Source organism: Dendrobates tinctorius, unplaced genomic scaffold (assembly GCF_039654945.1).
Source record: "Dendrobates tinctorius isolate UK_male_01 unplaced genomic scaffold, ASM3965494v1 ptg000155l, whole genome shotgun sequence".
Taxonomy (NCBI): Eukaryota; Metazoa; Chordata; class Amphibia; order Anura; family Dendrobatidae; genus Dendrobates; species Dendrobates tinctorius.
This window is the reverse complement of record NW_027361822.1, coordinates 14,505,627-14,649,805: the sequence shown is the minus strand read 5'-3', so window position 1 is coordinate 14,649,805 and position 144,179 is coordinate 14,505,627. Positions and strand designations below refer to the sequence as shown.

The 144,179-nt window shown below is 46.4% G+C and overlaps 3 protein-coding genes across 4 annotated transcripts in view; all 3 read right to left on the bottom strand.

Annotated features, from left to right (window-relative positions):
* Nucleotides 1-34,006: 34,006 nt before the first annotated feature.
* LOC141051126 (uncharacterized) lies at nucleotides 34,007-121,590 on the bottom strand. Its single transcript, XM_073548013.1, is given in 19 exon segments — nucleotides 34,007-36,282; nucleotides 63,680-63,692; nucleotides 66,158-67,417; nucleotides 68,351-68,441; nucleotides 78,629-78,726; nucleotides 78,810-78,933; nucleotides 79,017-79,196; nucleotides 79,326-79,454; nucleotides 79,456-79,475; nucleotides 104,932-105,022; nucleotides 105,184-105,278; nucleotides 105,728-105,818; nucleotides 106,011-106,108; nucleotides 106,562-106,652; nucleotides 114,085-114,182; nucleotides 114,257-114,386; nucleotides 114,461-114,640; nucleotides 114,760-114,908; nucleotides 121,492-121,590. Coding segments are annotated over 18 exon segments (3,534 nt in total). The 5' UTR covers nucleotides 114,838-114,908; nucleotides 121,492-121,590; the 3' UTR covers nucleotides 34,007-35,615.
* LOC141051112 (gastrula zinc finger protein XlCGF66.1-like) lies at nucleotides 36,317-44,793 on the bottom strand. Of its 2 annotated transcripts, XM_073547994.1 has the most exons (9): nucleotides 44,685-44,793; nucleotides 44,083-44,243; nucleotides 41,138-41,287; nucleotides 40,830-41,009; nucleotides 40,623-40,746; nucleotides 40,441-40,538; nucleotides 40,152-40,242; nucleotides 36,735-36,796; nucleotides 36,317-36,643 (listed from the first exon to the last, which is right to left on the bottom strand). In XM_073547994.1, exons 3-9 carry the CDS (start codon nucleotides 41,213-41,215, stop codon nucleotides 36,536-36,538), a joined length of 741 nt encoding a protein of 246 aa, XP_073404095.1. In that variant the 5' UTR covers nucleotides 41,216-41,287; nucleotides 44,083-44,243; nucleotides 44,685-44,793; the 3' UTR covers nucleotides 36,317-36,535. The 2 variants fall into 2 exon arrangements, with proteins under 2 accessions (XP_073404095.1, XP_073404096.1); XM_073547995.1 differs by lacking the exons at nucleotides 36,317-36,643; nucleotides 36,735-36,796 and adding an exon at nucleotides 37,476-37,567.
* Nucleotides 121,591-140,755: 19,165 nt separating the features above from the next.
* LOC141051063 (uncharacterized) overlaps nucleotides 140,756-144,179 on the bottom strand; it is an 11,518-nt gene continuing 8,094 nt past the window's right edge. Inside the window, exons 2-6 of the mRNA XM_073547899.1 lie at nucleotides 143,723-143,902; nucleotides 143,516-143,639; nucleotides 143,341-143,432; nucleotides 142,923-143,013; nucleotides 140,756-142,166 (exon numbers count right to left, since the gene is read on the bottom strand). Of these exons, the coding sequence (XP_073404000.1) occupies nucleotides 141,004-142,166; nucleotides 142,923-143,013; nucleotides 143,341-143,432; nucleotides 143,516-143,639; nucleotides 143,723-143,902 (1,650 nt within the window). The 3' untranslated portion in view covers nucleotides 140,756-141,003. The remainder of the gene's footprint in view (nucleotides 142,167-142,922; nucleotides 143,014-143,340; nucleotides 143,433-143,515; nucleotides 143,640-143,722; nucleotides 143,903-144,179) is intronic.

Genomic DNA, 144,179 nt, shown 5'->3' with positions numbered 1-144,179 from the left:
TTAAGGGTATAGCACCCCCCAGCGTCGGAATTTCTACGTGGTCTCGGCTGCGGGGGGTAGCTGAAACCGCAGAGAACATGATTGTGTCACTTTTTACCGACTCCGGTGTTGCGATCACCATTATTAACAGTAGTTAGGCAAATACTGGCCGGCACACGGCAACAGTAGGAGATTTTTACCTATTGGTTCATTTTGATCACTGTGATAGACCCTATCACAGTGATCAAAATAAATAAAAATAGTAACTCAAACCCCCCTTTATTACTCCCCTCAGGGAAAAATAATAACATTAAAAAAATGTATTTATTTCCATTTTCCCATTAGGGTTAGAGTCGGGCTAAAGTGAGTTGAGCTAAAGTTAAATTTGGGGTTAAAATTAGGGTTAGGATTGGGGCTAAAGTTAGGGTTGGGGCTAAAGTTAGGGATAGGGTTAGGGTTGGGGCTAGAGTTGGGGTTAGGATTACGGATACGGTTGGGAATAGGATTAGGGTTGGGATTAGGGGTGTGACAGAGTTATGTTTGTGGTTAGGGTTGTAGTTATGGTTAGGGTTGGGATTAGGGTTAGGGGTGTGCTGGAGATAGGGTTGGAGTTAGAATTGGTACATCAGGGGCTCTCCAAACACCACATGGTGTCCAATCTCAATTCTGCATTGAAAAAGTAAAACGGTGCTCCTTCCCTTTTGAGCTCTGCCGTGCGCCCAAACAATGGTTTACCCCCACATATGGGTTATCACCATACTCAGGATAAATTGCACAATAACTTTTGGGGTCCAATTTCTCCCTACTGTTACCCTTGTGAAAATAAAAAATTGGGGGCTAAAAAATAATTTTTGTGGGAAAAAAATGATTTTTTATTTTCACAGCTCTGCGTTATAAACTTGGGGGCTCAAAGTTCTGACACCACATCTAGATTAGTTCCTTGGGGTGTCTAGTTTCCAAAATGGGGTCAATTTTGGGAGTTTCTACTGTTTAGGCACATCAGGGGCTCTGCAAATGCAACATAATGCCCGCAGACCATTCCATCAAAGTCTGCATTCCAAAACGGGGCTCCTTCCCTTCTGAGCTCTGCCATGCACCCAAACAGTGGTTCCCCCCATATATGGGGTATCAGCGTACTCAAGACAAATCGCACAACAACTTTTGGGATCCAATTTCTCCGTATACCCTTGGGAAAATAAAAAATTGCGGGTTAAAAAATTTTTGTGGAAAAAAAATGATTTTTTATTTTCACAGCTCTACATAGTGAAACAATTGGGGGTTCAAAGTGCTCACCACACATCTAGATAAGTTCCTTGGGTGGTCTAGCTTCAAAAATGGGGTCACTTATGGGGGGTGTCAACTGTTTAGGCCCATCAGGGGCTCTCCAAACGCGACATAGCGTCCGATCTCAATTTCAGCCAATTCTACATTGAAAAAGTCAAACGGCGTTCCTTCCCTTCCGAGCTCTGCAGTGCACCCAAATAGTGGTTTACCCCACATATGGGGTATCAGCGTATTCAGGACAAATTGCACAACAACTTTGGGGGTCTAATGTCTCCATTTACCCTTGGGAAAATAAAAGTTTGGGGGCGAAAGGATCATTTTTGTGGAGAAAATATGATTTTTTATTTTCACGGCTCTGTGTTATAAACTTCTTTGAAGCACTTTGGGGTGCAAAAAGCTCACCACACATCTAGATAAGTTCATTGGGGGGTCTAGTTTCCAAAATAGTTTCACTTGTGGGGGGTTTCTACTGTTTAGGCACATCAGGGGCTTTCCAAACGTGACATGGCGTTCAATCTCATTTCCAGCCAATTCTCCATTGAAAAAGTCAAATGATGCTCCTTCCCTTCCGAGCTCTGCCATGTGCCCAAACAGTGGTTTACCCCCACATATGGGGTATCGGCGTATTCAGGAGAAATTGCACAACAAATTTTGTGGCTCATTTTCCCTTTTTACATTTGTGAAAATAAAAAAAACTGGTTCTGAATTAAAATCTTTGTGAAAAAAAGTTAAATGTTCATTTTTTCCTTCCACATTGCTTCAGTTCCTGTGAAGCACGCAAAGGGTTAATTAACTTCTTGAATGTGGTTTTGAGCACCTTGAGGTGTGAAGTTTTTAGAATGGTGTCACTTCTGGGTATTTTCTGTCTTGTACACCCCTCAAAGTAACTTCAAATATGAGGTGGTCCCTAAAAAAATGGTTCTGAAAATTTTGTTGTAAAAATTAGAAATCACTGATCAACCTTTAACCCTTAACTTCCTAACGAAAAAAAATTGTTTCCAAAATTGTGCTGATGCAAAGTAGACATGTGGGAAATGTTATTTATTAACTATTTTGTGTCACATACAGTATATCTCAGATTTAAGGAGATAAAAATTAAATTTAGAAAATTGTGAAATTTTAAAAATTTTCACCATATTTCCGTTTTTTTCATAAATAAACTCTTAATATTGTTTCTGGAAGGAGAGTACAAATTTTCTACAAGCTCTAGAAAACTTATTGTAGAAACAGGGTATTGACCACCATGAAACAAATGTCAGGACAAAGAGGACAAATCAATCTTTGGAGCAAATTTTGAGGTGTTTTGTTGCGGCTCAGCAGGAGGACTGGTCCTCATTCCTACCTCTTGCAGAGTTAGCTTTTACCAGTTGGATCAATAAATCCACTGGAATTTGGCCATTTTTCTGTAATTATGGTTTTCATCATTATTTTGGTGAGTTTTCCAGGATAAGCTCTGGGTGTTGTGGGTTGGAGTTTGCCATACATAAGCTTGGGGATGCTTGAAAAGGAGGTTCAAAGAAATAATGGGGTTGCTCAAGTTTGCCAAAAATGGAAGGCTGATAGAAGAAGTTCAGGGATTCCTATTTTTAAAAAGGGAGATAGCCAAACCCTAACATCCAGAAACAATAAACTTAAAGGTACCGTTGGTAAATTTGGGTCCAAAATTCATGGACCCTTATGAGGTTCTGGAAGTGGTCAATCCGGAGCATTTCTCCACATATCTAATGTCTTCCATAGATCCCTATTGATAGAATTTGTCCCCTCGGTGGTGTCACCCTCAGCTCAATCTCCAATAATTGCTGTTGATGACTGTTAGGCGTCGGGTTCCTGTCGCTGCACAGCAGGAATCCCAAGCCTTGCCTTCGGCGGTCTCCCATTACTCTTCGGCTGTAGAGGAGGCTGCTCAGCAAAATCTTCGATCCCAGCGCTCTGCTCAGACTAGCAGTGTGGCTTTGGTTGCTGCTGCCACCTTTGGTCCAGCTATAGCAATGCATGCTGGTCAGCAGCGAGCTACTCCTTTGGTCTACTGAGAATACCCGTGGGACGATCTCTCACTGGAGATCAGAGGCCACATGCTCAGGTCCTTCTCCAGCTCGGATTGGACCATCAGGATGGTCCTGGAAGGACACTGATATAAAAGGCTCGCATGGCCACTCGGCCATGCGCTAGTATAGACAGTATTTTGTAGTTGTGTGTGTGAAGATGGATGTATGTGTTCTGGCGACTGACTCATTAAGACTCCCTTCCTCTGGTTGTGCATGTGTATAGGGTATTGGAGATAAGTCAGTGCCTAGATAGACAATGCCACCTGTAGGCGCTGACTTATGTGCCATCGTGCATCCAGTCCTCTGCACCACACTTAGCGTCTAACTGTGCCATCCAGCACAGGGCACTACTATACTGCATCAAGCAGCAACCGCCAGTGTGGCGCCGTGCGCAAACATTGCGCTTTCCTGCCTTAAGTTAGCCTGGTTAGTAGCATCCGCCAGTGCGGCGCTGTCTGCACCTAGTGTGCTTTATCTTTAATTTGTGTATGTTCAGGCACCGCAGTAGCGGTGACGAACGCTAGTGGGTCTAGAGGGACTCTAACCCCATGTCCCTGGGGCAGGGTTCTGTGACCACAACACTAGCGGTCACTCAGCGGTATCGCGGTCCTGTGAAGCAACAGGGTCAGCTTCCTATTAACCGGGTGAAGTTAACCCGTGTGTACTAGTTATACCACCAGTTATTGTCCACTATTACCGAGCAGCAGTTGTCATCTCTGCACGGTGGACCCCGGGTTGCAAACGCACCTCTTACCATCTCTTTATTATTTGGTGCGTTCTGCCAGCCCTAACATTATACTAGCGCCAGGGTGTAGCTAGTAATGGCAGACGAACAGCGACTGCAGCGGTACATCCAGCAGCTGGAGGGCAGGTTGGCGGCTCTCGAGCGCTTAGCCTCAGCTGTGGATGTTACCGTGGTCGCTGTTCAGGCAGCCACAGAGGCTGTCTCCCATGTGTCCCTGTCCCGACTTTGTCCCACCTCCCATTGCCCGAGAAATTCTCGGGCGATAGTGTTTCTTGTAGGGGTTTCGTGAGCCAGTGTATCATACAGCTGGAGCTGCTGGCTGCACGATTCCCCTCCGAGCGGGCTAAAGTGGGATTTGTTATTTCCCTATTGCGGGCAGGGCTCTGGAGTGGGCCACACCGCTGTGGGAGCGTGGTGATCATGTGGTGCAGAGTGCCTCGCAGTTCTTGGGCACGCTGAAGCAGGTCTTTTTGGGACCGCGTGTCACCTATGATACCACGCTCCAGCTGCTGGCATTATCACAGGGCCCACCTCTGGACAGCCATTATGCCATCCAGTTCCGGACGCTAGCTTCAGAACTGGAGAGGTCAGATAAGACCCTTGTTCCAGTGTTCTGGAGAGGTCTGGCTGACCATGTGAAGGATGCCCTGGCCATCAGGGAGATTCCCTCCACACTGGAGGAGCTTATCACCATCTCCACCCGCATAGACCTTCGTTTTTCGGAGCGAAGGTTGGAGAGGACCCAGTGTAGGCAGAGGTTTAGGTTGGCACCCACTTTTGCTAAACCTCTGGAACCTCCCAATCAGGCGTCCGAGCTCCAAGAGGCCATGGGGAATTCTCGTGCGGGATCCAGGTCCCAGTCCGCGCGAGCACCCGTGGTCTGTCACATTTGCTGGCAGTCTGGTCACCCTGCCAACAGGTGCCCACAGCGGCCAGGAAAACGCTCACCTCTAGTGGCTGTTGGTGGAGGCCTACTAGATAAAGCAATGTTTTCCTCTAAGCTGTCCTTTGAGGGGACGCTTGAGTTTGGCTCTTCCACTCTGGCGATGGAGGTTTGCGTGGACTCCGGGGCGGAGGGCAATTTCATGTCGTCTGCCTTCACCCAACGGCATGCAATTCTTCGGGTTTTACTACCTCAGCCAGTCACCATCAGAGTGGTGAATGGAGCGACACTACCCTCTCAGATCACCCACCAGACGGCCCCGCTGATACTCTCGCTGTCTCCTTTCCATCAGGAGATGCCATCTATCCTTGTCATGCCCTAGGGCATCGACCAGGTTCTCTTAGGGGTGCCCTGGTTGCATCATCACTCTCCCCATATAGAGTGGTCCTCGAGGAGAATTCTCAGGTGGAGTAAATCCTGTGAGGGTAGGTGTCAGAGGGAGTGCGTTCAGGTTGCCTCCACTGAAGTCCCCGCAGATCTCTCCTCTCTTCCCAAATACTATTGACACTATGCAGACGTGTTCTCTAAGAAGGCGGCGGAGACCCTTCCGCCTCACTGCCCCTACGACTGTCCTATTACCTTCTTGCTGGGTGCTGGGCCTCCCCGGGGTCGAGTCTATCCCCTGTCTCTCCTGGAGACAGAGGCCATGTCTCTGTATATCAGGGAGAATCTGGCAAGGAGAATCATTAGGAAGTCGGTGTCCCCAGCAGGGGCGAATGGAGAACTACGTCCCTGCATCGATTACAGGGGTCTTAACGCTATCACCGTTAAGAATAAGCATCCTCTACCCCTGATATCGGAACTGTTCGAGAGGCTACGGGGAGTGAGAGTGTTTACTAAACTTGATCTGCGGGGGGGTTACGACCTGATTTGCATCCGTGAGGGGGACGAATGGAAGACGGCTTTTAACACCAGGGACGGGCACTATGAATACCTGGTGATGCCCTTCGGTCTCTATTGCTCCGGCCGTCTTACAGGACATTGTGAACGACATCTTCCGGGATATGCTCACCACCTCGGTTGTAGCCTATCTGGATGATATCCTCATCTACTCTCCAGATATAGACTCCCACCGGAGAGATGTTTGCAAAGTTTTCGACCTCCTACGAGCAAACTCCCTCTACACCAAGTTGGAGAAGTGTGTGTTTGAGCAGGAGTCCTTGCCATTCCTGGGCAATATCATCTCCGCCCAGGGATTGGCCATGGATCCTGCCAAGCTACAGGCACTTATGGATTGGCAGGAACCTCATTCCCTCAAGGCAGTGCAGCGCTTTATGGGATTTATTAACTATTATGGCCAATTCATTCCCCACTTCTCACCAAGGGAGCAAATCCTAAATTGTGGTCAGAGGAGGTCTTCAAGGCCTTCCTCTCTATTAAGTCTCATTTCGCCAGCGCTCCCATTTTACATCACCCCGATGTAGATAAACCATTTATTTTAGAGGTGGATGCCTCATCCGTCGGTGCTGGAGTGGTCCTGTTCCAGAAAGATGCTCAAGGCCGGAAGCATCCTTGCTTCTTCTTTTCTAAGACCTTCTCACCGGTGTAGAGGAACTATTCCATCAGGGACAGGGAGTTGCTGGTCATGAAATTGGCCTTTTCTGAATGGAGACATCTCCTGTAGGGGGCTCGCTACCCCTTCCAAGTCTACACGGACCACAAAAATTTTGTGTATTTACAAACTGCCCAGCGGCTAAATTCTCGTCAAACTTAGATGGTCCCTGTTTTTCCCCAGGTTCCATTTCACCTTCCATTTCCTATCCGGTGAGAAGAACGTCCGGGCCGATGTTCTCTCCCGCTCCGTGGTGTCATCGTAGGAGGAGGAGCCTCGGCTGATTGTCCTGTCCGAGAGCCTGAGTGTTGTGAGCTCATTTGTTCATTCACCTTTTGTGTCCGAGGATCTCCCTCTTCTGGTGAAGGAAGGTAGTGAGGCTGATTTGGATGAAAGAAACCAAACACCTGATCTTGTTTTCTGAGTTCAGCCATCCCCGGCTGGGGGTGTGCTGGATTCTTTTTCCTTGATCAGTGTTCTCTTTTACTGTGCTTTCAGAATATTCTGAGTGCTGATATAGGGTTTGAAGTCTAGTGACTAGTGTTGAGCATTCCGATACCGCAAGTATCGGGTATCGGCCGATATTAGCGATATCGGAATTCCGATACTGACTTCCGATACTTTTGTCATATCGGATACCGGAATCGGAATCGGAAGTTCCCATCATGCTATGAGCCTGCTTGCTTTGATTAAGCCAATGGGAATCCTCCGAAGTGTGGGCACATCCTGTTAGGCATGTAGGCATGTTAACTATTGGCATGGCTGTGATTGGCTGCCAAAATGATGTCATGATGCACTATAAAAGCCACCGCAGCCGCCATTTCTGGTTCACTCTGCTGTGAATTCAGTTAGGGACAGGCTGCTGTAGAAGACTGTGAGGGACAGTTAGAAATAGCGATTCCACCAAACATCTAGTGCTTTACCCAGGCTACATAAACCACCACTGTAGCCTTCTTTGCCCTAGCAGCAGTGCTCACAGCTGTCTGCAAGGGCTGTGTGAGTGCAGCTCACGCTGTGGAGTGGGTCCTGCAGCCACGTCAGGTTGTAGGCTGCCCAGCGTGCCTCACTGCTGCCTCATACATCTTTTAATTTTTGAGCTGCATTTTTTACATAATTTCAATCTAGTGTGCTTCCATCCGTATCCATATACGTTGGTTGCAAACACTAGTAGTAGACAGCGGAGCCTTTCTGCAGCCTTTCAGTGCTAGTGTCCACTTTGCTGCACTGTTCACGGCTGTCTGAGAGGTCTCTGACTGTGTGTGAGTGCAGCTCACGCTGAGTAGTGTGTCCTGCAGCTACGTCTGGTTGTAGGACGCTCAGCGTGTCACTGCCTCACACATTTTTCTTTTATTGCAGCTCATTTTTTCTTCTATTAGTGTGCATCCATCCGTCTCCATCTACGGTGGTTGCAAACACTATATAGGAGTACACAGCGGAGCCTTTCTGCAGCCTGTCAGTGCCAGTGCCCACTTAGCTGCACTGTTCACGGCTGTCTGAGAGGTCTCTGACTGTGTGTGAGTGCAGCTCACGCAGAGTAGAGTGTCCTGCAGCTACGTCTGGTTGTAGGACGCTCAACGTGCGTCACTGCCTCACACATATTTGTCTTTGAGTGCAGCTCATTTTTTCTTCTCCTATTAGTGTGCATCCATCCGTATCCATCAACATTGGTTGGTTGCAAACACTATATAGGAGTAGATAGAGGAGCCTTTTTTTCTGGCTTGTGCCCTGCCGGCGCAGCCAGATTAGTATTACCCAATTTTTTTGGAGCCTCATCTTTTGCATTGTAGGTTACCTGCCTGCATTGTAATAGCTCCAAAAAGTTGGTGATACTATCAGTTTCAATTCTTTGTTCACATACTTTGAGTTTGTTTCCAACAAAGAAACCACAAAAAAAAGTTCACCAAACACTACATTTGGAACTTGTGTAGGCCACATCAGCTCCTATTAAAGTGTAGTCCACACACACACACTTCATAAAATTAGTGTTTCTTGTACCTGTAACCAGCTGTTCAGGAATAAGCACACTAAGGCCCCCCTTTGTACTTTTCTGCCTATCTTAAGCAGTCTGGCAAGATGAAGAAGGCAGGGAGTAAGGCGCGTGGGCGTGGGCGTGGAGTTTCAGCAGGGAGAGGACGTGGGGATTCTGCAGGGAGAGGACGTGGGGATTCTGCAGGTAGAGGACGTGGGGATTCTGGGCCTGCTGCGGGCACCAGTGGATCAGCATCCCCCAGTTTTAGCAGGCAACAGTCCTTTATGCGCAGCTTTGTAGGACCTCAACGTACCCCACTGCTGCGGGAGGAACAAATTGAAGCCGTTGTCGGATGGATGGCAGCTAACACATCGACTTCAATTACTTCCACAGCCTCTCAGGACCAGAGCACCGAAGAGCAACCATCTGTCTCTTCACCACCTGCCAAAGTGCCCAGGCAGTCAGAGAGACATGGACAGGAGCCATCACAGTCTCTACTTCTGTTCTCGGAATCTGTTGGCTTGGAAAGAGGGGGCCAGCCAAGCAGCATTCCTGAATGTGAAGAAGAGGGAGTATGCAGTGATGCGCAACTTCTTTGTCCCTCTGAATCTGAAGAGGCGAGTGGGCCAGTGCCTATGGTCAGCACACCTCAGTACGCATCAGATGATGACGAGACTCAGTTGCCACTTTCTGGTGCGTACGGTGCTGGCGAGACAACCCCGGAGAAGCAGCTGTTTGAAGAGGGGAGGGAAGATGATGAGGTCCTTGACCCATCATGGCGTGAGGAACAGGAAGGTGGTGGGAGCAGCTCGGAGGAAGAGATTCCCCTACCGGCCAAAACAGGAGGCAGAGGGAGGGGGAAGACTTGGTTGCCTGTACCCTCCACTTCGGCACCCGTTAGGAGCATTCCTCATTCCAAAGGCAAAACGGGCGCTCCCAAGAGTTGCAGTGCGTGGTCCTTTTTTGACACAGTTGCAGATGACATTTGCTTTGTTAAATGCAAGCTGTGTCATCAGATAGTCAAAAGAGGGAGAAATGTCTGCAACCTCAATACCACAAATATGTGGAAACATGTGCGCACCAAGCACGAGTTGGAGTTGCAGAGACACCCTGAAGACGTAGGCCAACGTACAGCACCACCTACCACCTCTTCAGTTCGTGTTGGGGCCTCTTCCTCCAGCTCACACACTGCTGGTTCGGCTACCTCACAGGATCGCCAAGGAAGAACCTCTGCCACTGTTTTCCGGAGACCCTGTCAGATTCCACCCATAGCAGCACGTTCCCATCCATCACAGCCATCGGTAGCACAGGCATGGGATAAAAGGCGCCCTTACTCGGCAAACCATCCCCGAGCACAGTCTCTGAATGCTGGCATTGCCAAACTTCTGGCAGTTGAAATGCTGTCATTCAGGCTGGTGGACACTGACACCTTCCGGGACTTAATGGCATTGGCAGTCCCCCAATACAACGTGCCCAGCCGCTTTTATTTCAGCAGGCGAGCCGTCCCTGCCCTGCAGAAACATGTTGAGGGCAAAATAAAACATGCGCTACTAAACGCCGTTAGTAGCAAGGTCCACCTGACCACCGATGCGTGGACCAGTAACCATGGACAGGGACGATACCTTTCCCTCACTGCCCACTGGGTCAATGTTGTGGAGCCGGGTACAGATCTGGAGAGTGGCGCTGTACGTGTTCTTCCAACGCCACGGATTGCAGGACTCCAGTCTGTACACATAGACTCCTCCTCCTACTCAAGTTCCTCAGAAACAGCAGAGTAGGAGCCTGTTACGACCGATATGAGCACAGCCGTGGCCAAACGTCAACAGGCTGTACTCAAATTAATTTCTTTGGGGAATCGAAGCCACACAGCGCAGGAGCTCTGGAATGCTATCAAGCAGGAGAGCGATGTGTGGTTTGGGCCAGCGAATCTCCAGCCGGGCTTGGTAGTGTGTGACAATGGCCGAAATCTGGTGGCAGCTCTTGGCCTAGGCAACCTCACACACATCCCATGTCTGGCACATGTGCTTAACTTGGTCGTGCAGAGCTTTCTGAGGGACTATCCGGATCTTGATACACTGTTGCACAAGGTCCGCATAGAGTGCGCTCACTTGCGGCGTTCCAGCACGGCAAGATCGCGCCTCGCTGCTCTGCAGCGACGATTTGGCCTTCCGGAACATCGCATCATATGTGACCTACCCACCCGGTGGAATTCAACGTTACATATGTTGGAGCGGTGTGAGCAGCAGGCAGCAGTCATGGAGTACCAGCTGCATCAGGCGCAAACAAGTCGCACTGTGCGTCGTTCACACTTCAGCACCATTGAGTGGGCCTCTATGAAGGACATCTGCCTCGTTTTGCGTGCCTTCGATGAATCCACGCGGATGGCGAGTGCAGATGATGCACTAGTCAGCATGACTGTCCCCCTTATCTGCCTGCTTCAACAAACACTGCAAGCACTAAGGGATGAGGTTTCAGAAGAGGTGGAGGATGAGGAGTCCCAAATGCCATCTGCTTCTGGACAGTCTGCGCTACGTGTTTCCTCACAAAGGCCTAGGCAGGGGACACTTTGTGAGGAGGATGAGGAGGAGTCGATGGAGGAGGAAGACATCTCTCCAGAGGAGGGAGGTACACAAACCTCTACTCAGTATGTACAGCGAGGGTGGGGTGATGCAGAGCAGGCCGAGGTCACACCTCAAACAGGGGACAGCGGTTCTTTGGCAGTTGGGAGTCTGCAGCACATGGTTGATTTCATGCTGCAGTGCCTGAGAAATGACCGCCGCATCGCCCACATTCTCGTCTCGGCTGATTATTGGGTGTACACCCTCCTAGATCCTCGCTATCGGGACAGCGTACAAAGGCTCATACCAACGTTGAACCGGGAGCGTAAACTGCGGGAGTACGAAGAGTCACTGGTGCAGTCCATAATGTTTTCCATTCCACCCGACAGCATTGTTGCTAGTGCTTTACAAAGCAGCTCTGTGCGTCGAGGCAGTGGAGGAAACTCTGCACAAAGAGGGAGCAGAGGCAGCGCCGCAGCACAAGGCAAGACCACTATGGCCCAAATGTGGCAAAGTTTTGTGTGTCCACCACAATTGTCTACACCATCAGCGACGCCTCGAGTCAGCAGGAGGCAACGCTTCCGTCAGATGGTGTCAGACTACATGTCTTGCCCTGTCACTGTACTCCCAGATGGCTCTTCCCCCTTCAAGTTTTGGGTCTCTAAGCTGGATACATGGCCAGAGCTTAGCCAGTATGCATTGGAGGTGCTGGCTTGCCCTGCTGCCAGTGTATTATCGGAACGTGTCTTTAGTGCCGCAGGTGGTGTACTAACAGACCGTCGCACGCGACTATCTTCCGATAATGTTGACCGGCTGACTTTTCTGAAAATGAACAAGTCCTGGATCTCCAAAGACTTTGCCATTCCTCTTACACACTAAATTAGTGGTTGGCAACTGTATCCAGGTCTGCTGGTGTGTTCATTTTTCTACCACATGAACTATAATCCCTGTGCTTCAACACAGCCAGTTGTCGCTCAGATGTGTCGTCTGCACAGAGAAACACACTAGCTCCTGTGTTAGTGGGGTTCAGTAACGCCAGCTGATCCCCTGCTGTGTGGACGGCAAAGTCACCAGCTCCATCAACATTCAAACCACTACTGATTTTTAACCGTGCCCAACTTAGGTCTCTGGCTCCACTGTCTCTACTATTTCCCCTGACCTCCAACCCCGCCATCTACATCTCTGAAGTGGCGTCAGCACAATCTACACTTGTTCCTGTGTTCCTGTGGCTCAGTCCCATCAGTTTATCCCCTGATGTGTGTCCGGCAAGGTCTCCTGCTCTGTCCACATTCCCATAACCAGTAGTGGGAATGAGGACAGAGCTGGCGAACTTGCCGGACAAACATCAGGGGATCAACTGACGGGACTGAGCACCAGTAACACAGGAACAAGTGTAGATTGTGCTGACGCAACACAGCCAGTTGTAGCTCGGAAGTGCCGTCCACACGGAAAGAGACACTTGCTCCCGTGTCTCAGTGGGGTTCAGTAACGTCAGCTGAACCCCTGCTGTGTGGATGGCAGTCTCTCCTGCTGTCTCCACATTCCAAATACAGTAGGCCTCTGCCTACACCCTCCTATTTCCTGGGCTTCAACACAGCCAGTTGTAGCTCGGAAGTGCCGTCCACACGGAAAGAGACACTTGCTCCCGTGTGTCTCCACAGAGCCAAACACATTCGTTCAAGTGTTAGTGGGGTTCAGCACTGCCAGCTGTTCCCCTGCTGTGGAGATGGCAAGTCTCCTGCTGCCTACACCTGCCAAAATCCAGTAGGCCCCAGCCTGCTCCACGCCTGATCCTGGGCTCCAACAGCGTCAGTTGGTGTTCAGAAGTGTCATCTCCACAGAGCCAAACACATTCGTTCAAGTGTTAGTGGGGTTCAGCACTGCCAGCTGTTCCCCTGCTGTGGAGATGACAAGTCTCCTGCTGCCTACACCTGCCAAAATCCAGTAGGCCCCAGCCTGCTCCACGCTTGATCCTGGGCTCCAACAGCGTCAGTTGGTGTTCAGAAGTGTCATCTCCACAGAGCCAAACACATTCGTTCAAGTGTTAGTGGGGTTCAGCACTGCCAGCTGTTCCCCTGCTGTGGAGATGGCAAGTCTCCTGCTGCCTACACCTGCCAAAATCCAGTAGGCCCCAGCCTGCTCCACGCCTGATCCTGGGCTCCAACAGCGTCAGTTGGTGTTCAGAAGTGTCGTCTCCACAGAGCCAAACACATTCGTTCAAGTGTTAGTGGGGTTCAGCACTGCCAGCTGTTCCCCTGCTGTGGAGATGGCAAGTCTCCTGCTGCCTTCACCTGCCAAAAGCAACAGGCCCCAGCCTGCTCCTCGCCTAATCCTGGGCTCCAACAGCGTCAGTTGGTGTTCAGAAGTGCCGTCTCCACAGAGCCAAACACATTCGTTCAAGTGTTAGTGGGGTTCAGCACTGCCAGCTGTTCTCCTGCTGTGGAGATGGCAAGTCTCCTGCTGCCTTCACCTGCCAAAAGCAACAGGCCCCAGCCTGCTCCTCGCCTAATCCTGGGCTCCAACAGCGTCAGTTGGTGTTCAGAAGTGTCGTCTCCACAGAGCCAAACACATTCGTTCAAGTGTTAGTGGGGTTCAGCACTGCCAGCTGTTCCCCTGCTGTGGAGATGGCAGTCTCTCCTGCTGTCTCCGCATTCCAAAGACAGTAGGCCTCTGCCTACACCCTCCTATTTCCTGGGCTTCAACACAGCCAGTTGTAGCTCGGAAGTGCCGTCCACACGGAAAGAGACACTTGCTCCCGTGTCTCAGTGGGGTTCAGTAACGTCAGCTGATCCCCTGCTGTGTGGATGGCAGTCTCTCCTGCTGTCTCCACATTCCAAATACAGTAGGCCTCTGCCTACGCCCTCCTATTTCCTGGGCTTCAACACAGCCAGTTGTAGCTCGGAAGTGCCGTCCACACGGAAAGAGACACTTGCTCCCGTATCTCAGTGGGGTTCAGTAACGTCAGCTGATCCCCTGCTGTGTGGATGGCAGTCTCTCCTGCTGTCACCACATTCCAAATACAGTAGGCCTCTGCCTACACCCTCCTATTTCCTGGGCTTCAACACAGCCAGTTGTAGCTCGGAAGTGCCGTCCACACGGAAAGAGACACTTGCTCCCGTGTCTCAGTGGGGTTCAGTAACGTCAGCTGAACCCCTGCTGTGTGGATGGCAGTCTCTCCTGCTGTCTCCACATTCCAAATACAGTAGGCCTCTGCCTACACCCTCCTATTTCCTGGGCTTCAACACAGCCAGTTGTAGCTCGGAAGTGCCGTCCACACGGAAAGAGACACTTGCTCCCGTGTGTCTCCACAGAGCCAAACACATTCGTTCAAGTGTTAGTGGGGTTCAGCACTGCCAGCTGTTCCCCTGCTGTGGAGATGGCAAGTCTCCTGCTGCCTACACCTGCCAAAATCCAGTAGGCCCCAGCCTGCTCCACGCCTGATCCTGGGCTCCAACAGCGTCAGTTGGTGTTCAGAAGTGTCATCTCCACAGAGCCAAACACATTCGTTCAAGTGTTAGTGGGGTTCAGCACTGCCAGCTGTTCCCCTGCTGTGGAGATGACAAGTCTCCTGCTGCCTACACCTGCCAAAATCCAGTAGGCCCCAGCCTGCTCCACGCTTGATCCTGGGCTCCAACAGCGTCAGTTGGTGTTCAGAAGTGTCATCTCCACAGAGCCAAACACATTCGTTCAAGTGTTAGTGGGGTTCAGCACTGCCAGCTGTTCCCCTGCTGTGGAGATGGCAAGTCTCCTGCTGCCTACACCTGCCAAAATCCAGTAGGCCCCAGCCTGCTCCACGCCTGATCCTGGGCTCCAACAGCGTCAGTTGGTGTTCAGAAGTGTCGTCTCCACAGAGCCAAACATATTCGTTCAAGTGTTAGTGGGGTTCAGCACTGCCAGCTGTTCCCCTGCTGTGGAGATGGCAAGTCTCCTGCTGCCTTCACCTGCCAAAAGCAACAGGCCCCAGCCTGCTCCTCGCCTAATCCTGGGCTCCAACAGCGTCAGTTGGTGTTCAGAAGTGCCGTCTCCACAGAGCCAAACACATTCGTTCAAGTGTTAGTGGGGTTCAGCACTGCCAGCTGTTCCCCTGCTGTGGAGATGGCAAGTCTCCTGCTGCCTTCACCTGCCAAAAGCAACAGGCCCCAGCCTGCTCCTCGCCTAATCCTGGGCTCCAACAGCGTCAGTTGGTGTTCAGAAGTGTCGTCTCCACAGAGCCAAACACATTCGTTCAAGTGTTAGTGGGGTTCAGCACTGCCAGCTGTTCCCCTGCTGTGGAGATGGCAGTCTCTCCTGCTGTCTCCGCATTCCAAAGACAGTAGGCCTCTGCCTACACCCTCCTATTTCCTGGGCTTCAACACAGCCAGTTGTAGCTCGGAAGTGCCGTCCACACGGAAAGAGACACTTGCTCCGTGTCTCAGTGGGGTTCAGTAACGTCAGCTGATCCCCTGCTGTGTGGATGGCAGTCTCTCCTGCTGTCTCCACATTCCAAATACAGTAGGCCTCTGCCTACGCCCTCCTATTTCCTGGGCTTCAACACAGCCAGTTGTAGCTCGGAAGTGCCGTCCACACGGAAAGAGACACTTGCTCCCGTATCTCAGTGGGGTTCAGTAACGTCAGCTGATCCCCTGCTGTGTGGATGGCAGTCTCTCCTGCTGTCACCACATTCCAAATACAGTAGGCCTCTGCCTACACCCTCCTATTTCCTGGGCTTCAACACAGCCAGTTGTAGCTCGGAAGTGCCGTCCACACGGAAAGAGACACTTGCTCCCGTGTCTCAGTGGGGTTCAGTAACGTCAGCTGAACCCCTGCTGTGTGGATGGCAGTCTCTCCTGCTGTCTCCACATTCCAAATACAGTAGGCCTCTGCCTACACCCTCCTATTTCCTGGGCTTCAACACAGCCAGTTGTAGCTCGGAAGTGCCGTCCACACGGAAAGAGACACTTGCTCCCGTGTCTCAGTGGGGTTCAGTAACGTCAGCTGATCCCCTGCAGTGTGGATGGCAGTCTCTCCTGCTGTCTCCACATTCCAAATACAGTAGGCCTCTGCCTACACCCTCCTATTTCCTGGGCTTCAACACAGCCAGTTGTAGCTCGGAAGTGCCGTCCACACGGAAAGAGACACTTGCTCCCGTGTCTCAGTGGGGTTCAGTAACGTCAGCTGATCCCCTGCTGTGTGGATGGCAGTCTCTCCTGCTGTCACCACATTCCAAATACAGTAGGCCTCTGCCTACACCCTCCTATTTCCTGGGCTTCAACACAGCCAGTTGTAGCTCGGAAGTGCCGTCCACACGGAAAGAGACACTTGCTCCCGTGTCTCAGTGGGGTTCAGTAACGTCAGCTGATCCCCTGCTGTGTGGATGGCCGTCTCTCCTGCTGTCTCCACATTCCAAATACAGTAGGCCTCTGCCTACACCCTCCTATTTCCTGGGCTTCAACACAGCCAGTTGTAGCTCGGAAGTGCCGTCCACACGGAATGACACTTGCTCCTGTGTCTCAGTGGGGTTCAGTAACGTCAGCTGATCCCCTGCTGTGTGGATGGCAGTCTCTCCTGCTGTCACCACATTCCAAATACAGTAGGCCTCTGCCTACACCCTCCTATTTCCTGGGCTTCAACACAGCCAGTTGTAGCTCGGAAGTGCCGTCCACACGGAAAGAGACACTTGCTCCCGTGTCTCAGTGGGGTTCAGTAACGTCAGCTGAACCCCTGCTGTGTGGATGGCAGTCTCTCCTGCTGTCTCCACATTCCAAATACAGTAGGCCTCTGCCTACACCCTCCTATTTCCTGGGCTTCAACACAGCCAGTTGTAGCTCGGAAGTGCCGTCCACACGGAAAGAGACACTTGCTCCCGTGTCTCAGTGGGGTTCAGTAACGTCAGCTGATCCCCTGCTGTATGGATGGCAGTCTCTCCTGCTGTCTCCACATTCCAAATACAGTAGGCCTCTGCCTACACCCTCCTATTTCCTGGGCTTCAACACAGCCAGTTGTAGCTCGGAAGTGCCGTCCACACGGAAAGAGACACTTGCTCCCGTGTCTCAGTGGGGTTCAGTAACGTCAGCTGATCCCCTGCTGTGTGGATGGCAGTCTCTCCTGCTGTCACCACATTCCAAATACAGTAGGCCTCTGCCTACACCCTCCTATTTCCTGGGCTTCAACACAGCCAGTTGTAGCTCGGAAGTGCCGTCCACACGGAAAGAGACACTTGCTCCCGTGTCTCAGTGGGGTTCAGTAACGTCAGCTGAACCCCTGCTGTGTGGATGGCAGTCTCTCCTGCTGTCTCCACATTCCAAATACAGTAGGCCTCTGCCTACACCCTCCTATTTCCTGGGCTTCAACACAGCCAGTTGTAGCTCGGAAGTGCCGTCCACACGGAAAGAGACACTTGCTCCCGTGTCTCAGTGGGGTTCAGTAACGTCAGCTGATCCCCTGCTGTGTGGATGGCAGTCTCTCCTGCTGTCTCCACATTCCAAATACAGTAGGCCTCTGCCTACACCCTCCTATTTCCTGGGCTTCAACACAGCCAGTTGTAGCTCAGAAGTGCCGTCCACACGGAAAGAGACACTTGCTCCCGTGTCTCAGTGGGGTTCAGTAACGTCAGCTGATCCCCTGCTGTGTGGATGGCAGTCTCTCCTGCTGTCACCACATTCCAAATACAGTAGGCCTCTGCCTACACCCTCCTATTTCCTGGGCTTCAACACAGCCAGTTGTAGCTCGGAAGTGCCGTCCGCACGGAAAGAGACACTTGCTCCCGTGTCTCAGTGGGGTTCAGTAACGTCAGCTGAACCCCTGCTGTGTGGATGGCAGTCTCTCCTGCTGTCTCCACATTCCAAATACAGTAGGCCTCTGCCTACACCCTCCTATTTCCTGGGCTTCAACACAGCCAGTTGTAGCTCGGAAGTGCCGTCCACACGGAAAGAGACACTTGCTCCCGTGTCTCAGTGGGGTTCAGTAACGTCAGCTGATCCCCTGCTGTGTGGATGGCAGTCTCTCCTGCTGTCTCCACATTCCAAATACAGTAGGCCTCTGCCTACACCCTCCTATTTCCTGGGCTTCAACACAGCCAGTTGTAGCTCAGAAGTGCCGTCCACACGGAAAGAGACACTTGCTCCCGTGTCTCAGTGGGGTTCAGTAACGTCAGCTGATCCCCTGCTGTGTGGATGGCAGTCTCTCCTGCTGTCACCACATTCCAAATACAGTAGGCCTCTGCCTACACCCTCCTATTTCCTGGGCTTCAACACAGCCAGTTGTAGCTCGGAAGTGCCGTCCACACGGAAAGAGACACTTGCTCCCGTGTCTCAGTGGGGTTCAGTAACGTCAGCTGATCCCTTGCTGTGTGGATGGCAAAGTCTCCTGCTGCCTACACAGTTGTACTACTACTGATTTTTAACCGTGCTCCAATTAGGCCTGTGGCTCCACTGTCTCTCGTATTTCCCCTGTCCTCCAACCCCGCCAGTTACAGCTCCGAAGTGGCGTCTGCACAATCCACACTTGTTCCTGTGTTACAGGTGTTCAGTCCGGTCAGTTAATCCCCTGATGTGTGTCCGGCAATGTCGCCTGCTCTGTCCACATTCCCATTATGGGAATGTGGACAGAGCAGGCGACATTGCCGGACACACATCAGGGGATTAACTGACCGGACTGAACACCTGTAACACAGGAACAAGTGTGGATTGTGCAGACGCCACTTCGGAGCTGTAACTGGCGGGGTTGGAGGACAGGGGAAATACGAATATCAGTGAAGCCACAGGCCTAAGTGGAGCTTGGTTAAAATTAGTAGAAGTCTACAACCGATCTTAAAATTTCTTCAATGCAGCCTCAGCCTGCTCCGTGCTTGTCCCTGGGCTTCAACACAGCCAGTTGTTGCTCGGAAGTGCCGTCTTCACAGAGTAAAACACTAGCTCCTGTGTTTGTGGGGTTCAGTAACGTCAGCTGTTCCCCTGCTGTTTTGATGGCAATCTGTCCTGCTGCCTCCCAATTGACAGCACATCAGGCCTCAGCCTGCTAAGTGCTTGTCCCTGGGCTCCAACATCGCCAGTTGCTGCTCATAACTGACTTTGGCACGGGTACTCCCTCCTGCCCAGCTTGGTTCCAGCCCTGCCTGCTGTTTCCGGGAAGTGTCAATGTCAGTTTGCCACCCCAAGTTGCCATGTCGTGTTGCGGTTGGGTTAGCCGAGGCTAGGGTGCCAGCAGTTTAGGTGCTTCCTATGTGGACTGCGGGTTCTGGTAAGAAAGGCTTGTTCCGTAGTGCCAGTAGGACAAGCACCCCCTGTAGGACTGTGTGATTCGGTAACTGCGGCCAGCTTGCGGCATGCCAACTTTGCTTTTCAGGGGTAACTTCAGCTGCCCCTCCGGGTTCCAGCACCGTCAGCTGGTTCTCGTCAGAGCCTTTGGCCTAGGTGCCTCCATCTCGATATCCGAGTTCCGGCAACGTCTGCTGGTCCTTGGTAGTGCTTTGTAGCACAGGTACCTCCTGCTTAGTAACCGGGTTCCAGCACCGTCAGCTGGTCCTCGGTTGTGCCATTGGCTCTTATTCCTTCTGCTGCCCCTCCGGGTGCCAGCACTGTCAGCTGGTCCTCGCTATTTCCATTTGCTCTTGCAGCTTATGCTACCCCTCCGGGTTCCAGCACCGTCAGCTGGTTCTCGTCAGAGCCTTTGGCCTAGGTGCCTCCATCTCGGTATCCGAGTTCCGGCAACGTCTGCTGGTCCTTGGTAGTGCTTTGTAGCACAGGTACCTCCTGCTTAGTAACCGGGTTCCAGCAACGTCAGCTGGTCCTCGGTTGTGCCATTGGCTCTTATTCCTTCTGCTGCCCCTCCGGGTGCCAGCACTGTCAGCTGGTCCTCGCTATTTCCATTTGCTCTTGCAGCTTATGCTACCCCTCCGGGTTCCAGCACCGTCAGCTGGTTCTCGTCAGAGCCTTTGGCCTAGGTGCCTCCATCTCGGTATCCGAGTTCCGGCAACGTCTGCTGGTCCTTGGTAGTGCTTTGTAGCACAGGTACCTCCTGCTTAGTAACCGGTTCCAGCACCGTCAGCTGGTCCTCGGTTGTGCCATTGGCTCTTATTCCTTCTGCTGCCCCTCCGGATGCCAGCACTATCAGCTGGTCCTCGCTATTTCCATTTGCTCTTGCAGCTTATGCTACCCCTCCGGGTTCCAGCACCGTCAGCTGGTTCTCGTCAGAGCCTTTGGCCTAGGTGCCTCCATCTCGGTATCCGAGTTCCGGCAACGTCTGCTGGTCCTTGGTAGTGCTTTGTAGCACAGGTACCTCCTGCTTAGTAACCGGGTTCCAGCACCGTCAGCTGGTCCTCGGTAGTGCCATTGGCTCTTGTTCCTTCTGCTGCCCCTCCGGGTGCCAGTACCGTCAGCTGGTTGAAGAGGACAAAGAACAGGAAGACAACCACCAAGATGCAGAACAACAAGAGAGAGAAGACAAAGAAGCATAAAAAAACAAAGCAGAAGAACATTAAGCATAAGACTAATACTCTGAGCAAATGATATTATCTTATTTATAAGCAGAAGAAGACTAAGCAGTGTATGGGGGTGAGTCCGTTCCTCCTCGTGGTGCCCCTGGAAAAGGCCTGCTGCTGCAGGCCAAACTGAACGCGGACAAATCCTGTTGTAAATCTTTTGTGACAGGCAGAACGGAAGGTGTAAACTTCTAACTTTTCTAGATAACAACTACAGGAATGCCTGACACAAACAAGAATATGATGAAGAAGAATAGGAAGAAGATGAAGAAGTTGAATATGTAGAATAATAATTGTTGAATAAGAAGAATATGAAGAATGTAAGAAAAGGAAGAAGAAGAAGAATGTAAAAAAAGGAAGTAGAAGAATTTAAAAAAAGGAAGAAGAATGTAAAAAAAGGAATAAGAAGAAGAATGTAAAAAAAGGAAGTAGAAGAATGTAAAAAAAGGAAGAAGAAGAAGAAGAATGTAAAAAAAGGAATAATAATAATAAGAAGAAGAAGGTAAAAAAAGGAAGAAGAATAAGAAAGAAGAAGAAAGAAGAAAGAAGAAGAAGACATACATGTCTGGCAAAATATAAATGAGGCTAACATAGTCAATATCTTTGTAACTCCTAACGTCTTTAAAAAAAAAGTTTAATTCCTGCTATTCCATTTGATTGGGCTAAACCTCTATGGCTTTAATGTCTCCTCCACCTCCCACAATACATTCTACATTATTCTTAGTTGTTTTTCTTCATGTAGAATTAACCTACAAGGAAAGAAAGGGGTTTTTTTAATTCCGATATTTTGGCCCCATTGACTTGCATTGGTTCCCGGTATCGGAATCGGCGATACCGATACTTTTTTTTAAGATCGGCCGATCCATTCCGATCCGATATTTTCAAGTATCGGCTGGTATCGCTCAACTCTACTAGTGAGTTCAGGGTCCTTTTTGCTTATCAGTTGTGTTGGTAATATTTTTAGTAGGGTTTTCTTGGATTGCAGACAGCAGCTTTTCTGTCCTGTCCTTTTTAGTTAGCTTGGGCCCCATTGTTTGCTCACCCTATCTTTCTATCTGTGTTAGTGTTTTCATCTTGCTTCACCGTCATTATATGTTGGGGGCTGCCTATTGCTTTGGGGTCTGCTCTGGGGCAGTCAGTTTTTCCCTTTTCACTCTTTAGGCTTATGTAGATCTCCGGCTGTGACGAGGTGTCTAGGATCACCGTTGGAACACTCCACAGCTACTGCTAGTTGTGTGATAGGATTAGGGGTCTGCAATCCGCTAGTTTCCAACCTCTCTGATTTTCTGGGCTGAGCTTGTGTTTTGTTTTTTCCTTCTCGGTGACTCAATCATAACAGAATCACCAGCCATACTGCAGATTCTGGGGTACTCAAAAGCAGGAAGGAATTGTTAAAAGGGAAAAAAAAAGAAAAAAAAGTGTCAGAATTTTTTTTTTGTGTGTGTATATTTTTTCCTCTTTTTCTCTGAGGCCGTAGGAGGAATATTTTTTCTGATGGAGTTTAAGCAATTGTCGGATCATGTGGAGCAGCTTGCTGCTGAAGTGCGAGGAATTTCCGCCTATCTTGCTCATTCACACGCTGCTGAACCAAAAATCCCCACTCCTGATGTGTTTTTTGGGGATCGGTCTACATTTTTGAATTTTAAGAATAATTGTAAATTATTTCTTGCCTTGAAGCCTAACTCATCGGGGAACTCTGTGCAGCAGATTAAAATTGTCATCTCTTTGCTGCGCGGCGATCCCCAGGATTGGGCGTTTTCTTTAGTACCAGATGATCCTATTCTAACAAATGTGAACGCATTTTTTCAGGCCTTGGGGTTGTTGTATGATGAACCTAATGCGATAGATCAAGCTGAAAAGACCCTGTTGGCATTGAGCCAGGGTCAAGATTCTGCAGAACTGTACTGTCAAAAATTCCAAAAGTGGGCGGTCCTCACCACTTGGAATGATGGTGCCTTGGCAGCTCTCTTTCGGAAGGGTTTGTCAGAAACTGTAAAAGATACTATGGTGGGATTTCCTGTTCCCTCTGGTCTTGACGATTCTGTCATTAGCTATTCAGGTTGATCGGCGTTTACGTGAACGTAAAATTACATGGGAAATGCTGCCACCTGTTGAACAAATGTCTGAACCTATGCAATGTGATAGAGTTTTGTCTAGGGCGCAACGTCAGGAGTTTAGAAGATGTAATAAGCTGTGTTTTTTCTGTGGAGATGCCTCTCATATTATTTCTGTCTGCCCTAAATGAGAGAAACGTTTTGCACACACATTTGCTGTAGGTGGTGTACAACCTAAGTTTCTTCTGGCAATTACTCTGATCTGCTCCCTGTCTACATTTTCCACTAAAGCCTTTGTGGACTCAGGAGCGGCCTTGAACCTAATGGATTTGGATTTTGCTAAATGTTGTGGTTTCCCTATGACACCCCTGCGGACGCCTATTCCTTTGAGGGGTATTGATGCTACTCCTTTGGCGAAGAATAAACCTCAGTTTTGGACCCAGGTGGTAATGCGGGTGGCCCCAGACCATCAAGAAAATTGCAGATTTTTGGTGTTGCATAATTGCATGATACCATCGTTCTGGGGTTCCCCTGGTTGCAAATCCATAATCCAGTTTTGGATTGGAAATCTGTGTCTGTGGTGAGTTGGGGTTGTCGGTGTGCTCTTAGTGACACTCCTGTTTTCTCCACCTCTCCCCAGTCGCATGAGGTTCCTGACTATTTGGCTGATTTTTATGATGTGTTTAGTGAGAGTAAGTCTGCGTCTTTGCCTCCTCATAGGAGTTATGACTGTGCAATTAAGCTGAGTCCGGGGTGTAAATTTCCCAAGGGTCGACTTTTTAATTTATCTGTGGGGGTGCACGCATCACAGAAGCAAAGCGTCACAAAGATAAGCGTCGGGATACAGCAGTTATTACATGGCAGTTAGTCAGGGCAGGAGTCAGGTAACCCACACTCTGCTGTCCCTTTTATCCATGTGCCTTATTCCTATCCTCCTATGTTCTCTTGCAATCCACTTTCACCGACCAATCCCCCCTCCATCACAACTCATATACATCAGCTCCTCTCTCTTTCCTTCTCCCATGTACAGCTCCCATGCACTTCTCACCTTCTTAAAAAACCTCAGCCCATCTTGCCCAAACACACTGCACAAAAAATCTTCATGCAATTCCAAAAACTACTTGCTCTTTATCTTCCTGCTCCTACTGATTTCAGGGGACATCTCCCCCAACCCCGGTCCACCATCCCCCAACCTCAACCCCTACCCTACCTCACATCGAAACCTTAATAATCTTACTAATATTATTTGCACTCCTTCATCTCCTTCTTTCAATTGTGCCCTTTGGAATCCACGGTCTGTATGCAACAAGCTTCCTTTCCTACACAATTACTTTCTGAAAAACTCTCTGAATCTGTTGGCCCTCACGGAAACCTGGATTGAGGATTCTGACACTGTCTATCCTGCTGCCATTTCCCATGGTGGCTTACAATTCTCCCATTCCCCGAGACCGACAAACAGACCTGGTGGTGGAGTCGGCATACTCCTGTCCCCACAATGCACTTTCCAGGTCATCCCCCCAGTTCCATCACTCTCATTCCCTTCTTTTGAAGTCCACACCATCAGGCTCTTTCGTCCCCTCTCCCTCAGAGTAGCGGTCATATACCGGCCCCCAGGCTCACCCACCCACTTCCTGGACCATTTCTCTGCCTGGCTGCGCACTTCATGTCCTCAGAACTACCAACCCTTATCCTGGGAGACTTCAACATCCCCATTAACAGCCCCACTTCCACATCTGCATCCCAGCTTCTATCACTAACCACTTCTCTAGGCCTCTCTCAGCTCTCAACCTCTGAAACACACAAAGACGGTAACACCCTGGACCTGGTTTTTGCCCGGCTCTGCTCAATCTCCTACCTAGATAACTCACCGCTTCCCCTCTCTGACCACAACATTCTCTCCTTTACACTCACAAATCCTCGCTCACCCCAGCACCCTCCTACCTACCATTCAGTCAGAAATCTACAAGCCATTAACCCTCATACACTTTCAGACTCCCTACACTCATCATTGTCCCCAATCTCTTCTTTGTCCTGTCCTGATCTGGCTGTACATCACTTCAATGACACTCTTAGAAGCACCCTTGACCAAGTAGCTCCCCTCACCCTCAGAACCTCCAAACACAGAGTGAAACAGCCCTGGCTCACATCGCAAACCCGATTTCTCCAGTGATGCTCTAGGTGTGCTGAACGCTTATGGAGGAAAACACGCACACCAGAAGACTTCATACACTTCAAATTTATGTTAAGGACATATAACTCTGCCCTTCACCTCGCCAAACAGACCTACTTCACCACCCTGATCTCCTCACTATCCAACAACCCCAAGAAACTTTTTGACACCTTTCACTCCCTCCTCAGGCCAAAAGCACAAGCCCCTATCACAGACATTTGCGCTGATGACCTTGCCTCCCACTTTATAGAGAAAATAGACAATATCCGTCAGGAAATCCGCTCCCAATCACCAAATTCAGTGACTCCCATCCCTCCCTGCATTTCCCCTGGCTCACTCTCCACATTCGATCCCATCACAGAAGAAGAAGTCTCCAGGCTCCTCTCCTCTTCTCGTCCGACTACATGCACAACCGACCCCATTCCCTCACATCTCCTCCAGTCTCTCTCTCCAGTCGTCACAACTCACCTAACTACAATCTTTAATCTCTCCCTCTCCTCTGGCATCTTCCCCTCCTCCTTCAAACACTCTATCATAACTCCATTACTAAAGAAACCCACCCTCGAACCATCCAGCACAAACAACTACAGACCAGTCTCCAATCTCCCCTTCATCTCTAAACTCTTGGAGCGCCTGATATACTCCCGCCTTACCCGTTACCTCTCCACTCACTCCCTCCTAGACCCTTCACAGTCCGGTTTCCGCCCCCTACATTCGACAGAAACTGCACTCATCAAAGTGACCAATGACCTTCTGACAGCAAAACGTAATGGTGACCACTCTCTGCTCATTCTTCTCGACCTTTCTGCAGCTTTCGACACTGTTGACCATCCTCTCCTACTCTCTAGGCTCCAGTCACTAGGCATTAAGGACACTGCTCTTTCCTGGTTCTCCTCCTATCTTTCCGACCGCTCCTTCAGTGTTCTGTTTTCTGGCTCCACTTCATCTCCTCTTCCTCTCGCTGTTGGGGTACCTCAGGGCTCAGTCCTTGGCCCCCTTCTCTTCTCTCTCTACACGGCCCCAATTGGACAGACCATCAGCAGATTTGGCTTTCAGTACCATCTTTATGCTGATGACACACAACTGTACACATCATCCCCTGACCTTACCTCTGCTGTACTACAGAACGCCACTGTCTGTCTGTCTGCAGTCTCCAACATCATGTCTGCTCTCTATCTGAAACTCAACCTCTCCAAAACTGAACTTCTTCTGCTCCCACCATCTACCAACCTCCCTAAATCTGACATTTCCCTCTCTGTGGGTGGCACCATAATAACACCCCGACAGCAGGCGCGCTGTCTGGGTGTTATGTTTGACTCTGATCTCTCCTTCACCTCCCATATACAATCTCTTGCCCGCTCGTGCCGCTTACACCTAAAGAACATCTCTAGAATCCGCCCTTTTCTCACCATGGAAACAACAAAAACTCTCACTGTCGCCCTGATCCACTCCCGCCTGGATTACTGTAATGCTCTATTAATTGGCCTCCCTCTCACTCGACTCTCCCCTCTCCAGTCTATCCTTAATGCAGCAGCCAGGGTTGTCCATCTGGCTAATCGTTACTCAGACGCGTCCGCTCTTCGCCAGTCGTTACACTGGCTGCCAATTCATTACAGGGTACAATTCAAAGTACTTGTTCTCACTCACAAAGATCTCCACAGTGCGGCACCCCCTTACATCTCCTCCCTCATTTCTGTCTATCGGCCTAACCGACCGCTGCGCTCTGCAAATGACTTTCGACTAACCTCTGCCCTAATCCGTACCTCCCACTCCCGACTCCAAGACTTCTCCCGTGCTGCGCCAATTCTCTGGAATGCTCTACCCCAAGATATTAGGACCAGCCACAATTTGCATAGTTTTAGGCGCTCGCTCAAAACACATTTGTTCAGAGTGGCCTATCACATTCAGTAATCAAAGTCATGTTATGTTTGTGTGTGTGTAGCCCATTCACTATCTCCATCTAACCCCCACCCCCTGAAGATGACTGGACCATCATTGTAAATACATCATTGTAAATACAAACCTGTGCTTTGTATCTCCCCCACCTCATTGTAGATTGTAAGCTCCCACGAGCAGGGTTGTCTTATTTCGCTTTAATTATTGTATTGTTAACGTTGTTACTTATGACTGTTGTGTTTGAAACTGTTTAACTGTAAAGCGCTGCGGAATATGTTGGCGCTATATAAATAAAGATTATTATTATTATTATTATCTGTACCCGAACATGAGGCTGTGCGTTCTTATATTAAGGAGTCGTTGGAGAAGGGTCATATTAGGCCATCCTCTTCACCCTTGGGTGCTGGGTTTTTTTTGTGGCCAAGAAGGATGGTTCATTAAGGCCCTGTATTGACTATCGCTCCCTTAACAAAATTACTGTTAAATATCAGTATCCGTTACCCCTGATTTCTGACCTATTTTCTAGAGTTGAAGGTGCTTGCTGGTTTACCAAGCTTGACCTCAGGGGGGCGTATAATCTTATTCGCATTAAGCATGGGGATGAATGGAAGACAGCGTTTAATACTCCGGAGGGACATTTTGAGTACCTGGTGATGCCTTTTGGGCTAACTAACGCCCCTTCTGTCTTCCAGTGCTTCATGAATATTTTCCAGGATTTTGTGGATAAGTTTCTGATCATCTATTTGGATGATATTTTGATCTTTTCCAGGGATTGGGACTCTCATGAGGAACATGTTCGGACTGTGTTCCGGATTTTGAGGGAAAACTCCCTGTATGTTAAGGGATCGAAATGTCTTTTTGGGGTACAGAGGATTTCATTTTTGGGATTTATTTTGTCTCCGTCAATTATGGAAATGGACCCAGCCAAGGTACAATCCATTTATGATTGGGTTCAGCCCACTTCTTTGAAGGCTCTCCAGAAGTTTATGGGGTTTGCTAATTTTTATCGTAAGTTTATAGCCAATTTTTCTGTTATTGCTAAACCATTGACTGATTTAACTAAGAAGGGCACTGATTTGCTGAATTGGTCTCCAGAGGCTGTTTCTTCTTTTCAGGAGCTGAAGCGGAGGTTCACTTCTTCTCCGGTTTTGCGACAACCCGATGTCTCACTTCCATTTCAGGTGGAGGTGGGTGCTTCAGAGACTGGTGCAGGAGCTGTTTTGTCCCAAAAGGATCCTGTAACATCTAAAATGAACCCCTGTGCCTTCTTTTCTCGAAAGTTCTCTCCTTCGGAACGCAACTATGATGTGGGGAATCGAGAACTGTTGGCCATGAAATGGGCATTTGAGGAGTGGAGACTTTGGTTGGAGGGAGCTAGATATCAAGTTGTGGTCCTCACTGACCACAAGAATTTGATCTACCTTGAGTCGGCTAAACGCTTGAATTCGAGACAGGCCAGGTGGGCCTTGTTTTTCACACGTTTTGATTTTGTGGTCTCCTTTCTTCCGGGCACTAAGAACATTAAGGCTGATGCCCTCTCTAGGAGTTTTTTGGCTGATTCTCCTATTGTGACCAAGCCTGCTACCATCTTAGGTGAGGGGGTGGTTCTTTCTGCCATCTCGCCCGATTTGAGATGTGCTCTGGAGAAGTTTCAGGAGGATAAGCCTGAGCGTTGTCCCAGTGGTAGGTTGTCTGTTCCTGACCAGTGGAGGAGGAAGGTGATGTCTGAGGTTCATTGCTCCGCGTTGGCTGGTCATCCAGGTATTTTTGGTACTAGAGATTTGGTGAGTCGGTCTTTTTGGTGGCCTGCCTTGTCTCGTGATGTCAGGAATTTTGTGCAGTCCTGTGGGACTTGCTCACGATCTAAGCCTTGTTCTCGTTCTAGTGGGTTGTTGATGCCCTTGCCGGTGCCCAGGAGGCCATGGACCCATATTTCAATGGATTTTATTTCTGATCTGCCTGTCTCTCAGAGGATGACTGTTATCTGGGTGATTTGTGATAGATTCTCTAAGACGGTCCATCTTGTACCACTCCCTAAGTTGCCATCTTCCTCAGAGTTGGTGCCCTTGCTTTTGCAACAGGTGGTTCGCTTTCACGGGATTTCTGAGAACATTGTGTCGAACAGAGGAGTTCAGTTTGTCTCTAGATTCTGGAGGACCTTTTGTTCCAAGTTGGGAATTCAGTTGTCCTTCTCCTCTGCATTTCACCCTCAGACCAATGGGCAGACAGAGAGAACAAACCAGACTTTGGAGGCTTATTTGAGATGTTTTATATCTGCTGATCAGGATGATTGGGTCTCATTTTTACCCTTGGCCGAATTTGCTTTAAATAATAGAGCTAGTTCTGCCACTTTGATGTCACCCTTTTTCTGTAACTTTGGGTTTCATCCTCGATTTTCTTCAGGGCAGGTGGAGTCTTCTGCCTGTCCAGGGGTTGACACTGTGGTGGAAAGAATGCAGCAGATTTGGGACCAAGTGGTGGATAAGTTGTCTCTTTCCCAGGAAAAGGCCCAGCGGCATTGGTCCCCGGTTTAAGGTGGGTGATATGGTCTGGTTGTCATCAAAGAATATCTCTATGAAAGTGTCTTCTCCAAAGTTTAAACCTAGATTTATTGGACCTTACAAGATTTTGGAGATTATTAATCCGGTCTCTTTTCGGTTGGCTCTTCCTGTCACATTTAAGATTCATAATGTGTTTCATAAGTCCTTGTTAAAGAGGTTTGTTGAACCAGTGGTTCCTATGGCGGCACCTCCTGACCCTGTGTTGGTTGAAGGTAACATGGAATATGAGGTAGAGAAGATACTGGATTCCCGTCTGGCTAGACGGAGACTCCAGTATTTGGTTAAGTGGAAGGGTTATGGTCAGGAGAATAATTCCTGGGTCTGTGCCTCTGATATTCATGCCGAAAGATTGGTGCGTGCTTTTCATCGGGCTCATCCTGATCGGCCTGGTGGCTTGGATGAGGGTTCGGTGACCCCTCCTCAAGGGGGAGCTACTGTTGTGAGCTCATCTGTTCATTCACCTTTTGTGTCCAAGGATCTCCCTCTTCTGGTGAAGGAAGGTAGTGAGGCTGATTTGGATGAAAGAAACCAAACACCTGATCAGGTGGATTGTGACAGGGTAATGGGAACTTCAGACTGGATATAAGGCAGCCGACGCCCTTCTGAGTGGCTGGTGATTTCTCTGCTGGATTCTGGGAGACCAGTCTGATTCCTGCTTCCCAAAGATACGTTTTTGCTCTGCTATTGAACTTAATAGTTTTTGTTTTGTTTTCCTTGTTTTCTGAGTTCAGCCATCCCCGGCTAGGGGTGTGCTGGATTCTTTTTCCTTGATCAGTGTTCTCTTTTGCTCTGCTTTCAGAATATTCTGAGTGCTGATATAGGGTTTGAAGTCTAGTGACTTCAGGGTCCTTTTTGCTTATCAGTTGTGTTGGTAATATTTTTAGCAGGGTTTTCTCGGATTGCAGACAGCAGCTTTTCTGTCCTGTCCTTTTTAGTTAGCTTGGGCCCCATCGTTTGCTCAACCTATCTTTCTATCTGTGTTAGTGTTTTCATCTTGCTTCACCGTCATTATATGTTGGGGGCTGCCTATTGCTTTGGGGTCTGCTCTGGAGCAGTCAGTTTTTCCCTTTAATCTCTTTAGGCTTATGTAGATCTCCGGCTGTGACGAGGTGTCTAGGATCACCGTAGGAACACTCCACGGCTACTGCTAGTTGTGTGATAGGATTAGGGGTCTGCAATCCACTAGTTTCCAACCTCTCTGATTTTCTGGGCTGAGCTTGTGTTTTGTTTTTTCCTCCTCGGTGACTCAATCATAACACCTGAGGACCGTGGCTCTGGTCGCACTTGAGTCAGTACCTCCTAGCAAGATATTTGTCCCTGCCCATCTGCAATCGGAGGTCCTCTCTTGGGCTCATTCATCTAGGGTGGGTGGACATTTCGGGACAAAATGGACCTCTGAGCTTCTGGCAAGGACGTACTGGTGGCTGCATATGGCCCGTGATGTCAGGGACTATATTCAGGCATGCGTCTCTTGCGCCCAGAATAGGTCCTCTTGGCAGTGGCCCGCTGCGCTACTTTACCCCCTGCCGGTAGTGGACAGACCCTGGGAGATGGTCGGTATGGACTTTGTGGTGGAGTTGCCCAAGTTCAGTGGCAGCACGGTCATTTGGGTTGTCACCGACCACTTCTCCAAGATGGTGCACCTGGTACTTCTCCCCCCGGTTACCTTCTGCACGGGGCCTGGCAGCGTTGTTTATTAAGCACGTTTTCCACCTGCAAGGCAAGCCGGACAAGATTGTCAGCGACCGGGGCCCCCAGTTTGCGTCTCGGTTCTGGAGAGCGCTGTAGCCTGCTCAGCATTGAGCTAAATCTCTCTGCGGCCTATCACCCGAGGCGAACGGGTTGGTAGAGAACCAACCAGACCCTGGTCACATATATATGACATTTTGTCTCAGCCAGGCAGGATGACTGGGCATCCTTGCTGCCGTGGGCGGAGTTAGCTTTGAACAATGCTGTGGCCAACTCCACCGGCCAGACCCCATTCCTCCTAAACTACGGCCAGCATCCGTGTGTCACTGTGCCCATGCCCGTGTCATCCACGGACTCTAGGGTGGCAGACTGGGCGGTGGAGGCACGTGACATTTGGGATCACACTCAGGATGCTATCCAGGCCTCCAAGGAGAGAATGAGGGTTTCCGCTGACGCACACCGGCGCCCTGCACCAACCTTTGCCCCTGGCGACTTAGTGTGGCTCTCCGCCCGTAACATCAGGCTGCTGGTTGAGTCCACTAAGTTCGCACCTCGCTACATAGGCTCCTTCAAGGTCCTTGAGCTGATCAACCCTGTGGTCTGCCGTCTGGCTCTTCCACCACACTTGGCTATCATTGACACCTTCCTCGTGTCCATCCTTAAGCCTGTCCACATGTCCCGGTTCTCCGAGTCATCTGCCAGGGCATCAGACCTGTCCTCGGACGAGTTTGAGGTTAATGCCATCGTGGGATGCAGGAAGGTACGTGGAAAAGTTTTATTTGGTGGACTGGAAGGGTCATGGTCCAGATCCGGGAGCCAGTGGAGAACATCCACGCTCTGCTTCTCATTGTGGCATTTGAGCATAGCGAGGCTCAGAGAGGAGGGGGGGTAATGTTAGGCATCTGGTTCCTGATGCTGCACAGCAGGAATCCCAAGCCTTGCCTTCGGTGGTCTCCCATTCAACTTTGGCCGCAGAGGAGGCTGCTCAGCAGACTCGTCGATCCCGGCGCTCTGCTCAGACTAGCACTGTGGCTTTGGTTGCTGCTGCCACCTCCGGTCCAGCTATAGCAACGCATGCTGGTCAGCAGCGAGCTACTCCAGAGACTAAGTTCTCCTATCGGTCTTCTGAGCATGCCCATGGGACGATCTCATTGGATTTCGGAGGTCACATGCTCAGGTCCTTCTCCAGCTCGGATTGGACCATCAGGAATGTCCCGGAAGGACACTGCTATAAAAGGCTCGCATGGCCGCTTGGCCATGCGCTAGTATACACAGTATTTTGTAGTTGTGTGTGTGAAGATGGATGTATGCGTTCTGGTGACTGACTCATTAAGACTCCCTCCCTCTGGTTATGCATGTGTATAGGGTATTGGAGATAAGTCAGCGCCTACAGGTGGCATTGCTTATGTGCCATCGTGCATCCAGTCCTCTGCACCACACTTAGTGCCTTGTGCTGGATGGCACAGTTAGACGCTACTATACTGCGTCAAGCAGCAACCGCCAGTGCGGTGCTGTGCGCAAACATTGTGCTTTCCAGCCATAAGGTTAGGCTGGTTAGTGGCATTCGCCAGTGCAGCGCTGTCTACACCTAGTGTGCTTTATCTTTAATTTATGTTCAGGCACCGCGGTAGCGGTGCCGAATGCTAGTGGGTCTAGAGGAACTCTAACCCCGTGTCCTTGGGGCAGGATCCTGTGACCACAACACTAGCGCTCATTCAGCAGTATCGCGGTCCTGTGAAGCAACAGGGTCCGCTTCCTATTAACCAGGTGAAGTTAATCCGTGTGTACTAGTTATACTGCCAGTTATTGTCCGCCATTACCAGGTAGCAGTTGTCATCTCTGCACAGTGGACCCCGGGCTGCGAACGCACCTCTTATATCTCTTTATTATTTGGTGCGTTCTGCCAGCCCTAACAGATGACAACCTAGAGTATGAGGTGCAGAGAGTTTTGGATTCCTGGATGGTCCATAATTCCCCCCAGTACCTCATACATTGGAAGGGATACCGAAAAAGAGGTCCTTGGTTCCAGCCATGAGGCACGATCGAATTGTCAAGGCCGTTCATGCTAGGTTTCCTGAGAAGCCTGGAGGTCCAGCTGGCCCCCATAGGAGAGGGGTATAGTTACGGTTTCAACACTGATTGTGGCCAAAGGACATTGTGAGTGACAGCTCAGCCTCCCTATGGGATCTGGAGCATGCTGGACTGTCAGTTTAGCGACTGACCATCCAGTCATCCAATCTGATCTGATATAGGGCGTGCTGGGTTATCAGCATTTTGATTGACAGCCATGCTGCTCAATCTGGTCTAGTCTGTGGGCGTTTCCTAAGGTGCCTGCCATCTTAAGTCATTTGCAAGGTATTTAGCTGACTAGCTGTGAACACAGTCCAGTGTCAGTTGTAGTTTTGTTTAAGTTGGGTGTGTTTGCTTAGCCCTGGAATCTAAGAGGTAAGATTTCTCCTTGTGTAGAGTTACATGCAAGGTCTGGTAAGCTAGTATGGGGAAACTTAAACGCCTTGCATGCTCTTCTGGGAAATTAAATATTCAAATTGTATCTTCAGAGAGGCAGAGGACTTGAATTCTAGTGCCACCACTAGTGTCAACATCGACCCTTTAACGAGCCTTGCAATATGATTTAGGATAAAAGTCAATTTGCATATTTGCTTAGCTCTGTGTCTCTTTCCTCCGATCTTGTTGCCAGACCTAGGATTTGTCGTCACTATACTTGTGGATTACCTGCTCTTGATGTTCTTTGACTTCAGGTATGTGATCCCAGCCTTGGCCTCTTGACGTACCCTTCTGGCTTTTGACACCGGACTGTACTTCACTACGCATTTGTCTTACTCCTCTATACTATGAGCCTCCTCGTATCTCGGACCTCCTGAACACTGTGTCTCACAGTGTGTCTCAACATCACAAAATCTGTATTAAACTCGAAAAATGTGAATTTGAACAAACCAGGAGACAGAAAGAAATTTTACAGATGTAATAAGGTTATGTCCTGGTGTTCATACCTATTGGATTGAAATACTAAACCTTCTGTCTGAGATGATTCTGGCAGCTACCCTGGGGTATGCTTATTAAGAATAAAGAAAGATAGCCCAAAGTTTTCAAAGCAAATATTTATGTATAAGTTAATATGCCATGCAAATTTTTGAAAACAAACATTTCTTAACAACTGCTAACCACAAGTGTTGAGATGAAGGTATATGTAAATGTAACAATGTAAAGTATTCTACACACAAGGCTGATATATCGGTGTTATCAGGTTCCTGTGAATTTTAGAATGCAGATCCATATTGGTGATTGCAAACTTTTCGTAACTGTAATGTTATGCTTTAAATTTCTCTTCCTTTCTTGTGAATGCCATTTCAAATTACTTTGACTAAGAACATTACGTTGTCAAACACATTTGAAGCAAAAAAGTAAATGTTGATATCCCTGGGTGATTTATTTGATCTTTATGACTCTAATTATGGAAGTATTGAATATTGTTTTGACTGTGATTTTTCTTGGTGGTCAACAAGACTGGATTTCGAAGTAGAACATTTCCCATACTGCTAACATAAAAATGGCTTCTCCCATATCTAAAGTGTACATTGTCACCGCTGTAGCCAAACAACACAATCCAGGGCAGCATTGGAGACACAGTGCTAGACCCGAGGAGGGCAAGTACAGCATTCTTCAGATTATAAGATGCACGTTTTTCCCAAAAATGTGGGGGGAAAAATGGGGGTGTGTCTTATCATCTGAATGTAGCTTACAAGGTGAGGGTGACTATGGTGGAGCGGGGTCTCAAGAGGCAGGTTGCTGCTGCAGTAAGCTGGCAGCAGCAGGAGTGGGGTGATGCTGGACTGGAAGGAGGGGGTGGTTGGCAGTGCAAGGCTACTATGGGCCCCTGGCTTTCACAAAATGTCTGGAGTTCCTGCACTTCCCATCCTTTTCATTGCGGTGGACTTTGGGAAAATGGCTGACGAAGGCGGTGCATGCACAGATTGAGATCTCATTCTGTGCATGCTAGTGGCCATTTTCCAGAAGTCCATTGAAAAGGATGGGAAATGCATGGACTCCAGATATTTTGTGAAAGCCTGGGGTCCGCAGTAGCCTCACACCCCCTCCTCCCAGCATGGGATCTGCAGCATCTCCCCACTCCTGCTGCAGCCAGCTTCCTTCAATATTGACCCTGCGTCCTGGGACCACGCTCCAGCTCCGCTGCAGATCTACCCCTGGTAAGCTACCATAAAAACAGACAAGATGTACCACCATTTAATTAAATTTTTTTTTTACTATTTTCCATACCAAAATTTGGGGTGGGTCTTAGGTTCAGTGTCTTACAATCCGTAAAATACGGTAAATCATTTTGTTATTTTAGAGTGAACTGAGTCTATGAAGAAAGGTTTTCTGAAATAGGACAATATCTTTGCCATTGGGTCCTATTTAACAGGTATGGGTCAATATTGTGTTTATTTTATCTCCATCTGCCATTTATACATCTAAATAATGTTTATTCAAATGTATAGGAAAGTGCTGTAGGGCATATACCATCTGGGATAAAAATTCTGATAATAGCGTCAAGTGCATTGTGCACTTACCCTAACAAGATTTGATTTTTTAGTTAAACCATATCTCAAATGTTCAACTTGAAAATGACTTCACTCCCATGTGAATTCTCTTTTACATAATAAGATGCAATTTCCTGTATTGCATTTCCAACATTCAGAATATAAATTTTACTATTTCTATGTGTGTATGTTCTGATGTGTTACAAGTTCTCTCATGTCTAACAAGAATGGATCTTTGGTTAAAACATCTACCACATTGTGAACATGAAAATGGTTTCTCCCCTGTGTGAACTCTCTCATGTTTAATAAAGTGTGATTTTTCTGTAAAACATTTCCCACATTGAGAACATGAATATGGTTTCTCCCCTGTGTGAACTCTTGTATGCCTAACAAGATGTGATTTCTGGCTAAAACAATTCCCACATTCAGGACAAAAAAATGGCTTCTCCCCTGTGTGAATTCTCTGATGTGTAACAAGCTCTGATTTATGTGTAAAACATTTCCCACATTCCAAACATGAAAATGGCTTCTCCCCTGTGTGACATCTCTCATGTCTAACAAGACTGGATTTTTGGTTAAAACATTTCCCACATTGTGAACATGAAAATGGCTTCTCCCCTGTGTGAATTATCTCATGTTTATTTAGATGTGATTTCTCTGTAAAACATTTGCCACATTCTGAACATGAATATGGCTTTTCCCCAGTGTGAATTCTCTGATGTATAGCAAGTTTTGAACTAACTGTAAAACATTTCCCACATTCCAAACAAGAATATGGCTTCTCCATTGTGTGAATTTTCTGATGTATAACAAGTTTCGAACTAGTGGTAAAACATTTCTCACATTCAGAACATGAATATGAAGTCTCCTGTGTGTGGGTTTGATGCTTAACGAAATTTGATTTGCGTGTAAAACATTTCCTGCATTCTGAGCATAAAAATCGCTTGTTTTCTGAATGCATATTCTGATGTCTAAAAAGATTTGATTTACGGTTAAAACATTTCCCACATTCTGTGCATGAAAATGGCTTCTCTCCTTTGGAACGTCTCATATACGTAACAAGACTTGATTTATCTATAAAACATTTGCCACATTTTCTACATGAAAGTGTCTTTTCCACTGTGTAAGATTTTTGATGTTGAGCATCCCTCCAGTGACTTTTGTTTTTCTTAACAGCTTGCACTGAATCAAAAGATAAGACTTGTTTAGTAGGTTCACATGATACATCTTCTGGATGGACGGCATGCTCTTCAGAAATATTATGTGTGTTTACATGGTCTTCTGCTGTAAAATCTGTTGACAGTGCACATCCCTCTGAGGTCCAGATAAAATCGCCTGACAAAATTAAAACTGATGTTTTATTTTTTTTTTATTTTTGAATAAAATAACCTTAATATCGTGTAGATATTTTATAACAATTCTACATAAAAATTCACATATAAAGCAAGTCATGTAGTAAAGTTCAATTATCAAACTAGTGAAGCTTTGAATTCGATGATACTGGCCCTGATACCCACACATACCTGGTTCAATCAAGTGAGCATGTGTTGTCAGTGGAGTAAAGCGAGTTAACCGTTCTCATACAACTCAATATGCAAATTGCCTCTTCACAAAGAAAGAGGACTTTTACTCTACAGTGCCACCTATGGGTAGTAGCGATCCTACAAGTCACAATCAACCCTTTAACGAGTCTTGTTACATGACTTAGGATAACAGCCAAATCAGAATCTCAATTTGCAGACACGGTGTTTTGAGCTGTTGGCTCTCGTCAATGCAAAGCATGAGATCTGATTTGGCTAGGTGAGAGGCTCTAGACTGAGGTCTAAGGGGTAAGGTTTCTCCTTGTGGAGAGTGACATACTGTACCAGCCCTGGCTTGTCAAGGTAAGGAAGCTTAAGTATGATCGCTACTACCAATAGGTGACGCTGTAGAGTAAAAGTCCTCTTTCTTTGTGAAGAAGCAATTTGCATCTAAAATTTCCTAGAGGAGCATTGCATGGCGAATAAGCCTCCTTACCTTGACAAGCCAGAGCTGGTATGTCACTCTCCACAAGGAGAAACCTTATCCCCTTAGACCTCCATACAACTCAAGTGGCACTTTAGCGCTCTTGAAAACATAAGGATTGGTCATGTTTAGATTTGTTACACCGATCCTTCTTTTTCCTGACAACTTCTGTTTTAATAAAGTTAGGACACCTCCATTTACATTATTTGGTCGTCAGGTCAAATTTAAATGAGTAGTTCTGCAAATTTTAATCTAATGTGTGCAAGCAAATCAAGATGGGCTATTTAAGTTTATAGGAGTGATAAAAAAAAAAAAGTGAAATGGACAGTAAAACCCTCTGCACCAGGGTGTATTTATAGTAGAAAGTGAAATTCCAGCAAAATGATCTTTTAAACCAGGCCCGCAAAACATATGCCCCCACCCCAAAGGGCTTGTTGCGTCTTGCAGGAACTGAAAGACGTCGCAGAGCCCCAGCTTGATGAGGTCAGCAGCTGGAGACGTCATCACACTGCTGCTGGTGACGCAGAGGCAAAGGACACGGCAGGCACCAGTAAGCACTACATGGAGGAGCTGCAAATGCTATCATTTTATATGAAAGGGCCGAGGAGGGGAGGGTTGATGTTACTGCGAGTGCACATTTGGGGGCAATTATGGAGGCTTGTGAAAGGGTGCACAGTATATAGCGAGGAGCAGTGGGATGGGGCAGACTTGATGCAAACAGGCAGTGTTGGAAAGAGGCAGTTTGGGGTGATATTTAGGAGATGGACAGTGTAGAGGGACATCATGGAGAAGAGCAATGTTGGAGGAATATTATAGTAAGAGGCTGTGTGGGAGATATTTTGGAGAGGGGCAATGTGGGAAGGAACAATATAGAGTGGGGCAGTGTAGGGGGTATATTATATTATAGAGCAGGGCAGTGTGGGGAGACATTATGGAGAGGGGCAGTGTGGGAGGGATATTTTGTGCAGGAAGCACAGTGAAAGATATTTATTCTGGGGCACAGCATGCAAGTTACTTTTATTTTTAAGGGCACCTTGTCTGGAAGTGCAGAAGACAGGCAAATTTTGGGCATGACCTCATCTTGGCGTCTACACTACATGGAGACAAAAGGGATGGGAACGACATCAATCAGAGAATAATAATAATCTTTATTTTTATATAGCGCTAACATATTCCGCAGCGCTTTACAGTTTGCACACATTATCATCACTGTCCCCAATGGGGCTCACAATATAAATTCCCTATCAGTATGTCTTTGGAATGTGGGAGGAAACCGGAGTACCTGGAGGAAACCCACACAAACAAGGGGAGAACATACAAACTCCTCAGATGTTGTCCTTGGTGGGAATTGAACCCAGGACTCCAGCGCTACAAGGCTGCAGTGCTAACCACTGAGCCACCGTGAAGATTTCATCTATAAGATACCTGTATGTAAAAAAAATTTTGATGTTGACTACGCCTCAACACTACTTGGGTTCCTGTAAGGTCTGCAGTCAGATAATGGCTTGGTAACAACAACTCACAGTATCTCCTTATCATTGCTAAGGACACACTTGGAGTTGTAAGTTTAAGAGATTTTTAATTGTGTTTGGGGATGACCTGACATTGCAATTGATTGCTGTACTAAGCTTGGTGATATATACATGTACTGACGGTGGTTCTGGAATTACACTCATGTATCAATGCGGATTCTGTTGTTGCATTCATATACAGATGGTGGTTCTGGCACTGCATTCATGTACTGACAGTGCTTCTGTTGCTGCATTCATGTACTGACAGTGCTTCTGTTGCTGCATTCATGTACTGACAGTGCTTCTGTTGCTGCATTCATGTACTGACAGTGCTTCTGTTGCTGCATTCATGTCTTGATAGTTGTTCTGGCACAGCATTCATGTAGTGAAGATGGATTTGGCGCTAAAATCCTGTACCAATGGTGGTTCTGATGCTGCATTCATGTACGGATGGTGGTTCTGGTGCTCCAAGAACTCAGTTTTCACTCGGATTTATTTGGGAGCACAAACTCTCCAAATCCTCAGAACTCGATTCTGGTGTTCAATTAATGTACAGATCATGGTTCTGGTGATGTATTCATGCAAGTACCCTATAAAAATTTTAGTGACCCTTGGGATTGATTGAGTATGGCAATGTGGCCCTTGGACTAAAAAATGTCGTTCACCCCTGCTTTAGACACATACACTTTTCAGACACATTCCTTCCTCACAAAGCAATGATTGAAAACTGTATGAAACGTGTATGCTTTTCTTCTATGGTGGTGGAAAGATTTGTTTCTACATGGATTTTAATTTATACCAATAAAAGTGTTTTTTAAAGAATCCTTTTGCTGGAATTTCACATTCTTCTGAATTTTGCAGTACTTCAAGTCTCCATGCAATTGGTATCCTTATCCTGTAGGTGAGATGACTTCCCTTTATGTTGTAACTATAGTAGATGCAGGGGTTGCAATTGCACCCGGACCCTGGAGTCTAGGGGGACCCTAAAGGTCCCTTTGGCCAATACAGAAAGACTATCACAATTAAAGTCCATGATAGTTGGGGACCCTGTTGAAGATTTTGCATTGGGGCTCATGAGCTGCAAGTTACACCACTGTATTCGTGTCCTATACATTTGTCACTAAATCAAAATCAGACATGTTTATGTAAATATAGCCTCAATGGTTACTACTCACCAATGTAGTTATCTGTAGGAATCTCCTCTTTACACCGCTCATCACCTCTCACATATGTCTCTGCAGTATTAATATGGGTCAGATATTCTCCCTGAAACAAATAATATAAAAGTCACAGACAGATGGAGAAGTCACATCTATGATCAGCTCTAATCCTGACATCTCCACCGTTCTCATTACACAAGTATAAAACATATAATACTGGTGGATAAAACAAGACTGAGCAAAAGACCTTCACAGCCGTCTACACATCATAGGGGAGATCTCATCACACCTTCTCTCCATCTACCTGATGATCCTGAGGAACATTGGGATTTTCTTCTGAACAGTCCTGTGGAAGAAGAGGACGGGGACATCTCTCTGGTGTTGTCCTCTTACTGGATAGAACTAGAGGAAACACATACAGGGACTGAATTCATTCTTTACATAGAGATAAATTATAGGCCGTGTGTATTTAGCCCTGTCTATTACCTGGTGATGTGAGGGGCTGAGGAACCTCCATCATGACGTCCTGGTACAGATCTTTGTGTCCTTCAAAATACTCCCATTCTTCCATGGAGAAATAGATGGTGATGTCCTGACACCTTATAGGAACCTGACAAATACAATGATACCATCATCACCACGATCCCTTCATGGCATTACTGTATAATTTCCCAGCATTCCCAGCAGTGTCACCTCTCCAGTCAGCAGCTCAATCATCTTGTTGGTGAGTTCTAGGATCTTCTGGTCATTGATGTCCTCATGTATCAGGGGGTGAGGTGGAGGCCCCGTGATTGGGCTCAGGGGTCTTCCCCATCCCTCAGACACAGGGGCCTGACAGCGCTCACTAGAGGTCTTCTTCACTACTGTGTAATCCTGGTTATGGAGAGACACATTAATAAATCTCCCTACAGACATTTCCAGAGTCCTCACCTCTCTAGTTCTGTCAATCTTCTATTCAAATAGATCAGAATGGCAAAATTTGACGTCATAGAATCACTCACCTCTCCAGTAAGCCGGAAGAGGATCTCTAGGGTGAGATGTAACATTTTTTCTACCATCTTGTCCCTGTCCCTATCCATATTTGATGGGACAATCAGGAAAATTCTCTTATATAGAAGATCTCCACTGAGATGATCCGATATTGTAGGTGCCTGAATGGGAAGAATATGATCTGATGTAACATCATAAAGATGCTATTTAACAATACAATAGGGAAAACATATGAGGCGAAAGAACATGTATATGTGGTAAATCATGAAAGTGACACTACAGATAAGGAAGTGAGTGGTTGCAGAATACCATTTTAACTCTTAGTATTTAGACCTTGTCTGTTGGATCATTAAATCTAACTGTTATTAGTTGTTCATAATTTGTTGGCTTTAAAATAAAACTTTGCTTTTACTCTTCTCAACACTGAAATTTTAACACCAAGATGGAATAGTCTTGAAATGATGGAAATCACTGGATGAATAGACATATTAATGATCTGCAAATAATGGAAAAACAGGAACAAAATTTTCACAACATCTGAATTTAATTAGTATCAAGTATGAGCACCACAAGTAGAAATCTCAGGACTGTTTTACTACACTGAATGTAAAATTTTCAAGATCCACTGCTGGCAGTTCCCTTCGCAATTAACGACCAATGATGTCCCAGGTGTGGTCGATGGAAGACAAGTCCAGAGACACTGTAAGCCATTCTAGCACATTTAAGCCATGCAGGCTGCTTATAATAGCATGAGCTACATGGTGAAGTGGAGTTGGAAAGTGCCTCCTGGGACACTTTGCAAAAATGGCCATACCACTAGTTCCACGAACAAATCAATTTAACGCCGAGCTGTTATTGTAATTTTAATCAAAAGCCATCATAATTGTTGTAACTTTATTATCATTGGTTTCAATTAAATAGTTAACTGGAACAAAAAAGTTCTGATGACTTTAATGCATCCCTGAGTTGGAGTCTAAGTAGTGTAAGTTGTTAATGTTAATGTTGACCTGCTTGTGACAATTTATGTAGGGTTTCATATCTCTCAGTTTCATAGTAGAAAGAGTTTACTTTTCGAGGAAGCCTCTTAAAATAAACTCTCTTTGAACAACTGCCTTTTCAGATTAAGCCTAAACTGCCTACATTACACCCAGGTTAAACATCTACAGTTTGGCAGAAGGCAATGCCACAGTACACTGCAGTCCCATCCATGCAGTCTCCCAGTCTGACTTCCACAGCCTGCAGGAGCTGATCAAAGCCCTTCCTACTAAAGCAGACATAGACTCCCTGATAGCTAGGAGAGAAGCTTCAAAGGAAAGGGCAGTTTCAGCCCTTAGAAATGATATGGACACACTATCCACTTGCACAGCCTCAGTTGAGGAGGCTACGGCGTCACTACCTGAGAGGCTGTCTTCTCTGGAGCAGAAGCTCTCACCATCACAGGCTCATATGCAGGACATGATGCTGTTGCTGGATGACCAGGAGAATCGTGGTCAACGCAATAACGTGCGCCTCAAAGGTATACCTGAGATAGTCACCATGGATACCTTATCTCAAAAAGTCACGGCCATCTTTAACCCAATTACCAAATTACGCAAAGAGCACCAGAGACTCCTTTTGTGTTTGACAGAATCCATAGAGTCACCGTTTGTTTCCGGATATTTCAGCTCACACCTTGTTTATGAGACGTCTGCTTCGGCCACTACTGCAAAAGGTCAAGGAGTCTAGAGCCACTTACCGGTGAGGCCACCCATTCCATCTAATCGTACGGAGAGAGCGCTCTGTCATCACCCTTAATACTCGGATGAGCTCAAGGATTGGTTCAAATATTTGGACATATCACCATTCCCTGTACCAAATTGGCTACAAGTTGAGCGTCCTCAGCCGCTACCTCAGAGGGAGAGGAGGAATAGGGGCAGACAATCTTCCCATGTGCAGGAAAAGGAGAAGGCTGATTTCGTGACGAGCTCCACTCCCTCTGAGGCTCCCATCTGACACTCTGCTGCTAATGTTGTATGGATATTATGAGGTTTCCTCCCTCCTGTCTGATGAGGTAGACTTGGAGGGAATTATTGGGATCCTGTCCCATGGGGCTGCGGCTTATATGCTTTTGTTCATCTAAAATGTCTGAGTTTAATATATCCATGTGTAAACTTATCTTGGTCCCCTCCTCCCCCTGTTCTGACTGATAGAATTGTATACTCTGTGATTTGGAAGAAACCTGAGGTTATATTACCTGAATTGGGGTGGGGTTCTTGTGGGTGAGTAGTATTATCTTATTTTGCTCAGTTAATGTATGTTCTTACGTCCTTTGTCCGTCGGGGCACTGCCTCACGGTTTTCTGTGTTCCTCAAAGTACTTGCAAGTCCAGTTTGGATTTGCTAGGTGGTTCTTTGACCTAGTCTTGCTCGGGGTGCGGAGAGCTCACTAGTACTACTGGTGGAGGAATTTTCCTCCTCCATTCTTCTTTTTAGCGTTTTGCAATAACTACTTTCCCTATTTTTGTATTTTTCTTTTCCCCTATCTATTCCCTTTTTACCTTCACCACTCCTCCCATCTGCCCATTTCCCCCATACACACACTGGGACCCACAGCTGCTTTCACTATGCCTCATGCCATCCCAATGGAGGTAAAGTGTGGCTCCCTTAATGTAAAGGGATTGCATAGTTTAGGCAAGAGAGCCATTCTGACAAATTTTTTGAGAAAATCCCATATCGAAATCGCTTTCTTGCAATAACACATGCCAGCCCAGCCAAGCCAGTCAAACTATCTTCTCATTGGTTCCCAAAGAGTATCAGAGCTGCTCTCCTGACTCAAAATCTAGAGGGACAGGTATCCCGATTTCCCGGGCTCTCCCATGGGAGTTTATGGATTCTCGCACAGATAACATGGGTAGAATGATATTGGTAAAGGGGGAAAATAGCTTCCCACATCTTTACTCTTGCCTCTGTGTATTTACCTAATGTCGGACAGGTCTCTGCACTGGCGGGTCTCCTGGATTCTATTGCTGAGTTCTCGGAGGGTACTCTGGTCCTGGGGGGCCACCTCAATATCGCACTTGACCCATCTGTAGACACATCTTCTGGAGCTTCATCTCATTCCATAGCAGCACTACGTAGACTTAGAAGGACATTACATGATCACCAACATTTGGAGACTACTACACCCATCGGAAAAATAAAGGTTTGTAAAGGGAGAAAGTCACAAGGATACGTGTAGTGCACCACGCTGGCTTACAGTCAATTAGCTACATCTATAATATTAGATCAGGCGGGCTACCCAGAACTATATAAGTGCACCCCACAGAGACAGACCCCCCAAAACCGCCTCCACAATTACAGGTCATAGACTTTATAACGTAAAAAGTGCAATTGTAAGCGACCTCATTACCAGTAGAGAAAGCGTCATCTGCCCCCAAACCAGAGCGCCCTCCCTGGTATACATGAGCACAGCCAGCACTCTATTACTGTCCATATATACATGGCAGAGGGCGCTATCTCCGGGAATGGAGGGGTTACTGCCCCCTGTGCAGCCCAGTAATGGGGAATCTCCAGCACCTACCTCCACCTGCAGAGCCGCACTCCACATCTATGGCTGCTCTGTGCGCACAGGACCTGGGATGAGGTCACAGGAGGGGAGGAGTCAGGGGTCACATGATCAGGGGCCTCAGTATATACAGGACTCTGCTGTGCTGGTTGTCATGGTGCTGGATGAGGGGAAGTTTCTGTGTGGGGTCAGGAGGGGTTTACAGGGTGGATGTAGCAGAGCAGCGTGTGTACGAGGTGTACGGAGCAGAGCCGGTGTACGGAGCGGAGCCGCGTGTGTACGAGGTGTACGGAGCGGAGCCGCGTGTGTACGAGGTGTACGGAGCGGAGCCGCGTGTGTACGAGGTGTACGGAGCGGAGCCGCGTGTGTACGAGGTGTACGGAGCGGAGCCGCGTGTGTACGAGGTGTACGGAGCGGAGCCGCGTGTGTACGACGTGTACGGAGCGGAGCCGCGTGTGTACGAGGTGTACGGAGCGGAGCCGCGTGTGTACGAGGTGTACGGAGCGGAGCCGCGTGTGTACGAGGTGTACGGAGCGGAGCCGCGTGTGTACGAGGTGTACGGAGCGGAGCCGCGTGTGTACGAGGTGTACGGAGCGGAGCCGCGTGTGTACGAGGTGTACGGAGCAGAGCCGCGTGTGTACGAGGTGTACAGAGCAGAGCCGCGTGTGTACGAGGTGTATGGAGCAGAGCCGTGTATGAGGTGTACGGAGCAGAGCCGCGTGTGTACGAGGTGTACGGAGTGGAGCCGTGTGTGTACGAGGTGTACGGAGCAGAGCCGTGTGTGTACGAGGTGTACGGAGCGAAGCCGTGTGTGTATGAGGTGTACGGAGTGGAGCAGTGTGTGTATATGAGGTGTACGGAGCGGAGCCGTGTGTGTACGAGGTGTACGGAGCGGAGCCGCGTGTGTACGAGGTGTACGGAGCGAAGCCGCGTGTGTACGAGGTGTACGGAGCGGAGCCGCGTGTGTACGAGGTGTACGGAGCGGAGCCGCGTGTGTACGAGGTGTACGGAGCAGAGCCGTGTACGAGGTGTACGGAGCAGAGCCGCGTGTGTACGAGGTGTACGGAGCAGAGCCGCGTGTGTACGAGGTGTACGGAGCAGAGCCGCGTGTGTACGAGGTGTACGGAGCAGAGCCGCGTGTGTACGAGGTGTACGGAGCAGAGACGCGTGTGTACGAGGTGTATGGAGCAGAGCCGTGTATGAGGTGTATGGAGCGGAGCAGTGTGTGTATATGAGGTGTACGGAGCAGAGCCGCGTGTGTACGAGGTGTACGGAGCAGAGACGCGTGTGTACGAGGTGTATGGAGCAGAGCCGTGTATGAGGTGTACGGAGCGGAGCAGTGTGTGTATATGAGGTGTACGGAGCAGAGCCGCGTGTGTACGAGGTGTACGGAGCGGAGCCGTGTGTGTACGAGGTGTACGGAGCAGAGCCGTGTGTGTACGAGGTGTACGGAGCGAAGCCGTGTGTGTATGAGGTGTACGGAGTGGAGCAGTGTGTGTATATGAGGTGTACGGAGCGGAGCCGTGTGTGTACGAGGTGTACGGAGCGGAGCCGCGTGTGTACGAGGTGTACGGAGCGGAGCCGCGTGTGCATGAGGTGTACGGAGCGGAGCCGCGTGTGCATGAGGTGTACGGAGCGGAGCCGTGTGTGTACGAGGTATACGGAGCAGAGCCGTGTGTGTACGAGGTGTACGGAGCGGAGCCGTGTGTATATTAGGTGTACGGAGCGGAGCCGTGTGTGTATGAGGTGTACGGAGCGGAGCCGCGTGTGTACGAGGTGTACGGAGCGGAGCCGCGTGTGTACGAGGTGTACGGAGCGGAGCCGCGTGTGTACGAGGTGTACGGAGCGGAGCCGCGTGTGTACGAGGTGTACGGAGCAGAGCCGCGTGTGTACGAGGTGTACGGAGCGGAGCCGCGTGTGTACGAGGTGTACGGAGCGGAGCCGTGTGTGTATGAGGTGTACGGAGCGGAGCCGTGTGTATATTAGGTGTACGGAGCAGAGCCGTGTGTACGAGGTGTACGGAGCGGAGCCGTGTGTGTACGAGGTGTACGGAGCGGAGCCATGTGTGTACGAGGTGTACGGAGCAGAGCCGTGTGTGTACGAGGTGTACGGAGCGGAGCCGTGTGTATATTAGGTGTATGGAGCAGAGCCGTGTGTGTATGAGGTGTACGGAGCGAAGCCGTGTGTATGTGTAATAGTATTGTATCTGTAATACGCATGTTATAGAACACTATGTAATCTGCTTATATGAAGGCTGGTGTATAATGTACCTATAGCAGAACATGTGTCTGCACCATCATATACCTACACATTAATTTCATTTTGTTGGGAAATACTTATCAATTTCATTTTCTGTAGCATACATATAGGGGCGGTGGTAGCCTCCACATTTGGCCTTGTACTCCTCTCTTCAATGTTTTTAATTAGACCTTGATCCTTCCTGCTCTTCACATGTGCAGCCCCAAACCCAGGAGAGGTAAATCTGATAGTGTAGATTGCCAATTACAGAGGTTGTCTTTCTGCTTGGCAAGATGGGCTCACACATTTTAACAAAATGCACGTGAACTACCTAAATTTTATTAATATAGCTTATTAGAATTTCCAGAACAGTAGGTGCTAGAGAGCTGAAAGTCAGTGTGAAACTTTCCGAAGTGCCCAACTTAGGCTGCTTTCACACATCCGGCGTCAGGGGTGCGGTGGCGTGCGGCGAAAAGCCGTACCGCCGAATCAGGCCTGCAGCGACAAAATCAGCGGGGAGAAATCCGCAGCACGTAAAAACTACTTGTGCACATACCCTTAGGCCACAAAGGCCTTGTTTATGTTGCTGGTTTATGCAGTACCTCAATAAAGCAGTGGAAGATTTAACCCCTTAGTGACTGAGCCAATTTTGACATTAATGACCAGGCCAAATTTTTTAAATTTGACGAGTGTGTCGCTTTATGAAGCAATAACTCTGGAACGCTTCAATGGTTCCCAGTTATTCAGAGAGTGTACTTTCGTGATATAGAGTACTTCATAATTGTGGTAAAATTTGTTCGATATGACTTGCGTTTATTTGTGAAAATATTGGAAATTGAGAAAATTTTGAAAATTATGCAATTTTCAAACTTTTAATTCTTATGCGCTTACAATAGGGAGGTATGTCACACAGAATAGTTAATAGTGTCCACATGTCTACATTAGGCTAGTTTCACACTTGCGCCTTTTTGCGCAGCGTATGGAGCGCACAAGAAGCGCATGTCAAACGCTGCATTTTTTTGTAGCATTATTGTACGCATAACGACAAAAAATCGCAACGTTTTTATGCATTTGTAAGCGTTTTTCATGCGTTTGCATTTTTTATGCGCAATGGTGTCACATTTCACAGGAGAAAAAATCCTTGAAAAATTCTTGCAACACACTCCACCAATGGGACAGCAGTGGGCGTGTCTTATGGAAATTCTTTATATAGACCCTGTTTACAGCTGAATTCTTCACATTTGCTTGCATTTGACTTGAGAAACATGGATCTGCGCTGGAAGAGTTTTTACTTTGACTTCGATCTGGACATGAGGATGGCTCAGGCTTAGGGTGGTTTCACATTTGCGTTTAGGGCCGCTAAGCCCCGCCCCCTGACGTGCCTCCGCCAGTAGCTCCGCCTACGGGCGCATGACGCTGCATGCATCCTGCGTCCCCTATCTTTAGCACTGGGGACGCAGGCCGTGCGCAGGTATGCACTTGGCGGCGCATGCGTCGACCAGCGCCAAACGCAACCTGTTGCAATTTGGTGCGGTGGGCGCAGCGTCAAAAGGACGCATGCGCAACCAAAAGCATACCTGCGCACGGCCTGCGTCCCCAATGCTAAAGATAGGGGACGCAGGATGCATGCAGCATCATGCGCCCATAGGCGGAGCTACTGGCGGAGGCACAGCAGGGGGCGGGGCTTAGCAGCGGCCGTGCGCAGGCCATCGCTGCGGCCTTAAACGCGAATGTGAAACTGCCCTTATGCAGTTGCTTGCCATGAACAGAGGGAGAGAGAGAGAGGCAGCAAAGACGGCAGCGGCGGCGTTTGTGGATACATCCCATTATTGAACTCCAGGAGAGCCGTGGAGCGTACCACACCCTCTACAGCGAACTCCAGGCAAACCTGGAGAAATTTACGGATTATACCCGGATGACCCAAGAAACTTTTAACTATTTGCTTGGTCAGGTACAAGAAGTCATCCGGAGACAGGACACGCAGCTCCGGCGTGCGATTACTCCTGAGGAACGGCTCCTGGTCACATTAAGGTACGTAGTTTTGCAAAATCAATGCCTGCAGAATTTTATTGGTTGTGACATGAACTCTTCCAAATCTGGCAGAATTATAGTTCTGCCATGTAGTTAACAAAAGGCCGCGGTAATTTTTTATGGCATGTATTGAACAAAAGGCTGCAGATATATAATTTTTTTTTACTTTTACGTGTGTACTAAAATCCCTAAACACAAATATTAATTTTTGTTTTATTCTTTGTGTCACAGATTCCTGGCTACTGGAGAGACCCTCTCTTCACTGCACTTCCAGTACCGGATTGGAATCTCCACGTTGTCTGGAATTGTAGCGGACACCTGCCGGGCTTTGTGGAATGTTCTCTGTCCAGAATTCATGCCCCTGCCCACCGCCGAAAAGTGGTTGGAAATCGCCGATTCTGGACAGTCTGCAATTTCCCCAACTGTTTGGGAGCGGTGGATGGGAAACACATCCGGATTATCAAGCCCAAAAGAACTGGATCAGAGTACTGCAACTATAAAAAGTACTTTTCTACTGTACTCATGGCCATTGCGGATGCAGACTGTATGTTTATTGCAGTGGACATTGGGGCATTTGGCCGTGGGAATGACTCCCAGGCTTTTAAGAACTCTGACATGGGCTGGAGGTTGTATGGCAACCAGTTCAATTTCCCCATGCCATGGCCTCTTCCCCACACCGAAGGTCCGCCACAGCCCTTTGTAATGGTTGGTGATGAAGCATTCCAGATGTGCCAAAACCTGCTCAAGCCCTACTCCAGCCGGGACTTGGACCACAACAAAAGAATTTTGAATTACAGGCTGACCAGGGCCAGGAGAACAGTAGAGTGTGCCTTTGGTATACTTGTCTCCAGATGGCGCATTCTTGGCACAGCTATTAATCTGAAACTGGAAACAGTGGATGAGGTGGTGAAGGCCTGTGTTGTTCTCCATAATTTTGTAATTGCTCTAGAGCACCCGAACTTAGATCTTGATGATGTTGCTCCTAACCCATTGCCTGAATTTACTCGGCATCCTCTCAGGTCATCCGTTGAAGTTGGCCAAATGAGGGACCAATTTGCGGCCTACTTCAACTCAGATATAGACGCGTGAAATGGCAAGAGCAAATGGTGTAAAAAAAATTTCTTGTTGGTATGTTAATATAAAAACTGTTTTGATACCTGCTGTTGGTATGTTAATAAAAAAAACTGTTTTGATACCTGTACTGAGTGCATTCTGTGTTTTAACACTCCCAATACCATTAGCAAGTAGCCAGGTGTATCAGTGAATTTATGATGCTGTGTTTTGTGCATCATGAATTCACTAATACTCCTGAGTAGGTAACTATACATACACACACAAGTTGTATTACCTTTAAAATCTCTACAGTCTGTGTTGAATATTAATCTGTTTCTTCAACACACATAATAAGAGTATGTGGTTAATTACAAGGTATATCTATAGTTCCTTGCGTTTTCGATAATAGTTAAATGAGGACGGTACAAAAAATGCAAGGTAACAATAGATATGCATTGCACTCAACACCATCCTATATGCCAGGGTTTCCAAAATCTATTCCTAAATGTCCACCAACAGATCATGTTTTAAGGATGTATTTTTTTTCCCTCTGGTGATACTATTATCACCAGAGTAATGGAATTACTTAAAACATGATTTGTTTGTTGGACTTGAAGAATGGAGTTGGGGAACCCTGCTCAATTCAGTGTGTGCAATACACCAGATATCTCCATTACTGATGTTTCTTGTGTGAGTATAGGACAAATTCTGACTTGTCTTTTCCACAGCTGTCTCTACATTCTTGTAATATTGCACAGACTCGATCCAGCAGGGTTCCCCAACTCCAGTCCTCAAGGTCCACCAACAGATCATGTTGTAATGAAATCCATAGCTCTGTTGATAACTGCTTCACAAGAGCCAAAATAAAAAAGGATTCCATACAACATGATCTGTTGGTGTTCCTTGAGGACTGGAGTTGGGGAACCCTGCTGTATCCACTCTGTGCAATATACAAGAATGTAGAGACTGCTGTGGAAAAGACAAGTAATGTAGATTGGTTTGGTTTTTTGGACAACACATATGTATATGACTTGTCTTTTCCACAGCAGTCTCTACATTCTTGTAATATTGCACAGACTGAATTCAGCAGGGTTCCTCAACTTCAGTCCTCAAGGTCCACCAACAGATCATGTTGTAATGAAATCCATAGCTCCGTTGATAACTGCTTCACAAGAGCCAAAATAAAAAAGGATTCCATACAACATGATCTGTTGGTGTCCCTTGAGGACTGGAGTTGGGGAACCCTGCTGGATCCACTCTGTGCAATATTACAAAATGTAGAGACTGCTGTGGAAAAGACAAGTCATGTAGATTGGTTTCGTTGACAACACATATCTCCAAGACTGACACAAGAAACATGTCTCAGTAATGGAGATATCTGGTGGCAAAAACGCTAAGTGTATGGCGCAGTGTGTGTACTCAGCGATTGACACAGTAACCAATCCAAATATTTTGAAAGCACAATTGCACATTTATTTTTTCACAAAAACTAAAATAAAAAAAAGTTTTCTTAGGAATGATGTTTGGGGGAAGATTGGGATACTTTGGGGGTGTGGAGAGACGAGGAACGACTGGAGGTTGAGGAAAGGGTTCTAGGAGAAGGGGCGACGAACGTACTGGGGGAAGGGAGCTCTGGAATGGACATGGAGGCAAGTTGAGACACATTAGGAGGAGAGGGTGGATGGACGAACAAAGTTTTTGTTTTGTTCTTTGGCGCAGGAGTATCCTGCCTGGACCGTCTTGCACCGCGTGACCGCCGTACTTTGCTCGACCGCTTGGTGATGGTGGACCATGGCGTTGCCCTGTAAAATATGGAATGCGGGTCACCAATTTGCTGCTCTGTAGTGGCAGTGCTCCTAGAAGGGGACAAAGTTAGGTCGGTGCTCAAAGAAGTGGCGGTGGCGGTGATCCTTGGAGATGTTGTCGTGTCCGTTCTCCTAGAAGGAGGCTGCCTATCTGGGATCTGAACAGAAGTTCTGGCGGGACTACGAGGAGGAGAATTGGTGGCGGTGCTCTTTTGCTGAGGAGTGCTGGCGGTGCTCTTTTGATGTTGACTGGTGGTGTCGGTGGCCCAAGCGAGTTCTGTGGTGGTTTGTCTCCAAGCTGGTGGTGCTGTGGCGGTGGTGGTGCTCCATACAGGAGCAGCGCTTGACATGGTGGTGGTGGCGGAGGAGTGTCCAGCAGCACTCAGACTTGGGGTGGTGTAGTAGTGTCCGGCTTCGCTGTGAATGCAGGTGGCCGTGCTGTGGTATGCGGCAGAAGTTGGTAGGGAGGTGTAGCGAGTCAGCGGTGGAACTGTTGGAAATGACACCACTGACTGCTACACATACTGATTCTGCTGCATAGCCTGCAAGTAAGCAGTGTTGTAGGCCTGTAACACACTCAACTGTTGCTCAGGACTAAGGTGTTCTGCCATGCCCTGTTCAATTTTACTGAAAAAATGGCGCACTGGTCTGTTGAGGTCGGCCTCCAGACGGCCAAGGCGCTGGTCAACAGAGTGGAAGCGGTGTTCCATGTGGTTAAAACCACGTTCCATCAGGGAAAAACCGCTTTCCATTCTGGCGGACAGCGCCTTGAGGCTGGCCTGAAAGGCCTTGCTCAAGTGCATGAACTCGGGCATGACAGGCCTGTCCGAGGCCCTCTGCCGCTGGCGGGTAGTGCCCGCATAACCAGTGACAGAGACCTGGGACAGGGGAACACCTGATGGACCAGCTTCCTGGTCACCAGCTGTTTGTGTTGCTGACCTGCAAGATGCTTCCTGGCTGTCGGATGGCTGGGACGGGTCCGAGGTCGATCGATGAAGAACCGCTCCCGGGACAGGTTGCAGGGTGCTGCTCCAAGTGCTGAGGAAAGAAAGGGAAAACATTAGTATCATGCATTTACAAGAAGCATCACTTGTGGAATAGAAAAGCACATAGTAATAAAAAACAAAAGAAAAAAAAAAACTTACGCTCTGCTGGCAAGGAGCGGTCTCAGGAAAGCCAACTCGCGATGATAGCGGTACTTTCTTCTGCGCCTTGCCGCTGAACCACTGCAAACCTGTCCCTCAGTGTTGAAGCGGTCCTTCATCGAGCGCAAACGTGTGCGTATTTTGTTCACTGTTGGGAAAAAAAATAAAAAACGTTAGACAATGCACTGAAGACAAGATAATTATCAGCACACACCTGATAGAACTTTGCAAACAGTCAATGCTGTAGCACAAAAAAATTCTATACACAATGCAGTCACTGTTGATCCTGAGGACACTGTTATGTTTCCTGCTAGAATATACTGTATGTGGCAGCCAAAACAACAGTATCATCCGGAGCAAGAGTGAAAACAGGATCAAGACAGCATTTGAAAAAGCAATCACTGTTTTCCAAAAGGCATTGGTGTGTTTGATGCAATAATATATCTTGCCACAAACACACCAGCACCATCAGGACCATAAATCAATGCAGCTTCAAGACAGCAGTTCTAAACAAAAAGCAATCACTGTTTTCCACAAGGCATTGGTGTGTTTGATGCAAGAATATATCTTGCCACAAACACACCAGCACCATCAGGACCATAAATCAATGCAGCTTCAAGACAGCAGTTCAATACAAAAAGCAATCATTGTTTTCCACAAGGCATTGGTGTGTTTGATGCAAGAATATATCTTGCCACAAACACACCAGCACCATCAGGACCATAAATCAATGCAGCTTCAAGACAGCAGTTCAATACAAAAGCAATCACTGTTTTCCACAAGGCATTGGTGTGTTTGATGCAAGAATATATCTTGCCATAAACACACCAGCACCATCAGGACCATAAATCAATGCAGCTTCAAGACAGCAGTTGTAAACAAAAAGCAATCACTGTTTTCCACAAGGCATTGGTGTGTTTGATGCAAGAATATATCTTGCCACAAACACACCAGCACCATCAGGACCATAAATCAATGCAGCTTCAAGACAGCAGTTCAATACAAAAAGCAATCACTGTTTTCCACAAGGCATTGGTGTGTTTGATGCAAGAATATATCTTGCCACAAACACACCAGCACCATCAGGACCATAAATTAATGCAGCTTCAAGTCAGCAGTTCTAAGCAAAAAGCAATCACTGTTTTCTACAAGGCATTGGTGTGTTTGATGCAAGAATATATCTTGCCACAAACACACCAGCACCACCAGGACCATAAATCAATGCAACTTCAAGACAGCAGTTCTAAACAAAAAGCAATTACTGTTTTCCACAAGGCATTGGTGTGTTTGATGCAAGAATATATCTTGCCACAAACACACCAGCACCATCTGGACAAAAAAATCAATGTAGTATCACAGAGCATCTTTATATTTACTGAACGCCCTTTTTGAAGTTGGAGAGGCGGTGTCCCAGCCATCCATCATTACTGCGGCCACCTCATTCCAGAGCTGCCGGGTCACCACTGTGTCTTTGTACTGCTGGTCACGGCTGTCCCACAACGGGATACGCTCCTCAACAAGGCAGATGAGGTGCTCGTTGTCTATGTACACTTCTTCGTCATCCCGTTGTGGAACCTAGAAAAAAAAAATATTAGGATGTTTGTAATTTTGGAGAATGAAAAAGATAGAAAAAGAAACAGAGAAGAAGCAAGATAAAAGATGAAAATAAAGACAGAAAAAAAAAGGACAGATTATATACTAACATTGCGTCTCCTCGCCACGACTTGACTTCGCTGCTCCCACTCAGACTGCTCCCGCTCAGACTGATCCCGCACTTCATCTTCACTGCCCGTGTCCGATGTCTGTAAAGAAAAAAAGAAATTACAACACATTTCTAGAGGCAGCTAAACTTACCCAAAGGCAGCAACATCCTCACCTCACGATCAGCTTGGGCCAGTTCTTGCCGAGATGGTGAATAGACCGATCCAGAAGAAGACATGCTGAAATTTAAACAAAAAATACATTAGTACATAATAAATTGTACAGGACACACAGACATTATGTTGAAGAATACTCACATTTTGGCTTCTGAAGCTTGAATCCACAGTAGGAAAGCTATTGTAGGTTCTTGACTGGTCTCTGCAAGGCTGTCTGTAAAGTATAGGTCTGACCCTGAAGACACCTTCTTTTATCTAGACTCCTCTCAAGCAGTGTTGCTTGTTTAGGGGGAGGTTTAGACAAGTGTCTAGAAATTGTTTACTCAAATCGCGTGCGCGCACAAAGCGCTGACTTGCGCGCATCCAAGCGCACGTCAGCGACCCCATAGACGGTAATGCTATTTTTGGGCGCACACCGTGCACGCACGATTTTGTTAGCGATGTAGGCGGAACAAAGGATGCAACATGTAGCGTACAGCGCATCTGGGCACACATGTAAAATGCGCAGAGCACACTAAACGCTGATGAGCGCGTACAATCACAAGACCCTGCGACCACCATGTTAAAGATAGGGGAACATTGCGTGTGCGCCCGATAGCGCACGATGCGCTGCGCGATAAAACGCTAGTGTGAAACCAACCTTACATCAGCACAATTTTTGAAACTTTTTTTGTTAGGAAGTTAGAAGGGTTAAAAGTTGACCAGCGATTTCTCATTTTTTACGGTTCACGTCACATTTAAAGTGTTTTTGGGGAGGACATATATGAAAGAAAATACCCAAAAGTGGTACCATTCTAAAAACTGCACTCCTCAAAACCACATTCAAGAAGTTTATTAACCCTTCAGGTGCTTCACAGAAAACTGAAGCAATGTGGAAGGAAAAAAAAATAACATTTACGGTAGCTTTTTTTCACAAGCATTTTACTTTAGACCCACTTTTTGCATTTTTGCAAGGGGAATAGGAGAATATGGACCCCAAAAATTGTGCAATTTCTCCAGAGTACGTTGGTACAGTGTATGTGGGAGAAAACTCCTGTTTGGGCACACAGTAGGGCTCAGAAAGGAAGGTGTGACTGGAATCTAAATTTAGTTGTGCAATTTCTCCTGAGTACCCCATATGTGGGGAAAAAGTACAGTTTGAGCGCACAATAGGGTTCATAAGGGAAGTAGTGATGTTTTGGAACACAGACTTTGATGGAATGGTCTGCGGGTGTTATGTCGCATTTGGAAAGCCTCTGATGTGCCTAAACAGTAAAAAAACAAAAAACATAAGTTACCCCATTTTGGAAATTACACCCCTCAAGGATTTTATCAAGGGGTATAGTGAGCCTTTTGAACCCACAGTTACTACACAGAATTTGATAACATTAGTTTGTATTTTCATATTGAAATTTTATTTTTTACATAAATGTAGTTTTAGCCCCAAATTTTCACAATGGATAATAGGAGAAAACGAACCCCATAATTTGTTACACAATTTCTCCCTAACGCGATGATACCCCATATGTGGTCAAAAACTTCTGTTTGTGTACATTGCAGGTCTGGGAAAGGAAAGAATGCTATTAGTCTAGAAAAGATTGTGAAAGCCATGTCGCATTTGGAGAGCCCCTGACATGCAAAAACAAAAGAAACCCCATCCCAAAACTTACATCATTTTGGAAACTAGACCCCTCAAGGAATTCATCTAGTGGTGTACTGAGCATTTTTAACCTACAGGTGATTCACAAAACTTTATAACATTTAGATGAGAGATCAAACAATTACATTTTTTCCACTAAAATAAAATTTTAGCAACTAATTTATGATTTAGACAAAGGGTAATGGAAGAAATTGGACTCCACAATTGTACAATTTCTCCCAAATGTGGCGGTACCCCATATGTGGTTGTACATTACTGTTTGAGCACACGGCAAAGATCGGATGAGAAGGAGTGCTACTTGGCTTTTAGAATGGGAATTCTTACAAAGGAAAACACCAAAAGGAACTAAATAGTAGTAAAATATAAAGCTTTATTAGGGACTAAAATTTTAAAACCATATACCTGAAAATAGATAGGGATGTGACAGAGGTAAGCCAATAAGGTGGAACCACAGTAAGAGTCAGGCAAACAAACAGGCTTGTAGATGATAAACCAATTCGCTTAAAAGTGCTAGTGCAAATGTGCAATACTATATACCCAAAAATAGAGTCTGGAAAATGAATGTATCCAGACCAAGGGATAAAGCAAAAAATCCAAGGAGGCTGTGTACCAGATCAAGGACATAAAGTGCAGAGCTATGAAATGTGTAGAGAAATAGTACAATAGTTGCCTGAGTTGTTACCTGGGACTCTGTGGTGCCACCCGCCCCAACGCACGTTAGTGTTATGCCTTCTTCCGTGGGAGCACATTTCATAGCTCTGCACTTTATGTCCTTGATCTGGTACACAGCCTCCTTTATTCTTTTGCTTTATTCCTTGGCATGGATACATTAATTTTCCAGACTATATTGTTGGGTATATAGTATTGCACATATGCACTTGCACTTTTGAGCGAATTGGTTTATCATCTACAAGCCTGTTTGTTTGCCTGACTCTAACTGTGGTTCCACCTTATTGGCTTACCTCTGTCACATCCCTATCTATTTTCAGTTATATGGTTTTATAATTTTTATCTCTAATAAAGCTTTATATTTTACTACTATTTGGTTCCTTTTGGTGTTTTCCATTGTATGAATTCCTTGATTTATGCACTGAACCTTCTTTGTCCATCTTTGAACCTTTATACTAATCAGTTGATCAGGTTTTTTCTTTGTGGGTGTTGGCCTTGTTATAGGTTTCATTTTGGCTTTTAGAATACAGACTCCATTTAAATAGATTGTGGGTTCCATTAGCTGAGGTGCCAAAACAGCAAAACCCACCCACGTGACCTTGTATTTGAAACTTCACTGCCTAAGGAATTCATCAAGGGGTGTAGTGAGTATCTTAAATCCATAGGTGCCTCACAGAATTTTATAACATTGAGATGTGGAAATATCACATTTTAGTGGTAAAAATATAATTTTTGTATTTGCTGCAAATTTGTCAGGTACACAAGGGTTAATAGGTGAAACTGGACCCCATAATTTATTGCGCAAATTCTCCCAAACATGGTGATGCCCATGTCGTCAGAAGGAACTGTTAGCACACACGTCAGGGCTGTGAAGGAAGGAGCGCTATTTGGCTTTTGGAGAACATATTTTGCTAGAATAGATTGCGGGCAACATTTAGCAAGCCCCTAAGTTGCCAGAACAGGAGAATTGTGCAAATTGTTATAGCAGTAAATCACAGCTTGCTGCACATACAAAAAATCATACAGTGGATACGCCATTTTCATGTTCAGAATGTACGAAGTGTTTTAATCGGAAATCACAGCTTACTGTACATCTAAAGACTCACAAGGGGGAGAAGCCGTTTTCATGTTCGGAATGTGGGAAATGCTTTACCCAGAAATCAGGTCTTCTTAGACATCAAATAATTCATACAGGGGAGAAGCAGTTTTCATGTATCATATGTGGGAAGTGTTTTAACCAAAAGTCAGCTGTAATTGTACACCAGAGAATTCACACAGGAAAACCATTTTCATGCTCAGAATGTGGAAAAAGCTGTATCAACAAATCAGATCTTCTTAACCATCAAAATACTCACACAGGGGAGCGTGGCGATGTAGTGGAGCTGAGAGGACGCGTCCAGGCACAGTTCCCATTTTCCTGGCTAAGATCCTGACTTTATAACGCAGTGAATGGGGTTTAACTGCAAGCAATGTGGTCCCCTGGGGGTTTCTGGCTCCTGGTGAGGTGCGGTGCACTGCTCCGGTGAGTCGGGCTCTGGGAAAGCTCCGGCGGGAAATAAGGCCTGTGGACGACGGCGCCATCTTCTACTGTGCGCTCCGATAGGAGGCACAGCACTGTTGATCCCACTTCCGAAGGGACTGACCGGACGGCGCGGCTGTCTTTTGGAGGTACCTGAGGGGGAAGCGTGGTGTGAGAGCTGAGAAATGAGCTCCACGCTCCCTCATTAACAATATAGCTGGTCCTCGGTACCCGCCATTTTTGGGGTTCTCTGGACTCTTATTGCTGTCCCTGCAGACGCTGCAGCTCCTTCTGCTACACAGGACTTGCACAACAGCTTGAGGCTATGTGCACACGCTGCGGTTTTTGCTGCGGATCCGCTGCGGATCTGCAGACAGTGTACAGTAGCATGTAAGTCTACGTGATTTACATTCTGCAGTGCACATGCTGCGGATTTTTAACTGCGGAAAAGCTGCGGTTTTGAATCCGCAGAAAGAAATGACATGTCACTTCTTTTCTACAGATTCTGCTGCGGTTTACCATCTCCTCCATTGTAGAGGTGATAAACCGCAGGGGAAAACCGCAGGTCAATCCGCAGGTCATTTTACCTGCGGTTCCGCAGATACAAATCCGCAGACCAATCCGCAGCATGTGCACATAGCCTTAGACTCACCATAGAACTCAGCACTCCACTTTATTAATCTGCTCAGAGTTGTCTGCACTCCTCTATATTACTGCGCTAAGACTAGTTTTTATATACAGTGGGGCAAAAAAGTATTTAGTCAGTCAGCAATAGTGCAAGTTCCTCCACTTAAAAAGATGAGAGGCGTCTGTAATTTACATCATAGGTAGACCTCAACTATAGGAGACAAACTGAGAAAAAAAAATCCAGAAAATCACATTGTCTGTTTTTTTTTCATTTTATTTGCATATTATGGTGGAAAATAAGTATTTGGTCAGAAACAAGCAATCGAGATTTCTGGCTCTCACAGACCTGTAACTTCTTCTTTAAGAGTCTCCTCTTTCCTCCACTCATTACCTGTAGTAATGGCACCTGTTTAAACTTGTTATCAGTATAAAAAGACACCTGTGCACACCCTCAAACAGTCTGACTCCAAACTCCACTATGGTGAAGACCAAAGAGCTGTCAAAGGACACCAGAAACAAAATTGTAGCCCTGCACCAGGCTGGGAAGACTGAATCTGCAATAGCCAACCAGCTTGGAGTGAAGAAATCAACTGTGGGAGCAATAATTAGAAAATAGAAGACATACAAGACCACTGATAATCTCCCTCGATCTGGTGCTCCACGCAAAATCCCACCCCGTGGGGTCAGAATGATCACAAGAACGGTGAGCAAAAATCCCAGAACCACGCGGGGGGACCTAGTGAATGAACTGCAGAGAGCTGGGACCAATGTAACAAGGCCTACCATAAGTAACACACTACGCCACCATGGACTCAGATCCTGCAGTGCCAGACGTGTCCCACTGCTTAAGCCTGTACATGTCCGGGCCCGTCTGAAGTTTGCTAGAGAGCATTTGGATGATCCAGAGGAGTTTTGGGAGAATGTCCTATGGTCTGATGAAACCAAACTGGAACTGTTTGGTAGAAACACAACTTGTCGTGTTTGGAGGAAAAAGAATACTGAGTTGCATCCATCAAACACCATACCTACTGTAAAGCATGGTGTTGGAAACATCATGCTTTGGGGCTATTTCTCTGCAAGGGGGCCAGGACGACTGATCCGGGTACATGAAAGAATGAATGGGGCCATGTATCGTGAGATTTTGAGTGCAAACCTCCGTCCATCAGCAAGGGCATTGAAGATGAAACGTGGCTGGGTCTTTTAACATGACAATGATCCAAAGCACACCGCCAGGGCAACGAAGGAGTGGCTTCGTAAGAAGCATTTCATGGTCCTGGAGTGGCCTAGCCAGTCTCCAGATCTCAACCCTCTAGAAAACCTTTGGAGGGAGTTGAAAGTCCGTGTTGCCAAGCGAAAAGCCAAAAACATCACTGCTCTAGAGGAGATCTGCATGGAGGAATGGGCCAACATACCAACAACAGTGTGTGGCAACCTTGTGAAGACTTACAGAAAACGTTTGACCTCTGTCATTGCCAACAAAGGATATATCACAAAGTATTGAGATGAAATTTTGTTTCTGACCAAATACTTATTTTCCACCATAATATGCAAATAAAATGAAAAAAAAACAGACAATGTGATTTTCTGGATTTTTTTTTCTCAGTTTGTCTCCCATAGTTGAGGTCTACCTATGATGTAAATTACAGCTGCCTCTCATCTTTTTAAGTGGTGGAACTTGCACTATTGCTGACTGACTAAATACTTTTTTGCCCCACTGTATATATATCTTATAATAGCTCTGTTTCAACTGGAAACAGAGGAAGAGGGGACTCTATAAATATACGTTCACTCACCTTGCTATACTACATTATTGTTGGGCAACACAGTGGCATGGTGGCTTAGTGGATAGCGCTGGAGTCCTGGGTTCGAATCCCACCGAGGACAACATCTGCAAGGAGTTTATATGTTCTCCCCGTGTTTGCGTGGGTTTCCTCCGGGTACTCCGGTTTCCTCCCACCTTCCAAAGACATACTGATAGGGAGTTTAGATTGTGAGCCCCATTGAGGACAGTGATGATAATGTGTGCAAACTGTTAAGCGCTGCGGAATATGTTAGCACTATATAAAAATAAAATTATTATTTATTATAAAAGCCCCCAAAAGTGATGCCATTGTAGAAATTGCACCTCAATTAATTCATCTATGGCTGCAGTGACTATTTTGTAATATCCATACCAGTTTTTTTCTGGAAAATGGCAAATATGCCAGTTTAGTGCCCCTATACAGTGTAGAGCCCCTCATATATTGTAGCGCCACCATACATTGTGCCCAGCTTGTGCATCTTACGATGCACACCCCGTAAATTGCTAAGTGCTCTCTCCCCACTACAATAGTGCCAAACGTGGGCGCTTACTGTCCTTTAGACACCATTGGCCTCAGAAGGAGGGGACATTTTTGGGAGAGCAGAATTCACTGGATTTTATATATTTTATTTGAGGGGCGAGAGCCATGTCACTTTTACAGCAATCTCAAGAATAGAGCTCTAATTTCCCAATCAGAATGGAGTGGTGTTCTTGTGAATGGTAGTGGTTCTACAAATACACTGTGTTCCAAATTATTATGCAAAAAATATTTCCTCATATTTTCTCTAAATTACCTATATGAATTGCAGTCATTGTTATTTTCCAGTCATCTAATATTCTAGTATAATTGCAATGTTTTTTTAACAAACTGCCTATGAAAACAGTATATTTTTAAAAATAATAAACACTCAAACTGCATGTTCCAAATTATTATGCACAGCAGAGTTTTCAACCTTTTTATTTTGAACAAAAAAATGGTCAATTCTGAAATTATAAGCATTATCAGCTTATTACAAAATGAAATCAAACAGTTTTCTAGTCAAAACTTTATTCTAGGTGATGTTACATTTGCACATAGGACCCCTTGTTCGAAAGAAGCTTCTGAACTCTCTCGTCCATTGAATTTGTCAGTTTTTGGTTTGTGCTTCAGTTGTTTTGCATGTGGACAGAATACCCTCCCAGAGCTGTTGCTTAGATGTGAACTGCCTCCCGCCATCATAGACACTCCTTTTGATGATGCTCCAGAGGTTCTCAATGGGGTTGAAGTCAGGGGAAGATGGTGGCCACACCATAAGTTTGTCCTCTTTTATGCCCATAGCAGCCAGAGATGCAGATGTGTTATTTGCAGCATGAGACGGTGCTTTATCATGCATGAAAATGATCTTGCTGCGGAAAGCACGGTTCTTCCTCTTGAACCATGGCAGGAAGTGCTGGTTTAGAAACTCCACATAGATGATGGAGTTCATCTTTACCCCTTCAGGGATCCTAAAGGGGCCGACAATCTCTCTCCCCATGATTCCAGCCCAAAACATTACTCCACCTCCTACTTGTTGGCGCCTTAGCCGTGTTTTCATGGGGTGTCCATCAACCAGCCATCCTCCACTCCATCCATCTGGACCATCGAGCGTTGCACGGCACTCATCGGTGAACAAAACAGTTTGGAAGTCAGTCTTCATGTATCGTTTGGCCCACTGGAGCCGTTTCTGCTTGTGTGCAGTGGATAGAGGTGGTCGACAGGATGACTTGCGCACAGCTGCAAACCTCTGAAGGACCCTGCATCTTGTTGTTCGGGGGACGTTGGAGGCACCAGCAGCTTCAAAAACTTGTCTGCTGCTAGGACAAGGCATTTTTGCAGCTGCTCTTTTAACCTGACGCAATTGCCTGTTGGAAAGAGTCCTCAATTTTTCCTCATCAGCACGCACACGTGTGTGCTGGGAATCAGCTACATACTTCTTGATTGTGCGATGATCACGATGAAGTGTCTTGGCAATGTTGATTGTAGTCATGCCTTGACCTAAATACTCCACAATTTGTTGCTTCTCAGCAGCCGACACATCCTTTTTCTTTCCCATTTTGGCAAAAAATGTAGGCTGCTTAATAATGTGGAACATCCTTCTTAAGTAGTCTTGCCTTTATTTGGACACACCTGCCAAACTAATTTGCACAGGTATCTGCAGTTGCTTTCAGTGATATAAAGAGCCCTGACACACATCACCATCAATGAGTTTAAATGACAAACAAAAAATTTCTAACCTTATCACTCCTAAACTCTTTTTGCGTAATAATTTGGAACATAGTTTACTGAAGTTAGCACATATGAACTGGAAACTGAATATCCCTTCAAATTTATGTCTCCAGGTGAAATAGTATGAAAAGTATTACATTCTTTACCTTCATCTTCCATTGGGAAAAATTCTTTCCAGTTTCTGATGAAGGTCTAGATTTAGGGACCGAATTGCCATTAAAACTTTTTGTTCAATTACTGCCACGCAGAGTGCAAAGTCTCCTTCACTACTGTCTCTAAATTGGGTCCTAGATAACCTACCACTAAGCCACTTTGTTGTCAATCCTAAAAAGCTTCAGTCCAATCTATACAGTAGCAGCACAAGTGTTGAAATGCTAAAAAAAAAAAACATACTACTGATTTTACTGATGTTTTTGTGGAAAAGCTTTTACGGGGCAATATTTTCAAGCACATAGCTATAGCAATGAGATGGATAGAAAGTTTTCAAAATTTTCGCATAATACGATTGTTCCCCAACAAAAGGTTAATTTCCTTAAACAAAATGTGACCTGACAAATTCTACAAGGTCTGTAATTCTCCTCTGGCTACTAGTACAAAAAGGGTAGGTCATTATACACAATCTCAGACAATCCCACCTTTTTACCCGGACTATCTTTCAAGTAAATATCACCCTCTTCACTTTGCTCATGTAGTATCTAACGCATCTTTAATACCCCTCAACGAGATATTTCAAGACTGCTCTATCCCTCCAAGAGCCGACTACGACTATAGACAATTGCAACATTTCCATTCCCATGTTAGAAAAGATAGACGGCTCAAGAGGGATCTTACAAATTTTGAAAAACTATGCCTGTCGTCGTCTCCACCCTTGCACTCCATCTCATTGCTTTATAAACACCTAAGGCTGTGTGCACATGTAGTTTTAGGTCCTGCGGTTTCTCCCGCGCGTATTTGGAAAAATCTGCAGGTAAATTCTCAGGTCAAAAGACCTGCGGTTTAGCCCTACAATGGAGGTGTGAAACCGCTGCGGATTCCGCACAAAGAATTGACATGCTGTGGATTAGAACCTGCGGAAAAATCCACAGCATGTGCACTGCATTTTTCAGTTTACCATTGAAAACAATGATACTGTACAACGCAGCTAAATCTGCTGCGGACCCGCAGTCTGAAACGCTGCGGATCCGCAGCAGAATCCGCAACGTGTGCACATGGCCTAACAGCCCATACTACAACTGTCAGACCATCCTATTGCGATGCATGGGAAAGAGAACTGGGAAAATCTTTTGAAGACTCACAATGGGCTAAATGTTTTCAATTTGCTCACAAAACGTCAATTGCAACCAAAGCTCAAGAGACCTTCTTTAAGATCATCTCCAGATGGTACCGGGTTCCCGTATTACTTCATAAGTGGTTTCCCGCAGTATCAGATAGATGATGGAGATGTGGAGTGGAGGAGGGGATGATGACACACATTTGGTGGCGCTGTCCCATAATAGGTTTCTGGACTCAGGTAATTCAGACTACTAAAAAATGACTAGTCTCTCTGTGCCCGACTCTTCTGAATGTCTTTTCCTCTTTATGATCCCAGCTAGTCTCACTAGATACAAAAAATGTTTAATAAGCTTCCTTATACACACTGCTAAGAATATCATTCCTCGTCACTGGAAAAGTACTTCTCTACCTACTCTGGAAGAGTGGTTCTGTGAAATAGCCCTTCTAAATAGGAAGAAACATTTGATTGCCCAATCCCCCACTGACTGTGATAGATACTGCGAGACTGGATTGAATACCAGGAATCCGATGCCTACCGTCTTCCATCAGAATGATGTGACCCACCCTTTTCCCCAATGCGTCTCTTCTCTGTCTGGATTGTGCTCTGCGTTGGTTCGTGCCTGGCTGCACTATGTATGGTTTCCATTGGACTTTAGTAACTTCATAATTGTAGTACTGATGGCTTAAAATGTTCCCTTCCCTCCTTTTTCTTCCTATAAGGCTAGTTTCACACTAGCGTTTATTCCACGCAGCGCACGGCACCGCTAAGCCCCGCCCCCTGCCGACTCCCTGCCCGCCCCATCCGGTCATCACCGCCTACTATCGCACACGGCTGCATGCGATCTGCGCATCCTATCTTTAGCATAGGGTGCGCTAGTAGGATTTTGGCGTGCACTGCGCGCTTTTGAAGGTGCACCGAATGCAGCATGTTGCATTTCGGCGCTCTCGGCGCACCCTCAAAAGTGCGCAGCGCACGCCAAAATCCTACTAGCGCACGATCTGTGCACCCTATGCTAAAGACAGGGTGCGCAGATCGCATGCAGCCGTGTGCGATAGTAGGTCGGCGATGACCGGATAGGGCGGGCAGTGAGCCGGCAGGGGCGGGGCTTAGCGGATCCGTGCGCTGCGTGGAATAAACGCTAGTGTGAAACTAGCCTAACTTGATGTTTTATTGGACATTATATTTATATTCTATGATATATTGATGCTGATATTGTCCTAGTTATTCTTTTTTTTTTTTTGTATTTTTGTAATTGAAGATTTAACCTTTCAATAAAAATAGAATTTTGAAAAAGGATATGCCAGCTATGCCTCAACTCTATTGTTAAGGCAGCGAAAAAAGATAGTTTAAACTAAAAGCATTTCAGTTTTAAAAGTAAACATTTATTAACAATTAGAAACAACAAGTATATGTTAATGTGTAGTATTCTATGCACTTGGTTGATATATAGATGTGCTATTTGTCTTCTTGACCTACTTATCAGTGAACTATATTCAAAGAAAATGAGTGGCTATTTCCCTTTGTGAGTTTTGTGATGCTTAATAAGATATTTTTTGTGTACAAAACATTTCCCACATTGTGAACATGAATATGGCTTCTCCCCTCTGTGATTTTTTTGGTGGTCAACAAGACTGGATGTCCGAGTAAAACTTTTCCCACATTCTGAACATGAATATGGCTTCTGCCCTGTGTGTGTTCCCTGATGTGTAACAAGATAGGATTTATGGGTAAAACATTTCCCACATTCTTGACATGAAAATGACTTTTGCCCTGTATGAATTTTCTGGTGTGTAACAAGATTTGACTTATATCTAAAACATTTCCCACATTCTAAACATGAAAATGGCTTCTCCCCTGTATGAATTCTCTGATGTGTAATAAGATTTGGCTTAAATCTATAGCATTTCCCACAGTCTGAACATGAAAATGGCTTCTGCCCTGTATGAACTCTCTGATGTGTAACAAGATTTGATTTTACAGTAAAACCTCTTCCACATTCTGAGCATGAAAATGGCTTCTCCCCTGTATGAATTATCTGATGTGTAACAAGATTTGCTTTACATGTAAAACCTTTCCCACATTCCTGACACAAAAATGGCTTTTCTGTTTTGTGAATTTGTTTATGTTTAACAAGATTTAATTTAACACTATAACTTTTCTCACAATCTGTACATGAATATGGCTTCTCCCCTGTGTGAAGCCTCTGATGTGTAACAAGATCTGATTTCTGTTTAAAACATTTCCCACATTCAGAACATGAAAATGGCTTCACGTCTGTATGAATTATCTGATGTTTAATAAGACTTGCTTTTATTGTAAAACATCTTCCACATTCCGGACATGAAAATGGCTTCTCCCCTGTGTGAATTCTCTCATGTCTAGCAAGATTTGCTTTTACTGTAAAACCTCTTCCACATTCTGAGCACGAAAATGGCTTCTCTCCCGTGTGAGTTTTCCAATGCTGAGCAAGCTGTGATTTTCCTACAAAACATTTCCCACATTCTGGGCATAAAAATGGCTTCTCCCCTGTGTGAATTTTTTGATGTGTAACAAGATGACTTTTCTGGTTAAAATATTTCCCACATTCCGAACATGAATACTGCTTCTTCCCTGGGAGAGCTCTATTTTTATTTTCTTGAACAGTCTGTGATGAATCAGAAGATAGGACATTTTCAATAGATTCAGTTGATAGATCTCTGCTGTCAAAGGCTGAGGGTATAGCTGAGTTAATGATATGTTCTTCATAAATGTCTTGTATGAAATCATGATCTTCTGCTTTAAAATCAAAATACATCTGCTGGCCTTCTGAGCTTCTGATACAGTCACCTGTTAAAAAAAAAAAAACTGTTAGGGGTAGGGTCACTTAGGAAATATTAGGAGAAATTAGAATAAGCATCTATAGGCTGCGATTAACCCAATAAATGATTAGAATCCACTCGGATGTCATCCAAGTGTGGTCCGATATTTTCCACGGACCCACAGACATGCATTGCCAATTTTGATCTGACATTCAGATTAAATTAGACAGGTCACCAATTTTTTGGAAAAAAATTGGACATGTGATAGCCCCATAGAATACCATAGGTACAAATGCTATCCGTGAAAACCCCGGATAGCACTCACCCGATATAATGGGTTATGAGCAGAAGTACTTAAAGGGTATTTTTCACCATTTTTTTCCTATCTATCCTGAGAGCACTACAATGTTGTGGCAGAGACCCTGATTACAGTGATGTGTTACTTACTGGGCTGTGTATTGCTGTTTTGATATGATCAGTGTTTTACCAGCAGGATATTACTACTACTGGACAAATGGCCTTGTGCCTTCTAGTCCAACTATGCCCTCAGCACAGCAATGACTAGCAGTTTTCTGTCTCTATACAATGTACACAGAAAGCTGTCTTACATAGCCCAACACCTGAGCTCTCCTAGATCTGCAGCAGAGAATATAGTGACTTCATCATAACTTCTGTGCCTAGTAAACTAAGCGATACATTGTTGGAATCAGTCTCTCAGACCCTACATCATGTTGCTGTCAGATTACATAGTAAAAACCTTCTGACAGATTCCCTTTAAATCTCCAGAATCTTTAGTTCAAAACTGTTTGGATTGTAACTTTTGGATGCTTTGACAGGGACGGTTTAGGTTAATGATTTCTCAGTGCAAGAACTAATAAATTAGTAATCAATTTTATGGACTTTTTTCTTCTTTTAAGTTAATTCAGCCTCAGTCATGTGAATATATATGGTTACTACTCACTTGTGCGGTTATCTGTAGGAACCTCCTCTTTACACCGCTCATCACCCCTCACATATATCTCTGTAGTATTAATATTGGTCAGATTTTTACCCTGAAACAAATATTGTAAAAGTCACAGACAGTTGGAGAAGTCACATCTATGATCAGCTCTAATCCTGCCATCTCCACCGTTCTCATTACACAAGTATAAACCATATAATACTGGTGGATAAAAGACTGAACAAAAGAACTTCATAGTAGAGATGAGAGAATCTTTTGAAATTCGAATTTGTCAGCTTCACCAAAGCCTCCATGTTCACATTGGCCATAAGTAATAGTAAATTAAGGAAACAAGAAAGCGCAAATAGGGTCTTATCCCTCGGATTATTTGCAGATATTAACAAAGAGCTGCTCACCTGATGGCATAGAGCGAAAGCATGTATTTATCAGCTGCTGCAGATCCACGAGCCGCCAACGCGACCTTCTCAGAGACATTTTAATAGAGAAATTGTGGATAATGATACAAATTCAGATGTAAGTGAAAAACTCTGGTGGTTTATTCAACGCGTTTCAAAGTCCATATGACTTCTTCTTCAGGAAATTGATGTCTCTGTGGTAATTTCTGGAAGAAGAAGCCATATGGACTTTGTTACTTGCCCTAGGCAGAAGTCCAATCCTGTGTAGATGTTCAGATCTGCAAAACTTGGAGATGCCAGGAACACCTTGCCTTGTTGCAGTGGTGCGTCGTCACAGTTGAAAATATTTGATGTAGATCCATTATGAAATGCCATAAACCAGACTTTTGTGCCCACAAAAGTAATGGATTTCTGCAGGAAAATATGTAAGCATTTTGGGCCCAAACCAACACAGGGGCCAACCAGGGGGTATAGCATAATTCCATGCTTACAAAATCCAAAAATAGTAATGATGATGATGATGATGATGAAATGCTAATAATGATCATCATATTTAATATTTTCTTTCCCAACACACGCCAAAGAAAGCCCCAAGAAAGTATTAAGAACAATTATAGAACAATGTGAAACAACGGTTGTAGGCCCATACATTGTGGTCCATGAAAAAGCCACGAGAAAGCACCATGGAAACATAACAGACGCAGGGCGACAATATACATTTTCCAATTCTTACTTCGTCCCTTGTTGCATTCTTGTCAGGGTGTTTTCTAATATGATTATGATGGGTAGTCATGGAAGTAGGATAAGTTTGAAAGTTTCGATTCTTCTTCCATTCCTTGGAGCATCATTCTCAGCGTTTTTTCCAATTCAATAAGCTTAGCAGCCTCTTTGAAGTGCCTCAGTAAGCAAAATGCGTCCCTCATCACCGGCAGATAATAATGTCATGTACGCTCCAGTTTCTCTGCTGCCATATTTCCAGCCACCCCAAAGGCTTACTTTGCTCAGACAGACACAATATGCAGCGTTGATTTCATTTTGACGCAACTTCACAAATCAGCCAGTGTAAAGACACACTAATCTGTCCCTCTATATCCTAAAGGACGTTGTTTGCCACATGTGAATGAATGAATGAATGCCCACACACTCTCTTGACCTTGAGCACCATCTTCTTCCCAGGAGTATATTTGTATAAAAAATGTTCCACAATCAAATTGAGGATGTGTATCATATCTGGGATGTGTTATTTTGTCCAAACCTAGCCAATGTTTCTCCCATGGTTGCTTACTAAGTTGCCTAGTTGTAGTTGTTGGTGAGCCAATCACTGGGACCTTTTCTGCTCAATGCAGAAGAGCAACTCCTTCTTCATATGGCTTTTGCCGCCCATGCTCATGAGAATTAAAACATCTATTGTGGGGAGTGTATGCAATGTTCTGCCCTGTTGTTGGTGGGGATGGGGAGATGTCCATCTACTAAAATTTCAGAGGATGTAAAATAAATGCATAAATGCCACCCGATGCTGCAACAAGAACCACAGTTGTGCTCAAAAGTTTACATAACTCAGAAGAATTTTTGCTTTCTTGGCCTTTTTTCAGAGAATATGAATGATAACACAAAAACTTTTTCTCCACTCATGATAAGTGGTTGGGTGAAGCAATTTATTGTCAAACTACTGTGTTTTCTCTTTTTAAATCATAATGACCCTGATCAAAAGTTCACATACCCTGGTGATTTTGGCCTGATAACATGCACAGTTGACACAAATGGGTTTGAATGGCTACTAAAGGCAACATCCTCACCTGTGACCTGTTTGCTCGTAATCAGTGTGTGTGTATAAAAGCTGAGTGAGTTTCTGGGATCCAGACAGACTCTTGCATCTTTCATCCAGCTACTGACTTTCTGGATTGTGAATCATGAGGAAAGCAAAAGAATGGTTAACGGATTTATGGGAAAAGGTAGTTGAACTGTATAAAACAGGAAAGGGAAGCAAAAAGATATCAAAGGAATTGATAATGCCAGTCAGCAGCGTTCAAACTGTGTTTAACAAATGGAAAATCAGTTGCTCTGTAAAAACAAAACCACGGTCAGGTAGACCAACAAAACATGGATTTTTGTGAGTACTCACCGTAAAATCCTTTTCTTCGAGACGCTCATTGGGGGACACAGGTACTGTGGGTGTATGCTACCGCCATCTGGAGGCTGACACTAGGCAAACAACACAAGGTTAGCTTCTCATCCGCCGTATACACCCTCGCCCTGATTGCGAGCGGACACCAGTTTAGTGCAAAAACAGTAGGAGAACAATAACAATCAGCCTTAATGCAGAAAACAATATGTCTGGCAAAGAAAAAAACAACCTGACATTCACAAAAGAAATACACATTAATTAAATAAACTAAAGCCAACTTGGCTAATAGGGTGGGTGCTGTGTCCCCCAATGAGCGTCTCAGAGAAAAGGATTTTACGGTGAGTACTCACAAAACTCCATGTTTCTCCTTCGTCTCATTGGGGGACACAGGTACTCTGGGACGTCCTAAAGCCGTCCCTGGGTGGGAGATTGACTCACCGATCCAAGCTACATGCACCTCTTGTTTAAAGGTGCGCTACTGCTGCTTGGAGAATCCTTCTACCCAGGCTCGCATCCGCTGAAGCCTAAGTATGGATGTTGTAATGCTTGGCAAATGTGTGCAGGCTGGACCAGGTCGCTGCTTTGCATACCTGTTCCGCCGAGACCTGATGCCGAAGCGCCCAAGAGGCGCCCATTGCCCGAGGAGAGTGTGCTTTGATCCCTGATTGAACCGGCGCACCTCTGATGCGATAGGCCTCCTGAATAGTTAAACGGATCCATCTGGCTAAGGTCGCTTTTGAGGCAGCGAGTCCCTTCCTGCGCCCCTCAGGGAGCACGAACGGCGTATCCGTCCGTCGAAAGGGTGCCGTCCGCGACACGTACCTCCTGAGTGCTCTCACCAGGTCTAACGTGTGAAGAGCTTTTTCCACGCGATGAACCGGTGCCGGACAGAACAAGGGCAAGACGATATCCTCATTGATGTGGAAAGAGGACACCACCTTCGGAAGAAAGGGGGAGCTGGTTCAAGCACCACCTTATCCTTGTGGAAAGCGAGAAAAGGTGCTCGGCAAGACCGAGCCGCCAACTCCGACACTCGCCTCACGGAGGTAATGGCTACCAAAAACACCACCTTCCAAGAGAGGAACGATAAAGAAATATCCTGCAGCAGCTCAAAATGAGCTTCTTGCAGGACACTCAGGACCAGGTTAAGGTCCCAGGTGCCCACTGGCACCCTATAGGGAGGTACTAGATGAGAGACTCCCTGGATGAAAGTCTTCACCTGCATATTAGTAGCAATCTTCCGCTGAAAAAGGACGGACAACCCCGAAATCTGTCTCCTAAGGGAGCTCGGGTCCAATCCCGCATCTAGGCCTGATTGGAGAAAAGCCAAGATGTTGGGAACAGAGAATGTCAGGGGCGAAAACCCCCGCTCTCTGCACCAAGCGAAGAAAACCTTCCAGGTGTGATGGTAGATTCTTGCTGAGGTAGATTTCCTGCTGCTAACCATTGTAGTGAACATTTCGCGCTCGAACCCCGCCCGGGTTAGAATCCAAGATTCAACGGCCATGCCGTCAAACACAGGGCCCCTAAGTTCAGGTGGAAAATCGGTCCCTGGGACAGTAGAGCTGGACGCTCTGGTAGTCGCCATGGGACGTCGGTGAGCAGCTGTACAAGATCTGCATTCCACGCCCGCCGGGGCCAATCTGGTGCCAGCAGAATCGCTGGAACCCCTTCCATTTTGATCTTCCTGACGACCCTCGGGACCAATGGCAACGGGGGAAACAAGTATGGAAGGCGAAACTGGTTCCATGGTTGAACCAATGCATCCACTTCGAACACTCGTGGGTCCCGTGACCGAGCAACGTACATGGCCACCTTGATGTTTCTTCTGGACTCCATCAGATCCACGTCCGGAGTTTCCCATCGTTGGCAAATCTGCTGGAAGACCTCGGGTTGCAGGGCCCATTCCGCAGCCACGACCTCCTGTTGGCTGAGGAAGTCTGCTGCCCAATTTTCTACGCCTGGGATGTGGACTGCCGATAATACCGACTGGTTCTTCTCGGCCCACTGAAGCACGTATCCTATCTCGCGCATGGTTGCCCTTCTGCGCGTGCCCCCTTGATGATTTACATAAGCCACCGCTGTGGCGTTGTCCGACTGAATCCGAATGGGCCGTCCTGCTAGGAAGTGCTGAAAATGCTGCAGCGCCAGCCGGACCGCTCGTATTTCCAACAAGTTGATCGGGAGGTGTGCCTCCTGTTGCGACCATTGGCCCTGAGCCGTGTGGTGGCGAAAAACTGCTCCCCAGCCCAGGAGGCTGGCATCGGTCGTGACCACTATCCAGTGTCCTGGGGAAAAGGTTCCCCCTGAAGAAGGGAGGATCTGATTGTCCACCACTCCAGTGACTGCCCGACCTGAACGGACAGTCGGCACTGCTGATCGAGCGAAAACGGGTTCCTGTCCCAAGCTGCCAAGAGGGAGTGCTGTAGAGGGCGAAGATGAAACTGGGCAAACGGAATTGCTTCCATTGCTGCCACCATCTTCCCTAGTATCATCATCCCAAAACGAATGGTGTGAGGGACTGGCTGCTGGAGCTTCTGGACTCCTTGCTGGAGCGCTAGGGCTTTGTCCTGAGGGAGAATTACCAACCCTCGGGAGGTGTCGAAGATCATCCCTAGAAAGCAAATCCTCTGGGCTGGGATAAGGGATGACTTTTTCCTGTTAATCAACCACCCTAAGCGGGAGATTCTCCTCGCATGCCTGAAATGAGGGACTCTTCACAAAGAGGTTGTCTAAGTAAGGCAAGACGACTATGCCCCGAGAGTGTAAGACGACCATCGCGACTGCCATTACCTTCGTGAACACTCTGGGGGCGGTGGCTAGCCCGAAGGGCAGTGCTGCAAACTGGAAGTGTTGGCCATTGATGACGAATTGAAGGAACCTTTGATGCGGCGGGAAAATGGGGATGTGTAGGTAGGCATCCTGGATGTCGACCGAGGCTAAATACTCTCCCTCTTCCATGGCCGATATAACTGAACGGAGAGACTCCATCCTGAAATGTTTGACCCTGATGAATCTGTTCAGGAGCTTCAGGTCCAAAACCGGCCTGACAGTCCCATCCTTCTTGGGGACTGCGAACAGGTTGGAATAAAAACCCCGAGCCCTCTTGAGCTCTGGTACGGGAACTATGACCCCGTTGTACTGGAGTGAATCGATGGCCCCCAGCAAATGCCTCCGCCCGGGACTTCACTTTGGGAAGTCGGGACAGAAAAAACCGTCTTGGGGGGTACCTGATAAACTCTATCTTGTACCTCAAAGACACCAGTTCCGCCACCCATGAGTAGTGTGCTATGTCGACCCAGACATGGCGAAAGAAGAGCAGGCGGCCGCCTACCCTGCTGATGTCGCCTACAACATGCCCCGAGTCATTTGGCTGAGGATTTCTGAGGCCTGGTCCCTCTCGACCTGGGCTGGCGCACGCGCATCCTCCCCAATGGATTGGGTCTATATGGGACCTGTCGCTCCCTATCCTGGTTGGAGCGACTTGGGCCGGCCGAACCGGCGGCTGTCATCCATCCGGTGTTGCAAAAGGCCCGAAACCGCGCCGGGACCTGGCGAAAAGGCTGTTTAATTCTCTGCTGCGGAAGGAAGCTGTTTTTTTTCCCCTGTCGCGTCGGAGATGAGCTGATCCAACTTCTCCCCGAACAGGCGGCCTCCCTGATAGGGCAAGGGAGTCAGAGACTTCTTGGAGATAGAAACAGCTCGCCAAGATCTTAACCAAAGGGCTCTCCTAATGGCCACTGCGTTAGCGGCTGCGGATGCCGCACAATTGGCCGCATCCAAGGAAGCATTGATTAAGTAGTCTCCAGCCATAGCAATCTGATTTGCGACCTCTGACACCTCCGCAGGCAAGTCCCTATCCTGTGAGGACTTACTCAATGATTCCGACCATGACATCATGGCCTTGGCCACCCACGTCGCCGCGAACGAGGGAGCGAGCACTTACCCTAACGCCTCAAAAACTGATCGAGCCAACCTCTCTATGAGCCTATCAGTGGGGTCCTTAATGGACGAGCCACTCGGTACCGACAATAGAGACTTCGAGGCCAGGTGCGACACTGGTGGATCCACTACTGGTGATTCCGTCCATTTTTTACGGAGATCCGGGGCACATGGATATCTTGCTTCTATAGTCTTTTGGCCCGAAAAGCGCCTATCTTGGCGTTCTCTGTGACGCTGCACTATGTCCTCAAATTCTGGGTGAGTACCAAACACTCTGTGGGGACGTCTGGCTTGCTTAAAGGCCACTTTATGGCTTGAAGCCAAAGTAACCTCATCCTCCACCCCCAGGGTCTGATTTGAGGCTGTCCACTGTCTCCTGACACCCCGGGGTATCTAGGTCCAGTGGACCGTCTGAGTCACAATCCAAACTCCGCCCGCTCCCGACCATTGGTGAGGGAGAGCGAGATGCTGAACTCCCAGATGCCGAGGCACCGGATAGCCCGGGAGACCTCGTGTGGGTCCGTTTCCTCCGCACTTGCCTGGCATGAGAGCGGCCCCTGCAGGCCGAAGGTTCTTGTGAGGTGGAGGACCCCTCCCCGACTAGCGAGCCACTATCCCTACCCCCATTCGGGGCGCTAAGAGACTTGATCGCCCTTGTAAGCGATGCCATAGATTGGGATAATGATAGAGCCCATTCCGGCGGATTTTGCTCCCCACACTCCGCTGCCGGGGGGGCTCCTGGGCACGTTCGGAGTTGCAGGCCTCGCACAACTTGCTGCTCTGTGCTCGCGGGAATGCAGCCCTACAGGAGATGCATGCAGCGTAGAGGAAAGTGTGCGTCTTCCCTTTCCCGGCCATATTGCATCTGCCAGGCGTTTTGTCTCACCGTTTTTCTTTTGTTGAGGGGGGGGGCACCCCTTGCACCGGATAGCCCGGGGTCTCTAGCGTGCTCCCGCAGACGTGGCTGCGCTTACCCGCTCCTGCGTCCCCCTCACGTGCTACGCTCCTCTGTGGGGCAGGCCGACCACTTTACCGGTCGCGGCCTACCCCGATTTGAAGCTGGGGGCTCAATTTATCCGGCGCCCACCCAGACTCACGGGGGCGGGCCGCTGAAAGTGATGCTGCGTGGACGGGGGCGGGACTTCCGCCCCGGCCTAGCTCCGGCCGAAGCCGCGGGCTAAAATGTTTAGCATTCGCCCACGGGGGGGGGGGGGGCCGCAGCGGCCGGCGGCACTGCAATGGCGACGATGCAGCTTTGACACCTGCCTGCTAATCCCTACCCAGCGTCACCTACCCGGAAAAAAGGGAACGGGGAGGGGGGGGATTTGAGAGCTGCACGCTCAGTGAGTCTGCTCTCTTCTCCCCTGCTGCCCAGGAGCCCTCATGCACGGCCTGGCAGCTGCACTGCAGTGCGTCGAGCCCACCCACGCCCTTCATCCGGGACCGCCAACAGGTATGAAAACCACCGGGGAGGCGGGGGTGGTGGGGGGATCCAGGACGGTGCAGGCACCCTAACTCCATCCAGCTTCCAGGGCCGAGGAGAGGGACCGTCCGCCGCCTTGCAGCACCTCCGTCTAGCGTTGGTGGAGCAGTGGGGGCCGCTCGGACCATCTTGTGCCACTGTACAGCCCATGGTTTCCATACCTAGGGGTGGTCAGGGCTAGGTCCGGCATCATGTCCCACGTCGTGGGAGAGGATACGTGGAGGGACACTCGCACGTGCTCGCCCGTTGATGGTTTGGGAAAATCGGACCCTTTCAATAGAATCCGTTGCCCCTGTCTCATCTTCATAGAAAAAATAAAGAAAAGAAAAACGCAAACTAAAATAAAAAATACTGGGGAAGCCCAGATTTGTCCCACGGTGCGGAAAAGGATACGTGGAGACGATACTCGACACGTGCTCGCCCGTTGATGGTTTGGGGAAATCAGACCCTTTCAATAGGATCCGTTGCCTCTGTCTAATCTTCATGGGAAAAAAGTCTGGAGAAAAAAGACCAGACGTGTGCCTCCACAGACACTAAGCAAAAAACTGGTGTCCGCCCGCAATCAGGGCGAGGGTGTATACGGCGGGGGAGGAGCCAACCTTGTGTTGTTTGCCTAGTGTCAGCCTCCAGATGGCGGTAGCATACACCCACAGGACCTGTGTCCCCCAATGAGACGAAGGAGAAAATGTTGTCCACAACTGCCAGGAAAATTGTTCTCGATGCAAAGAAAAACCCACAAATAACATCAGCTGAAATACTGGACTCTCTGAAAACTAGCAGTGTGACTGTTTCAAGATGCAAAATAAGGAGGCACTTGAAAAACGAGCTGCATAGTTGAGTCGCCAGAAGAAAGCCATTACTGTGCAAAGGTCACAAAGTATCTCACCTACAATACAAAACAGCACAGAGACAAGCCTCAAAACTTCTGGAACACGGTATGAGACCAAAATTTAACCTTTTGGCCACAACCTTAAACGTTACATTTGAAGAGAGGTCATCAAGGCCTATGATGAAAGGAACACCATTCCTACTGTAAAAGCACGGAGGTGGATCGCTGATGTTTCGGGGAAGTGTGAGCTACAAAGGCACAGGAAACTTGGTCAAAGAGGAAGGAAACATGAATGCAGCATTTTATCAGCAAATACTGGCGGCAAATTTGCAAGCATCAGCCCGGAATCTGCGCATGGGATGTACTTGGACATTCCAACAAGACAACGATCCAAAACACAAGTCGACTGGCTACAGCAGAACAAAGTGAAGGTTCTGGCGTGGCCATCTCAGTCTCCTGACCTCAATATCATTGAGCTACTCTGGGGAGATCTCAAGCACGCAGTTCATGCTAGACAACCCAGGAATTAACAGGAACTGGAGGCTTTTTGCCAAGAAGAGTCGGCAGCTTTGCCCTCTGAGAAAAAAAAAGAACCTCATCCACAACTACCATAAAATACTTCAAGCTGTCATTGATGTTAGAGGGGGCAATACACGATATTAAGAAATGGGGTATGTGAACTTTTGATCAGGGTCATTTGGATGTTTTGGGTTGCTATTATGATTTAAAAAGAGAAAACACAGTAGTTTGACAAAAATGGCTTCACCCAACCACTAATCATGGGTGGAGAAAAAGTTTTGGTGTTATCATTCATATTCGGGCAGCACGGTGGCTCAGTGGATAGCATTGCAGCCTTGCAGCGCTGGAGTCCTAGGTTCGAATCCCACCAAGGACAACATCTACAAGCAGTTTGTATGTTCTCCCCGTGTTTGCGTGGGTTTCCTCCCACATTCCAAAGACATACTGATAGGGAATTTAGATTGTTAGCCCCATCGGGGACAGTGATGATAATGTGTGCAAACTGTAAGGCTGAGTTCACACGTTGCGGTTTTTTCGCGGCGGTTTTAAACGCGCAATTTTGCCATGCACTGGGAGTCCATTAGAAAAGATTAACTGTTTTAGTGTTGAAAGAGGAGGAATGTACCAAAAAAACTGAATCAAACTGATGGTGGCACTGTCAGAAGTAACATCATTCTGTTATGATTGACTTGAGTCCTTATCATCCTCTGCTCACACATTCTTATTGCCAGTGTCTCTCTCCTGACTAGGCACGCTGATTGGATGTGAATGCTGCAAAGAAATTATTGGGAAGCCTGCCCACCTTCATCTGAATTCATCTGATCCTTCCATGGCTGATCAAATCTCCTGCAATATGTGATACAGTGGCCAAAATTTTGAGTAGTTTGTGTGAAGCAAAATGCATATAGTTAGAATTCGCTCATCTCTACTTCACAGCTGTCTACATATCATAAGGAAGATTTCATGAAACCTTCTCTCCATCTACCTGATGATCCTGAGGAACACTGGGATTTTCTTGTTTACAGTCCTGTGGAAGAAGGGGATGGGGACATCTCTCTGGTGTTGTCCACTTACTGGGTAGAACTGGAGGAAACACATACATGGAGTGAATTCATTCTTTACATACAGATAGTTATAGGCCGTGTGTATTTATTCCTGTCTATTACCTGGTGATGTGAGGGGCTGGGGAACCTCCAAAAGGACGTCCTTGTACAGATCTTTATGTCCTTCTAAATACTCCCACTCCGCCATAGAGAAATAGACGGCGACATCCTGACACCTTATAGGAACCTGACACATACAATGATACCGTCATCCCCCCAATCCCTTCATAGCGTTACTGTATAATGTCCCAGCATTCCCAGCAGTGTCACCTCTCCAGTCAGCAGCTCAATCATCCTGTAGGTGAGTTCTAGGATCTTTTGGTCATTGATGTCCTCATGTATCAGGGGGTGAGGTGGAGGCCCCGTGATTGGGCTCAGGGGTCTTCCCCATCCCTCAGACACAGGGGCCTGACAGCGCTCAACAGAGGTCTTCTTCACTACTGTGTAATCCTGGTTATGGAGAGACACATTAATAAATCTCACAACAGACATTTCCAGAGTCCTCACCTCTCCAGTTCTGTCCATCTGTTATTCCCATAGATAAGAATGATGTAATGTGACGTAATCAGAATCTCTCACCTCTCCAGTAAGCCGGAAGAGGATCTCTAGGGTGAGGGCTAATATCCTCTCCACCATCCTGTCCCTGTCCGTATCCATTCTTGACAGGTCAACCAGGAACAGTCTCTTATATAGAAGATCTCAACTGAGAGGATCCGATATAGTAGGGACCTGAATGGGAAGAAGAAACATCATAAAGTTCCCATGTAATAATTCAATTACTGGAGATAATAAGGGGAAACATATGAGGAGATAACGTGTAAATGTTGTAGTCTATCTGTTTGCATGGACTGGAACATGAGCTAAATATCTTGTCAAAGTAAATCCTCCATATTTGAGATCAAAGCATCTTCACATGACCACTACAACCAATCGTTATTGCACAGATGATGCTAAATATACAGGTGCTTCTCACAAAATTAGAATATCATCAAATAGATAATTGATTTTAGTTCTTCAAGACAAAAAGAGAAATTCATATATTATATAGAGTCATTACAGAGTGATCTATTTCTGTACAGTGCAGAGCCACATACAGTTGCTTCTCACTAAATTAGAATATCATCAAAAAGTTAATTTATTTCAGTTCTTCAATACAAAAAGTGAAACTCATATGTTTTATAGAGTCACTAGCTGAAGAGCCCGGCGCTGCCCGGGCATAGTAACTAACTGTGGTTAGTTATAGCAAATTATAAAATTATCCTCCATCCCATAGTCCCATGCCCATATACCCATCATACATATCCACGATCCCTTAGGCCCGTGCCCATATACCCATCATACATATCCTCCATCCCATAGTCGAGTGCCCATATACCCATCATACATACTTCATCTCATAGTCCCGTGCCTATATACCCATCATACATATCCTCCATCCCATAGTCCCGTGCCATATACCCATCATACATATCCTCCATCCCATAGTCCCGTGCCCATATACCCATCATGCATATCCTCCATCCAATAGTCCCGTGCCCATATACCCATCATACATATCCGCCATCCCATAGTCCCATGCCCATATACCCGTCATACATATCCTCCATCCCATAGTCCCGTGCCCCTATACCCATCATACATATCCTCCATCCCATAGTCCCGTGCCCATATACCCGTCATGCATATCCTCCATCCCATAGTCCCGTGCCCATATACCCGTCATACATATCCTCCATCCCATAGTCCCGTGCCCATATACCCATCATACATATCCTCCTTCCCATAGTCCAGTGCCCATATACCCGTCATGCATATCCTCCATCCCATAGTCCCATGCCCATATACCCATCATACATATCCTCCATCCCATAGTCCCGTGCCAATATACACATCATACATATCCTCCATCCCATAGTCCTGTGCCCATATACCCATCATGCATATCCTCAATCCAATAGTCCAGTGCCCATATACCCATCACATATCTTGATCTATTTCAAGTGTTTATTTCCGTTCATGTTGATGATTATGGCTTACAGGCAATGAAAACCCAAAAGTCATTATCTCAGTAAATTAGAATATTTTATAACACCAGCTTGAAAAATTATTTTAAAATCCAAAAATGTTGGCCTAGTGAAATGTATGTTCAGTAAATGCACTCAATACTTGGTCAGGGCTCCTTTTGCATCAATTACTGCATCAATGCAGCGTGGCATGGAGGCGATCAGCCTGTGGCACTGCTGAGGTGTTATGGAAGCCCAGGTTGCTTTGATAGCAGCCTTCAGCTCGTCTGCATTGTTGGGTCTGGTGTCTCTCATCTTCCTCTTGACAATACCTATAGATTCTCTATGGGGTTAAGGTCAGGTGAGTTTGCTGGCCAATCAAGCACAGTGATACTGTTGTTTTTAAATCAGGTATTGGTACATTTGTCAGTGTGAACAGGTGCCAAGTCCTGCTGGAGAATGAAATTTCCATCTCCAAAAAGCTTGCCAGCAGAGGGAAGCATGAAGTGCTCTAAAATTTCCTGGTAGACGGCTGAACTGAATTTGGTCTTGATAAAACGCAGTGGACCTACACCAGCAGATGGCATGGCTCCCCAAACCATCACTGATTGTGGAAACTTCACACTAGACCTCAAGCAGCTTGGATTTGTGGCCTCTCCACTCTTCCTCCAGACTCTGGGACCTTGATTTCCAAATGAAATGCAAAATTTACTTTAATCTGAAAACAACACCTTGGACCACTGAGCAACAGTCCATTTCATTTTCTCCTTGGCCCAGGTAAGACACTTCTGGCATTGTCTATTGGTCATGAGTGGCTTGACATAAGGAATGCGACACTTGTAGCCCATATTCTGCATACGTCTGTGTGTGGTGGCTTTTGAAGAGAAGACTCCAGCAGCAGTCCACTTCTTGTGAATCTCCCCCAAATTTTTGAATGGCCTTTTCTTAACAATCCTTTCAAGGCTGCGGTTATCCCAGTTTGCTTGTGCACCTTTTTCTACTACACTTTTTTCTTCCACTCAACTTTCCATTAATATGCTTGGATACAGCACTCTGTGAACAGCCAGCTTCTTTAGCAATGACCTTTCATGGAATGTGTCAATGACTACCTTCTGGATATCTGTCAAGTCAGCAGTCTTCCCCATGATTGTGGAGCCTACTGAAACAGACTAAGGGACTTTTTTAAAAGCAGGGCTCTGGAGTCGGTAAGTCAAATCTCCAACTCCTCAATTTCCATGACACCGATTCTGATTTGACGCCTCTGACTCCACAGCCCTGTTTAAAAGCTTAGGAAGCCTTTGCAGGTATTTTTTTGTTAATTGTTCTAATTTACTGAGATAATGACTTTTGGGTTTTCATTGGCTGTAAGCCATAATCATCAAAATTAACAGAAATAAACACGTGAAATAGATCACTGTGTGTGTAATGACTCTATATATGAGTTTCACTTTTTGTATCAAAGAACTGAACTAAATTAACTTTTTGATGATATTTTTAGTTTGTGATAAGTACCTGTATATTTGTGTACAATGAAAACATGTTGGAAAACTACTCCTGAGACTAGGCTAAACTAAGGTTGACAGGAAGGGAGCAAATGTTTAGGAAAACATGGTGTAAGAGTAGAGTATGGTAGACTGTGATAGGATGAGATCTGAGTGAAAAAGAGTAGATGCATGAAATAAGCATGGTATCATAGACATTGAGAGTCAGGGTGATTGTTTGATAGCTGTGATGGGGCAACAGGGAGAGTGTCAAGTCATGGAGACAGAAAACGGGCAACTGAGGCTTCTTATGTATCTTACATGGGCATAACTTAAGCTGGTGAATAAATAGTGTTTTAGAACAAACATGAGAGATGAGTTTATAACAAAAAGGGTCACCAGTTATTATATATATTCTGAGGAATAGAGCAGGTTTAAGAAATGAGGGTGTAAAGCCTCACTGGTACAAACCATCCAGATAAAAAAAAAGAAAAAAAAATGAAGGTTACAAAAGATGTGAAAGTTGACCACTTCTTTCTTCATCAAACCCACAGATAGGAATAATTTATTAGGGCTTGAGAGTAATCACCCCAGAAAAATGGTGGAATCCTTGCCATACTGCCAGTATGTTTTCCTGACACTGAAGAATTTAGAGCCCTTCAGATTTTGTCATATAAAAGAAATAAAAAACAATACAGTCAGGTTGGTACTCTGACATTGTACATTCGTCTTGAAAACCCCAAACGACTCTCATAACAGGGTTATTTTCCATGTTTGACTTGCGTCAACTGTAAATATATGATTGAAGTTAATTGCTTGTCACATCCTTCCATACAGCGGTTTAACAAGGCAGTTTCCACTCAGAACAGGCCTCGCCATAGTTACATAGGTTGAAAAAAGACCTAGGTCCATCAAGTTCACCCTTCATCCACCAATTGTACATTTTGTCACTCATGACCAAAGAAGTTGAGTGCACATGCTTAGCTTCACATCCAAAGGTTGTCTTTTCAAGATAGACGTATGAGTGCCAGTATTGCTGCAGAGGTTAAAGGGGTCAGCCTGTCAGTGCTCAGACCATATGCCACACACTGCATTAAATTGGTCTGCATGGCTGCCATCGTAGAAAGAAGCCTCTTCTGAAGGTGACGCACAAGAAAGCCCGCAAACAGGTTGCTGAAGACAAGAAGAATGAAGACATGGATTACTGAAACTATGTCCTGTGGTCTGATGAGACCTAGATAAACTTATTTGGTTAAGATAGTGTCTAGCAATATGTGAGGAGTACAAAAACAAATGTGTCTGGCCTACAGGCAAGCATGGTGGTGGGAGTGTCATGGTTTGGGGCTGTATGGGTGCTGCTCACTATGGGGAGATACAGTTCATTGAGGTAACCATGAATGCCAACATGTACTGACATACTGAAGCAGAGCACAATCTCCTCCTTTCAGAAACTGGGCTACAAGGCAGTATTCCAACATGAAAAGGAGCCCAAACACACCTCCAAGACGACCACTGCCTTGCTATAGAAACTAAGGGTAAAAGCAGGGCTGTGGATTCGGTAATCCAAACCTACAAGTCCTGAATTTCCCTGACTCACGACTCTGAAGCACTGGCTCACTACTGAGCATGTACATAAAATGCAGCACAGATTTATCTCAACTAAAAGCCGAGATCCTTAGATCAGGAGCAGAACAGACATTTAGGCTATGTGCACACGTAGCGGAACTCTCGCGGAAGTTACCCCGAGAATTCCGGAATTCCATTCCGCGGGAAAATCGCATTTTAAATTCCCGCGATTTTCCCGTGGAAAAACTAGCGATTTGCAAGCGTAATTAGCTTGCAGAATGCTAGCGTTTTCCAAGAGATCTGTAGCATCGCTTGGAGAACTGATTGACAGGTTGGTCACACTCGTCAAACATAGTGTTTGACGAGTGTGCCCAACTTTTTACTATTGAGGCTGCCTATGCGGCATCAATAGTAAAAGATATAATCTTAAAAATAATTAAAAAAAAAATAAAAAAAAAAATGGTGTTATATTCACCTTCGGGCGTCCCGCACAGCCTTCCCGGGCCTCAGTGATGCTTCCGTTCCCAGTAGTGCCTTGCGAGACCTTTGATGACATCGCGTTCTCGTGATAATGTAGCGGTCTCGCATGGAATAGGGACCACTACATTATCGTGAGACCGCAACGTCATCAAAGGTCTGGCAAGGCACTACTGGGAACGGAAGCATCACTGTGGCCCGGGAAGGCTGCTCGGGACGCCCTAAGGTGAATATAACACCATTTTTTATTCAATTTTTTACAGGGATATGGTACCCACAGCCCGGAGGACAGTCTCCTCTCCTCCAGACCGTGGGTACCATCCACAAATGTTCTGCTTACTTTTCGCATGGTGGGCACAGCCACATGAGGGAAGTGGAACAATGCGGGATTGCCGCGATTCCGCAAAATAATGAGCATGCTGCATATTTTTCCGCCATGCGATCCCGCCGCGGGAAAATCCGCAGCATTAGCACAGCATTGCGGAATCCCATAGGATTGCATGGGATACTGTTTTTTTACATCTTCGCGGCAAAATCACGCATTAAAGAACACCACAAAAACGCAAATAAACCGCGACGTGTGAACGCAGCCTTATAGGACATTTCAGGACTTTCCAAAATTCTTACGAAATTTTCAATAGCCCAATCAGCATTGTACTACTGTACACAATTATATATTTTAGTAGTTAGAGTTGGTTCATTTTATACCAACTCGACCAAAATTGACACCAACTCCATCTCCTTAGCCCTGGGTAAAAGTATTATGCTGGCCACTTTTGTTGCTAGTGGTTTAGACAATAATGGCTGTGTGTTGAGTTATTTAAAGGGCACACCAAATTTACACTGTTATACAAGTAGTACACTGACTACTATACATGTATCAAAATGTCACGTCTTCAGTGTAGTCCCATGAAAAAATATAATAAAATATTTCCAAAAATGTGAGGGGTGTACTCACTTGTGATATACTGTATGTTCAGCCAAAAAAATGCATCCTTAAATGGATACGGACCTCCTTATAATTCCCTGGTATCTCCCATGAACCAGCAAAGCATATGGGGGCTTCTCTTAGGACCACAGAATTGGTGCTTTACTATAAGTGGAGTCTGGGTGTTTCATAGTCATTTATACTGTCCTCATCTGGGCGTTCTTTCCTTTTTCAAAATGTCAGAGGATAGGGACATTATGCCCCCTGAGAATCCCTGGTACCTCCGCCATTCCCGGCCCGGTGTCATCTTCCTGGGAAAAAAAAAATGGCTGGTGCACATGTAGTGCACGTGCTGAGATCTGCCAGCCGGTACCTGGCAACAAAAGGAAATTTTTCCAATTTGTTGCGTTTGATCATAGAATCATAGAATCATAGAATCATAGAATCGTAGAGTTGGAAGGGACCTCCTGGGCCATCTGGTCCAACCCCCTGCTCAAAGCAGGATTCGCTAAATCATCCCAGTCAGATGTCTGTCCAGCCTCTGTTTGAAGACTTCCATTGAAGGAGAACTCACCACTTCTCGTGGCAGCCTGTTCCACTCATTGATCACTCTAACTGTCAAAAAGTTTTTTCTAATATCTAATCTGTGTCTCTTCCCATTCAGTTTCATCCCATTGCTTCTAGTCTTTCCTTGTGCAAATGAGAATAAAGTTGATCCTTCTACAATGTGACAGCCCTTTAGATATTTGTAGACAGCTATTAAGTCTCCTCTCAGTCTTCTCTTTTGCAAACTAAACATTCCCAAATCCTGCAACCTTTCCTCATAAGACAGGGTTTGCAGACCGGTCACCATTCTGGTCGCTCTTTTCTGAACTTGCTCCAGTTTGTTGATGTCTTTTTTAAAATGTGGTGCCCAAAACTGGACACAATATTCCAGATGAGGTCTGACCAAAGAGGAGTAGAGGGAAATAATGACTTCACGTGATCTAGACTGTATGCTTCTGTTAATACATCCTAGAATTGCATTTGCCTTTTTTGCTGCTGCATCACACTGTTGACTCATATTCAGTCTGTGATCTATTAGTATACCCAAGTCTTTTTCACATATGCTGTCACTTAGCCCTATTCCTCCCATTCTATATATGCTTTTTTCATTTTTATTGCCCAGATGTAGTACTTTGCATTTCTCCCTGTTAAAAACCATTCTGTTAGTTGCTGCCCACTTCTCCAGTTTATTTAAATCTTTTTGAATCCTCTCTCTCTCTTCTCTAGTATTAGCTATCCCTCCTAGCTTTGTGTCATCAGCAAATTTAATCAGTTTACCCTCAATTCCTTCATCTAAATCGTTGATAAAGATGTTGAACAATACAGGGCCCAGGACAGAGCCCTGTGGTACCCCACTTGAGACATTCTTCCAACTGGATGTGCAGCCATTTACGACCACTCTTTGGGTCCGATCACTAAGCCAGTTATGAATCCACCTAACAGTTGCCTTGTCCATTCCATACTTAGTCATTTTTTCAATAAGGATTGTATGAGAGACTTTGTCAAATGCTTTGCTGAAGTCAAGATATACTATATCTACAGCATTTCCTTGATCCACCCAATCAGTGATACTGTCATAGAAGGAAATTAAGTTAGTCTGACATGACTTATTAGTTAGAAACCCATGCTGACTCTGTTTAATCACTTCATTCTTATCCAGGTATTGACATACATGTTGTTTAATAATTTGTTCAAAGATCTTTCCTGGTATAGAAGTCAGACTCACCGGCCTATAGTTGCCTGGGTCCACCTTCTTCACTTTGCTTTAACCATCCCAATAAGAACAGACAGGACTTCACCCCGCACGGAGGTGTTCAGCTCCACAACTGAGCCGTTCTGGTCAACACTGGGAACAGCTGATCTGTGGAGGTGCTGGGGGAAAGGGGAGTCACCACACAACTGATGAGACATTGGTGTCCAATACTAAGAAGAGGCCATCAAAGTCTTGGAGAGCCACTGTAATATAAACCGGACTTTTCTCCCACCACCAGGATCAGTGACCTCAACACAGGAGCGACGCCACAGACATTTCATGGGAAATCCCTTTATTCCAAACCATTACAGCCAAAAGGAGGGAAATGACAGATTCTCCATTTCTCCAGATTTCTATGGAGAGAAAAACCCGACATTTCCATTATTCCCTGTAATCTCCACCCCAGAGAGAAAGCGTCATCTGTCCCCAAACCAGAGCGCCCTCCCCTGTATACATGAGCCCAGCCAGCGCTCTATTACTGGCCATATACACATGGCAGAGGGCGCCATCTCCGGGAATAGAGGGGTTACTGCCCCCTGTGCAGCCCAGTAATGGGGAATCTCCAGCACCTACCTCCACCTGCAGGGGGCGCTATCTCCGGGAATGGAGGTGTTACTGCCCCCTGTGCAGCCCAGTAATGAGGAATCTCCAGCACCTACCTCCACCTGCAGGGGGCGCTATCTCCGGGAATGGAGGGGTTACTGCCCCCTGTGCAGCCCAGTAATGGGGAATCTCCAGCACCTACCTCCACCTGCAGGGGGCGCTATCTCCGGGAATGGAGGGGTTACTGCCCCCTGTGCAGCCCAGTAATGGGGAATCTCCAGCACCTACCTCCACCTGCAGGGGGTGCTATCTCCGGGAATGGAGGGGTTACTGCCCCCTGTGCAGCCCAGTAATGGGGAATCTCCAGCACCTACCTCCACCTGCAGGGGGCGCTATCTCCGGGAATGGAGGGGTTACTGCCCCCTGTGCAGCCCAGTAATGGGGAATCTCCAGCACCTACCTCCACCTGCAGGGGGCGCTATCTCCGGGAATGGAGGGGTTACTGCCCCCTGTGCAGCCCAGTAATGGGGAATCTCCAGCACCTACCTCCACCTGCAGAGGGCGCTATCTCCGGGAATGGAGGGGTTACTGCCCCCTGTGCAGCCCAGTAATGGGGAATCTCCAGCACCTACCTCCACCTGCAGGGGGCGCTATCTCCGGGAATGGAGGGGTTACTGCCCCCTGCGCAGCCCAGTAATGGGGAATCTCCAGCACCTACCTCCACCTGCAGGGGGCGCTATCTCTGGGAATGGAGGGGTTACTGCCCCCTGTGCAGCCCAGTAATAGGGAATCTCCAGCACCTACCTCCACCTGCAGGGGGCGCTATCTCCGGGAATGGAGGGGTTACTGCCCCCTGTGCAGCCCAGTAATGGGGAATCTCCAGCACCTACCTCCACCTGCAGAGCCGCACACCACATATATGGCTGCTCTGTGCGCACAGGACCTGGGATGAGGTCACAGGAGGGGAGGAGTCAGGGTCACATGATCAGGGGCCTCAGTGTATGCAGGACTCTGCTGTGCTGGTTGTCATGGTGCTGGATGAGGGGAAGTTTCTGTGTGGGGTCAGGAGGGGTTTACAGGGAGGATGTAGCAGAGCCGTGTGTGTACGAGGTGTATGGAGCAGAGCCGCGTGTGTGCGAGGCGTACGGAGCAGAGCCACGTGTGTACGAGGTGTACGGAGCAGAGCCACGTGTGTACGAGGTGTACGGAGCGGAGCTGTGTGTGTGTACGAGGTGTACGGAGCGGAGCCGTGTGTGTACGAGGTGTGCGGAGCCGTGTGTGTACGAGGTGTACGGAGCGGAGCCGTGTGTGTACGAGGTGTACGGAGCGGAGCCGTGTGTGTACGAGGTGTACGGAGCGGAGCCGTGTGTGTACGAGGTGTACGGAGCGGAGCCGTGTGTGTACGAGGTGTACGGAGCGGAGCTGCTTGTGTGCAAAGTGTACGGAGCGGAGCTGCGTGTGTATGTAAGGGGTATGCTATATTTATCTTATTCTCCTTTGTTGCTTTCTCGTCCCAGTATCGTATATTATAAGTAAATATATATATATATACACATACATACATTCATGTATAATTGTTACGATCCATTTTTGGATCTGTGTCAGAGTCTGGACTCTCTTATATAAACCTTTTTCCTTTCTGGCCCACGGGGGGTTAATATGGGTTTTTGCCCCCGGTGGCAGCTGGTGTTGCAACAAATTTAGTGAGTCTGCTGCTGGGTTCCCCTCCCCCCGTTGGCCTCTGGTGTTGCTACATGTTTAATCAGTCAGCTGGTGTGACCACTCCCTCCATCCTAAAAAGGTCATCAGGTGCTGCACTCACTGTTGGTGATATTATTCATTTGGAGACCAACCAAGCTGGACTCAGGCCCAGACTGTGCTGCAGTGGAGCTCCAGCTATCCCCTTGTTCTGGTGCCTTAGGCTGGGGCCACGCTGCGTTATGGCAGTCCGTTAAACGGACTGCGTTACACTGCGGTATAATGCGGTGTAACGCAGTTCGTTAACGCCGCCATAGACCCCCATTATGTGGTGCATCGCGTCGTGCCGTAAAGCGGCATACATTCGCGACGTGCCGTTATTCTCGGACGGAGCCTCGGACGCAGCCTGCAGCGTCTGAGGCTCCGTCACCGCTAGCGCTGATGAAGCATCAGCGCTAGCAGTATAGCATAACGCATATCACGTTATGCTATAGTGCTAACGCAGCCCGTCAAAGCTATGCATTGAATGGGCTGTGTTAACGCTCTGTGAACCCGGCCTTACTCTGCTGCTTGGAGCATTAGCAGCACAGAGAAGCTAAGTCTTGTTTTTTAGTTTATTTTACCTTTATGTGTCTATCGTATCTATGCTTGTTATTTGGTGTAGTACACGTTTTCCCTGTCTCACCGATTGGGGAGGGGGTTGGGGTTTAGCTCAGGGCTGAACAGGAGATAGGGACAGGTCGGAGACTTGGGCCTCACTACCATCAAGTGTACCCCCAAGTTAAGGAGAGTCAGGGCCCCCCTTAGCCTGAGGGGCAGTTCAGGGGCCTAGGTTCCACGTCTCCTGTTTTCCCCCTATTGCCCCGTGACATTATCACCAACCGTCCACTTTTCTAATAATGTCACAGAGCGACTGGCCCTGCGTGACGCAACCCGACTATCGGTTGGTCACAAAACCAACAAAGACAAACAAGGGGACACTGGGGACACAACTACAACAGTGGGCCCTGCAAATAGAGAACGGGGAAATGGACACCTCCTGCACTCTCTCAAGGAAGTGCCCTGAACTCTCCTCATGTTCCCTATACAGGTTATTTCAACCTGTCGCCGACCAGGATACCTCACTTGCCCGGCACCTATCCCTTACTAGGGAACTGGCAAGTGCGGACACTGGTCCCACCGCAGTACTAATAAAACACCAAGGAAAATAACAGACAGGGAAAAACAAACAACACTTAGTTTCCTCTGCAGTCATGCACTGGACCGCAGAGTAAGGGACCCGAACACAGCTTCCAGCAGGAAAACCACTGCTCCAGATCTGCTGCAAACACCACTTCTCAAGATAGCTTGTCTCTTCAGAACAGTTGGCTTCCAAATGACCTGTATTACCAACAGTGAGCTACAGCACCTGAGGACCTTTTATAGGAAGGAGGGGGGGGAGTGGTCACCACCTGCTGACTAATTAAACACCAGCGGCCACCGGGGAGAAAACCCAGCAGCAGACTCACTAAACTTGTAGTAACATCAGCGGCCACCAGGGGGGAACCCCAGAAGCAGACTCACTAAACTTGTAGTAACACCAGCAGCCACCGGGGCAAAACCCCATATTAACCCCCGAGGGCCTGAAAGGAAAAAGGTTTATAAAAAATAATCCAGACTCTGACACAGATCCAAAAATGGATCATGACAATACGAGTGGTATACTCTTTTAATACTGCTACGCTACTATGTGTATTACCATTTTGCTAAGTGTATATTTAACATTATATACCTTTGTGCTGCTATGTTTAGGGAATACGGTAAGTCAAGTTACAAGATTGGCCTCTAGATGGGGGCATTTTAGTATACAGAGTTTTCAGCTAGAATGTAGCATAGGAAATAGTTAATGATAGGAGGGGCGGCTGTGTGGTGAGTGCAGATGGTGATGTAGAGGGAGAAGGACCTGGGCACCTGAACTGTTCACAGGATGCTTGACAGTTGGCATGAGACAAGACTGGTGGTAGCGCTCACCTGGTCTTCTCCGAATAAGCCGTTTTCCAGATGTCCCAATCGAAAAGGGGATTCATCAGAGAAAATGACTTTACCCCAGTCCTCAGCAGTCCACTCCCTGTACCTCTTGCAGAATATCAGTCTGTCCATGATGTTTTTCCTGGAGAGAAGTGGCTTCTTTGCTGCCCTCCTTGAGACCAGGCCTTGCTCCAAGAGTCTCCGCCTCAAATATTGACTTGCTGCATTAACTCATTCTAACTGTCAATATAACCTTTTGTTACTCATAATATGATTGCAATTATATTTCTGTATGTGATAAAAACATCTGACAAACACACATAAAAACCAGAGGGCAGCAGATCATGTGAAAATATAATATTTGTGTCATTCTCAAAACTTTTGGCCATGACTGTATTGTGCTCCTAGCACTTGCTCTGAACTTTTACGCTGCTTCATGCTCAGTAGTGCCTCTTGGCACTCTAGTATCCTGACGCTGTCCCTTGCTCTGTCGTACCTCCTGGTACTCTCTGTCCCTGTGCTCTGTAACACCTCCTGGCACGACTGCTGCTCCATTCAGTACTTTGTCGTGCTCCTGGCACGCGTCCTGCTTTGTTTACCTCCGGACGTATTACTCGCTATACGTGCTCACGGCTACCTGTCTCGCACTCTCTGTAGTTTGCGCACTTCCGTGTACACTCCTTGTGTTTCTGGTACCCAATTCCCATACACCCATCCGTGCCTCCTGTGAGCCGCCCCTCTTGGTACCGGCTGTCGCTGTTCTGACCTCTGCGGTCCTGCCCCTAACGATCCCTGTATAGGGGTCGGTCATCACCTGGCGTGCTCGGCCCAGGGGCTCCAGATCCGCGACCGAGGGTCCACTCTTAGACGTTGTCTGCTCCTGAAACGTCACAATGTGGAGGCTGTGTGGGGCTCGTGCTGTATATACGGAGGCTGTGTGGGGCTCGTGCTGTATACAGTATACGGAGGCTGTGTGGGGCTCATGCAGTAGCAGTATATATAGGGAGGCTGTGTGGGGCTCATGCAGTATATATAGAGGTTGTGTGGGGCTCATGCAGTATATAGGGAGGCTGTGGGGATCATGCAGTATATATAGGGAGGCTGTGTGGGGCTCATGCAGTAAATAAAGGGAGGCTATGTGGGGCTCATGCAATATATATAGGGAGGCTGTGTTTGGGCTCTTACAGTATATAAGGGGAGCTCATACGATATACAGAAGGGGCTGTACTTGGGTTCAAACGATATTTAGGAGGATGTCAGCATACTTTATTCTGCTCAATATTAAGTGATACAATTAATAATATAATTATCAATAATATAAATTATAATATACTAGATGTGTGCCCGATGCTATCGCATCGGGAGGGCAGTAACATCACGATGGGGGCAGCTTTGTGTCGCTGGGGGTGGCAGCCCACCCACTTCCGTGTAGTCACATCCGGCAGGAAAGACGGTGTTTTGCGGCCTGTGCTGGAGATGGTGTGCGGCGCCACCAGGGGGTGGCCGCACCCAATCTCCAGCACAGATCTCAAGCCGCAGTCTTTCCTGCCGGCTGCGACTGCACGGAGGTGGGTGGGCGGGCAGCGGCAGAATCCGAGCGCGGTCAGGCGGTGGGTCCTGGCGGGGGTCTGGCGGCGGCATCCCTCTCATTAACCCCCTCATTACATCCTCTCATTATACCCCCTTCATTACACCCCTCTCGTTATACCCCCCCTCTTTACACCCCTTTCACAGCCTCGTGATCGCAGCGGTGGCCTGGATCTGAGCGGCAACTGGGATCCGAGCGGCGGCTGGGATCTAAGCAGCGGCCGGGATCCCAGCGGTGGTCGGGATCGCAGCAGCGTTCGGGATCACAGCGGCCGCCTGGATCTGAGCGGCAGCTGGGAACCCAGCGGCGGTCAGGATCGCAGCGGTGGCCTGGATTCGAGCGGCAGCTGACATCCCAGCAGCAGTCGGGATCGCAGCAGCGTTCGGGACCGCAGTGGCGGCATCACTTGGGTGTTCCAAAATGGTGGTCGGCGTACTTCCGGTGCGGCACGGTGGATTGTGGGATTCGGGGACATCCAGATGGAAGTGGATGACAGACAATTTAAGGCAATTATATATATATATATATATATATAGATTGATATTAATATTGAGTAGAATTAATTTCGGCATATTGGTTCGGCCCTCGACAACAGTAACGGTCTCTCATGTGGCCCCTCAGGAAAATTAATTGCCCACCCCTGTCCTAAGAGGTCCGTTCGACATAGAAATGCATTGGGAATAAACTACAAACTATTTATTAAAAAACATGGAATTAAAAAAATATAAATGAAAACTGACGCGTTTCTGGTGTCCAAGCGCCCTTTGTCGCTTGGACGCCAGAAACGCGTCAGGTTTTTATCTATATATTTTGGATTCCATGTTTCTAATGAATTTTGAATAAAGCATGAACTAAAACTTTTACATATTGTGGATGGATTTGCCGCATATTTCCTTTCCTTAAACCTTTGGCTGAGCTTCACCAGCAGGACCAGCACTCGACACACAGATTTCAGCCTCCAAAATCAGATGACATGGCGTGGTGACTGGTGAGCTTCAAAATCCCCCCCCTCTCTAAGCTACAATCTATTTCTATTCATCTGAATCCTTACCAGCAGCATAACACACCCGCATTTCTCCCTTTGGTATAAATTGACGTTGGTCTATGCAAGCAGCAGTTGTTGAGATACAGGTGCTTCTCACAAAATTAGAATATCATCATCAATGACCTTTTGTGGCTTACCCTCCTTGTGGTTTGTGTCAATGACTGCCTTCTGGACATCTGTCAAGCCAGCAGTCTTCCCCATGATTGTGAAGCCTACTGAAACAGACTAAGGGACCTTTTTAAACGCTTAGGAAGCCTTTGAGGGTGTTCTTTTGGCTTTTCATTGGCTGTAAGCCATAATCATCAACATTAACAGAAATAAACACTTGAAATAGATCACTCTGTTTGTAATGATTCTATTGAGTTTCACTTTTTCTATTGAAGAACTGAAATAAATTAACTTTTTGATGATATTCTAATTTTGTGAGACACACCTGTATTGCTATCCAAGACTATTCAATTGCTGTGGTTTCACAGCATCACAGGGTAAGCACAAAAAAAATGTAATATGGTTGGTGCCCGTAGGGCCCTTTTTTTCAATGCCCAGTCCAAAAGACTATCTTCAAACTCTTCGCAGCCAAGGACGAAGAGAACATTCCAGTACTCCTTGTCGACATGCTTAAGATTGTGTGGATTAATGTGTTGTCGCATAGGTTGACTAACGAACACAAAGCAAATAAAATAATAGGATGCTTTAAAAGAGGAACAGATGTTTATGACAAGAACTTAGCTATATAAGTCACTAGTCAGTCCACACTTCATTGCCCAGTGTCACAGTCAAGTAGATTGACTGCACACTTTTTAGTTCAGCCCAAAAACCCTTTAATCCTTTGACCGTTGGAGAGCAATGTGTATTTTGGGCTCTGATCATTCCATTTGGTTGATGTGTGGTTGCACCATGTTTTGTAATTTGGGTTTGTAGACTGTTTTGTTTATGATTTATTCTCAATTTGCAGTCTGAGTGCACGATTGAGTAAGCGGAATTAGATTAGCCCCGTCTCACCTACGATGTGTGTAGGTGACAACTTGCTGGCATTAGAGACCCCGTTCTCTTCCTCTTGGAACAGGCTACTTGCATGCTATTCTAGCACATACAGTATAGGAGACTCTCTAGACTGGAGTAATTTGATGATTCCAATTATCTCCTATGAAAGGATAATTTTCAAAAACAGAAAATGACTTAACAAATTCCAAAAAGTCTGCAATCCATGGTGCAATTTTTCCTTTACTATTTACAAGCAAAATCTCTACCACTTCTTCCTGAACTCCATAATTTCCTAAGCATTATCATTCTTTAGCAAAAGAATAGAGAAAATAAGATAACCCATGCACACGGAGTTACAATAAGTTTTCAAACCAAATATTTATTAACAGTTGTCAAGTTACGGAAGCACATGCAACGCTTCAAAACAATATGCCAAACACTATTCGGAAATCAAAGATATATTAGAGGTTTTTAAAATACCGGTACATTTTGTGCTAATGCATGTATATGGTTCCCCCCATAAATCAAAAATACCCCATTATTTTGGTCATATTAACACTGACAGGCAACCAAATTTTACACAGTTAATATATGATGATGTTATATATAAGATTAACCACTTAGAAAAACAGCCATTTTTCTTTTTTCCTCCTTGTTCTTTTAATTATTTGTCATATAGCCATAAAAATACCATAACAAATTTGCTAAAAGTGATAAAAATTTTCAAATTCAGTGGAATTGGGGAAAAAAAAAAGAAAACTTCACTTTTGCAGTTTTTCAGGGTTTGGTTTTACAATAGTTGCTTTGTGGTAAAAAAATGAACTGGGCACTTTTTTCTAAGGGTCTGTACGGTTTCATATATTATTTTTGTTAGTTCATTAAAAAATTAATTAATTAAAATCTGTAGAAAAAAAAAAATTCCAAGACCCTTTTTATAAAAAATTGTTTTGGTCAAAGGAGTTCTATAAGGCCTTGCTTTTCTTTCGCCATGACAGCCCAGGGACAACCACTATGGTGTAGTGCTGGGGCATCAGAAGTGACAGTCTGTTTCTAAAATTTTAGAATCTATGAAGTCAAACTGTTGAGTACAGAGTTAAAGGGGTGTTCCCATCTACAAGATCTTATACCAATATGTAGTAGGTGTAACAATAATGATATTAGCAAATACCTTTAATTAGAATGTAATATAGTATTCCAGATTCGCTATGTCTCTTTCCTCATGTGCAGCCAATGAAGGACCTTAGGTATCCATGGTTATGACCACTGATATAGTGACATTTAGTTAACTAGTTGCTAGTGGTCATAATCATGGATACCTAAGGTCCTGCACTGCAGAAAAACTATACCACATTCCTAATTGGAGGTATTTTCTAATATTATTATTACACCAACTACATACTGGGATAGGAATACCCTTTAACTCCAATCATAGCAGTTACTCCCGTTTACCAGGAGCATGACACAGTTGGCACCTACAGTGGGTACGGAAAGTATTCAGACCCCTTAAAATACTTTCCATACCCACTGTATGAAGTATGTAGTAGTGTCAGCTCCGCTTTATGGCACGATAATTACTTTGCCCCGTATGACTTCTCTCATGTTTAATAAGGTTTTAACTGTAACATGTTTACCATATTTTGAACATGAAATTGGCTTCTCCCTTGTGTGACTTTTGATATGTAACAAGCTTTGCCATATTTCTAGAACATATCCCACATTCTGAACCTGAAAACGGTTTTCTGTGAAATCTCCCATGTTTAGCAAGAATTTTATTGTAAAAAAATCTACAATATTTTAACCATGATAATGGTTTCTTTAGTGTGAGTTTTTTGATGCTCAACAAGATTTGATTTCCGTGTAAAATATTTCCCACATTCTGGGCATAAATATGGCTTCTCACCTGTGTGAGTTTTCTCATGAGTAGCCAAATGGGATTTCCTTTTGAAACATTTCCCACATTCTGAACAGGAGAATGGCTTCTCCCCTGTGTGAACTACTGAATGTGTAACAACATGAGATTTCCGGCTAAAACATTTTCCACATTCTGGACATGAATATGGCTTCTCCCCTGTGTGGATTCGCTCATGTATAACTAAATCAGATTTATGCGTAAAACATCTCCCACATTCTGAACATGAATATGGTTTCTCTTTTGCATGAGTGCTTTGATGTTCAACATTACTTTGGTTATTATTTTGTTTAACAGTCTGTGATGAATCATAAGATAGCATCCAATTATAAAGATCAGAAGACAGATCTTCGCTGTAAGAGCTTGAGTTTGTATCTGGTATAATGGAAGGCTCTTCATGTGTATCTGGTATAATGGCAGTCTCTTCATGTGTATCTTGTGTGATATCGTGATCTTCTGCTTTAATAACTGAAGACATCACATGTCCTTCTGAGTTTATTATACTGTCACCTGCCAAGAATAAAACAGGATGGAGTTTCTTATCGGGAAAGATCAGAAGTTACTAAGGTAAGATTAATCTAATAAATTTTGCCATAGCTTACATGCACTTGCACGGATATGAGAAGTTGGTTATATTTTGACAATTATCATGAGTGTGTATTATGGAATACAATATGGACTGACTTCTAAATGACAGATGTTTAGGTGTTAGATGTGCAAAGATAAGGATGATTGTTTGATATATAGAAATATGTCAATGAGATATCAGTAGTGATGAGCAAATTAACTCATTACTCCAGCATGCGCGGGTGTTCTCCCAGTATTTTGGGCGTGCTCGGAAATTATGTCAGAGACCCCGTATCTGCATGATTTGCGGCTGCTAGACAGCCTGAATACAGGCAGGGATTGCCTGTTTGTTAGGGAATCCCCACATGTATTCAGGCTGTCTAGCAGCCGCAAATCATGCAGCTTCGGAACTTAGAGATAATGTCTGAGCACGCCCAAGGTACTCGGAGAACACCCGAGTATGCTCGGAAATCTCGAGTAACGAGCACGTTCGCTCATCACTAAATTAATCAATACTTTGCATGTGTACTTTTCTGTACTTGTATTTATCTCATAATTAAATAAATAATAAAAGCGGCACTTAAACAAAGTCGACAGCTGGGGGCTGGTAGTATTATTTTGGAAAGTGGCTAATATCCATATAGGGTCCCATCCTATTAATATCAGATCACACCTGTCTCTGGAGCCTTTACTGATTCTAAAAAAAAAGTTGGGACCAACAATAAAGAAATTAAATGGTGTCCCCCTATTTTTAATAACCAGGAAAGGCTAAACAGAATGCTGCTGTCGCTTAACCTAGTCTCTTCCAGCTTGCGCGAGTGTGTTTTGTAGTTGATGTCAGCTGTGTAATGTTCCTGACATCAAGTTCAAAGTTTAGTAATGGAGAGGTGTCTCAAAGACACCCTATTCTGCCTTCAGGCACGCTGACACGATGTGAAATCCAGCATACAGTATAAACCACAGCTCTGTCTTCCAAAATAAGCAGACTGTTCTCCGTAGTCTAACTTGTTTATTTGTGAAGAGTATAGAACATGCGCAGTAAAACTACAAGGAATACAAATAACATGCATAAGTATTAGGCAGATGATCATACCTAACACAATCACAGAAGTGTACATTGAGATGCAAACATTACATAGGAATACATTAGTTTATGATTACATTTACTGAGAACTGGCAACTAAAGGGTTAATGACATCTCTTGGCTGCTAGACAGTAAATAACACCTCTCTGAATCACTGCATTGCAAGAAAGATTAAGCTTACCAGATATGCTTTAGCCGGGTAGTGACTCAAGTAGAGAAGTTGCAGGCAGGAAAAACAAATGTTACAGAGGAGGACAAAATAACATGTGCATCCTATGAGATCCACAGAAACAAAATGGCCCTTCTTCATCCCAGAATACATTGCTTCCTTCCCACAAAGCACTGCTTTAATCCCATAGTGCATTGCTTCTGTTAAAGTCACAGACTTTATAAGGCTATTGAAGACACTGCTATAAATTCAGTCACCACTTGATGGTGCTATAATTAACCCAGCAATAATAAAACATTCTTTGCCCTATTAAGAGGGCAGAACCCCCCCCCCGCTTGGCATTAACTAATGCCACTTACAGGCTCTTCAGGCGAAAGCAATAGAATTAGCTCCGCAACTGGTCTGAGGAATAGTTTACTCTCCCCAGCCTTCCACACTTTGACCTCGACCTTGCACACCTTCTCATCTTTGCTTGGGAACACCTTGGTGATGAGGCTCAGAGGCCACTCATTTCGATGTGACTGACTGTCCTTCATGAGCACAATATCACTGGGTTTGATGCTCGGCTTGTCGATCTGCCACTTCTTCCTAGGCTGTAAGGTGGAGAGGTATTGCTGTCCCAGAAAGTATTGGAGAGACTTTGAACTTGTCTCCATTGACATCTGTAGAGGTCCTTGTTGCTGAATTCTCCCAGTGGGGCACTAGGAGTGTCGGTTTTCTGAGTAACATGGCGGGAGTGAGAATGGTTGGATCTTCAGCATCACTGGAGAGTGCAGTCAATGGTCTGGCATTTATGATGGCCAAAACTTCTGCCAAGAATGTAGTCAAACCTTTGTGTGTGCGTCTTGTGCTACCTTCTTGCAAGAAGATAGAGTCTAAGATTCTGTGTGCTATTCCTATCATCCTCTCCCAAGCACCTCCCATATGAGAAGAGTGTGGTAAATTGAAGGTCCAGGTACATCCCTGTTCACTCAGGTATCTTTCCACACTGGTAATGTCTAGGTTGGAAGGAATTTGGAGTTCTTTCACTGCTCCTACGAAATTTGTGCCTCTGTCAGAGCGAATGTGTTTCACAGTGCCTCTGATGGCAAGGAAGCGTCGGAGGGCATTTATGAAACTTGATGTGTCCATGGATTCAATCACTTCGATGTGGACCACTCTGATGGACAGCAGGTAAACATAACTGCCCAGCTTTTTGCGTTGGCTTGCACTCTTCTAATATGCCGTGCAACCACAGACCATGGCCCGAATACATCCAGTCCAACGCTGGTAAAGGGAGGATCCATACTAAGTCTGTCTGATGGGAGATTGGCCATCTTTGGGCTTTGAGTCGCACCGCGGAGTTTGCGACAAGTCTCACAGTTGAAGATGAGTTTACTCACACATCTCTTTGCTCCGACTATCCATAGTCCAGCAGTTCGTAGATTCCCTTCGGTAAACAATCGGCCCTGATGTTTCACCAAAACATGATGGTGCTGTACGAGCAGAGTAGTCACATGGTGATGACCAGGAATTATTACAGGGTGTTTTTCCACGAATTCCACCTTGGCTTCCTGAAGACGACCTCCAATTCTTATTAGCCCATTTTGGTCAACTATTGGATCAAGCTTTTTCAAGACACTGTCTCTAGAAATGGGTTGACCTTTGTGAAGGTTGTCTACTACTATGGCGTAACACTGGTACGAATTATCGTGTTTTTGGCATTTTCCAAGTTCGGAGCGGTAAATGCGTGTTTGCAATGGTTCGAACCTTTACAAGACTTCTGATTGGTGGGTAAGCATTGCCTCTGGGGTTTAAATGGTAGAGAGGCCATCCAACTCTTTGACTCATCTCTTACCTTCTCTCGATCCATGATGTCCAAAAACAATCTGTCTTCTATGGACATTGCTACCTTGTTGTCCTCTCTTGTTCTGTGGAAAACTGTGCACCCTATGTGATCTTGGTCACCATCACATGAGTGGTCTTCACAGGAAGGATCAGTTAATGGACAAGGTAGAGGAGCATTGTGTGGCAACTCTTTTACCAGGAAGCTACTCTTACACGGCTGGAAGAGAGACGGACCTCGATTTTCAAAAGTATTGGTAAGCATGCTGTCGACTAAGGCTGGCTTGTGTGCTCCTCCTAGGCAGACGTCTCCTATGATGACCCATCCAAGGTCGAGCCTCTGTGCATACGGAGCATTCCTGGAGCCGATTATATATGTTATATATGTAGATATTCAGTATGATATAGATATATTCTACAAGTCCACAATCTCTCCCCAGAAGTAGCGCTATTGGGGTTCCAGGATCTAGTTCAGGCATCAGGTGGACTATACGCTTTAGATGGGGGTGATATCTCGCCACCTCCCGTGAAGGTATTTCTGACCTGTTGTCAGGAATCTAGTTGCACTCCAGGATGGTCGGTAATGATAGGCAGGTCTGGCCATCTATGGACTCCACTTTGTATCCGGTTGCTTTTCTCACCGCCGTCTCAACGGTACCTGAACACGTCCTCAGGGTGTAGGGAGAACCAGGGCCTACAATGCTGAAGTTGTCAAAGAAGATGGACCTGGCTAGAGACCTGTTACTTTGGTCATCCAGGATTGCATAAATCTTGAAGGCTTTGTCCTTGCGACCTGCAGTATAGACTCGGACAAGGCAGATTTTTGAACAGGACCTTCCTCCTGTGAGTCCTCTACAGATCTCAGTACATTTAGAGCTGACTTCAGGGGTGTCTTCGTCAGTGTCCTTCTGCTTCCCATCATGCTCCTCTGCTTGCAACAACACTCGTGGAGGTGATCCAGGATGCAAGGCTGTATTGTGATCCGTGCTGCTCCATTCTGCACATTTCCCGCTAGCTTCACAGTTCCTGGCGAAGTGAGAGGTTGCGGCACAACATTTGAAGCAGATGTTGTTCTCCTTGAGGAAACCTTTGCGATCCTCTAAAGACTTCTCCCTGAAGGCTCTGCATTTTAGTAGAGGATGTAGTTTCTTGTGTAGAGGACAATATTTACTGACATCCTGAGGTTTGTTCTCGTCTGGAGGGGGTTTATTCACCTTGTGCGGAGGGCCTGTGAAATCAATGTTAGTTTTGTGGATTGTCACGGGTGTCTTACCAGATTTGACACCAGTGGCAGTGGAACACGACAGAGTAAAATCAAAACTAGGGTCATTTCTAATCCTAGATTGTTTGGTGACAAAATCAACAAATACATTGAAAGGAGGAAATGATACATTATAATTGTGTTTATACTCTGAACCACATGTAAACCACTTTTCTTGTAGGTTGTAAGGAAGTTTCTGTACTATCAGATTTACACCCCTAGCGGTATCTAAGAATGTCAATCCGGGCAAGTCTCCTTCCTGCTGAGCAACCTGCAACTCATTCAATAAATCTCTCAGTTCTCTAAGCTTTTGATAACCTTTAGGTCCTATCTTAGGAAAATCCTCAATTCTTTTATATAAAGCATTCTCTATGACTTCTACTGACTCATAGCATTCATCAAGTCGTTCCCACACTTTATGTAGGGCTGTACGAGGACGTTTTACATTAATGCCTCTCAGTCTTTTGGCATGCTCGACTGACTCACTTCCGATCCACTTTACCAGGAGATCTAACTCCTCACCACAAGAAAGGTCCAGACCATGAATGGCGTTCCGGAACGAAGCTCGCCATGACCGATAGTTCTCGGGTTTGTCAGTGAACTTTGCAAGTCCCTTTGTAACCAGTTCTTGGCGGGCAAGGAACTTTGCAAGGTCTTTGATGGCTCCGTCAGTGCTGGCACTAGCCAGTGTGTAATAGTCATGTCTAGTGTGTGGTGCATCACCATACCTGTAAGACGCTTGTGACTCCGGATAGCCTGTGCGGTACCTTGTTGGTGAAGGTGTCTCTTTAAGGCGGGATGGGAGCTGTACCTTCTTTTCAGTGGAACGGTAGATGTAGTCGACCTCTCTGTGCTGGACGTCTCCTCGCCTATGGTAGTGAAGCTCAGGTTTGGATCGCTGGTAATCGGCATGGGCTGATCGATATGATGCGCCAGGGCTGTCATCTACGCTGGAATGTTGACGGACATACTCTGCGACACGTTGCGCTGGATCTTGCTGCTCTAGATCTGGTCCGAGAATGTTGCTGCGTCTTTCATAATCAGGATCTTGCATAGCTTCCAAATACTCTGCTTTAGCTATTGCGGCTGCTGTCTCTTTGTCTGCCGCAAGTCTTTCTAGCTCTGCTTGCAAACGTGCAGTTTCCGCTTCTCTCTCTGCCTGCAAACGTACGGCTTCGGCTTGCAGGCATGCAGCTTCCGCCTCTCTCTCTGCCTGCAGACGTGCAGTTTCGGCTTGCAGCTTCTGCCTCTCTCTCTGCCTGCAAACGGACGGTTTCGGCTTGCAGGCGTGCAGCTTCCGCCTCTCTCTGCCTGCAAATGGGCGGTTTCTGCATCTTGATCTGCCTGTCTCAGCTTTAGATACATCTCTTGTTCAGCAAAGGAAGATCTTGCTTTGGCTGTCTCAGCCTCGGCGCGAGCGACAGCAGCTAGCTCTGCTAATGACGATCTGCTGGAGCTTGCTCTTGACCTCCTTTTGAGCGAGGATGTGCTTTTCCGAGCTATTATGCGTTTGGCTGAGTACTGCTGATTGTATTGGAGGGAAACAGTCTGTGTATGGCGGGCTTCCGCGTGGCGGGAAAGATGTAGCACTTCTTGGCGGACTGCAGTGGCGTTCTGCGGCTGTATGGCGGCTTTTGTGATACCCGTATGCAGAGCAGTGGGTGTTAGCGGTCCCGTACAGTCTATGCAATCACCACGCGTGACCGGCGGTCCTTTACTGAGCCCTGGGCTTGTCTCCTGTGGCTGTATGGCGGCTACTGTAGTACCCGTATGCGGAGCAGTCTGGGTGATAGCGGTCCCTTACAGCTTGAATTCACTGTCGCAGGCGTATGGCGATCTGTTTTACTAGGCCCTGGACTTGTCTCCTGTGGCTGTATGGCGGCTGCTGTAGTACCCGTATGCGGAGCAGTCTGGGAGATAGCGGTCCCTTACAGCCTGAATTCACTATCGTCTAGCATATCTGTTTTACTATTCTGCCTTCAGGCACGCTGACACGATGTGCAATCCAGCATACAGTATAAACCACAGCTCTGTCTTCCAAAGTAAGCAGACTGTTCTCTGTAGTCTAACTTGTTTATTGGTGAAGAGTATAGAACATGCGCAGTAAAACTACAGGGAATACAAATAACATGCATAAGTATTGGGCAGATGATCATAGCTAACACAATCACAGAAGTGTACATTGAGATGCAAACATTACATAGGAATACATTAGTTTATGATTACATTTACTGAGAACTGGCAACTAAAGGGTTAATGACATCTCTTAGCTGCTAGACCGTAAATAAAACCTCTCTGAATCACTGCATTGCAAGAAAGATTAAGCTTACCAGATATGCTTTAGCTGGGTAGTGACTCAAGTAGAGAATTTGCAGGAAAAACAAAGGTTACACAGGAGGACAAAATAACATGTGCATCCTATGAGATCCACAGAAGCAATATGGCCCTTCTTCATCTCAGAATACATTGCTTCCTTCCCACAAAGCACTGCTTTAATCCCATAGTGCATTGTTTCTGTTAAAGTCACAGGTTTTATAATGCTATTGAAGACACTACTATAAATTCAGCCACCACTAGATGGTGCTATAATTAACCCAGCAATAATAAAACATTCTTTGCCTTATTAAGAGGGCAGAACACACCCCATTACTATCCCATATTCAAAAGTAATAAACACACAATCAGAAAACAGAGAAAAGTCCTTTAATTGTAAAAAGTACTCCCTTGACCCTCTTTTACCATGCAAAAAAAATACAAAGTGGCCTCCCGTAAATCCATTCCACGACGATCCCCAATTCTGCTACATCAGATCTTCCCACACAATGTTATTCCTCATCAATCTAGTACACATTTCACCAGATTTCTCAGTGCTAAGTTTTCCTTATATATACACTTTTCATGTGAACATGCTTTACCAAACTCAACTTTTAATTCAAGACAATTTGGATTGTAACTTTTAGAGGCCTCGCAAGGAAGGATTCTGTTAATTATTTATCTGTGCAGAAGTAATAAAAAGATTCTACTGAATTTTTTTTCCAAGATATACACATTAGATCTCGATTCCCAGTTTTTGATATCAGTAAGATGGTGGCAACATTCATGATCTAATCTTTTACTTTTTTGCCTCAGACATTTATCTCAACATGGAACATGATGCACTGAAGCCATGTCTATTCTATATATTTTTCATGGATCCATCTGAAGCAAAATCAGACACAGTCGTGAGATTGTAGTCTCAGCGTTTACTACTCACCTGGATAGTCATAGGTAGGAATCTCCTTTTTAACCCGCTTATCACCTCTCACATATGTCTCTGTAGTATTAATATGGGTCAGATCTTCACCCTGAAACAAATAATGTAAAAGTCACAGATGGAGAAGTCACATCTATGATCAGCTCTAATCCTGCCATCTCCACCGTTCTCATTACACAAGTATAAGACATATAATACTGGTGGATAAAACAAGACTGAGCACAAGACCTTCACAGTCATCTACACATTTACCTGAAGATCCTGAGGAACATTGGGATTTGCTATACAGTCCTGTGGAAGAAGAGGACTCAGACATCTCTTTGGTGCTCTTCTCTTACTGGATAGAACTGGAGGAAACATATACAGGGACTGCTATCATCTTTGGTCGTTTATAAGGTTAACAGTATCACATTTTTATCAACATTACTTTTCGTTAAACGAGTTGTCCACTACTCAGACAACCCCTTCTCAATCAGTATGTTTGACCCCCCCCCGTAAAATAATGCCCACCTCCAGTGCCGGCAGCGTTCTAGTGATGTCAGCACTTGCTCACGTGCCCAATCAGTGCTGGATTCACTAACTGCTGCTGTGATGGCACTGGGCCAAGAGTATAACTGTTGTTAGTGTCCGGGGCAAACGTGTTGATTGAAAAGGGGTTGTCTGAGTAGTGGACAACCTTGTTAAGGGGGAATATATAGGTAAAAATCTGATCGCAAACTGATCATCAAACACAAAATGGTAATGGCCACTGACTGAGAAGAATCTGACTTCTATGCACTTAGTGGTCACTACTCACCTGGGGGGTTATCTGTAGGAATCTTCTCTTTACACCGCTCATCACTCCTCATATATGTCTCTGTAGTATTAATATGGGTCAGATCTTCACCCTGAAACAAATATTGTGAAAGTCACAACAGATGGAGAAGTCACGACTATGATCAGCTCTAATCCGGCCATCTCCACCGTTCTCATTACACAAGTATAAAACATATAATACTGGTGGATAAAACAATACACAAGACTTTCACAGCCGTCTACACATCATACGGGAGATCACATGACACCTTCTCTCCACCTACCTGATGATCGTGAGGAACATTGGAATTTTTTTCTGAACAGTCCTGTGGAAGAAGAGGACGGGGACATCTCTTTGGTGCTCTTCTCTTACTGGATAGAACTGTAGGAAACATATACAGGGACTGCCATCATCTTTGGTCGTTTATAAGGTTAACAGTATCACATTTTTATCAACATCACTTTTCGCTAAACGAGTTGTCCACTACTCAGACAACCCCTTCTCAATCAGTATGTTTGACCCCCGTAAAATAATGCCCACCACCAGTGCCGGCAGGGTTCTAGCGATGTCGGCACTTGCTCTCCTAAAGCTCACATGCCCAATCAGTGCTGGATTCACTAACTGCTGCTGTGATGGCACTGGGCCAAGAGTATAACTGTTAGTGTCCGGGGCAAATGTGTTGATTGTAAAGGGGTTGTCTGAGTAGTGGACAACCTTGTTAAGGGGAAATATATAGGTAAAAACCTGATTGCAAACTGATCATCAAACACAAAATGGTAATGGCCACTGACTGAGAAGAATCTGACTTCTATGTACTTAGTGGTCACTACTTACCTGGGGGGTTATCTGTAGGAAACTCCTCTTTACACCGCTCATTACCCCTCACATATGTCTCTGTAGTATTAATATGGGTCAGATCTTTATCCTGGAACAAATATTTTAAAAGTCACAGTAGAGTAAAATAATTTTGATAATTGAATAACTCCCAGTTTGTATTTTTTAATATAATTGCACCCCCATCTGGTTTCCTTTCACACTCCACTCTTCTCTTGTTCACGGAGTCCTTACTTCACTACAGTTCAGCTTCCATCTTGATTCCCAGCTCTCATTCTACATGTTCTTCCTCTATGTGCTGCTAACAATCCCATGATGCATCAGCAAAGCATCACATGATCAGACAGTGGCCGTTACATCTCTATCTGATGAGAGGACACTATGAAGATCCTTCCTATATTTCCCCGAAAGAAACTAAGACATTTTTGCTCTTTTGAACCTTTTTTATCTGGAGTAAAATATGAATAAATAGAGATTTTTATATACAGTGGGAAAAATTAATATTTGATACACTCCCGATTTTGCAAGTTTTCCCACCTACAAAGAATGGAGAGGTCTGTAATTTTTATAGTAGGCACACTTCGCCTGTGAGAGACAGAATCTAAAAAATCCAGAATATCACATCGTATGATTTTTACATAATTAATTTGCATTTTATTGCTTGAAATTAGTATTTGACACAATAGAAAAACAGAACTTTGTTTGCAATTACAGAGGTCAGTCATTTCCTGCAGTTCATGACCCAGTTTGCACACACTGCAGCAGGGATTTTGGCCCACTCCTTCATACAGATCTTCTCCAGATCTTTTAGATTTTGGGGCTGTCGCCGGGCTACATTGAGTTTCAGCTCCCTTCAAATATGTTCTATTGGGTTCAGGTCTGGAGACTGGCTAGGTTACTCCAAGATCTTGAAATGCTTCTTACATTCTTACAGAGCCACTCCTTAGTTGCCCTGGCTGTGTATTTCGGGCCATTGTCATGCTGAAAGACCCAGTCACAACCCATCTTCAATGCTTTTACTGAGGGAATGGGGACGTTGGACAAAATCTTGTGATACATGACCCCAGGTGTCCCCTTTGCAGAAAAGTACTCCCAAAGTAAGATGTTTCCTGCACCATGATTCACAGTTGGAACTGTGTTCTTAGTGTTCAGGATTTTAATCCATGACTGTGTAGTGTGTTACTAACGGTAAAGTTTGAGACTGTGGTCCCAGCTCTCTTCAGGTCATTGACCAATTCCTCCATGTGGTTCTGGGCTGATTCCTGACCTTTTTCTCAAAATCATCCTTACCACACAAGACTGAGGAAGATTGACCGTCATCTTCTGTTTCTTCCATTTTCTAATAATTTCGACAACAGTAGTTGCCTTCTCTCCAAGCTGCTTGCCTATTGTTCTGTAGCTCATTGACTGTGGTCATGGAACGCTTTGAGTGACAGCTCAGCCGCCCTATGAGATCTAGAGTGTGCTGGACTGTCAGTTTTGTGAGTGACAGTCCAATTATCCAGTCTTATCTTGGGGCATGCTGGGTTGTGAACAGTTTGACAGCCCTGTTGCTCAATCTGGTTTAGCTTGCCAAATAAGAGGGAACCCGAACCAATTCGCTCAACTCTTCTAATCATTTGCAAAGTACTTAGCTGGCTAGCTGCTAGTTCTCTGTATCAGTTGTAAATTTGCTTCAGGTAGGTGTGTTTGCTTGCTCTGTGTCGGTCTCTAATCTTGCCTGTGACCCTGGATATTTTGTTGTGACTACTCTTTTGGATTTCCTCTTCTGCTTTTGACATACTCTTCTGGCATTTGACCCCATACTGTTACTTGACCACTCTTTTGCATCACCCCTCTTAACTACAATCCCTCCTGGAATGTGACTTTGGATCTCCTGACTACCTTGTCTCACAGCTTGCCTGTGAGTAGTAGTGACTCAGTGTCACATATACAACTTTGTCCCTGGTGTCCTTAGACAAACCTCTGACTCCTCAACTTCCGTGACTCTTGATTCAGACTCCACAGCACTGGCTCACTACTGAGCATACACACATACACAGAATGTGCAGCACAGATTCATCTCAGCTAAATGCCTAGAACCATACATGAGGAACAGAACAGATACTTATAGGACATTTCTCAACTTTCCCAAATTCATATGAAAACATTTACGGGACATACTGCATTGAACTACTGCAATTTATTATATATTTTAGGAGTCGGAGTCGGTCCATTTTATATAAACTCAGTCGCCACCAAAATGGACACAGACTCCTCAGCCCTGGTGAACAGGTGTCTTTTATACACGTAATAAGTTCAAACAAGCGCAATTAATACAGGTAATGAGTGCAGAGTAGGAGGGCTTCTTAAAGAAAAACTAACAGGTCTGTGAGAGACAGAATTCTTGCTGGTTGGTAGGTGATCAAATACTTATTTCATGCAATTTAATTATTTTTATAAAAATACAATGATCTTCTGTTTTTTTTGTTTTTAGATTCTGTCTCTCACAGTTGCAGTGTACCTACGATACAAATTACAGACCTCTCCATTCTTTCTAGGTGGGAAAGCTTGCAAAATCAGCAGTGTAGCAAATACTTATTTTCCCCACTGTAAGACCTATTCATTTAATTAGCAAACTTTATTAAGCTACATTTACTTGGTTTTGTGTATTTTATTTGGTTTCTTTGTTCGAAATTATGGTCGTGATTTTGGTTATCCAAATATTTTAGCCAAACTCATTATTAAGACTTTTCAAAACATCATAACAATTTTGAACAATTAAACTATAACACTTTAATGGAGCATAAAATCGGTCTACATTTTTTTTTTTGAGCACTTGAATACTAATATGTGACATAGTATTACTTTTTGAAAGGACTGTGCACTTATTTACTCTAAAAAGATGCAAAAAGTAATCGAGCCAAAAATAAGCATTTTTTTAACATTTGTGACAATTCATCAAACACAGTATGTCAATGCAAAAAGAAAGACATGATAAAAAAAAATTTAAATAAAAAAGAAAAACAAATGATGACTTGTGGCCTATAAGTATACATACAGTCAGAGACAGATCTGCTATCTCCATTTTAACTGTGAAACAGGAATTGTACAGTTAGTACTGGGTCAAGCCTTAAGACTAACCGATCGTCAAACACCTGTAGGTAAGGATCTTGGATAGATAGGGCCTGAAGCTCTAGTAGCCTCTTCGCTGACGTGATCGCTACCAGGAATGCCGTTTTGAGTGAGAGATTACCGATCTCTATCTCTGCTCCTAGCTGGTATGGGTGTCTGCATAGTGCGTTCAAGACTAAATTAAGGTCCCAAGGAGGGACAGTTTTCCTTATTAAGGGTTTCGGCCTCTGAACAGCCCTGGAAAATCGGGCTATCCAAGGGTGTGACGATAGGGTAGAATCTTAGAACACGCTTAGGGTTGCGATCTGTACCCTTAGAGTACTGGGTCTAAGGCCCTTTCTGAACCCTGCCTGTAAAAATTCAAGGATCTTTGGGATGTCAGGGTGGTCAGAATCAACTGTCGCCTCTCCACAGAAACTGCAGAATTTTTTCCAGATTTTGCTATAAATTGCGTCGGTCACTGGTTTTCTACTTGCTTGGAGGGTAGCGATAACGTCGTCTGACAGACTCCTTGATTTCAGGACCTGCCGCTCAGGATCCAGGCTGATAACTGGAGTGCTTCTGGCCACTGGTGAAAAGACCGGACCCTAGTGGAGGAGGTCTTCTCTTCTTGGTAGGAGAATGGGTTCCTCTTCTGATATTTTCTTCAGCAAGGGGAACCAACTCCTCTTTGGCCAGAAGGGCACCACTAGTATGACTCTGGCCCTGTCTTGGCAAATTTTCCTGAGAGTTCTCGGGATGAGAGCGAGAGGCGGGAAGGCGTATAACAAACAGGCCTCTGCTCCATGATGGTGACAGGGCGTCGATTCCTGCTGGACCTCCCAGAGGGTTCAGAGTAGAAGGTCTTGACCTTTGCGTTTTGCTTGACTGCGAATAGGTCTATCTCCGGTCTTCCCCACAGGTTGCATAGGCCGTTGAACACCTCGTCGTTCAGCTCCCATTCCGTTGCGGCTACTCTTCTCCTGCTGAGGAAGTCCGCAACCTGGTTTCTGGTACCCTCCAGATGTACTGCTGAGATCGAGAGAATCTCCCTCTCTGCCCACCTGAAGATTTGTTCTGCTAGGCGTTGTAGCCCTGGGTGTCTTGGACCGCCCTGGTGACGGAGGAAGGCTACTGTCGTGGTATTGTCTGACAGTACCTTGACGTGTGTTTCTCACCAGGGACCGGGCGGACGATAGTACCTTTCCGACCGCATGAAGTTCCCTGAAGTTGGAGGATTCCTTGCTGTCCTCCAGACTCCATCGTCCCTGGTAGTATCTTCCTTGGACGTGTCCGCCCCTACCTTGCTGACTTGCGTCCGTGGTGACTATGACCTCTGGAGACTGGACCCACGAGACACCGGCCTGTAGATTTCTCGGAATGGTCCACCACACCAAAGACTTTCTGACTCGGGGAGACAATCGCATCTTTTTGTCTAGCGAGCTCTGCCTTCTGTCCCAGGAAGCTAGGACTGCTTGTTGTAGATCTCGAGAGTGAAATTGACTCCGCTTGACGCAGGGAATGCAGGAGGTCATTAGGCCCAGAATCTTCATCGAATCCCTGATAGAGACCCGGTTCCTTGTGAACTGACAAATCCTCTCCTTCATGCTGGCTTGCTTTTCCCTCGGTAGGTAAGACATTCTTCTCTTTGAGTCTAGCATGACTCCCAAAAATTTTATTTTTGGCTTGGGTATTAGATCTGATTTTGCCCAGTTTATGATCCAACCCAACTTCTGCAGTGTGGAGATCAAAGACTAGCAGTCGATTCTGAGCTGAGCTACAGAGTCTGCTACGATTAAGAAATCGTCTAGGTAAGGGACCACCGTGATGTTCTGATCTCTTAGGTAGGCCATTACCTCTACCATCAGTTTTGTAAAGACTCTTGGGGCTGATGCTAGGCAAAAGGGGAGGCATCGAAGCTGATAATGGTGGATCCTGCCATCCTTTTCGACTGCAAATCTGAGATATTTTTGATGGTTTGGGTAGATGGGAACATGGTAATATGCACTCTTTAAATCTAGAGTGCAAATTACCGCCCCCTTTCCTAAGAGGGGAATCGTGTATCTTATCGATTCCATCTTGAACCTTTTGTATCTTAGCCATCTGTTTAGGGGTTTGAGATTTACTATGGTTCTGGATTCCCCAGATGGTTATTTATTGAGAAGAGGCTTGAGTAGTGTCCTCTCCCTTCTTCTCGATCGGGTACTGGAATGATTGCAGCCGTCTCCAGGAGGTCCTGAATATCCAACCACATAGGAGAGGCTGAACAGAGGTGAGAGCTGGTTATTAGAAATCTGTTTCGGAGGGAGGGAGTCGAACTCTATCCTGTACACCTGAGAGATGACCTGTAGCACCCAGGGGCTGCTGGAAATTTCTCGCCATCCCTCCAGGAACCTGAGCAATCGTCCCCCTACTCTGGTGGCGTCATCTCCTTTGGGAACTTGACCCTGAGCCGGAGAAGAAGGTATCTCTATTTCTACCCCTGCTCTCTCCTCCTTTGGGATAGCTCCATCTTCCCGATTTCCCTTTCCCTCTGTAGTCCGTCTTCTGATTAAAATGAGGTCTACCAAAGGGCTGATTCTGGCTGCGCTGGACAGGGAATGACTCCTGGCAGCGAATCTGACAGACTCTGCTGAGGCGTCAGCTAAAAAGCCGGTTGCTAATTTCAGTAAGAGAAGGGATTTCAGGATAGTTTCTCTCAGAGTTCTATCTGTAAGGTGCTCCTCCAAATCATCTACCCATAGATGCATGGAGCGCGCGCGCTACTGATGTTGCAGCTATATTGGCCCGTATGACTGCTGCTGAACTCTCCCAGGCCCTCTTTAAGAGCCCATCCGCCTTCCGGCCCATGGGCTCTTTTAGGTTAGAGGAGACCCCAAAGGGGATAGCTGTCTTTTCAGATACCTTGGCTACCGGGATGTCTATTTTGGGGATTTCCTCCCAGACCTTGACCTCCTCTGGGTCAAACGGTAGGCGAAGTCTAAAGTCTCTGGGAATAGTCAGTATTTTCTCTGCTTCTTCCCATTCCTCGTATATGAATGTTTACTGGGAAGACCATTGAGGTCTGCGAACGCAGCCCCCCAAACATCTTGTCCTGTACTGAGAGAGTTGTTGGGGGCTCCTCGATTTGCATAGTCTGCCTTACTGCTCCCAATAGTTCGTCCGTATCACCGGACGAAAAGAGATATTTTTTCCCTTTCTCTGGAGGTTCTCTTATCACTTCCTCTTCCAGCTCTGATTCGAACAGGATCTCCTCAGATGAGGTGTCCATTTCCCTTGGCCTTTTCCTGGATACCTGGGGGTTCGCCTGCGGGGTTTGGGGGAAGACAAGGCCTGACACCGAAGCCTGCACCTCTTCTCTTATAATCGATCTCATGTTAGACATGAGTGTAGCCTGCTCCTCCCCCACTATACGTCTGGTGCATGTATCACAGAGGGCTTTTTGCCACGTGTCCTTTAGGCTTTTAGAACAAATCGGGCACTTCTTATCCTTCCCTCTCCTGGACTCCTTGTCTTCCGCTGAGGTGGAGGTCCCCCCTGGAATATATAAAATGTGTCCTGTGGGATCTGTCTCCTTGGGGCCCTGAAGTGACCTTATACGAGGTGACTTACGTAACTCTGGCCCCGTCTTAGCTTTAGCCTGATCCGCCATACTCGGGTAGGGAGGACTGCCCTGGGGCTGCTGTCCGCATACCTGGTTGCTGGCACACCGCGCTGCCCGACCTGCTACGGAAGTACTCCCTCTGGAGAAGACGCCGCCCTGCCTCCTACTGTCGTGATCCGGGAGTGACACGGCCCACCCTGCGCAGGCCGCGACCCGGAAATGACACGGCCCGCTCTGCACTGGCCGAGACCCGGAAATGATGCGGCCGCCCGAAACCTGTGATGCCGTGACACGGAAGTGACCTGCCCGCTTCCCGCCCCTGGCTGTGACCAGGAGCGATGTTCTGCGTCCGGTGTGTGTGGATGCCCTGCGGCGTTGATCTGTTCCCGGGACCCGCTTAATGGAACTGGAGACGCCATAGAGGAAGCCCAGGCTCAGGGACATCAGAGGCGATGCCTGGAGTCAAGAGCCCCCGTCAGGAGGAAGTGACCCCGTCTCCCAGGAGCAGTACTGCACTGGGTCTGCTGAGGGACCCTCTGGCGGGTGTCAGCTGCAGACGTCGTGAGGTGGGAAGGGAAAGGCTGGGCCCCCCGATCCTCACCATCTGCTCGTAACGGTCGTATCTTCTCTCGCCGTTCCTATCCACAGTGGGACAGGAAAAACACTGAAGGGTGGTAGGGGGAGGGTCCTTTTAAGCTCTCGTGGTTTCCTGTCCCACTGTGGATAAGAAGGAAGTCCTCCAGCGTGCTGTCAGGTGGTGACCTGGAAATAAGACCTTCACTACCATACACACAAATGGAACATTTAATGACACCTCTCCATCTACCTGACGAGCCTGATGAACATTGGGATTTTCTTCCAAGCAGTCCTGTGAAAGAAGAGGACGGAGACATCTCTCTGGTGTTGTCTTATTACTAGATGGAACTGTAGAAAACATATACAGGGAATGAATTCATGTACAGATAAATAGGCTGTGTGTGTTTAGTCCTGTCTATTACCTGGTGATGTGAGGGGCTGGGGAACCTCCACCTCCATCATGACGTCCTTGTAAAGATCTTTGTGTTCTTCTAAATACTCCCACTCCTCCATGGATAAATTAACTGTGACATCTTGACACCTTATAGGAACCTGACACATAAAATGATATTTACATTACCCCTATTTATTCATAGCATTACTGTATAATGTCCCAGCAGTGTCACCTCTCCAGTCAGCAGCTCAATCATCTTGTAGGCAAGTTCTAGGATCTTCTGGTCATTGATGTCCTCATGTAAAAGGGGGTGAGGCAGAGACTCAGTGATAGGACTCAGGGGTTTTCCCCATCTGTCAAACAAAGGGGCCTGACAGCGCTCATTAGAAGTCTTCTTCCCTACTGTGTAATCCTGGTTAAGAGAGACACATTAATAATTCTCACTAAAGACATTTCCAGAGTCCTCACCTCTCCAGTTCTGTCCATCTGTTATTCCCATAGATGAGAAAGATGTAACGTGACATCTCTTACCTCTCCAGTAAGCTGGAAGAGGATCTCTAGGGTGAGGTGTAATATCTTCTCTACCATCTTGTTCCTGTCCTTATCCATCCTTGATGGGTCAGTCAGGAAAATTCTCTTATACAGAAGATCTCCACTGAGAGGATCCGATCACTGCACACCTAGATGAATTCATTGAGAGGTTCGTAAAATGGGGTAACTTATGGGGGGGGTTCTGCTGTTCTGGCACCTCATGGGCTCTCCCAGTGGGTCATGGCACCTGCAAACCATAACAGTAAAATCTGGCGCTCCTTGCCTTCTGAGCTTTGCACTGTGCCTGAAAAATATTTCCCGATTTTATGTAGGGTATTGGCACACTCAGGAAAAAATGGACCTCAGTTTGTTGTAAAAAAATTCCCTATTAGCCCTTGGAAAAATTAAAAACTTGAGGCTAAAACATTTTAGTTGTAAAAATGTAATTTATTCTTTCGACACTGCTCAGTGGTATAAAATTCTGTGAGGCACATGTGGTGTTAATATGATCACTGCACTCCACCCCTAGATCTATTTATTGGGGAGTGTAGTTTGTAAAATGAGTTCACATATTGGGGATTCTGCTGTTCAGGCACCTCAGGGTCTCTGCCAATGTGACATGCCACCCTCAAACCATTCCAGCAAAATCTAAACTCCAATATGGCGCCTCTTCCTTTCTGAGCTTTGCACTGTGCCTCAAAGTAGAATTCCCCTACATGTGGAGTATCAGCGTACGCAAGAGAAATGGAGACCAAGAGAAAAGACGCCACTGAAGGATATGCACACCAAAATATATATATATATAGGAAAGATTACAAACAAATAAAGCCAAACCTTTATCCCCTCATACAAAATTACATAATATAGATGTACAAATCAAAAAGGGCCCCGATGAAGTCCAGACAGATCCTGTAACCCTCATATCATGAACAAAAGCATACAGATGGTCTCCTCCCCTGGGGCATCCTCTGTCCTGATTGCTCCTTTCTCCATTCAGTGCTGTCCTTGAATGGTTTGGCTTAGCAGCACTCTTTTCCAGGTTACCATCACAGGTGCCTTTGTCATTCATTACATATCTCACACTTTTGCACCCTTTCATTTAAAATACTCTCTGGAGACAAATTCTGCTTAAGTAGATCAGAGGTCCAGCCCTTAGATCTTAAAGGGAATCTGTCACCTATTTTTTCGACTATAAGCTGTGGCCACCACCATCAGGGGCTTATTTCCAGAATTCTGTAGTGCTGTAGCTAAGCCCACGATGTAACCTGAAAGAGAAGAAAAATGAGTTATATTATACTTACCCAGGGGATGTCCGGGTCCGGTCCGGGTCCACAGGGAGTCGAGGTCCGGTCCGGCGCCTCCCATCTTCTAGCGATGTCATCTTCTTTGCTTCCCGTTGCGGCTCCGGCACACTGCTCTGACCTGTTGAGGACAGAGCAGAGAACTGCAGAGCGCAGGCGCTGGACCTCTTCCAGCCGCGAAGGGAAGCAAAGAACGAGGACGTCATCGCTAGAAAATGGGAGGTGCCGGACCAAACCGTGACACCCTCTGGACTCGAACCGCCCCTGGGTGAGTATAATCTAACTTGTTTTTCTTATCTTTCAGGTTACATCGGGGGCTTATTTCAGAATGCTGCAGATAAGCCCCTGATGGCGGTGGCCACAGCTTAAAGTCGAAAAATAGGTGACAGATTCCCTTTAACAGCTCATTTACATATTAAGAAAACTGTGGCTTTCTCCGGATTAAAACATCGGATCGCAGATATCAAGATATCATTTCATTCAACTTTCTATGACCTACATGTACATACAGGCGGCTTGGGAGGGTTCATCCTACTACAGACTGTGTACACGGTACAAGTGTACCTAGAAGGACTGATGCTGTATTAACAGTTTAGGGAGGACAACACAAATATTAATCTCATTTGTATTTGTCTTTTGAGCATTCAAGTTGTAATTTGTTAAATGATCTAAATAAACTATTAACACTTCTATTTGTTTAAAACATTCTTACTTTGCAACACAACTTCCAAAAACTTAAGCCAATTTCAGTCCACTAACAATCAATTATATAAAGTCGTTTGACTCGTTTACACATGCTGTCAAAAACTAATGGGAACAGATGATTCCATCCCCATACAGCATCATGTTGTCGGCAGCCCAACCCTTGTTTATGCAGGCCAATGTGATGCTGCTGCTAATAATTTTTATTCTGGTATAAAAGATCTGATCATTCAACGAACAAGTGTTTTGCTCATTCATCTATTGATCATCAGAGTGTTTACATGCGAGAAAGGAAAGCGGTTACCTTCCAGCGCGCCTTTTGAATAGCCACGGGGGGCGCTATGTCATCTGTGCATCATGTCGTCGCACAACTTTTGTTGCGCCAATCAAATGCCAAACTAGGGATTCCTGAAGGTAAGAGATTCGCAGGACTGGCATCTAGCCGCCATGTATCACTGACTGAGTCCTACAAATGGGTAAGCTCATCTCTAATTAAAGAATAACATTTTTGGCAGGAGTACTTCTTTAACTAGCCTGTAAAGTTTTTTATGTAATACATAATGCATCCCTGAGTTCATATCTGTATAGAGTATGTTGTTGGACATGTTAAACTGATAGTGACTGTTTATGTAAGACCTCAAAAAACGGTCTTGGGAGAAAAAATTTTTTTCTTTATCATGAACTAAAGCTGCCCCCTGAAACCAGCTGCCCTAGGTACTGGACCTCCAGCACCTACTGGCAAGTACAGGCCCTGTGTAGAAGGTGAAAATACGTTTTAATATCCGAAACCTGCATTTAATGGAGGTGGTCCCGCTGTGACATCAGTTTCAGACACTCAATGTGCCCTTCCTATATTACCCCCCTTCCTATGTTTCGTGAGGCGCTGATGAGTTACCATTGCAACCAGGTGACTTCTATGTTGGTACTCCTGTGACACTCAGAAAGCAAACAATTGGTTACAGTTTTAAATCCCCAAAGGCAAGAGACCCCAACCTGTGACTCGCCCCGCTTTTCAAAACTTAAAAATATACAGATCTGAGCAACCAAAAAATAAAAATTAATTCTCTCGTTTCGTTTTTTTTTTCTCGTTACGCCAATCGGATTAATTTATTTTATATTTTGATAGATTGGAATTTTACAAACTTAGTGATACCAATTGTTTTGTTTTTTTTAAATTGTTTTATTGCTGATGGGGCAAAAGGGGGGTGATTTGAACTGTTTTTTTATTTTTTCATATTCTTAAAAAAACTTTAACTGTTAGTCACTTTAAGGGACTTGAAGCGGTAATTGTCTGATCACTTGTGCTATTCATACTTTTTAAAAACACTTTTTACTTTATTTTCTAGTCCCCTTAGGAAATATGAAAAAGGAAAATCACGATCTCCTATGAACGCCAGCTAAAGGCTGGCTTTCGTAGGACGATTGACAAAACATTGGTGCCTCACCGTCACGTCATGAGTGCGCCGATACGTGAAATGGCGCCCCCCCCCACTGATGCGTGTTAAATGCTGCTGTCAGAGACTGACAGCGGCATTTAACAAGTTAACAGCTCTGATCCATCCGTGGCTGTTAAAGGCACATGATAGCTGATTAGATCAGCTATCATCTGCCAGGAAAGATGTGGGCTCGGCATGCGAGCCCTGATTAAAGTCAGGAAGCCAGCATATGACATACCAGTACGTCATATCTGTAAGGTGTTAATATCGTAGCAATCGAACTGACCTGAAAAATCATGTTCTTAGTGTGTACATAAAAATAAACCCAATAAACAGTGAAATTGCAGAGGGTTTTGTCCACCATTTTACTGCAGTTTGTATTCTTTTTTACTATTTTCCAGTAACTTTATATGATATGATAAAATAATGGTCTGGAAAAAGACAAGCTCTCGTATGGCTAAGTCGCTGGCTCTAGCAAGGAGTGGAGGAAAAAATAGAATGTATCCTTGTGCTGATAACTTTATCCACTGACAGGGCAATTGCAATCAGCAAACTGGAACAAAAACTGACCTGTCTCCATTTTTTTTTAAAAAGACACTGGGACAGAAAAATACACAGACATTTGACCATCCAATAGACAACAATGGAAGAAAATTCTATCAGTACGTAAAAATGGATCTGACCGAGAGTGAGCAATTACACAGGATCAGTAACTCTACCCCAGAATATAGAACCTGCATCTACCACAGTGTCCTCTCTGGGATCAGCGTCCTCATTATAGGACCGACGCCACAGAAATTTAATGGGAAATCCCTTTATTCTAAACCACGGGTGTCAAACTTCCTGGCCCGCCATGTCATTCTATGGGGCCCGCAAAGTCAGGAGACACTTCAACACTGCTCCGTACAAAGAAAGTGGAGAGCTGGAAGGAGCAGTGTTGAAGTATGCGACCGAGCTCAAAATTAAAGATGTCAGCCTGTGCTGGCGCCACCCCCTCTACTAAGTACTGCCTGTGTTCAAAGTCGAAACAGCCAGTGTAAAGCAGATGGCCTGGAGATGGAACAGGAAGCTGAAGCGATCTTTGAATCTGAGCAAATGCAGCCAATAGAGGGGTCAGCACCGGCAAAAGGATCAGGTGCAATCATTGTCAGAGTAAACAGTGCATGCCGTGATCACAGTCAGCCTGCACAAATGCTGAACACAGTGATTGCAGTCAGATAGCACAAATGGTGAATGCAGCCAGCCAGCACTTTTGTGTGGGTCCATCTTTGAATCAGAGTAGACGCAACCAGTAATTATCATGGGAAAAAGTCCAGCTTGGAACAGCTCTCTCGGCCCTGCTACCCAGGGACAGCTCTCTCGGCCCTGCTACCCAGGGACAGCTCTCTCGGCCCTGCTACCCAGGGACAGCTCTCTCGGCCCTGCTACCCAGGGACAGCTCTCTCGGCCCTGCTACCCAGGGACAGCTCTCTCGGCCCTGCTACCCAGGGACAGCTCTCTCGGCCCTGCTACCCAGGGACAGCTCTCTCGGCCCTGCTACCCAGGGACAGCTCTCTCGGCCCTGCTACCCAGGGACAGCTCTCTCGGCCCTGCTACCCAGGGACAGCTCTCTCGGCCCTGCTACCCAGGGACAGCTCTCTCGGCCCTGCTACCCAGGGACAGCTCTCTCGGCCCTGCTACCCAGGGACAGCTCTCTCGGCCCTGCTACCCAGGGACAGCTCTCTCGGCCCTGCTACCCAGGGACAGCTCTCTCGGCCCTGCTACCCAGGGACAGCTCTCTCGGCCCTGCTACCCAGGGACAGCTCTCTCGGCCCTGCTACCCAGGGACAGCTCTCTCGGCCCTGCTACCCAGGGACAGCTCTCTCGGCCCTGCTACCCAGGGACAGCTCTCTCGGCCCTGCTACCCAGGGACAGCTCTCTCGGCCCTGCTACCCAGGGACAGCTCTCTCGGCCCTGCTACCCAGGGACAGCTCCCTCGGCCCTGCTACCCAGGGACAGCTCCCTCGGCCCTGCTACCCAGGGACAGCTCCCTCGGCCCTGCTACCCAGGGACAGCTCCCTCGGCCCTGCTACCCAGGGACAGCTCCCTCGGCCCTGCTACCCAGGGACAGCTCCCTCGGCCCTGCTACCCAGGGACAGCTCCCTCGGCCCTGCTACCCAGGGACAGCTCCCTCGGCCCTGCTACCCAGGGACAGCTCCTCAGCCCTGCTACCCAGGGACAGCTCCTCAGCCCTGCTACCCAGGGACAGCTCCTCAGCCCTGCTACCCAGGGACAGCTCCTCAGCCCTACTACCCATATGCAAACAAAGTCCGTGGAGCCTCATTCAAGAGTCTCAAACACGGGACTAGCCAGATCTTCCTCCAGGGAAGGACCCAGCCAAGGAGTGGCTCCTTTCGGAAACCACCACTACCACCATATTAAGTGGCCCTTTGAGTTAATATCCCGCACTTTACGAGTTCACAGATATGACAAGGGAAATACCAAGGCCAGGTATCTATCCACAGACAGCTGTTTCGGGGTGTTGCCCCTCATCAGTGTGGAGTAGGATTCTGGCCAGGTGGGAGCAATGCCTAGTAGACAAACATCACGACAACCCAGGGACAGCTCTCTTAGCCCTACTACCCAGTGACAGCACTTGCCTTTCCCCTCGCCAGTCCATGCTTTGTTTTGCATGAGCCCTTACAATTAAAAGCGACCCTTTGACGGCAACCAAAAAGTAGATGTGGCCCTCAGTGAAAATGAGTTTGACACCCCTGTAATAACATTACAGCCAACATTAGGGAAGTGACTAATTCTCCATATTTCTATGGAGAGAAACACCCCCCCTCCGTCATTTCCATTATTCCCTGTAATCTCCACCCCAGAGAGAAAGCGTCATCTGTCCCCAAACCAGAGCGCCCTCCCCTGTATACATGAGCCCAGCCAGCGCTCTGTTACTGTCCATATACACATGGCAGGGGGCGCCATCTCCGGGAATGGAGGGGTTACTGCCCCCTGTGCAGCCCAGTAATGGGGAATCTCCAGCACCTACCTCCACCTGCAGGGGGCGCTATCTCCGGGAATGGAGGGGTTACTGCCCCCTGTGCAGCCCAGTAATGGGGAATCTCCACCGCCTACCTCCACCTGCAGGGGGCGCTATCTCTGGGAATGGAGGGGTTACTGGCTGCCCCCTGTGCAGCCCAGTAATGGGGAATCTCCAGCACCTACCTCCACCTGCAGGGGGCGCTATCTCCGGGAATGGAGGGGTTACTGCCCCCTGTGCAGCCCAGTAATGGGGAATCTCCAGCACCTACCTCCACCTGCAGAGCCGCACACCACATATATGGCTGCTCTGTGCGCACAGGACCTGGGATGAGGTCACAGGAGGGGAGGAGTCAGGGGTCACATGATCAGGGGCCTCAGTGTATGCAGGACTCTGCTGTACTGGTTGTCATGGTGCTGGATGAGGGGAAGTTTCTGTGTGGGGTCAGGAGGGGTTTACAGGGTGGATGTAGCAGAGCCGTGTGTGTACGAGGTGTACGGAGCAGAGCCTTGTGTGTACAAGGTGTACGGAGCAGAGCCGTGTGTGTACGAGGTGTACGGAGCAGAGCCGTGTGTGTACGAGGTGTACGGAGCAGAGCCCCGTGTGTACGAGGTGTACGGAGCAGAGCCGCGTGTGTACGAGGTGTACGGAGCAGAGCCGTGTGTGTATGTACGGAGCGGAGCCGTGTGTGTACAAGGCGTACGGAGCGGAGCCTTGTGTGTACGAGGTGTACGGAGCGGAGCCGTGTGTGTACGAGGTGTACGGAGCGGAGCCGCGTGTGTACGAGGTGTACGGAGCAGAGCCGCGTGTGTACGAAGTGTACAGAGCAGAGCCGCGTGTGTACGAGGTGTACAGAGCAGAGCCGCGTGTGTACGAGGTGTACGGAGAGGAGCCACGTGTGTGTACGAGGTGTACAGAGCCGAACCGAGCCGTGTGTACGAGGTGTACAGAGCGGAGCCGCGTGTGTACGAGGTGTACGGAGCGGAGCCGTGTGTGTATGAGGTGTACGGAGCGGAGCCGTGTGTGTACGAGGTGTACGGAGCGGAGCCGTGTGTGTACGAGGTGTACGGAGCGGAGCCGTGTGTGTACGAGGTGTACGGAGCAGAGCCGTGTGTGTACGAGGTGTACGGAGCAGAGCCGTGTGTGTACGAGGTGTACGGAGCAGAGCCGTGTGTGTACGAGGTGTACGGAGCAGAGCCGTGTGTGTACGTGGTGTACGGAGCGGAGCCGTACGGAGCGGAGCCGCGTGTGTACGAGGTGTACAGAGCGGAGCCGCGTGTGTACGAGGTGTACAGAGCGGAGCCGCGTGTGTACGAAGTGTACAGAGCGGAGCCGCGTGTGTACGAGGTGTACAGAGCAGAACCTCGTGTGTACAGGGTGTATAGAGCGCGGCAGCGTGTGTGCGAGGTGTACAGAGCGTGGCCGCGTGTGTTACGAGGTGTACGGTGCAGAGCTTTGTGCATACGAGGTGTACAGAGCGGAGCCATGTGTGTATGAGGTGTATGGAGCAGAGCTGCGTGTGTACGAGGTGTATGGAGGGGAGCCTTGTGTGTTTACGAGGCATACGGTGTGAAGCCATGTGTGTACGACGTGTTCAGGGCGGAGCCGTGTGTGTACGAGGCGTACGGGGTGGAGCCGTGTGTGTACAAGGTGTACGGAGCAGAACCGCGTGTGTACTGGGCGTAGCCGTGTGTGTACGACGTGTACGGAGCGGAGCCGCGTGTGTACGAGGTGTACAGAGCAGAGCCGCGTGTGTACGAGGTGTACGGAGCAGAGCCGCGTGTGTACGAGGTGTACGGAGAGGAGCCACGTGTGTGTACGAGGTGTACAGAGCCGAGCCGAGCCGTGTGTACGAGGTGTACGGAGCGGAGCCGCGTGTGTACAAGGTGTACGGAGCGGGGCTGCGTGTGTACGAGGTGTACGGAGTGGAGCCGTGTGTGTATGAGGTGTACGGAGCAGAGCCGTGTGTGTATGAGGTGTACAGAGCGGAGCCGTGTGTGTATGAGGTGTACGGAGCGGAGCCGTGTGTGTATGAGGTGTACGGAGCAGAGCCGTGTGTGTACGAGGTGTACGGAGCAGAGCCGTGTGTGTACGAGGTGTACGGAGCAGAGCCGTGTGTGTACGAGGTGTACGGAGCAGAGCCGTGTGTGTACGAGGTGTACGGAGCGGAGCCGTACGGAGCGGAGCCGCGTGTGTACGAGGTGTACGGAGAGGAGCCACGTGTGTGTACGAGGTGTACAGAGCCGAGCCGAGCCGTGTGTACGAGGTGTACGGAGCGGAGCCGCGTGTGTACAAGGTGTACGGAGCGGGCCTGCGTGTGTACGAGGTGTACGGAGCGGAGCCGTGTGTGTATGATGTGTACGGAGCGGAGCCGTGTGTGTATGAGGTGTACGGAGCGGAGCCGTGTGTGTATGAGGTGTACGGAGCGGAGCCGTGTGTGTACGAGGTGTACGGAGCAGAGCCGTGTGTGTACGAGGTGTACGGAGCAGAGCCGTGTGTGTACGAGGTGTACGGAGCAGAGCCGTGTGTGTACGAGGTGTACGGAGCAGAGCCGTGTGTGTACGAGGTGTACGGAGCAGAGCCGTGTGTGTACGAGGTGTACGGAGCGGAGCCGTACGGAGCGGAGCCGCGTGTGTATGAGGTGTACAGAGCGGAGCCGCGTGTGTACGAGGTGTACAGAGCGGAGCCGCGTGTGTACGATGTGTACAGAGCGGAGCCGCGTGTGTACGAGGTGTACAGAGCAGAACCTCGTGTGTACAGGGTGTATAGAGCGTGGCAGCGTGTGTGCGAGGTGTACAGAGCGTGGCCGCGTGTGTTACGAGGTGTACGGTGCAGAGCTTTGTGCATACGAGGTGTACAGAGCGGAGCCATGTGTGTATGAGGTGTATGGAGCAGAGCTGCGTGTGTACGAGGTGTATGGAGGGGAGCCTTGTGTGTTTACGAGGCATACGGTGTGAAGCCATGTGTGTACGACGTGTTCAGGGCGGAGCCGTGTGTGTACGAGGCGTACGGGGTGGAGCCGTGTGTGTACAAGGTGTACGGAGCAGAACCGCGTGTGTACTGGGCGTAGCCTTGTGTGTACGACGTGTACGGAGCGGAGCCGTGTGTGTACGAGGTGTACGGAGAAGAGCAGTGTGTGTACGAGGTGTGCAGAGCCAGGTGTGTGCGAGGTGTACAGAGCGTAGCCGTGTGTGTGCGAGGTGTACGGAGCAGAGCCATGTGTGTATGAGGTGTACGGAGCGGAGCCGCATGTGTATGAGGTGTAAGGAGCGGAGCCGTTTGTATATGAGGTGTACGGAGCAGAGCAGTGTATGTACGGAGCGGAGCCTTGTGCAGGTGACTATGTATGCACGTGTGTGTAACACCTTGTATGCCAGTCATGATATATACAAATTCCAGATGTGTGTGTGTGTGTTAGAGCCCATTTAGAGGAGCTGATAATTTCACACATTTGAACACATATGACCCAATGTGAATGATAATTTTTTTCCCTCACAATATGAATGAATTCATACATTGTACACAAATAACAGACCAATTTTCATCTGTGCTGGATCTGAATTTCACATATCATTTTTCTTGTATGCAAATGTTAATGAATATTTTTTCTCCAGCATTTCTCAGCAACCAGTGAAGAGCAGACAGTACACAAATGCAGCTCGGATGGCCTCGGTGTACTGCCATCTTTCCCATATAATTCTGGGGTGCCGACCCCAAGTTTTCTTACGGTCATGAATATCATTTTGAAGCAACCTTAATGTTTTTGCATTTTCTTGATGGTAAATAATGCCTGAGCCTTAAGGCATGTCAATGTGACCTTACCTCTGGTGTTCACACTAGGCAGTTAGGTCAGGGACCCATTCAATCATGAGATCACCTTGACGTTGGTGGATGGGCTTACATTCTTTGGACAAATTTTGTGCTAAGCATCTCATGTGTTTTTCCTAAATTTCAAAAGCCATTAAACTATTCACTCTTTATAAACAGGCCACCATTTTCACACCAAATTTCCTGAAGCCCATACTCCAGAAAAGTACATTTTTATTGGCAAATTCCTCATCCATTTCCAAGAGAGGCTTAAATTCCAACAATAATATGAAAAAACTAATGCAAGCTATGATTTTTTTTCACATTCAGATTCTGTCAGTGATATATCAGGAAGGTGAATTTCCATCAGCTTAGAAATGGTCTTAGTGCCATAAACTGGAACAATGTCCTTGAAAATAAAAATATACAAAGTAAACGCAAAATTTTTTCTAAGCCTCCTGAATAGGACCTGTGCACAATATATAATGTATTTTTCGGACTACAAGACGCACCGGACCTTAAAACGTACCCCAAATTTTCAGAAGGAAAATTGTTGTAATGTACTGTAGATATGTTTCTGGAACATTCTAGAAAATCCCTCTGTCATGTAGCTGCAAACCCCCCCTCTCTTCCCCCACAACACACACACCAGCGTGCAGGAGAAATCCGCCTTTATCACCCCCTTTGCGCTGTACGAGTCCACAGTCATGCCCTTCGGCATGAAAAATGCCCCTACCACTTTCCAGAGGATGGTCAACCACCTGCTTCGGGGACTGGAGGAGCTCGCGGTGGCGTACTTAGACATCGCCATCTTCAGTTCCACCTGGGAGGAACACCTTCAGCATCTCCAGGAGGTGCTCAAGCGTCTTCACCAGGCAGGCCTGACTATCATGCCGGGAAAGTGCCAGATGGGCATGAGTGAGGTTCACTACTTGGGGCACCGGGTAGACGGGGGTTCCATGAGTCCGGAGTCAGAAAAGGTGGACGCAATCGCGTCCTGGCCCACCCCCAGTACCAAGAAACAGGTGAAGTCCTTCTTGGGCACTGCAGGGTACTATAGGTGGTTTGTTCAAGACTATAGCGCCTTTGCAAAACCCTTGACTGACCTCACCAAGCAGAGGCTACCCCAAACAGTCAACTGGACAGATGACTGTGAGGCGGCCTTCCAAGCTTTGAAAGCACCCCTGTGCAACTCTCCAGCGTTGAGAGCAATCGACAGCAGTTGCCTGTTTCTGGTACAGACCGACGCCAGCGAGTTTGGCCTCGGTGCTGTGCTCAGCCAGGTCGACTCGGGGAACCAGGAGCACCGTGTTGTACCTGAGCCGGAAACTTTTGCCGAGGGAAGTCGCATACTCGACCATCGAGGAGTGTCTGACCATGGAGTGGGCACTGCAACGTTTGCAGCCCTACCTGTACGGGCACACCTTCACGGTGGTAACTGACCACAACCCTCTGAGCTGGTTGCACACAGTGTCCGGAACCAATGGAAGGTTGCTCCGCTGGAGCCTTGCCCTTCAACAGTACGACTTTACTGTACAACATAAAAAGGGCAGCGAACATGGAAATGCTGATGGGTTGTCCAGCCGGGGCGAACCCGCTGAGGTGCACATGACCGATTACCGACAGGTAATGCCTCCGTAGTGCCCTCTAAAAGGGGGAGGTGTAATGTACTGTAGATATGTTTCTGGACCATTCTAGAAAATCCCTTTGTCATGTAGCTGCAACCCCCCTCTTCCCCCACAACACACACCAGCGTTTTCCTGCGTGCAGCTCTGTGAAACCCGAAGCCTCAGTGTAGAATTCTTCTCCTCCCCCCTCCCTGCACAGCTAAAGGAAGTCCTTTGTCCTCTGGGACATATGTCTGAACTAAAACTGTGAGAGATATTAAAATAGGCTAGCATGGGCTCCGATCGCGACAGAAAAACAGAACGAACATTTCTGTGATCTGCGCGGACCCGGCTTCCCTACGGTGGCTCTTGCAAAATCCTACTCTCTCCAGAAACTGAGATATGGATTGCTCCCAAATGGAGGGTCTTAATTATGGCATAGTTGGTGTTTTCGGATTCTATTCGGTAAATCACAAACAATGATGCCCTATATGTGTTGGTACGGGCTTTTCTCGTTTAGATATAGTTATTCTAAGTTTTGTAGCCAAATCATAACTTGGAGAGAGGGAGGTTGGACCTCTCCAGACCACCCATTTTGTGAGGTCACAGACCCTAGGCTATAAGGTACTCCCTACCATATCGCAGTCAGTTCAGCTGGAGTCCTGCCAGAGAGACGTGCCGATGAGTGAGGACGTTTGGTTAAGCGCCCCTCCCCCAGCCACATGGTCTGCCTGATACCACCTAGGCACATGTAAGTGTTACTTTCTGCTTTCATCCCTGTTATGTGATATTTGTATTGTACATATTTTATGTCTCAACTTTATAGCAACTTTTATCTATGCAATCACTGCCCACATTCTTTTGGGAATAAATGATAGAGCTAATAGATTTTGTCTCTAAGCTCTAAGAAACAAACTATACGCCTTTTTTAGATAATCGTTACTAATTTGGGGTTTGTCACGGACCCTCTTAATTACCTCTTTGATTAAGTAAAGCGTGGCTGGTGGCAGCGTGGTGTGCGCGGCTGGCTAGGCCGGGTCTTACATGCTGAATGAGGGGTTGCGGCCACAGCATTGATAATTCCCTTACTGCAGTAGTCTAATTCCCCGTACACAGCAAGCAGCCCATCCGGCGACTACTTATCCTAGGTGCAGTTCACTGACTGACCTGAGGGTAAGGGGGGTGCCAGAGAGTTGCGAGTTCCAAAGTGGAACTGAGAGAGTGGGATTTACATAAATCCCCGCAGTTCTTGGAAGGTTGTTAGCAGTGGTGGGGCATCCAAAATACTCCCCTGCTGTAAATTGTTAGAGCAAGATTAGCTTGCTGTATTTTTGTCACGTGGTGCCGGTGGTGGGATAACTAAGATAAGCCCCCACTGTGCCTGTGATAGCCGTGTGCCGGCAGTGCGCCGCGTCCCTACGTCCGCTGACAAACCCGTGTCGGTGGTGGGATCGTGACGTTTTGGTGGCACCGGCCGCGCCGTTCGTCACAATTTGGTGGCAACGGCGTGTCTCCTGCTTGCGTTCATCACAATGGGTAAAAAAATTAATGCGTCAAATGTGGGTCCTTCTTGCAGTCCTAAATTCAGCTGACCCGGGGGGGATCGGCAACGCTGGTGGCAGCAGGAGTCGGGCGATTCTTCCGGTGGTCCGACGCTGCAGGGCGATGATCTCACTCCTATCCCAGCCTGGTACGGCAGGTTCGGTGGTGCTCGGTGGTGCAGGGGCCTCCGGTGACATTTTATGAAAGCCCGGAGTCCAGCACTTCTATTGCCTTGATGCTGTGGACTCCAGGAAAATGGCCGCATGAACAGATTGAGATCTCAGCAACGAGATATTGTCCCAAGATCTAGCCAGGACTGTGGAGTTGGAGTCAGAGCCCATTTTGGTAGAGTTCGGAGTCATGGAAATTCAGGAGTCGGAGATTTGGCTTACCAACTCCACAGCCCTGCCCTCCACCACCACCGAACCTGCGCACCAGCCACACCTGGCCGAGATGGGAGCGAGATCATCGCCCTGCAGCGTAGGACCACAGGAAGAATTGCTCAAATCCTGCTGCCACCTCGCTAACTGTAAGTACATTCCGACTATAAGACGCACCACTGTTGTCCCCAAAAAATTTTGTGAAAAAAAGTGCATCTTATAGTCTGAAAAATATGGTACCCTATGGAAATAAACAAGCTAGAAATAGGAGGAAACCACTCTGGCTAAATCCAGCTTTAAGGGGCTCAATAAATGACAAAAGCAAAGCGTTTATGAAATTAAGGCAAAAAGGTAGTGACGAGGCATCAAATAATTAGTGAAAAAAATAAACTGTGTAAAAAACCCAAGGCATCAAAGATTGAGACAGAGACTCATTGCCAAAGAAGAATATTTTTGGATTATTTTTACAACTACATAAACGGTAAGAAACATAGCCTGGGAGAAATTGTGTAAGAAGTTGGCCAATCTGTTAAACACCTTCCTACATTATTTACACACATTATTTATTTAGATTCTCTAATGGGTAAAGGTCAGGCGAGTTTGCTGGCCAATCAAGCACCAGTGATACTGTAGTTTTTAAACCAGGTATTGGTACTTTTGGCAGTGTGGACAAGTGCCAAGTCCTGCTGGAGAATGAAATTTCCATCTCCTAAAAGGTTATCGGCAGAGGGAAGCATAAAGTGCTCTAAAATTTCCTGGTAGACGGCTGTGCTGACTTTGGTCTTGATAAAACATAGTGGACCTACACCAGCAGATGGCATGGCTCCCCAAACCATCACTGATTGTGGAAACTTCACACTAGACCTCAAGCAGGTTGGATTGTGTGCCTATCCACTCTTCCTCCAGACTCTGGGACCTTGATTTCCAAATGAGATGCAAAATTGACTTTCATCTGAAAACAACACCTTGGACCAGTGAGCAACAGTCCAGTTTTTTTTCTCCTTGGCCCAGGTAAGACGCTTCTGGTGTTGTCTATTGGTCATGAGTGGCTTGACACAAGGAATGCAACACATGTAGCCCATGTCCTGGATACATCTGTGTGGTGGCTTTTGAGCCAATGACTCCAGCAGCAGTCCACTCCTTGTGAATCTCCCCCAAATTTTTGAATGGTCTTTTCTTAACAATCCTTTCAAGGCTGCGGTTATCCTGGTTGCTTGTGCACCTTTTTCTACCACACTTTTTCCTTCCACTCAACTTTCCATTAATATGCTTGGATGCAGCACTCTGTGAACAGCCAGCTTCTTTAGCAATGACCTTTTGTGGCTTACTGTCATGAACTCATTTTCTGCTCCACCAGTTGAGAGTTCCCCTTCCGTTCTCCCTCTGGTGGTGACAGGAGGTAGTGCGGTTGGTTTAAGTGGTAGTGATCTGCCACCTGATAAGGAAGATAACGATTGGATCTCCGGAGTATCAGACTGGATATAAGACAGCCGACGCCCTATCCAGGTGCTGGTGATTCAGTCTGCTTCTCAGGTCCTGGACTTCAGCTCTCTTCCAGTCTTCGCAAGTTGCGCTTGTTGGTCAATTCAGTTTTTTGTGTATTCAGCCTGCCCCTGCTGGGGCTATGCTAAAATTCTACTCCTATTAATCAGTATTTGCCAATCTGCTTTTTGTCCCTTTTTAGATTGGCCTCTTTTTGCTCTGTCTCTGAATATTTCAGAGTGCTGATATAGGTTTGGAAGTCTAGTGACTTCAGGGTTAATTTTGCTATCAGAAGTGTTGGACAATATTTTTGTAGGTTTTTTTTTGGCAGATTGCAGACAGTGTCTTTCCTTTTCTGTCCTTTTCAGTTAGCCGGGCCCCATCGTTTGCTCAGCTTATTTTCCTGCCTTTGTTTGTATTTTCATCTTGTTTCACCGTCAATACATGTGGGGGGCTGTCTTTCCTTTGGGGTCTGCTCTGGGGCAGTTAGTTTTCCTCTTTTCCTGCTTTAGGCTTATGCAGTTCTCCGGTTGTGACGAGGCGTCTAGGACCAACGTAGGAACGCTCCACGACTGCTACTAGTTGTGCGGTTAAGATCAGGAACCTGCAATCTGCATAGTTACCAACTTCTCTGGGTTTCTGAGACTTAGCTTGTTGTCTTTTTTTCCTCCTCGGTTTCCCATTCATAACAGCTTACCCTCCTTGTGGAGTGTGTCAATGACTGCCTTCTGGACATCTGTCAAGTCAGCAGTCTTCCCCATGATTGTGGAGTCTACTGAAACAGACTAAGGGACCTTTTTAAACGCTTAGGAAGCCTTTGCAGGTGTTCTTGTTAGTTATTCTAATTTACTGAGATAATGACTTTTGAGTTTTCATTGGCTGTAAGCCATAATCAACATTAACAGAAATAAACACATGAAATAGATCACACTGTGTGTAATGACTCAATATAATATATGAGTTTTACTTTTTGTATTGAAGAACAGAAATTAACTTTTTGATGATATTGTAATTTTGTGATAAGCACCTGTATGTTTGAGGACAGTACAGAGATCTTTCTAATGATCTTTTTACATCAAGGCCTTTGACACCAACAAGGTGGCATCCTCTACATCTAGAGGAAAGAAGGTTTAATCATAATCAATCACAGACGTAGATTCTTTATTGAAAGGGCAGTGAGACTATGGAACTCTGCCACATGAAGTTGTAACGGTTGATTCACTACTAAAATTCAAGAAGGGCCTGGATGCCTTTCTGGAAAAATATTTTACAGTTTATGGGTGCTAGATTCTGTGATGGAACACTGATCCAGGTAACGAGTCTGATTGAAGTATGAGGAGTCGTGAATTAATTTTTTTCCCTAATATGGATCTATGACTATTATGTGCCTCATCGGGTTTTTACCTTTCTCTGGATCAAAATGTTAATGATATAGGTCCAACTTGATGGATTTATTTCAACCTACAACCATAAAAAATATTAAACTATCTGCATTGCCCCATTGAATAACATTGGTCTAAGTGCTGTCCGTGTGTTTTGTCACGGACAGCATTCAGACCGAAAATTAGGTCTTGTGAACATTACCTCAGAGAAGAAGACAGAAATAAAATGTATAGGTTGTGCTACAGTACCGCAGGGTGCAAACACCTCCATAGGTTTTATGAAGGGAAGATACTGTGATAAAACACTCCGGGATCGCCTTTGCTGGGGTCAAAGGTCACATGCGTTCAGCATGAAACTCAGGCGCAGAGCTGGGATTCGTGTATAACTGACCCTGGGTCAGGTTTATTAACAGTGAAAGCAATGCAAAAGGAAATAAAACATAAAACAATTTCTTGCCTGTCCGGCACTAACTAAACAATGGACAACCTAACTACCAACTGGCGGGCTTCTCCCGTCCAGCCAAACCACAGTTGCAGTGGGCACTGCTTCCACTCACGTGTGTCTCTCACACAGACAGGCTCTCTGTGTTCCCAGGCTGAGACACTCACACAACCACCTGGCATCCTTTTATATCCACCTCCCATTATCCATTAGTAAGCAGGTGCGATACTGACCAGACTAGGCCACATAGGAAAGGAATCTGGGCGAGATATACCTGCCCTCATCCACTATTCCCACATGATTCTCACATATCCCCCCCTCTGCTCAGACCACTCCGGTCGAGCAATGACACCCGCCAAACAGTGCACTCGGGACAGGGCATCTGCGTTTCCCATCTGTACTCCTGGGCGGTGCTCCACCGTAAAAGTGTAGGCCTGCAGGGCAAAGAACCACCGGGTCACCCGGCTATTCCGTTCCTTGTTCAAGTGCATCCACTTGAGAGGGGCATGGTCAGTGATCAGCCTGAACTTTCGGCCCACCAGGTAATATTTGAGGGCCTCTAGAGCCCACTTAATGGCGAGGCACTCTTTTTCTATGACTGCATACCTTTGCTCGTGTTTATTCAGCTTCCTGCTGAGATAGAGGACTGGGTGTTCCACTCCGTCCCTCACTTGTGAGAGTACGGCCCCGATACCGGTATCAGAGGCATCCGTTTGTACCACAAACTCGCTGCGGAAGTCCGGAGTCACCAGTACGGGCTGAGAGCAAAGTGCCCGTTTTAGGCTATGGAAGGCTTCTTCAGCCGCTAAACTCCATTTAATCATGACGGAGTCTTTCCCTTTTGTAAGATCCGTCAGGGGGGTAGCGATGGCTGCAAAATTGGGTATGAACCGGCGATAATAACCGGCGATCCCCAGGAAGGCTTGCACCTGCTTCTTGTTGACAGGTTGTGGCCAGTCCTGAACCGCCTGAATCTTATCAACCTGGGGTTTAACAACACCCCTCCCAATTACATACCCCAAATACCGGGCTTCTTCTAGCCCGATGTGACATTTCTTTTGGTTCGCGGTTAGACCTGCCTCCCACAGGTCGTCAATCACAGCTTGTACTTTTTGGAGATGAGTCTCCCAGTCCAAGCTGTAAATGACAATGTCGTCCAAATAGGCCGAAGCGTACTGCCTATGTGGCCTCAGGACTCGATCCATCAGTCTCTGGAAGGTCGCCGGTGCCCCGTGCAGTCCAAACGGCATATACACATACTGAAATAGACCTTCCGGCGTAGCAAATGCCGTGTTTTCTCTGGCAGCCTCCGCCAGAGGGATCTGCCAATACCCCTTTGTTAGGTCTAGGGTCGTAACATACCGGGCTTTTCCTAACCGATCTATTAACTCGTCGACCCGGGGCATAGGGTAGGCATCAAATTTTGAGACCGCATTCAGTTTCCTGAAGTCATTGCAGAACCGGATGGTGCCGTCCGGTTTAGGAATTAGCACAATCGGGCTGGACCACGCACTGTGCGATTCCTCAATGACTCCTAACTCTAACATTGCCTTCACTTCTCGGGAAACGGCTTCACGGCGTGCTTCCGGGATTCGGTAGGGCTTTACGTGAACTGTGACACCAGGTTCCGTTACGATGTCATGTTTCATTAGCATAGTCTGCCCGGGTTTTTCTGAGAAAAACTTTTGGTTGTGAAGTAGAAACTGCCTGACCTCAGTCTTTTGCCGCTCCGAGAGAGTCTCTGCAACCCGTACCTCCGGTACGGTATGTGAGCAGACGGGACGGGCCAGCTCCGCTGACAAGGCAGACCGATCTTTCCAGGGTTTTATCAGATTTACATGATAAATCTGTTCAGGTTTCCGTTTACCTGCCTGGTATACTTTGTAGTTTACTTCACCAACTCTTTCCTTAATCTCATAGGGGCCCTGCCACTTTGCCAGGAACTTACTGTCCACCGTGGGGACCAGGATCAACACCTTATCTCCGGGTGCAAACGTACGGATCTTGGCGCCCCCATCATAGATTTTTTTTTGGGCTCCTTGAGCCTGCATCATGTGTTCTTTGACGATAGGCATAACAGCCGCAATACGGCCCTGCATCTGTGTGACGTGATCTATCACCGTTTTAAACGGAGTGACCTGACCCTCCCAGGTTTCTTTTGCAACGTCTAACAGTCCGCGAGGACGTCGGGCGTACAATAACTCGAAAGGCGAGAATCCCGTGGAAGACTGGGGTACTTCCCTGATGGCAAAAAGCAAATACGGAAGTAAATAGTCCCAGTTCTTCCCATCCTTGTCTATCACCTTTCTCAGCATCTGCTTCAGAGTTTTATTGAACCGTTCGACCAACCCGTCTGTTTGAGGGTGATACACGGATGTGCGTAACGGTTCGATTTGTAACAATCGGCAGAGCTCCTTCATTACCCTGGACATAAAGGGGGTCCCCTGGTCAGTGAGTATCTGTTTTGGTATACCGACCCGACTAAACACATGCACCAGTTCCTTGGCAATCGTCTTGGTGGCCGTGTTACGCAAAGGGATGGCCTCCGGGTAACGAGTGGCATAATCCAAGATGACCAGGATATGTTGGTGTCCACGTGCAGACCGTGGAAGGGGCCCAACTAAATCCATCCCAATCCTCTCAAACGGGACTTCAATAATAGGTAGGGGTACCAAAGGGCTACAGAACCGGGGCTTAGGTGCAGAGGCTTGGCAGTCAGGACAAGACTCGCAATATACACGAATATCGTGATGCATGCCTGGCCAAACAAAACAGTGTAATATCCTTTCGGTGGTTTTCTGGACTCCCAGGTGACCTCCCATCACATGTCCGTGGGCCAGGTCCAGCACCTGCCGCCGGTAGGGTTTTGGCACGACTAATAGTTGCACCGTATCTTCGCCCTTTTTCTCTATCTGATAGAGTAAATCATTCTCCAGAACCATGTAAGGATATGCCAGCCTAGAGCCAGGTTCTACGGGTACCCCATTTATCACTTTTACATTTGTCCTAGCCTGAGAAAGGGTAGGATCCTTTATTTGCTCGCTTTGGAAGTCATCTTTCTGAACTTCTAAATCCGGCAAACGGGGAGGTGGACGGCTGTCGGCCTCCTCCTCTTCCCCGGTCTCCTCCGTATCACCCGCCATGACTGAAAACGGGAACTGCAGGTCATTTCCCGCAGACTCTTCCCCCGAGTCTTCCGGGGAGACCTCTTCCAGGGGTTCGGGACCCACACGCTCCCTGGGAGAAGAATCATGTACACTATTACCGGAGGGCATCAACTGATTCTCCCACAATTGCCAGAAGTGGGGAAAATCCCGGCCCAGGATAACATCATGCAATAACGCCGGGACGAGTCCCACTTTATGTTGCACAGACCCATAGGAAGTAGTAATGCATATGACCGTGGTGAGGTACGAACAGGTGTCTCCATGCACACACGTTACAGAAAATTTGTCTGATGGTCCAGTCGGGGCTGACACCAGACTGGCCTTCACCAGAGTCACCACACTTCCCGAGTCTAACAATGCCACCACATTTTTGCCATCAACAGTTAAATCACACAAGTGTTTTTCCCACATCCTTTTGACCGGCATTCACACTCACTACCCGTGCAACCATAGACATGTGATTTTTAGAGTCTGTGACGTCGCACTGCATGGGTTCAGTAGTGACCGGACAGTTCGCAGCAATATGTCCCATCTCTTGGCAGCGGAAACACCTAACGGGCCCCTTGCTTAGACCATAGTTCGTTACTCTCGGCCTCGCAGTGCGGGCAGTCCCGTTTTCCTCCCCCACTGTCTTAGGGATTTTTCCATCTCCCCTACTCCCTGGAACAGTCTTACCGGTTCCACGTGGAGACGATGAAGAACGAGGTGGGGTAGCGTCGTCTCGGAGTCCTTCCGCCACGGAGTAACGTTCAACCAGATCCACCAGTTGATCTGCCGTCGTAGGATTTCCATGGCTTACCCACTTCCTCAGGGCTGGAGGTAGAGCTCTCAGGTACTTGTCCATGACGACTCTCTGGATTATCTCTGGCTCTGTCAACACCTCGGGTTGTAGCCACTTCTTTGTCACGTGGATCAGGTCGAACATCTGTGACCGCGGTGGTTTATCCGGCTGATAAGTCCATTGATGCACTCTCTGTGCACGGACAGCGGTCGTCACTCCCAGCCGGGCCAAGATCTCGGCTTTCAATTTGTCAAAGTCCTGCGCGGCTTCAGGCTCTAAGTCATAATATGCCTTTTGGGCCTCACCGGAAAGAAACGGGGCAATCAGGCCGGCCCATCGTGCCTTCAGCCATTTTTCTCGCACCGCCGTCCGTTCAAACGTCGTCAGGTATGCCTCGACGTCATCTTCGGCCGTCATTTTCTGCCAGTACCGACTCACGTGAATCACTCTTGACACGGCTTCCAGGTTAAGCTCAGGTAAGCTTGCCAAGCGCTGCGCCACCTGCTGGAGAAGCGAACGATCGGTAACTGTCATGTCCACCAACTCCTTCAGCTGGGCCATCATCACCCGATTAGCTTCTTGCTGGACGGCGGTGGACTGTACCAGCGCTTTCACCACGTCCTCCATGCTCATGCTTGCAACGTGATGCCCGCGTTCTCCACCACAATGTGATAAAACACTCCGGGATCGCCTTTGCTGGGGTCAAAGGTCACATGCATTCAGCATGAAACTCAGGCGCAGAGCTGGGATTCGTGTATAACTGACCCTGGGTCAGGTTTATTAACGGTGAAAGCAATGCAAAAGGAAATAAAACATAAAACAAATTCTTGCCTGTCCGGCACTAACTAAACAATGGACAACCTAACTACCAACTGGCGGGCTTCTCCCGTCCAGCCAAACCACAGTTGCAGTGGGCACTGCTTCCACTCACGTGTGTCTCTCACACAGACAGGCTCTCTGTTCCCAGGCTGAGACACTCACACAGCCACCTGGCATCCTTTTATATCCACCTCCCATTATCCATTAGTAAGCAGGTGCGATACTGACCAGACTAGGCCACATAGGAAAGGAATCTGGGCGAGATATACCTGCCCTCATCCACTATTCCCACATGATTCTCACAATACACAGATTGTAACCACTTAACACTCCGTTATCGTGGGAGTGAGTGGGTCTATTTCTAGGGTCTACATGATCCCTCACCCTTTCTTTTCTCCCTATCCCCTTTGAGACTTGCATTCTCTGAATGTTTATATTTTATACCTATACTAACAAAAGACGATGTTTAGATGAATTATGCAATTGGTAGACAGTTAAATTATTTTGAATACCCTGCTAAGTCTTTTCTGATACACGTTTGATAAAATAATTTTTTTCCTCCGATATTGGCAAAACAAAAAAAAAAAAAATGAAAATAACTTAGAAATATGTATCACGGAAAATGCAAACATTATTTGAATATATTAATGACAAAACAGTTTTAAAAGCTCTAAAATGTGCTGGGGCTCCGGGCTTTCACAAAATGTCAGCAGAGCCCCCGCACCATCGAACACCCGCAGCATCGCACATCCAAAAACCCCCCTCATCCCAGCCTGCAGCAATGCTTCCCTCTTGTCTCCTCCAGCAGCGGCCCTGGGACCCTGCTCCACCACGGCCGGTAAGGTATATTCGCATTATAAGATGCACCCCCATTTGTGTCTTATAATCCGAAAAATACGGTAACTGTTTCTTAAACTTTAGCTCTTATGTGAACTAAGCCAAAGTCTATAATACATAGTGTAATTTCTCTTTCACTATTTTTTACACTTCTGACTACTAGCTTTTCCTCAACTCGATAGTTTCTTAGGCTTTACCATAACACCAAAAGATTATAACAAAGAAAATTTAAATAAAAACCATTGTGGTTTTCAAAGCAAACGTTTATTAACGATTGTCAATGTCAAACAACTTACAGCAGCGCTACTTCTAAGACAGATGCACGGCTACAAGACTATGTACATATCGGTAACCAAAGCTGGGTCAGTGTTTTTGAAAATGCATTTTGCATTTATCCATGTACATTTGTTACCACAATCAAAAAAGACCCCCTTATTCTGGTAACATTTAATGTTTTTTTTTTTATTTTAAGAAAAATGATTTCCAAACACTGAAATACCTGTAATAAAAAAAGCAGGTACAAACATAGTAAGCAGGTGCGATACTGACCAGACTAGGCCACATAGCAGGTACTCCATAGATCTAACACTGGATTTCCGCCACTGTGCCAGTATCTTTGAATTGGCTATGGCGTTGATGACACATTCCAAGTAAACGGAGATGTGCGCTATACTCGTGTCATCACCAGCTTCATGGCTTGTGCCATCTTGATCGGATGTGCTGCCGAACTTAGTGTTTGGCTGCAGTGGTGTTGTGAGCATTCGTCATGATATCACCACTAAAGTCAAAATACAAAGACTGAAGCACTGGCAGAGATATAGCGTTGGACCGGGAAGGCACGTTCCTGATCTAAGTTTGTAATTTTACAGGTATAAACAGCTTTTGGGAAGCATATTTCTTCAAGTGGAACAACCCTTTAATGCCGATAGTTGACAAAATATGAATATTGACATTATGGGTAGCTACCGTTCGACAGTGTAACTGGTCTGTCTGTTTCTATGTTTCCGATAAGCTGCCAAGTGAATGTTTTAGCTCTGCTGTATAGACGTGGATTGTATGTACCGTATCTAGTAAATTTTAGTGTATGCCGAAAACGCTTCTGGCATCTCGGCACAATTGTAAGCATCTACAAACAGCGCTACCTGGTGACGCCACTTGCTTTTCGATTTTGTTGCTTGATATTGGCATTGTAACTAGAAGTATTTTTAGCAGGAAAGATGCAAATTTTGCAAAATGTTGCAAGAAAAAAGGCACCAAAACAATTGGAGCATTGTAAAGCATTTCAGAGGAAAATAGAGTTGCTCCAAATTTTGCAACTTTTTAATAAAAGTGGCACTCCATAAATCTGTCTAAAACATCTGGAAAAGCCACATGTATGTAAAAAATATCAAATCAATCTAAACCACAAAAGACAACTTGAAAAAAAAGGCACAAACTGTTTGATGAATTTGTTGCAAGTCAAAAAGTCACTACTTGATGGGTATTTACTCCACAATACTGGTGGAAATGCAATGAATCAGTCCCATGGTGTTTTCACCCAAAATCCTAATTCATTATTGAAAAAAAGAGACATCAATAGTTGAGGCGTTTCTGCATTAAAAACGGCTTTAACGCTGACCAATAAATGGTAAGAATCAGAAAAAAAATGCCCAATACGCAAAAAAAAGCAAACCAAACTTTGGCGCATTAGGTTTTTTGAAGTGGAGTTTCCAAACTGAAAAATCCACACACAAAAAATGTACGTGGACATACTGTTAGAAATTGTTTTTGTGGACAAAGCATTTCTCACATTCTAAAACAGGAAAATGGCCTCTTCCCTGTTTGAATGATTATACAGTTCTGACAAAAATTGAAGAGACCACTGCAAAAATTTCAGTTTGTCTGATTTTTCTCTTTATATTTTTGAGTAAAATGTAAATTGCTCTTTTATTCTATAAACTACTGACAACATGTCTTCGAATTTCCAAGCACTAAATTTTATATTTATTTTCAGAAAATCAGAAATGGTCAAAATAACAAAAATGCAGTGCTTGCAGACCTCAAATAACGCTAAGAAAACAAGTTCATAATCATTTAGAAACAACAATACTAATGTTTTAACTCAGGAAGAGTTCAGAAATAAATATTTTGTGGAATAACCATGATTTTTATTCACAGCTTTCATGTGTCTTGGCATGCTTGCCACCACTTTCACACTGCTTTTGGGTGACCTTATGCCACTCCTGGTACAAAAAATTAAGCAATTCTTTGATGGATTGTGACTATCCATCATCCTCTTGATTACATTCCAGAGGTTTTCAATGGTGTTCAGGTATGGAGATTGGGCTGGCCATGACAGGGATTTGATGTGGTGGTCTTTCATACACTTTCACCTAGCTGTGTGTCCTGCTGAAAAAAAACAGTCCTCAGAGTTGGGGAACATTGCCTGAGCAGAAGGAATCTATGCGGCTTGATTCATACGTCCTTCACAAATATTAACCTGCCCAATTCCAGCCTTGCTGAAGCATCTCCAGACCATCACCGATCCTCCACCAAATTTCACAGTAAGTGCAAGACACTGTGGCTTGTACGCCTCTCCAGGTCTCCGTCTAACCATTAGATGACCAGGTGTTGGGCAAAGCTGCAAATTAGACTCATCAGAGAAGATTACTGTACTCCAGTCCAATCCATATTGTCTTTGGCAAACTTCAGCCTGGCTCTCCTTTGCTTCTCATTGATGAAAGGCTTTTTTCTAGCTTTACATGACTTGAACCCTGCCTCTAGGAGCCTGTTACGAACTGTTCTTGCCGTGCACTTCACCCCAGCTGCCATTTACCATTCCTTTTGTAGGTCACTTGATGTCATCCTGCGGTTGCTGAGTGACATTCGAATAAGATGACGGTCATCCCGGTCAGTGGAGAATCGTTTTCGTCCTCTGTCTGTAGCTTTGTTGTCCCCAATGTCTGCTGCTTGACCATGTTGTAATGGACTGCCGTCTTAGAAATTTTAAGGATGGAAGCAACATGATGCTCACTGTATCCCTCTGCTAGTAAAACCAGAATTGAGTCCTTCTTTTCCTCACTCAAGACTTTCCTTTGGCATGGATAAACGTTATTTTTTCATTCCTATTACTTTTGGGATATTACTAGCACTCGTTTTGCCATCCAGCTTGTCCTATTGCAAGAGGATTGTGAACACCACAGCAGGGTTTTTTATACTTTCCTTCATTAAATAAGATTTGGTTCAGGTGATCACCCAATTAGAAGCACATTAAGTAGATTGAAGTGTACTCTTCTGGTTGGAATTCAACTGACACTGGAATGGAATGGCTGTCAGACATGTAGAGAAGCTGATTTTTACAAAACTGTGCAGTGGTCTCCTAATATTTGCCAGAGCTGTATATCTATCAAGATCTAATTAGTGATAAAAATCTGAGCATGAAAATTGCTTTTCTCGTGTGATTTTAAAAAGATGTTAATATATTTCTTCTCTGTATGAATTTTCTGATGAGTGACAAGATTAAAAAACATTTCTCACATTCAGAAATGAATATGAAGTTTACTTTATGTGAGTTTTTTGATGTTGAACAAGAATTGATTTCCTAGAAAAGCATTTCCCACATTCTGGGCATAAAAATGGCTTCTCCCCTGTGTGAATTTGTTTATGTATAATAAGATTTTCCTTAGAGCCATATGATTTCCCACATTCTGAACATGAAAATGGCTTCTCTCCTCTGTGACTTCGCTCATGTTTAGCAAGATTTGATTTAACGGTAAAACATTTTCCACATTCTAAACATGAAAATGGCTTCTCTCCTGTGTGTATTATCTGATGTTGAGAAAGATGTGATTTCTGGTTAAAACATTTCCCACATATTGGGCATGAAAACGGTTTCTCCCCTGTGTGACTTCTTTGATGTGTAACAAGATCTGATTTCTGTTTAAAACATTTCCCACATTCTGGACATGAATATGGCTTCTCCCCTGTGTGACTTATTTGATGTGTTACAAGTTTTGCCATGCTTTTGTAATATTTCCCACATTGTGAACATGAAAATCCTTTTGTGTGAATTCTTTCATGTTTAACAAGATTTGATTTAAATGAAAAAAACTTTCCACATTCTAAACATGAAAATGGTTTCTCTCCTGTGTGAGTTTTTTGATGTTCAACAAGATTTGATTTTCGTGTAAAACATTTCCCGCATTCTAGGCAAAAAAATGGTTTCTCACCTGTGTGAGTTTTCTGATGAGTAACAAGATGAGCGGTCCGGCTAAAACATTTGCCACATTCTGAACATGAAAACGGCCTCTCACCTGTGTGAATTACTTGATGTGTAATAAGATGAGATTTCCGACTAAAACATTTCCCGCATTCTGAACATGAATATGGCTTCTCCCTTGTGTGACCTCTCTTATGCATAACAAGTTCAGACTTGTGGTTAAAACATGTTCCACATTCTGAGCATGAAAATAGTTTCTCTTTTGTGTGAGCGTCTTGATGTTCAACATTACTTTGGTTATTTTTATTTTGATTAACAGTCTGTAATGAATCAAAAGATAGAGCCTGTTGAAAACAATCAGATGACAGATCTTCGCTGTAAAGGACTGAGTGAATTTCTGGTATAATAACTTGCTCTTCATATGGATCTTGTGTAATATCACGATCTTCTGCTTTAAAATCATAAGACATCACATGTTCCTCTGAGTTCCTCATACAGTCACCTGAACACCAGAACAAACCAGTCAGGAGAGATCAGAATAGGATAGAAAACTTAGATTACCCCCAAAATTATGCCATTACTTGCATAAAAATTGGCAGACATAAATTTTAATTATATCTTCACTATTATCATTAAAGAGGACCAGTGACCAGGTCAAAAGTTGCCAGTTTTTGCTATTATTTTATTCTGAGAATTCAGTTTTTGTTGTTTTTTTATCTGCCATACAGTTCCAGAGATATATTTTTTATTTTGTAATCATGTTATGGTCTTTACCAAGAGGGTGTGTCTCACGGGGTAATTTTGTAGAGTACCCAAAAGACACACCAACAGTACACGAAGGACCACAAAAATTAACACCAAGTAAAAAAAGCCAATATCTCATGTAAAAAAAAGCCAAAATACTCGGAGGAAGTGGCAAGAGTCAACTAAGAGCAAAAACTTTTCACTTCTACCTTGGTGACAGATCCTCTTTAGCATCAACAATGATAAAGAGAATTATTATATTTAACATATCTCAAGCAAAGTACCAGTTCCATAGATGATTCCAATAGAAATCTGTGCATACGCAAATGGAAAGAGACTAATTATCCATATGCCTGGTAATAGAGATCACCATAAACTCCTACACTAATCTAGAAGCTGTGCACCAAGGAAGTATGTAGAGGCTTCTCCCAAAAGCTTAAAAACCCACAAAATAGTCGCAGTCGGGCAACAAGCAAAATCTGTGACTTCTCCTCATTTAGTGGTTACTACTCACCCTGATCATTATTTGTAAGAATCTCCTCTTTACACCTCTCATCACCAATCACATATGTCTCTGTAGTAACAATAATCTTCATATATTTATCCTGAAAGAAATATAATTAAAGTCACAGATAGTTGGACAAATCATGTGAAAATTTTTAGAAACCAGACAAGGTCATTAATTTGTTTGATGACCGTGAATGAACGAATGAATGAATAAATACCAACAGTTTCCATCGCCATAAAATAGTGAGAAGGTCCAGACAATATCTAATGGCAGTTTTAAAGATGACCATAGACATCTCCACCCATTCTCACAACTCGTAATTTTATAACATATAATACTGGTGAATAAAACAAGACTGAGCACAAAACCTTCACAGCCGTCTACACATCATAGGGGAGATCTCAGACACCTTCTCTCCATCTACCTGATGATCCTGAGAAACATTTTCTTCTTTATAGTCCTGTGAAGGAAGAGGACGGGGACATCTCTCTGGTGTTGTCCTCTTATTGGATAGAACTGGAGGAAACACATACAGGGTCTGAATTCCTTCCTTACATACAGATAATTATAGGCCGTGTGTATTTAGTCCTGTCTATTACCTGGTGATGTGAGGGGCTGGGGAGCCTCCATCATGACGTCCTTGTACAGATCTTTGTGTCTTTCTAAATACTCCCACTCCTCCATGGAGAAATAGACGGTGACATCCTGACACCTTATAGGAACCTGACACATACAATTATATCATCATCACCCCAATCCCTTCACAACGTTACTGTATAATGTCCCAGCATTCCCAGCAGTGTCACCTCTCCAGTCAGCAGTTCAATCATCTCGTAGGTGAGTTGTAAGATCTTCTGCTCATTGATGTCCTTGTGTGTCAGGGTGTGAGGTGGACGTCCCATGATTGGGCTCAGGGGTCTTCCCCATTCCTCAGACACAGGGTCCTGACAGCGCTCACTAGGAGTCTTCTTCACTACTGTGTAATCCTGGTTATGGAGAGACACATTAATAAATCTCACTACTAACAACTCCAGAGTCCTCACATCGTCAGTTACATTGATCTATTATTAACCTTTTCCTAATATTGTCATATAAGCATTTCAGAAATCTAAATTGTAATGAATGAGTTCAAGAGTGGAACCTGCTTTATGTGGCAGTGTTATCCAGATGACTCCTGCCTGCAACTGACAGGGTGAAAAATAACTCCTGACAGTTAAATTCCTTCAAACATATTGTCATTTGCAACAGTGTTAGCTAAGATTG

Coding starts and splice junctions, on each gene's coding strand:
- LOC141051112 (XM_073547994.1), bottom strand. CDS start 41,215: ATGGATAGGGACAGGGACAAGATGGTAGAAAAAATGTTACATCTCACC. Junction 40,539..40,622: donor TCAGCCCCTCACATCACCAG/GTAATAGACAGG, acceptor TGTTTCCTCTAG/TTCTATCCAGTAAGAGGACA. Junction 36,797..40,151: donor TCCTACAGATAACTACATTG/GTGAGTAGTAAC, acceptor TAATTTTGTCAG/GCGATTTTATCTGGACCTCA.